Below are 144,179 nucleotides of genomic sequence, written 5' to 3' on the forward strand. Positions count from 1 at the left end.
GCTACTGCGTCGGGCCCAAAAAGGACTTTTTTTTTTAAGATTTATTAATTTTACTTGAAAGAATGACACATCAAGGAGAGATAGAGAGATCTTCCATCTGCTGGCTCACTCCCCAAATGGCTGCTGTGGGAACCAGAAGCTTCTACTAGGTCTCCCATGTGGGGGTAGGTACCCAAGGACTTAGTCTATCCTCCACTGCATTCTCAGGCCATTAACAGGAAGTTGGATCAGAAATGGAGTAGCCATGACTTGAACTGGTGTCCATATGGGATGCTAGCATCACAGAGCCTCAGGCAGAGGATTAGCCTGATAAGCTACTCTGCTGGCCCTTGGCTTATATAATTTATAAAAAGATACCACTTAAGAAGTGAGTATGCTGCATAGTACTCTTTTTTTAGACATTAATAGAGACCGATATGAGCCAGTCTAAAGTCAGCAGCCAGCAGCCAGGATCTTCTTCCAGGTCTCCCATGTGGCTGCTTTGGACCATCCTCCACTGATTTCCCAGGCTGTAAGCAGGAAACTGAATTGGATGAGATGCAACTAGGACTCTAATGGGTGCCTATATGGGATGCCAGCATTACAGGGAGGGAATCAACTTTATATGCTACCTCACCTGCCCCTGGCACATATATTTATAGAAGAGGGAATGGAGGCTGATACAGGATAAGGAACTTTCCAAGGCCAGATAATTAGTAAGCAACAGAAGTATAAAAGCAGAAAGGTCTGTGACGATGTATCTGCGGTAGTCCAAAGAAAATAATCACTGTGCACTAGAGATGATATTAATAGTAGGACAGTTTTTACACATTTATGTGTTTGGTTTTGCCAGCCCATCAAAGGCTGTTTCTTAAAGTAAGTAGGAGAAGCAGCTAAGAAAGTTTCAAACTCCTCTGAAAGTCTGAGTCTTGAAAAAAAAAAAGAGGTTTCAATCTAAGTGGAGGTTTTTAGGCGAAAGTTTTGTTAAGGAGTGTTTAAGACATACAAAATGGAAGTTGATGATTTCATCAAGAGAAACCTAGTTGTTTGATAATTATCATCTTAGAAGCACGTCCTCCATTATTTAATGAGTAGGGCTAGCTGCTTCAATAAGGAGACTTGAAACCACAAGAAAGGAGAAAAGTGTGTTAGTTTTCTACATTAATTACACCTGTTTAGAAACCTGAGGTCATCAGAAGCAATACATTTTCCTCTACGTTATAACATTGTACCATAATTGCAGGCTTAAGTTCTTCAGCAAAATAAATATCCTCTTGAGCATTATCATTGGCACCTTAAACCTATAATGTAAGTGAAAGTTGAAATTTCCAATCACCTCATGAAAATTAAACATACCTTGAAATATTCTGCAGTATTTCCTCATATGCTCCCTTTTCACTTAGGGAACTGAGCTTTGACTCTTGTCTCTCATAATATTCTCTTTGGCTGAGTAGAATCGTGCTGTGATCCATGGTAAAGAATAAGCATGTCTTATTGCCAAATGGAAAGAAAACTTGGATTTTTTAGGGCTATGTTGAATTTGTCAGTTATATACCATTATATTTATAGGTTCAACCTTTTAAAAAGATTTCATTATATATTAAAAAACAAAAACCCCAGAGACACACTTTGAAATTGGGCACACAATCCCTAAGTAAGTCTCCCAACAAGAACCAGAATGGGTGAGGGCTGGTCAGGAAACGGTACTGTTTCTACAAGGACTGGAGGTGGACTAAGTAGGGCTGGCCCATTGACCCGCTGGTGGGTGGGAAATCTGGCATTTGGAGAGGTTCTGATGGAGGAACTTGGGGAACTCTGTTGGGACACATTTCCTGCAGGTGAGTACAAGAACCAAGACAGGGAGCAGCCCAGAGCAGGCCAGGGAATGGTACTCACTAGCATACATATGGCTGAGGTCAGGGGAGAGGACAGGCTGGGTCAATTCATATCACCCGCTGGCAAATCAGAATCAGAGTGGGGTGTGGTTCATGCTCCTTTGTCCCACAATGCTAGCTAGTCTACATTAGGGCCGGGACTGGGGGACAGCTGGGCTGGGCTAGGCTGTAGCCCCACCAGCATGAGCAGGAAGTAGGGGTGGGGCTTGCCCGGCCAGGCTACAGCACCCAATGGCAAATGCCTAGGTGAGGTGAGCTGTGCCAGACTGGGCCACAGCACCCAACCAGCACACATGTGAGACCTAGGTGTGGGGAGTGGAGATGAAACCAGTAGGAGGACTGCAGGTGAACCCCCTGCTGGGCCACTACGACCCCACTGGTGAGCATGAGAGCTGGGATCAGGGACAGACCAGACCACACAGGGCTATAATACCTGGTGGCCTACACGTGAGCTGGATCAGGGGAAAGCCAGGCTTGGATGACTGTACCTTCTGGTGCATGCATGAGCCAGAGTGGGTGTGGGTGAGTTGGGCTTTGCTGCAGCATCAGCTGGCAGATGCTGGTACTGGGGGCAGGGTAGCAAATTCTGTCAAGTTAAACTTCAGAGCCAGGAGTGGGAGTGGGCCCATTAAGGAAACAGTGGACACCTCCCTCTTGAGTTGCCACTCCCACTGGTGAACATGAGAACCAGGACTGGGGTAGGCATGGCTGGACAGAGAGTGGCACCTGCCGGCAGGTGTGTGGGCTGGTTGGATTGAACTGGTCTTCATTGCCCATTGACATGTATGAGAAATGAACAGGATCAGGGACAGACTGGACCCGTCTGCTGTACATACTGGCAGGTATGGGAACCTGGGCAGGGAACATGCCTGGTGGGGATTATTGTGAGTTGCTCTGACTAGGCTGCAGCCCCCACCTATTTGCATGAAGGCCAAGTGTGTGATGGATAGAAGAATCTGGCTAGGCTCCAACACCCATTGGTTTGTGTGGAAAACAAGGCTGGAGACAGAACTGACCCAGCAATTGCAACTACCAGTGTGTGCATAGGTTGATTTGGGTGACAGACTGTGCCGGGCCCTGTATTGGCAAGCACACACAAGAATCAGGTCTGGGATCACCTCAGATCAAGTTTCTTTTGAGGTTCCCACAACTGAACTGCTGGACTCAGAACTTGCAACCATGGAGAGAATTGCATGTTTCATGGTCTGACCATGGAGTGCATGTGTCAGAGCTGGATCCCCTCAGTCGTTTAGACAGAGCAGTGGACAGTATATCCAGGTGCACATGGAGGATATGGCAGCATATTGGAGCCTGCAGAGGACACCTGGTACCATAACAGAGGACAAAGCATAGAAAAAGTTGATTACATACCCCAGCCAATTGTTGGCAGTGAATAACTGGGCAAATGGAGACTCTAGGGTGGTCTATGTCAGCCGGTGGATTCTGGAAACATCTGATCATGATTGGAGTGGTGGGATCAACAGCAATTCAGAACTGTGGAACTATCAAAATCCACTTGAGCAGGACCCTCGGATCATGCCCCATATCGGAGACCCTGGGATGATTAGGAGGGTGGATGGGGCTTTCCCTCTTATCTTCCCTCTTCCCCCAGATACAGGAAGGGAAAAAGAGAATGTGGAAACTGGTCTCACCCAGTTTCCTCTAGCCCTTGACCCTTTGTACCCTAATCAACACTGTAAAAATCAACAAAAAGTAAATTTAAAAAAAATTTAGTATTGTAGGTTTGATGAGTGGCTAGCGGTTTACGTTACCAGTTTAGATGTCTGTGTCCCATGTTGAAGTGCCCAGGTTTAACACTCAGCTCCACTTCTGACTCCAGGTTCCTGTTAATATGGATTCTGGTAGCAATTGTGATGGGTTGAAATGGTGGGATTGTTTTTTGCACCAATGTGGGATACTGGGATTAAGTTCCCAGCTGAAGGATTTGGCCCCAGCCAAATGTCAGTTGCTATTTAGACAGTGAAGCAAGATGCGGCCTATCTGTCTTGCAGATAAGTAATAATTCTTTTTTTAAATTTTCTTTTTGATGAGTCAAGAGTTAGGATAAAGTGGGTGAGACCATTGTTTACATATTTTATTTGTTCTTCTTCCTGTTTCTGGGGGAAAGGGGCGATAAGGGTAGAAGTCACACACAGCCTCCCAAACATTTCAGTACCCAGGGATGGGGAATGGCCACCAGATGTCATCCCAGGGTCCTCGGTGTGGAGCATGCTCTGAGTGTTCTGCTTACATGGTTTCAGTAGTTCTAAAATGCTATCGATTTCGCCACTACAAGGATGAGGAAATCCTTCCAAATTCTGAAGGTTCATTGGCTGACATAGTCCACGTTACAGTTTTCTTTTGCCCAGATATTTGCTGTCAGTACTTGGCTGGGGTAGTTGAGCAATCCTCTGAAGGCTCTTATGGAATGCATATCTTCCATGTGCATATGGGTATGCTGTCCACTGCTCTGTCTAAGCCCATGTCAGGCCCAGTTCTGACATATGTCACTTCATAGTCAGGCCATAGATCCTGCAATTCTCCCCATGATTGGAGTTCTGAGTCCAGTGGTTTATTTGGGAGGATCCTCAAAGAAAGCTTGTCTGAAAAAAAAGAAAGAAATTTAAATAAAATAAAATAGTCTTCATCTCCATGGTATTGTCAAATTCATAGCAGGAGTATCAATGTAACGCTACGGTGGTGCAAAAGAGTGTCCAATATCTTCCTGCAGAAAGTCTAGCATATGACCCATGTGGTTCCAATGGGAGTACAGTACGGAATAGATCATCATTGCCCATGGGTAGTAGTAATAACAGTGATAAGAGGTGAAAATCACAGGTGAAAATCCACTTAACCATATCACCCAGCAATATCACTTCTATCCAAAACACCTGTTACTCAAGAAACCCCCATGTTAACTGCAGCACAAACATTAATCACACATCACAGTTTCCCTACTGGGCTCACTTCCAGTCCTGAATTTTGTACTCTCCAGGTGGTTCTGCAGTCTAGCTTGACAGGATTTGCCCCCAGTCCCAGCACTTGCCAGCTGATACTGCAGTAAAGCCCTACCATACTGCACCTACTCTGGCTCATGCATGCACCAGTGGATATAGCCTGTTAGCCCAGCCTGGCTTTCCCCCAACCCAGTTCTCATTCAGGCCAACAGGTATTATAGCCCTGCTTGGCCTGGTCTTCCCCCAATCCTGGCTCTCATGCTTGCCAGTGGGAGCATTGGCCCAGTGTTTGAGTTTTCCACAGGCCCCTACCAGGTTCACCCCCTGCATCTGGGGTCACACGTGTGCTTGTGGGTGCTTTGGCCCAGTTTGGCATGGCTTGCCTCACCTCAGTATTTGCCGATGGGTGCTATAACCTGACCTGGTCTGGCTAGCCCTTAGTCCCAGCCCTAATGTGAATTGGCTGGTATTGTGGCCCAACCCGGCCTGTCCTGCGCTGTGTCCTGGTTCTCAGATTGGGCTCTGGGTGCTATGGCCTGGCCCAGCCTGTCCTGCCCCAGACCTAGGCCACACATATGCAGGTGGGTACTGTAACCTGGCTTGAACTGGGCTGTTCCCAGCCTTGGTTCCTGTGCTCACCTGCAGGTACTGTGTGCTGATCGATTAGTTTGTAGTAATTCTTTATTTTAGTGAATATTTGTTTGTGATTATAAAATAAATAAAAAATATATCATTGCAAACACTAAAAGAAAAAATAAGAAAGTGAGGAGGGAGCATGAATGGGAAGGAGGGTGGAATTGGAAGTGTCATTATGTTTAAAATTTTTTGTTGTTGTTGTTATTTTGCATGAAACAGTTCTGTAGATATAGATACAGGGGTTTCCCCCTCCCTTCCCCTTTCTTTTTGCTAGGTTTCTCCTACTGCCATTTCCCCCCATATCATCACAGTAGTATAGTTCCTTCGTAACAGTTACAGGTTTAACCCTCTGCTATTTAAATGTATTATGCCATGGTAGCAATAGGCAAAGGTAGAAAAAAAACTAGTGTCCAACTCTAAAGGTATATAAAAAGGAGCTTGCATGATGGCTCAGCTGGCTAATCCTCTGCCTGAAAGCCCCAGCATCCTTTTTGTATCCAAGCTGGTCTACTTCACAAACCAGCTCCCTGCTTATGGCTTGGGAAAGCAGCAGAGGATGGCCCAAGTACATAGGCCCCTGCACCTGTATGGGAGACCCAGAAGAGGCTGCTGACTGTTCACTCCCCAAATGGCCACAATGGTTGGAACTGAGAGTATCTGAAACTGGGAACTTGGAGTTTCTTCTGGGTCTTCCACATAGGTGCAGTTGCCCAAGTATCCTTCACTGATTTCCCAGACCAAAAGCAGGGAGCTGAATGGGAAGTGTAGCAGCTGGGAAATGGAACATGAACTCACATCCATATAGGATGCTGACACTATAAGGTAGAGGATTAGCCTGTAGCACCACTGGGCCGGCTCACTCAGGATTTTGTTTGTCTGTTTGTTTGTTTGTTTTGGTCTTGTTAAAATTGATGAATTTCAACCCTGGGTTCAACAAATTTCAACGAATATAAACCCTGGGTTGATCCTCAGTGGCCACTGCTCATCCTTGAGTTGGGAGGTTGGGTGTGACTTCTCTCCTTATCCCCCCATCCCCTCTGAAACGGGAAGAAGAAATAGAAAGTTCAGAAGCAGTTATCACACCCACTTTTCCCTAACCCTGGATCCTTCCCACTCTGATAAACCATGTAAATATCATCTAAAATAATAATTTAAAAAAATGTAAAAAAAAAAGCGGACAAATTTTGGTTCTTAAAAAGATTATTTTTCTTTTTAAATTTGATTTTGCAAGGCCTTTTTGACAGACATTCTGATGATCAGAATATATTTTTCCTTTAGTCCAATACATTGATTTGAGTGACTTCAAAATTCTTAGTGGCTGTTTATTAAAATATTTACTTCTGTGATCTTCCATTAATTTGATTTGCTTCTTTATCTCTGTTCTAGAAATTCTTAATTAATACTTGATCAGTATTTTTGAGTTATAAGGAATATGCCATACAGTGTATAATGTCTAATTTGTTTAATAATTTACTTTCAGTTGCTAATTCACTGTACAGCATCTTAGTCTCAGCTCTGTTCTATGTGTCATATGGATGATGAACACAATTTGTCACAACACAATCGTTTAAATCAAGTAGTAATTCTGTATTCCATGCATTCCTTTTCACAATAGAGCCTAGAGTAAAATAAATGTTGGTGGAGATTTCTGAAGAAAATGACAGTGTCCAAGCATTGTTTAAATTAATGTCAATGGAAATATATGCAATATTCAAATGAATGAGGACTGAGTATGCCAAACATTTTGATAATTTTTCCAGTGTCTTTATTAATTATTAGTGAAAAGATTTGAATGATTAGAAACAGAGAGGTTAGGGAGAAGTGGAGTCCCTGGGGCCTAAATGGTTTGGTGAACAGCCAAATAATTAGGCTGGGGTCAGATCCTGGAGGCCTACAATGCTTGAAGGAGTTTGTTGGGTGTTCTCCTAGTCTTCTATGTTTAAAAGGCACTCAGGTTTTGAAAATGAACTAACAATTCATGATTGATTGGCTTTATATACTCTGTGTTAACTATTCAGCACTTCACTTAACCTACAACTTGTGTTTCACAAACAATGTTTATGTGTGTGGTACAGACAGCTAGGAAGTACGATAAGATACAATTTACAGGTGCAATTTTTAGATTTGACATTGTATTATATTAAGACAAACATGATATCTGACCTTTTGGGATTGGCTCATTTCCCTTAGCATAATGATTTCCAGTTGGGGCCATTTGGCCACGAAGAAACGTATTTCAGTTTTTTAAATAGCTAAATAGTATTCCATAGAGTAGATGAACCATAGTTTCCTTATCCAGTCTTCTGTTGGGCCTGTCGGTTGCTTCCATGTTTTTGCGATTATTTATTGTGCTGCAATCAACATGGGGGTTTCTTGAGTAACAGGTGTTTTGGATAGAAGTGATATTGCTGGGTGATATGGTAAGTGGATTTTCGCCTGCGATTTTCACCTCTTATCACTGTTATTACTACTACCCATGGGCAATGATGATCTATTCTGTACTGTACTCCCATTGGAACCACATGGGTCATATGCTAGACTTTCTGCAGGAAGATATTGGACACTCTTTTGCACCACCGTAGCGTTACATTGATACTCCTGCTATGAATTTGACAACACCATGGAGATGAAGACTCACTATTTTATTTTATTTAAATTTTTTCTTTTTTCCTTTTCAACCCAAGGTGGACTGTACCTAATGGGAGGCATAATGGAAGAGCAGCAGAAATAAATATGTCCACAGGCAGAAACAAACAAACAAACTAAAAAGAAACAACAACAAAAGAACCTTTAATATTTTTGGTGATGAAAGCATTTTTCACCAGCCAACACTGACATAATAAGACGAAACGAGAAATATTTTGAAGATCTTCTCACAATTTCAAAGAGTGGTGGAACAGAATATGAACTGGGGTGCTAAGTTCGCGAAGGCTGCTTTTGGGCTGGGACACACACTGAGTGGAGCGGCTTCGTTGAAGACAGGGCTTTTTCTACTTTGGAGTTCTAAGGGATGGTAGAATTCACTTCTGTCTAGTGTTGTGTTCATTTTCCTCCCCGAGTGGCTCCTCAGCAGTGCGTTAACACTGTAAATGATTCCCGAGGCATTATCAGTAAGTTTAACAGTAAGCTCTCTCTTGGTCCTTTTAAATGCGGCTTCTGTGTATTCTGAAAGAAATCCCTTTCATGCTTATGTCACGTTTGTTTTTGTTTTGCATAACGAAAAAGGTGGTGCAATTTGGAGATTTGGGCATCAATCGTCCAAACAACCTATAGTGAGGCTTGTTTCGCTTCACGAGATTTGGTACCCAAAGCTGTGGAACCAGGTTTCAGCATCCTTCCTCTCATCAAACATTTCTTAAGGCAAGCGTTGCGCCTTTTCGAATGTCGTCTGCTCTCTATTCTATACCTCCTCTCCGACCGCCCCCTGGGTTCCTTTCCACCCTCTACCTCGCCCCCTCCCGCCCCCTCCGCCTCGAGCCTGCGCATGCGTTCTAAGAACCCCTACACTCAACGACACAGGCTGAGTATTGTCGGGGGCTATTCTCTCTCCCAGGAACATGGCGGCGAGTCAGGGAGGTGGTGGTAACAGCGGGGGCGGCGGTTGTGGTGGAGGTGGAAGCAGCGGTGGCTGTGGCGGGGCCGGAGGCGGCGGCGGCGGGGCCGGAGGGGGAGGTGGCGGCGGCGGCGGCGGCGGCGGCGGCGGCGGCGGCGGGACCGTGGTCGTGCCCATCCCGGTACCGACTCTTTTCGGTCAGCCGTTCCCTAACGGGCCTCAGTGGAACCCAGGGAGTGTGCAGCCTCAACACACCGTGAGGAGCCTGGACCGGGCCCTGGAGGAGGCGGGCAATTCTGGCATCCTGAGCCTCAGTGGTAGGAAACTCCGAGACTTCCCCGGCTGTGGCTACGACCTGACTGACACCACCCAAGCAGGTGACAGGACGGGGGTGTGTGGGGGGGTGGGGGGAGGGGGAAGCTGGGCTGCGAAGGAGGCGATGGGAGAGTGGGTGGCTGCGTAGTCAGTCGTTGGGCTCCGCTGGTCTGGGCGAGTACCCTGGGGCTGACGGAGTCTCAGCAGCTCATTCTTTAGGACCCCCCCCCCCCAGTGGCGCCGAAGGGACGGTGGGGATGGGTGGCCCTGGGGGGGGGGGGTCCTGAACCAAGGATGTATCTGAACTGGTGACCTGTGGGGGTGGGTGGCAGGGCATTATTGTGGAGGCGACTAAAGCCATGAAGGGCAAGAGGGAGGCTTAACACCCTCCTTAATGCATTTTCAACTCCTGGATGTTCCGTCTTTTCCGGAACAACAACAAAACCCGGCAGCAGACAATCCATAAATCCTGGCTGTACATACTCCTTAAAGACGTCCATGCCCACAAGAGCGCCAGAGCGCCTTTCTCCAGTACAGCAGGACTGGCGTGCTCTGTGTTCTTATGTTGTGTGTGGTTTAATCATCCCAAGACAATCTTGGCTTCTTTCTAGTCACGTATGCCCTTAAAGATTGAGATTTTTCATTTTCTGGTTTGTTGAGGAGGTAGTGGTGGGCAAATTAGTATTTGCTGCAGTGGCAAATTAAATCATCAATCACTTAATGTGGTTCCTGGGGGAAGCTATTCGTTGTTTTGAGTGATATTGGAGTCCTCATTTTTATAGCAGAAATATCCCCAAATTTTAAGGGTTTCTTGGAGGAAAAAAAATGGATTTGTGGAGTAATGGATTATCATTTTTGGATGAGAAACTGGCCATTGTAGTGTTTTGCGCACTGTGTCTAGAAGTCTTTGTTGTGGCTTTTTTAAATTTTAAATAAATCAACACACTGTTCCCCTTCTGATTATTTTATGTATGCTTTGGTTTGATGAAAGGTTTTTTTTTTTTTGCTTTTCACAATCTTTTAACTTTGCTATTTATCTGTTTCTGTATCTGCTGTGATGAAAGAAATCATGCACAAAGTTATTTTAGCAGAAGTACTGAATTTTGATACAATATAGTCAGTAAATTCACCCATGAGAAGTAGTAAAAGTCCTTCTTTTAAGAACAAGACAATTTCAAAATATTTAGTTACTATATATTTTATCAAGGTATGTGTGTTTCAAGAGGAGGAAAATGTAAATGACTGGTTCTCTTAGGATTTCTGAGAAGTGTAGATTTGTAATTTTTACCTAATTTTGTAATTTGGAAAGCAGGTTTGACTATTTACTCCTTAACTCTCAATGGATTTCCCAAACAATATATTCACATGTTCATGACTGTTTTGGCAGGATATTATGTTATTTTGGAATGTTCCTCAAAGGCTTCAAGGAAAATGGTTTCGGTCTGCATTGTTACAGGGTATCTTTCTTTGTATATTGTTCTTTATAACATATAAAGCTTCCTTTTATCTACAAGATAAAGGTTAAGCATCTTAGCTTAACATTCAGGACTTTCACTTTCTGGCAACAGTTTATTGTTGAAACCTTATCTCAGAACTGCTCCTAAATAGAACCCTTTCTCCCAACTTGATCACTTTCCCTTTAACACATTTTGTGCATTTCTGCCTCCTCTTTGTATAAGGCCATCAATGTTTGCTATTTCCCTTTTTCTCCGCCTGTTTACTTTTGTTCAAATGCTAGCTTTTCCAAGAAGCCATCTCCGGCTCCCTTAGTCCACAGAAATCTCCTGTGTCTTTGAATTCCCATGGTACTTATTGCCAAGCTGTGCTGGCTTTCTTTGCATTTTTTTATTTGTGTCTTACTTCTCTAAGAAATGGAGAGTCCCTTAAAGGGAGAAAATAAGCTATATACATATCAGTTATCTCATTATGGATTTATTTTATTGGTTTAGAAAATATTGCTTATTAATAATGAATATAATGTTCTCCGATATAACATTTGGCTTTTTAAACCTTCATTGTGTTGAATTTTCAAAGCAAGCTTCAACACAAACCAGAATTTATTTTATCTGATAAGCATTCACTCATCATAAACTTTATTAGTGTTTGTAGTAGCATGGGCCTTATTGAAGCAATTCCCCTTCATTTTACTTTTCACTTAAATGCATGGGACCGTTTCAAAATCAGAGTTTAAAAAGTCCTGGTGGTCTTGTTTTCATTTGAATGAGATGTCTGCAGGTGACCTGTTTGCTGAAAGATTTATTTATTTATTTTTTTACCTGAGTGGCTGGTGCTGTAACACACTGGGTTAGCTGCTTAGCTAGTATCCCATATGGACACCCTGCTGATCCAGCTCCCTGCTAATGGCATGGGAAAGCATCAGAAGATCACCCAAGTGCTTGGGTCCTCTCACCCGTGTTGTATACCCAGAAGAAGCTCCTGACTCCTGGCTTTGGCCTGGCTCAGCCTTGGCCATTGCAAACTGATTTTAATGGATGAAAGTTTCTCTCTCTCTCCCTTTCTTCTTCTAATTTTGCCTTTCAAATAAATAGAAATATTTTCATAAGTTGTCTTATTTATTTGAAAGGCAGAGAGTGAGAGGAAGAGATAAAGACAAGTCTTCTACCTGCTGGTTCACTCTACAAATGGCCACAGCAGCCAGTACTGAGCCAGCCTGCATACTGGAGTGTGCAACTCCATCTACATCTCTCATATGGATGGCAAGGGCTCAAGCACTTGGTCCTTCATCTCCTGCTTTCCAGGCTCTTTTACAGGGAGTTAGATTGGAAGCACAGCAGCCAGGACTTGGAATTGGCACTATGATAAGGGATGCTGGCACCATAGGTGGAGACTTCATTTGCTACTTGCTTTGTACAAAATTCAGCCATTAAGCATTTATGGGATGATAGCTTTGAATGCAAAGAGACCATCATACATTATGTATAAATAGATACACGGAAACAAGAAACGCAGGGAATGTTTGATGTTACATATATATATATATGCATACACATACAGTAAATCTTGATGAAAACAGTTCTGTTTGATAATGTTGCTATAGTGTGCTTAAGATAATTGTCCATGGAGTAATATTTTAAAGGCCAATTAACTAGTTAGCAAGTCTATAATGGTTTATTGTGTTGTGAAGAGACTGGGAGAAAGGAAAATAACTAAGAAGCTATTCTGTTCATTTTTGTGAGAGGTAGTAAAGATCTGGCTGAAACCATTGCATTGGGGGAAATAGGGAAATTTTAAAAGAAGGGGGGAGGGCTTTTTGTGTTATATTCCCTTTTTTCAAATATATGTAAGCCAAAATAGACCAGTGGTTCTGTACTCCGCAGTTCAAATCATGAAAGGTTTTTGTTTTCCTTTTTGTTACTGTTTCACATGATGTAGTTTTATAGGTATAGGGATTCCCTCCTGCCCCCTTCCCTTCTTCCCCACCGCCGTTTTCCCCTTCCACCATTTCCCCCCATATTGTTATAGTAGTATAGCTTTATCAACATTTACAAGTTTCTCAATCTCTTATTTAAGTGTATCATGACATTGTAGGTATAGATAGAATGGTAGAAAATCTAGTATCATGCTGTTAAGATATATTTGACTGTTTTCATTGGGAGTCCTCCTTTTATTCAGGAGTAGAGATATATACTGTAATATATCTTCATTTCCCCATATGCTAGTGTCCATTACACAGTTCATCTACCACAATATATGTATATGCTTGTTCACCTATATATGTTTGTTTTGTGTTTTGCACGAATGTTGCTTTATATCAAAGAGAACATGTGATATTTGCCCTTTTGGGATTGACTTATTTTGCTCAACTTGATGGTCTCCGATTGGAACAATTCTGTTGTGAATGGTAGAATTTCATTCTTTTAAATAACTGAATAGTATTCCATGCAATAGATGTACCACAGCTTCTTTATCCATTCCCTCTTTTAATGGGCATCTGGGTTGTTTCCAGTCTTCAGTATTGTAGATGCTGCTGCTATAAACATAGGGTCACAGGGTGCTTTCTCTTGTGTAGGTATCGTTTCCTTTGGATTTATTCCCAGGAATGGGATAGTTGGGTCATCTGATATATCAATTTTCAGTTGTCTTAGCACATTCCATACTGACTTCCATAGTAGCTATACCAGCCAACACACCCACCAACAGTGGAATAGGGTACCTTCTCCTCTACATTCATGCCAGCAGTTGCTGTTAGTAGGTTTCTGTATGTAGGCCATTCTCACTGGAATTAGGTGGAACTTCAGTGTAGTTTTTATTTACATTTCCTTAGTAGCTGGGGAGCCTGAGCATGTTTTTACATGTCTCTTTGTTCCTTTGAAAAATAGCTGCTCATTTCCTTCACACATTTCTTCAGAGGATTGTTTGTTTTGCTGTTGTTGAATTTCTGAAGCTGGTTGTGAATCCTGGATATTAGTCCCCTATCAGTTGTGTAGTGTGCAAAGATGTTCTCCCTTTCTGTTGGTTGCTTCTTCACTTTGTTGTACAGAAGCGTCTTAGCTTGATGTAGTCCCATTTGTGTATTTTGGCACTGACTGTGTGTTTGGTGACTTTTCTAAGATGTAGTTGCCTATTCCTGTATTCCTCTACATCCTGTAGAGTGATTCCTATGTTTTCCTCTAATTGTTTGATGATTTTCTGGGTATAGATTAAGGTCCTTGATCCACTGAGAGCTGATTTTTTGTTTAAGGTGGAGGTCTTGTTTCCTGTTTATGGAAGTAGATATCCAATTTTCCCAATTGTATTTGTTGAAGACACTAAACTTTTCCCTGGAGTGTTTTCACTTCTCTAATTGAAGGTTAGTTGCTGTGCATGTGTGGGCTCCATTCTGATGTTTCGATTCTGTTCCATTGATCTTCTTTATTTCTGTGCCAGTACCAGACTGTTTTGATGACCACTGCCCTGTAGTATATCCTGAGGTCTGGAATTGTGATTTCTCCAGTTTTATTTATATTCCTCCAGATGGCTTTGGGTATTCGTGGTCTCATGTTTTCAGATGAATTTTTAAGTCGAATGTTATTGGATTTTTATTAGGATTGCATTGAATCTGTGTATTACTTTTGGTAATATGAACATTTTGATGATGCTAATTCTATTGATTCAGGAACATGATAAAATTCTCCATCTTTTAATGTCTTATATAAAGAAGGGTTTTTTTTTTTTTTAAATCCATACTTGGGCCCCACTCCAGATCAATTAATTCAGAATGTCAGAAGGTAAAGGACTTAGAAAGCATTGTTAGTTATTCTAATGTGTATTTATAGTAGAGTAACCATCAAAAACCTCACTTTTGGACCCTGCGCAGTAGCCTAGTGGCTAAAGTTCTCGCCTTGGACGCACTGGGATCCCATATGGGTGTCGGTTCTAATCCCGGCAGTTCCACTTCCCATCCAGCTCCCTGTTTGTGGCTTGGGAAAGCAGTCGAGGATGGTCCCAGTGATTTGGGACCCTGCATCTGCATAGGAGACCTGGGGGAGGTTCCTGGCTCCTGGCTTTGGATTGGCACAGACTGGCCGTTGTGGTCACTTGGGGAGTGAATCATCGGACAGAAGATCTTCCTCTCTGTATCTCCTTCTCTCTGGATATCTGACTTTACAATAAAAATAAATAAATCTTTAAAAAAAATTTACCTTTTATACCTTCAAGAAGTATTTGTTTGACAAAACACTTAAAATTTAGTGATTAGCCCAATGCCACTTCAAGCAAGTGGAAGCCAAAACTAGGAACTTATTGTTCTAGTTCACTGTACTTTTCAACAGACTGTGAAGCAGATACCGTTTTTATTTTTTGTCTATTGTGTTGTGTCTACTCACGACATCATATTGTGAATAGAGATTCTCTAGGAACCTGTAGTTTCCATGTGTAACTGATTTACATTTAGCATTGTTCAATAAATTTGCAGTAATATATAAACAAAGTCTTGTTTTTTAAATTTTTTAAAGATTTATTTTGTTTTTTATTGGAAAGTCAGATATACAGAGAGGAAGACTTTTCACTTTGATGAATCACTCCCCAAACTGCCACAATGGCCACAGTTGAACAGATCCAAAACCAGGAGCCAGGAGCCCCCTCCGGACCTCCCACACAGGTGCAGAGTCCCAAGGCTTTGGGCCATCCTTGACTGCTTTCCCAGGTCACAGGCAGGGAGTAGAATGGGAAGCGGGGCTACCAGGATTAGAACCCATGTGGGATTCTGGCACATGCAGGGCGAGGACTTTAGCCGCTAGGTTACCGTGCTAGGCCCCAAGTCTTGTTTTCTGTAACAGGACTGCTGTGAGGATAGTAGGCATTTCTTGGCAAAGTTTCATTTCTGGTGTCCTCCTCTTTGCAATTCTGTCTTTGTCCTGCTATACTGTTCATTTTTCTGTCATTCTTCGGGGTTACTTCTGTTTGCTGGTATGAAGTGCAAAACTAAATGGTTATGGCTGTCTCTCCAAGGAGATTAACGTTTAAAAGGAGGGGGAGGGTTGGAAATTTATTTGATGCTAAATGGTTCCTTGTGCCTGACCTTTTTGAGTAGATCTGGTCTTCCAGGCACCCTTCTGATTAAAGTCCTCGCTCACATCAGGACAGAAAACCTGGGATCAGAAAGTTGATAACCTGTTTCAGGAAAGTCGCTGACTCTGACTTTAATGTCTTTTCTGGGGTCTGTGTGTGGATTTGGCAAGATAAAGGCGTAATTGCCTTCAAACTTTATAGTCCAGCTAAATACTTAGGATAATTTGTTGATTTGCAAATGAATTGAAATGGTTGTTCAAAGAATTTTGAAAACTTTTCTCATATGACCCTGTAACCATTTCTACAAATAAGTGAGTGTTGCAGCCCACTTGCAGCTGCTTCCTCTGGTTCTTTATACAACACCACCTCTTTATGTCCATGAGCAGGAGGTCTGTGAAACGGATTTCAGAATTGTTACATACATCAGATTGTGCTGTGCTCTGGAAATTGCGTTTCCTGTAAATCAGCCATCAACTCTAGCATTTCCTACATGTGTTTGTTCACCTTTTCAACTGGGGTGCGGTGCATTGGGTCAGGTTTAAAACTGAACTGGAAAAATGCAGCATGTATTTTGTGGTGAGGATCTATTTATAGGTAAAGATCTTTACTCTGATCAAGTTTGCGGAATGTGCTTGTGATTATTATTTTGTGGCCTGATTCTGATATCTGCCTTGCTTTATACATTAAATGTCTTCCTGAAAATGTGAAGGTGAAATGCGTTTTTGATGGTTAGCTCATAAATGTAGGTTGAATTTGAGTTGTTGAAATCTACTTGTAATTGGCTTTCTTCAGTAATGAGTTTTAAAGCATGAGTAGTTGTCCCTTCATTTCTTTCTTTTGCAAGTTCATATTTTAAATTAGAGGGCATATTCACCATTAAAATGATGCAATTTATACAGCTCTTTATAAATTTATAAGCACTTTCAGATATATTATCCTATTGTGTCCAAGTAATAACCCTGTGAGCTTGGCATGGTGAATAGTAATTACTCCTTGTAGGCTGAGAGAGGTTAAGTGGTTTATTCAAAGTGAAATGACAAGTGTACGGCAGAATGTGGCTTTGCCAGGTTTAATAATATACTAGTGTTGGTTCCACTGTATCACATTCTCTTTATGATTATGAACTGTGATTAAACACTACAGCAAGAAACACTTTAATCTAGAAAATGCTTATCTAACTTGATGATTTTGTTATATGATGTGGCCTGTTTGGTTTTTCATGTGTTTTTTGCATAGGTTCTCATGTCTTTCTGCCTGATGATTTGAGAATACATTCATCAAGTAACTTTTTATTGAATTCTACTTTGGAAAAATGATTGTGGCCAACAGAAAAGAAGAAGGCATGGTCCTTGTTCTTGAAAACTTTATTAAAAAAAGAAAAATTTATTAAATAGCCAAATACATATAGTAATGTATATAATAATTAGAAAATAATTACATTATGATATATAATATTCGAAATAGTATATTTGAATAAACTGTACAAATAAACATTGTGTAACCGTAACATAAGGCTTTTTCTCAGGAATTAAGTTAGCTTGGGAAAACTGCCTGAAAAGTTAGTTGTAAGAACAGAAATGGGGCCCGGCGCGGTGGCGCAAGTGGTTAAGTCCTCGCCTTGCACGCCCGGGATCCCATATGGGCGCCGGTTCTAATCCCGGCAGCCCCGCTTCCCTTCCAGCTCCCTGCCTGTGGCCTGGGAAAGCAGTTGAGGACGGCCCAAAGCTTTGGGACCCTGCACCCGCGTGGGAGACCCGGAAGAGGCTCCTGGCTTCGGATCGGCATAGTATCGGCCCGTTGCGGCTCACTTGGGGAGTGAATCATCAGACGGAAGATCTTCCTCTCTGTCTCTCCTCTCTGTATATCCGCCTTTCCAATGAAAAATAATAAAAAAATAAATCTTTAAAAAAAAAAAAGAACAGAAATGGGGAGGTCTGTGTTGTGCCATCATGGATAAAGCCAGCAACTGTGACGCCATCATTCCATATGGGGCCAGTTTGTGTCCCAGCTGCTGAACTTTCAATCCAGTTCCCTGCTAATGGAAAGGCAGTGGAAGATGGTCCAAGTGTGTGGGACTCTGCCACTTACGTGGAATACCCGGAAGAAGCTGCTGGATTCGGCCTATCCCAGCTGTGGCCATGGTAGCCATATGGGGAGTGAATCAGTGGATGCAAGAACTCTCTGTGTCTCTGTAACTCTGAATATTAAAAAAAAAAAAAAACCCAAAACTCTTCAAGGGTTAATTGAAGAATGAACATATGGAAGTGATATTTCTTTTTTGAAGTTCCAAGGTACACTGTTTAAGTGTGCAAAAGTGTGCATCATTATCTCAGTGCGGAATGCCCAACAATTCATTTTGAGGGGCACTCAGACTATTCTGCCCACACCCCCGCCCCCCAATTCTGCAGAGGCTGCTTCTCGTCAGGACCTAGAAAGGAAACTCTTGTTTTTCTCTGCATTTTGGACATTTGGGTACTTCTTGGAGCAAGATTTTTCTAATCAAACCTCCAAGAAGTTCCAGAAATGATTGTCTACTTCTCTCTGATGGAAATACTTCAACATTCCTGGGAACCATTCATTGTAATAAAAGAAAACTGTATAACATGATTTTATAAAACTGAGATTTCTGTTTATCTCAATTTAAACTAGTGCATTGTATTTGCAAAATGTCAAACTTCAACTTTGGTCTGTACATTTCTCCTTTTGCAAATAAAACAATCATTATTTTTCAATTATATAATACCACTCAGCAGACCATAATAGGTAATTAAAGAATGAATATTTTCTAACATGCTTTTGTTAGCATATTTAAAAAAAATGGTGATTTAATTTTATTTGAAAAGCAGATTTACAGAGAGAGTGTAGAGAAAGATCTTCCATCTGTTGGCTAACTCCCCAAATGGCTGCAGTGGTCAGAGCTGAGTGATCCAAAGGCAGGAGCCGAGCCAGGAACCTGGAACCTCCTTCGTGGGTCTCCTTTGTGGAGTCTCCTTCGTCGAGTTTCCTACGTGGGTTCAGGGCCTCAAGGACTTGGCCATCCTCCACTGCCTTCTCCATTGCCTCCCCCCACTCCACCCTACTCCCTGCTCTTAAGATTTATTTATTTTTACTTGAAAGGCAGATTTATAGAGAGGAGACAGAAAGATCTTCCATCTGTTGGCTCACTCCCCAAACGAGCCATAGCAGATTTTTTAATTTTATTTATTTATTTTTTAAAGATTTATTTTTATTATTTTTTCATTGGAAAGGCGGATATACAGAGAGGAGAGACAGAGAGGAAGATCTTCCGTCCAATGATTCACTCCCCAAGTGAGCACAACGGCCAATGCTATGCCGATCCAAAGCCAGGAGCCTCTTCTGGGTCTCCCACGCGGGTGCAGGTTCCCAAAGCTTTGGGCCATCCTCGACTGCTTTCCCAGGCCACAGGCAGGGAGCTGGATGGGAAGCAGGGCTGCCGGGATTAGAACCGGTGCCCATATGGGATCCCGGGCATGCAAGGCGAGGACCTTTAACCACTTGTGCCACCGCGCCGGGCCCATAGCAGATTTTTTTAAAGAAAAATTTTCTAAATAGGAAAATAAATTCCATCATATTTGTGGATACTGTTGTTTATGTTTACTCCTTTATGGTGACAGATTGTCATTTTATTTTTAATTTAATTAATTTTTGTGAAATATTCAGAACCCAAGTACTTGGACCATGTTCTACTTCTTTCCCAGGCACATTAACAGGGAGCTGGATTGGAAGTAGGGCACTATGAACTCTTATTGCTGCCACTGTGGGATGTATGAGTTGTAGGTGGTGGGTTAATTCACTATGCCACAGTGTTAGCTTCAATTTTTCCTTTCTTAAATAATTGTGCAGTTGGCATTATGACATAGTTTAAGCTGCTGCTTGGGACACCTGGATCCCATATTTGAATGTAGGTTCCAGTCATGTCTCCTTTGCTTTTAGTCAAGCTTTCTTGCTAATGTTCTGAGGAAGGCTGTAGATGATGGCTCATGTTCTTGGGTATGTGGTTTGTGGCTTTTGGCTTTGTTCTGGTCCAGTCCTGGCAGTGGCTGATAGTTGGATTTATTTATTTATTTATTGAAAAGGCAGGTTTGCAGAGAGAAAGAGAGACAGAAAGATCTTCTGTTTGCTGGTTCACTCCCTAAGTGGCCCTGATGGCTGGAGCTGCGTTGGTTCGAAGCCAGCAGCCAGAAGCTTTTTCTGGGTCTCCCATGTGGGTGCAGGGTCCCAAGACTTTGGGCCATCTTTGACTGCTTTCCTAGGCTACAAGCAGGGAGATGGATGCGAAGTGAAGAAGCTGGGACAGGAACTGGAGACCATATGGAATCCTGGTATCTTCAAGGTGAGGACTTTAACCCCTAGGCTACTATATTGGGCCCAGTGGCTAATGTTTGGAGAGCAGAACAGTAAATGAAAGATTTTTCATTCTGTCTCTTTTTCTCTGTCACTCTTTCATGTAGACAAAGAAACAAATCTTTTTAAAACTATGATCAATAAATGGCTGGGGGTGTCTGTATGTAATGGGAAATCAGTTGCATTTAAAAAAATGTGCATTAATATAGTGAACTGAACATCTTTACCTTATTATGCATGTCAGAATGAGTTTATCTTATTTGTTTTATGTAATGACTATCAAATCACTGCTTTCAAGGAATTTATTATAACATATTTGTATAAAGTTGGAACTCTCATGCCTATTCTATAAATTAGATATTAGTTTTCAGTAATGGGGGAGGAGGAGGGTAGATTTTTTTCCTCCAAGAGAGATAGCTGCTAGTGCCTGAAGTTATTTTTTTCCCACTGTTTGGGAAGTTCTGTTGACATCTGATCAGTAGCGAGAAGGGAGTGATTCTGGCAAGCATCCTTCAGTGAAGAAGGCACTCCACAAAGTAGATTTGCCTAGTTCAAATGCCAGTGGTGCCAAGGTTGATAAACCCTGGGTTACAGCAAGAGAAATGTCATAAGTAAAAACAGACTATAATGCCTGTTCAAAGTGGGAGAAATGACATTGTGTTGTTGGATCATCAGATGGAGATTTATAAAGAAAGTGGAAGATTGCCTTTTTTGGCAGGCATCAGATTTTGTAGTTATGCATACATACAGAGAGGAAAAAATGTGTGTAATAGCATCTTTGAATCTCATCAAGCTCATATGTGGAAAAAAGTCACCATTAAAAGTATTTATCGGACCGGTGTGATGGCGCAGTGGTTAGGGTCCTCACCTTGCACGCCCGGGATCCCATATGGGCGCAGGTTCTAATCCCGGCAGCCCTGCTTCCCATCCAGCTTCCTGCCTGTGGCCCGAGAAAGCAGTCGAGGATGGCCCAGGGCTTTGGGACCCTGCACCCATGTGGGAAACCCAGAAGAGGCTCCTGGCTTCGGATAGGCATAGCATTGGCCGTTGCGCTCACTTGGGGAGTGAATCATTGGACAGAAGATCTTCCTCTCTGTCTCTCCTCTCTGTACATCCGCCTTTCCAATAAAAAAAATAAATAAATCTTTAAAAAAAAAGTATTTATCGACTTTCAGTTTATTTGTAAGGTAGAGACATATAAAGAGACTGAAAGACAGTTGATCTTCTATCCACTGGTTCACTCCCCAAGAGACCACTTCTGTGGCTGGGCCATGTTGAATCCAGGGGCTCTTGAGTCCCTCTGTTCTCCCAGGTGGGTGGCAGAGGCACAAATCCTTGACTGTCTTCTGCATTCCAAGGTGTGCACTAACAGGAAAATGGATTAGAAATGGAAGTGAGACTCAATTCTAAGTGCTCTGACATGAGATGTCAGCATTCCAAGCTGCAGCTTACACTACCGTGCCACAACACCTACCCCAGAATTAATTTTTGCATGTGATGGGAGGTAAGCTCCAATTTTCTGTTTGGATGTATGGATCATTTCCCATGTGCAGCCTTCCACACTCTTTTCCTTTATAAATTTATTCTGATAGAATCTAGATATAAAAAATGAACCCATTTATCTGTTATTTATTGGTTATTGGTTGAGCTCCCATCAAAATGATCTAGTTTTGGAATATTTTCATTATTCCCAAAAGCAACTCATTTTCCTGAAGTGGGATATTCTCCCGATCTTCCCATACTCCCACCACTCCATTTAGGCAGTCACTGATTCATATAGGTTTCCTATGCTGGACAATGCATATAAATGGATTGATATGATATAGGGAATTCTGTAAAAGGCTTCTTTCATTTACTTTAATATTTTTAAAGTTACCTTGTGTTGCTTTTTTTTTTGAATGTAGGTTCCAGTCTCAATTAGCCCCAGATACTTGCTGTGAAAGCCTGGCCGGGAAAGCTGTCCAATTAGTTTTGCCCTCCATGGTACTTGATATCCTTTGTAGGCCTCAATGAACTTATTGTCATGTCCTCCATGAGCATCTGGGCATGTCATCCATTGCACAGGTTCAGCAACCATGGAGACCCAATTCTGACACATGCTTCATGATCCTGTGATTTTTCGCCGTGGTTGGAGTTTTGAGTCTAGTGATCGAGTCCCCACAGAAACCTTGCCAGAGGTGACTCCAACCTGACTCTTGTGTATCAACCACTACGGGGTCTGGCTCAGTTCATTATTCACTTCAGCCTACACACAGTGGTGGCTGCAGTCATCTGGTCAGTTCTGTCCCTAGCAACATCTCATACGCAAACCAATGGATGCTGGGGACTAGCCTAACCCTGTCCACTACACACCTGTCCCTTACACACACTAGCAGGAATTGCAGCCTGATCGGTATGACTCCCAATAACCCCCATTAGCCCTGCCTCCAGCCCGGTTCCTATATATGCCAATATGTGCAGTAGTCTGATCTAGTCCATTCTATATCCCATTCGGCTCTTGTACACATTAATGGACATTTGAGCTTAGCTCAGCATAACTGACACCACTATCCAGCCCACATTCATACTGTTGGGTGCCACTGCTGTCCTGCTAGGCCTGCCCCCAACCCTGGTTCTCATGCTCACCAGTGGAAGCTGCAGCATATCAGAGGGGTGCCCACAATTTTCCTCTCAGCCCTGGATCTTGTACTTTCCAGGTGATTCTGCAGTCTAGCCTGGCAGGATTTGCCCCCAAACCCAGCACCTGATAGCCAATGCTGCTGCAATGCCCAACTAGCCTGCACTTACTTTGGCTCATGCATGCACCAGTGGATACAGTTGGTTAGCCCAGCCTGGCTCTACCCTAAACTCAGCTCACGTCTAGACCAACAGGCTTTGTAGTTCTGCCAACCTTGTCTGTGCCCCATACCAGCTCTCACACCATTTGGAGCAGTAACCCAGCAGGAAAGTCCTAGTAGCCTCCGTACTGGGCCTGCTGCCCATCCTAGGTCTTACATATGCTGTGGGAACTGTGGCGCAGACTGCCATGGCTTATCTCACCTCAGCATTCACTAGTGGATACTGCAGCCTGTCTTGAACCGGCCTGCCCCTAGTCCCAGCTCATGCTAGTGGGTGCTGTGGCCTAATCCAGCCCAGCCAGCCCCTAGTACTAGCCTCATGGTTGGTGTTGTGGCCCAACCCGGCCTGTCCTGCACTGTGTCCTTGTTATCACATCTGCCAGTGGGTGCTGTGAACTGGCCAAGGCTGGCCTACCCCCAGACCTGAGCCACACATATGTTATGGGGGGTACTATAACTTGATCTGACCAGTTCTGTTCCTTTCCTGGGTTCTTGCACTAACTTGTGAGGGCTGTGTCCTAACAGAAGAGTTCAACAAGTTCCTCTATTGGTTTACCTCACTGTGGCAGATCTCACACACAGGTTTTTTTTTTTTTTTTAAAGACTTATTTACTTATGTTTAATGGAAGGGTAGATTTGCATACAGAAGGAGAGGCAGAGAGAGAGATCTTCTGTCCCCTGGGTCACTCCCCACAATGGCTGTCACTGAGCAGATCTGAAGCCAGTAACCAGAAGCATCCTCTAGGTCTTCCATGCAGGTACATGATCCCCATGCCTTGGGCCATCCTCTACTGCCTTCCCAGGTCACAAACAGGGAGCTGGTTGGGAAGTGAAGCAACCAGAACACAAAGTAGAGTCTATATGGGAACCTGGTGGATGCAAGTTGAAGATTTAGCCATTAGACTATTGCATTGGGCCCACTGCTGGGTTCTTGGCCCAGCCTAACTTGGCCCTCCTGCCTTGGCAGGTATATAAGCCTTGCCTGGCCAGTCCACATCCATTTCTGCTCTTACTGTTGAATGCTATAGCATGGGTGCCTGGTCCACCCCTAGAACCAGTTCTTGCATGGTTCAGTGGGGACAGAGATATAGCTCATAGCTTAGCCTGTTGTATACCCACTCTGGCTCTTGTAAGCACCAGCAGATGCTGGAGCCTGGGACAGTCTTGCATGCCCTAGACTTAATCCACAAACATACTGAGGAACATTGTACCCATATCCAGCCCAGTTCGCTACCCATTCTGACTCTCAGATTCACCAGTGGGAACTGCAGCCTAGATAGGGCATCCCCTTAGTTCCCCAACCAGGATCACTCCCAACCACAGATCTTGTGCTTGCCACTGGTTGCTCCAGCCCAGCCCTGGAAAACTCATCTGGCTTGGCTTTTGCCATCTGATGCTACAACCCGACCTCTCCTACACCCCTTTTCGCAACTCTTGCTGGTGGGTGCTGCGGCCTAGACCTGCCCAGCCTGTCCCCCTCCCCAGCTTTCATATAAATCAGTATGTGTAATAGCCTAGCCCAGCCCAGCATGCCCGTATCACATCCTGGCTCCCGCACACGCCAATTTGCTATGGTTTGGCCTGAACCCTGCCTAGTCTGTCCCCCCAAACCCACCCTGAGCCAACCCACACCTGCTGACAAATGAAGCAACCCTGCTGGGCCTGACCAACACCCAACCATAACTCACGTGCTCGCCAGCGATGGACCAACAGGGGAGTTCCTTAAGTTCCCCTACAAAGCCCATTCCTAGACCCAGATCTTATGCTTGCCAATGGGTGCTAGGCCATCATCTGGCACAATCTGCCCTCCACGGCCAACTCCCACCACCCAGTCTTGGCCTCTGTGCCATGGTGGATGTTGTGGCCTGGCATGCCCCACACGTAATTTTTGGGTGTGCCTTCAGTTGCTATAGCTTGGACCAGCCTGGTTTGTTCCTAAACTCAGTATTCATGATTATTGGTGAGTTTCATGGTCATGCCTAATATGACCCATCACCATCCTCAGTGCTTGAGTAAACCAGCTGGTATGGCAGTCCTAGAGGGTTGAACCCATGACCCCCCACAGAATCTGCTCCCAGACACAGTTGTCTCCTGCGGTGATTAGTGTTATGGTGCAGTTTCACATGGTCTGCACCCTGTCTGGACACTCACTCACGGGTACTTTGATCGAACTTTGCTAGGCAGGCCTCCAGCCATGGCTTTCATGTGTGTTGTAGGCAGTGGTTGATACCAACTATGTGGGCAGGTGTATTGGTTTGGCCTCAAAAGTTCCTGTGATTTGGTTTCAAAAGGACCTCTGGTTTCCCTCCTCTAAGCCACCCAATCTCAGCACCCTCATTTACCTACAAGTGGAGTGACCTGGTTGGTGGAAGTCCCACAGAAGTCATTCCTCTCCTGTCATGTTCTTCCTCAGCAGTATTCCTTCCCACATATCTCCAGACCCACTTCCCTGAGCAATCCATAGCCCCCATGTCTGGGAGCACAAAGATCCCTAAACTCAGTCCTCTGGCAGAGTGTTGTGCCAGCCTGGTGCCCTGCCTGCCTACCCAGGGCCCACACATGCTTTCATGTATATCCCTGGACCCTGTATTCTTGCGTGCCAGCATCTGCCCCCGACGTATCTTAAAAAAAAAGTAGAACAGGCAACTATACTGGCACACTGTTATAGTTAGCACATATTTGGGATCAACCAGACCCAGAATGCCCAACAGCTATTAGATGCTTTTCTCCCAGCTGTGTAACATTTGCCTAGGTATAAGTTGCCTGTGGCCAAGGCAGAGTGGTCCTTCTGATCTAGCACAGTAATATCTCTTGGCTATAATCCTGGTTCCTGGCTGGTTCTCTTCACCATGGAATGTTATCTTTCATGCCTTTGTCCATATGAGCTTTTGGAATTTTTTGTCCCAAACCATTTTCTTTCAGTTGAGGCTTTTACATCTCTCTTTAGGCCTGATGAGTTCTCTGTGGTCCTGACATCCCATGCATGAAGATTGAATTTGCTGAGCCATTTCCGGTCCTATCTGATGGATTCTTATTTGCATTCCAGTACGTGGGCAGTTGGGACAGCAGACCCCTTTCTTACTGCCTCGGCTTTCACATTTGTCACAAATCACACTGCTCTGCGGAGCTGGTTTCCTCATTGCACCACTATGGACGTCTTCTAAGGTTAAGGAGAGCTGATGTGCACCAATTGTGCCTCAGTTCTCTCTGCATCCTGCCCCCTCCTTCTCCAAAAAACATAGAAAAGATGTCCATGGGGGAGCCAGAACTAAAACTGGCACCACCCCCTCCCTTAATTGCTTGTTCTCCTCCTTTGTCCTAGAATTCCTCTTTGTCAGGATCAGAAAGAACTTTCTAAGCTTTAGAAATCTGTTTGACCTTTACTTCCCATTTGGATTCTGATCAGGGTGGTACCTCAAGACCCATTTCTTGTAAGCCTTTTTTTTTTTTTTTAGCATGGATGTCATCTTGACCCCCCCTAAAACCTAGTAAGTGTTTCCCCCCCATTTCTTACAGCTTGTGAGTGGGCTGAAGCTGGTGTGGGGGAAGTGGGCAGGAGCACATACACTCTCCTTCACTTCTCACGGTGTGTTCTGGAAATTTCCCAGCCAAAAGGAAATTAGCTTATTGTTGGATATTTGTTCCTAATTTCTTGCTAATTTATACAATTGCCAAATATATGTAATTTTAAAAGTATGTTTGTTTGGTTTCAAAAAAATTGCTAGATTCAATTTTTAGGTCCATGCTTATGAACAGTTTTAAGAATCTTGATTCACATTGCCAAATTGTTTTCTAGCAAACTTTATTTGATTTTCTCAACAGTGGTGTGTGGATTGTGCTCGACTCAAAACAGCCTTGGTAACACTGAATAATACCTTTAAAAATCAGTTTGATAGAGGAATTATAGTATTTTAATCTTTACATTTGTTTTGATTACAGTGGGGTTGAATTATATTTTTATGAGTTTTACTAATTGGTCATTTTTTTAATAATTTGTTTTTGAATATAATTATGTCCTTGGCTTAAGTTTTATCAGTGAGTTATTGATATTATTATGCTTTTTATAGACTGAAACTTCTCTTTTTTGAAGATTTATTTATTTTTACTGGAAATTTTTACAGAGAGAAAGAGATAAAGAGAGAGGTCATTCATTTACTGACCACAATGGCTAGAGCTGAGGTGATCTGTTGCCGGGAGCCAGGAGCTTCTTGGGGGTTTCTCACATGGGTACAGAGTCCCAAAGCTTTGGGCCATTCTCCACTACTTTCTCAGACCATAAGCAGGGAGCTGGATTAGAGTACAACAGCTAGAACATGAACTGGGGTACGCAGGCTTGCAGATAGAAGATTAGCATACCATGCCACCAGGCCACCCTCCCTCCTTTTTCCTTTAATATAACTAAATCTAGAAACCTTTCGTGTGTGATTTTTTTCTTTTTGTGAAAGACCTTCATAATATGTTGTTCTAGATTTTTTTTTCACAGTTCATTACCATGTTTATTTTTTCCTCTAGCTGAATTTTTTCTTTTAAAGTTATGTGATAAGTGTGTGATGTCTCTTTTCAAAGTGAAATTTTTCAAAAACTATTCTGAATTGCCAAATTTAATAAGAATTAAAATATGCTGCCATTTATTTTTTTAAAGAATTCTGTTAATATAAAGAGAACAGATTTCAATGCATTTCATGGGTAAAATTCTAGGAAGATGTTGCCATACTTAAATATGAGTTTGATGTTCAAATGCCATGACACTGATTCATTAGTTGTTCCATGGTGAAACTCAAAAGCCTTGTAGAATTTTCTATAGCCAACTGTTTAATTCATCGCCCTCCCTTTTAAAATAAAATCTTATCATTCCAAGTGGCTTAATTGTTGCATAACGCATAGTCCTTTCCTCACTGTGAATGAATGTCATCTGCCCCCTGGTTAGCAGCTTGGTTGCTTGTAGCATTTGTTTTTGTTTGCTCTTTTGCACCTCCAAATAGTGTGTTCATAATGAGCCATCCATTGTCGTTGGTTGCTGCAGGTGAGTTGGATCTGCCTGTTACTGTTTCTCTTAATTATTTACAGCATTTTCCCCCTGATTTTTCTCACTATCCATGATACAAATTTTTTCTCCCCTCTTCATTGTACCTATGACTTACGTTTTACTAAGATTTGTAATCTGTACATCCTACTTATTCAACAAGATTCAGGGTTGTAGATTGATCATTATCTTGGTCAGAATGACAGCATAACTCCTTTCTAGGGAATACTGAATCAAGAACTCACCTGTCTTCATGGAGGGCATCTGTTCCAAGCAGATGCCAGAGCCATGGGGTTGTCGTTTCCTATCAGGCTCCAACACCAGAGTCTCTAATACTTCAAAGAAAGTCTTCATTCTTTCATGGACAAATAACTGTGGTGCCTCCTGTTTTCTTCTTGAATTTGTTTGTAGTCCTGACAGCTTTTTACTAAGACAAATACGCATTAATACTTGAGAGCATGTTAATTAGATTGTATGTACTGTTGGAATGCTTGCATTTGTGCAATAGCAGTTACCAAGACGCAGATAAATTTTAATTTAATTTGATGTTGGGAAAAATGTGTGAGTTGGTTGATTTTATGTACTTTTATAAAGATAATTCTGGCATATATTATCATAAGAAATGAATCTAGTAGCTCAAAGTTTATTTTGTGTATTTATGAACATTATTGTATACAAGCTGAAATTTTTCATTTCTTTTGCTTATTTCTTAGTTTTTTTTGGTTGTTCCTTTACAAAATGTTTGCTCATTTCAAGTAGGAGTGAAATGGTGAGGAGTAAATGATCTTGGTAATGTTTTATTGGTAGTAGTCCATGGACTCAAAAATGCTGTCCACACCAAGTCTAGTGGTCCTCTACTAAGTAATAAATACTCATCCTTTTTCAGTCTTATAAGACTTCTGTGAACTTTGAGAGACACCCCAAGGATAATTTCCTTAAGACAGGTATAGGCTCACATGTTGATTTCCAAGTAGCATGGAATCTCAGACACTTTTGGGTTGTTGTCAGATTCTTGACACAATGGTTTTGCCTATTATGTGGTGTTCCCCTCCTTTTAAAGATACTTGTTTAATTCCATCCAATGTTTTATATTGAAATGTTTAAAAATGTTGAAAACTTAATAATGACCCTTTTAAGAAAATGAGTTGTCTCAGATGAAAACAATCCTGAATTGGTAAATCAGGAGCAGCTGAGAGTTTAAAATGACTGTTACTATTTTCTGAACCAAGCATTAGGACTCAAAGTAAGATTTATGTTCTGTTTCCTGTTCCCAGAAGCAGTGTTGGATATGGATGTGGTTAAGAGATTTAGAATTCCTGTGACCTTGGTTTATGGTTGTAGTGGGAAAGAAAATTTGAAATGTGGTACAGGAAGTAATAAGTGTGCTGGAGGAGTGCAGAATCATACATAAACCATGAGCTCTGAAGTGATGTGAATTTGGAACCCCAGAGCTGTCAGGCATTGCCAGGCTTTGGTTTTTTTTTTTTTTTTTTTTTTGAACATTTTAACATTGGGCTTTTCATTCAGTCTGTCCTTTGCCTCATGTGTATAATGAGGAATAGTAACCTCACCAGGCTGTGAAAAGTTGGAAGTAATCCTGTATTGGATTGCAAATAATGCAAAGCATGTGACATTCTTTATCTAGTGTTTGAGGGGTGCGTGTGTGTACGTACTTGCCTTAATGCATTCTGGTTATTGTGAATGTGAATTTAGAGTTTGATTTCAAATATTTTTTTCCATTAACCTTCATATTCATTTAAGAAGGAAATTCTATGCTGATAGCCCTATTATGATGAAAATGTTGCAACAACATATTACACTATTAGAAATTTTGCCACAGATAAAAATTGTTAAGCTTTCAATTATATAGAACTTAAAAAATTAGGGGAGTAAGGTAATCTGTATTATTAAGTAGCACCTAAGGGAATACCTTAGCTTTATTAATTTGTACAAAAAAAGGAGCATCACATCCTTTTGTACACTGAATAAAACTATAATTAGTATAATTAGCATGATATAGTAGTATAATTTTTGAAAGTCACTTTATATATGTGCTTTGGCAGAAGTGCTATCCAGCGTGCCAGAAATTGCACGGGGCAGCAGATGGACCCATATGGGCTGTTTTGGCTGCAGCTTCGGAGACAGCAAACAGATTTCCATTCCATCTGACTCTTTTCTCTCCCTTCTCTAGCCTCCTTGATCTTTGAAACTCAGGAGAATTATAGTACATAATTTTTATCAGATTATTAAAAATGATCTATTAATGTCTCCTGTTGGCTCCCAGTAGTTTAACAAGGAGGCATTGAAGGAAGCAGGAAACAGTATACAACAATCTGTCTACTGTGAATTTACTGGCAATACCATTTGATAGGATTTATGATTTAACTGTCATTGTGGAGCTTGTTAGTTTCCTCTGTCTGATGTAAGTAATCACCACAAAGTTAATGGCTTTAAACAACAGGAACTGGAAGGATATTTGCCCTAGCCTTTAACATGCTGGATGAGACACCCAGACCCATATAGGATTGTTTGGGTTTGATTCCCATTTCCAGCTTCCTTCCACAGTGTCACCCATGTGGGAGACCCAGTTGGAGTTCTTGTGTCCCGACTCCAAACCTGATCCAGCTCCAACTGGTGATGTCATCTGGGAAATGAACCAGCCAATTGGAGCTCTCTTTGTCATTTGTCTTTCTCTCCAATAAATACAATTGTTAACTTAATATTTCATAGTGGTGGAGTCCAAAAGTTAAAAGTGATTTTATGTGGGGCAAAAATCAAGGTTTTAGCAGGGACAGACTCACTTGGGACAAACTCTTGGTGAGAACTGTTTGCTTCCCTTTTCCAATTTCAGGTGGCTGCTGGTGTGAAGAAGGGTGTGTTGCTCTGGTGGCTGTAGCCCTCTTCACCTGGCTCTCTCACTGTGTCTTTCTGACTTCCATCTGCTCCTCCACTAAGAATACATGTGATGGTTTTTAGGGCTCGTCCAGTGATCCAGAATAATCTCCCATTGCAAGTTCCTTGATTATATCTTCAAAAACTTTACCATATAAGATATTACTCTGAGGGTCCAGGAAGTAGAACTTGATATTGCTGAGGACCACTGTTAAACTCTCTACAGGAAAATTCACAGCAAGTGTTAATCTTTTTTTCCCATGGAATTAAAAAAAAAGATTTATTTATTTTTATTACAAAGTCAGATATACAAAGAGGAGGAGAGACAGAGAGGAAGATCTTCCATCCAATGGTTCACTCCCCAAGTGAGCGCAATGGCCAGTGCTGTGCCAATCCGGAGTCAGGAGCCAGGAACTTCCTCCAGGTCTCCCACATGGGTGCAGGATCCCAAAGCATTGGGCCGTCCTTGACTGCCTTTCCAGGCCACAAGCAGGAAGCTGGATGGGAAGAGGATTTGCCAGGACTAGAACCGGTGCCCATATGGGATCCCAGCATGTTCAAGGCGAGGACTTTAGCCACTAGGCCACGCCGCTGGGCCCTCCTTTGGAAATTTTGAAAGTGTTCATAATTGTCTTTTCCCATGTTCTGGTTGTCCTGTAAGATGGCTTTGGAATTGCTGTAACATGAATCTCTGAATAGGGAATCAGTAATTTTTTCCCCATTAAAAATTATTTGAGAGGATAAGAGAATGAGGTGGGTGGGATGCTCCCACTCATTGGTTTATTCTAAATATCATTATTTTGCAATGTCTGGGCTGAGGTCAGGATCCAAAATCCAGGAACTCAATCAAGGTTCCTGCATAGGTGGCAGGGACCCAATTACTTAGGCCTTCTCTGCTGCCTCCCAGGAATTGAATTAGTGGGAATCTGGAGTCAGGAGCTGGAGGTGGGAATGAAATCCAGAAACTTCTGTGTAATATACAAGCATCTTATCTGTTGTCTTAATCACTGTACTGAAAGCTCGCTCCTCTCCATCTCTAGATGGAAATAATTTCCCTATAACTCTATTAAAATACCATAGATTTCTTGAAATCAGTACTATGGTGAATTGTGTAATGCTGCCACTTTTGACACTGGCATCCCAAATCAAAGTGCTGTTTGAAGTTCTTCCTACTCCACTTCTGATCCAGCTCCCGTCAGTTTACCTGGAAAGGCAGCAGATGATGGGTCAAGAACTTGGGTCCCTGCCACCCATGTGACAGACTCAGATGGAGTTCCTGGCTGCTGGCTTTGATCTGTCCAGTCTTGTCTATTGTAAATATTCGAAGAATGAACCAGTCGATTCAAGATGTCTCCCTCCACCTTCCCCCACCCCTGTCACTCTTTCAAATAACCAATTTATTTTTTTAAAAAATGTTTTTATAAATATAATAGGTTCAGTATTAGTCATACTATTCTTATGACTTTAGGGTTCATGTTAATTCAGCTGGAGCTAAGCTAACCTGAAGCCAGGAGCCCAGAGCTTCCTCCCGGTCTCCCACAAGGGTGCAGGGGCTTTGGGCTATCCTCAGCTGCTTTCCCAGGGCACATGCAGGTTGCTGGATGGGATGTGGCATAGCCAGGTAACTAAATGGGATCCTGGTGCATGTAAAGTGAGAATTTAGCCGCTAGGCTATCATGCTGGGCCCAATTAACTGAATTTTAATGTCACAAAAGATATATTAGATGTATATCACAAGGTAAACATTTTTAATCAGTTTTATTCATTGTATCTACATAAAAGTTAATATTTACATTTTGATGGAAAATGAGATACTGTTGTGACAAAGTTCAAGAGATTAGAATATAATTTGTGTGTTTGTTTCCTTCTATGGTTATATTTCTTTTTGGGCACTGTTATTCTGTTTACCTAGTGCTTAGAAAGCATGTTTATTCTGGTGCAAATCTGAAATACTTGAGAACTAGATTTCTTTAACTTACAGACTTTGTAGAAGCTTGAATTTTAATTTTGACTTTGTTATGCTTTATTAGCTTTAACACTGCTCAATTAGAATAGTAATTATAATAATTTGAAGTGGTGTTTACTAACCAAATATATGACAAACTTATCCAGAAAATAGCTTATGATTGTAAATTTAATTATATTCCCTAGTGAGCCTGTAATATTACTTTGTAATTTAACTAGATCATCTTTTAGGGAGTGGGAAAAAGAACACAAAGAATCATAAAAACTATGCAAGTTATTAAAATGACATCTTGCTTCTAATTTCTTTGTTTTACTGAAGCAGCTCTTGTTCATATTGCTATTTCAAGAGCAGACACTTGCCTAACAGTTAAGAATTCTGCTTGGGAAGTGTGCTTTCCTTGTCCAAGTGATATGTGAGCTAGAATCCTTTCTCAGTTTCTTGTTCCTGCTGCCTGCTAATGTGTACACTGGGAGAACCTGTTGGTAGCTCACATGTGTGGGTTAGTGTCACTCATATGGGAGAACCAGACTGAATTCTGGATTTCTGGCTTTAGTCTGGCCCAGTCATGGCTGCTACAACCATTTGGAGGGTGGATCCACAGATGTGGGAAAGTTCCCTCACCCTTGTAGATGAACATATATTGCTATTTTATTTTTTTCTCCTGTCATTTTTTTAACTTATTTAATCTTTTCATATGCTTAGAGTGTTTTATATTTATATTTTAGAGCATCTTATCTATTTTTTCCTAAGACTTTTTTTTATTAAAGAAAATTTATTTCTTTATTTTTATTTGAAAGGCAGATTTACCAGAGAGAAAGAGACAGAAAGATCTTCCGTCTGCTGGTTCACTTTCCAGATGGCTTCAGTGGCTGGAGCTGAGCTGGTCCAAAAGCAAAAGCCAGAAGCTTCTTCCACATCTTACATGTAGCTGCAGGTCCCGAGGACTTGGGCCATCCTCTGCTGCTTTCCCCGGTCAGAAGTGGGGAGCTGGATGGGAAGTGGAGCAGCCAGGACATAAACCAGTGCCCATATGGTATTCTGGTGTTTGGAGGTGGAGGATTAGCCGATTGAGCCATCATGCTGGGGCCCTCAATGCTTGTAACAGTTGGAGCCAAAGGTGTGGCTTACCAGGCTATTCCTCTACCTTCAAGCAGCAGAGGATGCTTATGGGCACCGGTTTGTGTTCTGGCTGCTCTACTTCCTATCTAGCTCTCTGTTTATGGCCTGGGAAAGCAGCAGAGGGTGTCCTAAGTCCTTGGGATCCTGCACCAACGTAGGTAACCCCAAGAAGCTCCTGGCTTTGGATCTGCTCAGTTGCTGTCTTTGTGGCCATTTAGTGAGTGAACTAGCTGGTGGAAGATTTTTCTTTGTGTTTCTTCTCTCTCTAAATATGCCTTTTAAATAAAAATAAATAAATCTTTAAAAAAAGAAGGCTTAGAAAATACTTGGAAGTGTTGGCCTTCCTGGTGGCTTATAGCTGAAGTCCTGTTACGGAGAGCAAGAAAGATTAGGCCAAACACAGTGTAGGGTATAATGAGGAGTCTTTATTAGCCAAGCTTGGTGACGGTACCTCCTGTCACACTACAGGAACCATAGCCTCGTATGGCTGAAGTCTGGGGTTTTTAAGTTTCCATATCATCAACTTAGCTAGCATAGTAGTACAAACTATCCAATGGAATAAGTTGGCTGCAGCCATTAAAAAAAAAAAATCATTTGATGTACTCAGGTGTTATGTATTACAAATTACCCAGTCAACTTAAGTTCAGAGCACACCTTAAATGAATCACCTAGCAAGCATGTTTACAGAAGTGATACCCACAGTTAGCTATGCTTGAAACTTAAGAAACAAAATGGAGTCACACCTGCCTACTGCTTATGGGGTGCTAACGCTGGGGTGCAGCGAGGAGAATTCTGCATGCCATTGTGGATTATTTTGGAGCAAGAGAAATTTAATGGTTAATGCAAGATCCAGAATGTTTGCCCTGGGTGAAGGAACGTCCTCATCCTGTTTTTGGGCCAGCAGGGGGCAGGGGGAAAGCCTGGCAGATGAATGTGTAGTCTAGGTGACTCAGGGGTCGGTGATAAATCTCATGGTGCCCTGTGGTCCCGGTTGCACTAAGTCAACGTTGGTGTCCAAGAAGCAGTCCTGTGGGTGGCCAATCAGTGCAACTTTAATCTTTTGTCAAAGTTGGTTGGGTTGCCAACTCTTCCTAAGCCAACCTGGCCCTATGACCTGATCCTGGAGCTGATGCTGATTTACCAGTTGTACAATGACCCTGATGCTATCAGTTAGCTGATGTGTTGTGTCTTTGTCATTATTGATGGTCACCAGACCGGCACAATCTTGGGTACAGTGTGTGCTAGTTCCTGTTTCCCACCTGCTATAGTGCTGGCTGTGTTTGCTGTCATTCCCAATGCCAAACTAAGTGTATGGACAGGAGAGCTCTCTCACCAGATCTTGTACTGTTGCATTAGTTGGAATAAAGTATTGCCTATGAAGTCCCACAGACAGATGAAGCAGTAACATCTGGCCCTGTATCCCACGTGTCCTGCATGTGAACTTGTCAACTGACTTCTTTCTGCTCATCTTGGCCCTGCAGCACCAGAAAAGCTGAGAATGGGTGGGAAAACATTTCTTGAGGGCTGCTATCCTTGACCCTTCTCTGTTATTTATCCCAAATAGCCAGTCCCTTGCATTCTCTGTGAGCACAGTGTCCTAATTAAAACATGTTTCGAATTCTATTCATTTTCTCTTATCCTGTTTTTTCGGTCTTAATTCAAGCAGCTATCATCTATCTCTGGGACCAATGCAATATTTATGACTATTTAATACTAGTTAAAATACAAAATAACAAACCAGGCATACTTTTGTTTTGGGGATTTCAAAATAATTGTAGGCAGTAATTTTCAACTCCCAGAATTTTGAAGTTGCAACAATAGGAGGTAAAACCCTAAATGTAAAATAAACCTATCTTAAAATAAAATCAGTGACTTCATTTTCCTCTCAAATATGATTATATGATGCTAGGGTTTCCAGAGGATGTAAGCCAGAATACTGAGAAACTTGGTGTCAGATTCATATTTTGTTTTTTTTTTTTTTTTATCAATTTGTCATTTTATTAAGTTTTTCAGAATCCTATGGTAGGAGAAAAATAATTAAAATTAATTTTTGTATTATATAATATTAGCTAATGTTTTCTTTTATCAACTATAGTTTTACATTAATGAAAAATGAGAATCTCTTTATCCATCTCTACACATATGAATTAATACACATTAATGCTCTGAATAGGTAATTTACTATATTGCTAATTAAATAAGTCTCATTGACAGAGTATATAATATTTTTGCATTTAAAAATATTTTTTTTATATTTGGAAAGCATAATTATAAAGAGAAGGAGAGACAGAGAAATAGATCTTCCATCTGCTGGTTCACTCCTCAAATAGCTATAATGGCTAGAGCAGCTGCTCAATCTGAAGTCAGGATCTTCTTCTGGGTTTTTCATGTGGGTTTAGAGACCAGAAGTGTGGACACGGTGAGGATCTGAGGGATGAGGCACCGACAGGAGACCAGTGATGGTGGAAGTCTCTCCTAAGCCTCTCTCCGAGGCCTCCCTTTGTTTCCTCCTCTCTTGACCTTTCACCTACTTCTTGTTTACTCTGTACCCCACACCCTCATTAGCGCATATTGGATACAGCTGAGACCAGGTGCTTCTAGCCCCAAGCCCACTCCCTATGGTGCTTGGCTTAAGAGTGCTAGTCAATTCTTTAGCCCACAACACTAGAGCCCATGTGGGCTGCTGATGTCATAGGCAGAGACTAACTTCCTGGGTCACAGTACTGGCCCCATAGTTTTACATCTTTAACCAAATAATTATAATGAACTAATATAAGTAAAACATATTTGCATAAGGTAAATGATTTAACAGTGGTTCTCAGCCAAGATGAGAGGGTTTGCACATTGGGGGATCTGCTTTGGCTGTCATGGTTAAAGAGTATTTCTGGTACCTAGTGGTTAGATACCAGTGACGTGGCTAAGTATCCTGTACTGCTCAGGTCAGCCCACAAGCCAACAAACAGCACCTAGCCACAAATGTTTGTAGTAGATACAGTTGGAAACTCTCCTTTTAGATTGTTATTTCACAACCTACCATGTGATGGCCTAAATATTTTGCAGATTTTCATTTTACAAATGATCCTTCAAGGACTTGGGCCATCTTTCATTGCTTTCCAATGCATATAAATATGCAGCTGGGTTGGAAATAGAGCAGCTGAGACTCGAACTGGCTTTCTTATAGAATGCTGGCACTTTGGAGGTCGATTTTACCTGGTATGCCACTCGCCCAGTAGAGTGTATCTTAAGAATGAAAGAGCATCTTATATCATAGTGCCTATGATACAGGTAGAGGAAACTTTAGCAAAAGAAATGCAGAGAAATAATAAGAACAGATGTAGAAATATAGTCTTCAAACCAAGGGAAGGGAATGGTTGCAAGATGGATGGAGTGGTTATTGATATGGAATGATGCTAATAAGCACAGTGAATGTGAGAGTGAGTAGAAAGCAAATTGCCATGGGTTGAGAAGTCCATGTTATGCAACAAATTTATTTGTGAATTTATGTATATGTGGCTGTGACAGCAGAAGAGGAAAATGTAGGTGGCTCTGGGGCCATGGGAAACTTTCTTGGCTTGTTTTAAAAGACCAGAGTGGATTCTTCATTGGCAATTTAAAAGAGAAATTGAATTTTATCAAGTACATTTTGTAAATATGTATGATTTCTGTGAATGTATTTGTAAATAATAATTTTATAATATTATAATGTCTTATAATATTATAATATTTTATAATATTTTATATTTTGAATAGGTGCTTAGGCTGTAAGTGATTCAGCCAGGGTAGTTCTATTCTGTACCATAGGTAGAGATGTATGTTTAACAATAAACACTCTTTATTTTTCAGATCTTTCCAGAAATCGTTTTACAGAAATTCCTTCTGATGTCTGGTTATTTGCACCTCTGGAAACATTAAATTTATATCATAATTGCATCAAAACCATTCCTGAAGCCATTAAAAACCTTCAGATGTTAACATACCTTAACATTAGGTAAGTAAACAATCTTTAAAGGTGTTGGGGAAAAGATGCAGAAACGGGGAGTGAATTCACCTCTCAACTGAATTTACTAGACATTAGTCAATTCATAAAGGATGAACATCTGGATGCGAGTTGACGGAGTGACCATGTGGCAGGGATCCAGGCTTTCAGCATGCTGGAATTTTTATACCATTAAGAGTTTGGGGTATTTGAAGGCTTGGGGGAGTTTGAAGAAATGGGGAAGTTAGTGGGGACCATAGTAGGTTTTTCGGAACATGTCAACCTTGGTAGGTCTTATCCCCTGGGTGCTTGGAAGGAAATGCAAAAGCCCACTCTGGTCTTTGGAAATGCCTACTCTTTGGGGAACTCTAATGAATGTTGAAACAGAAGAGGCTTGTTTTCTTCCCTCAACAAAAGGAAATTTGGGTTTCTTATTATGACTCTACTTCCTTTGAATAAGAAAGCAGTGTGTTTGATTTGACTGTATAGTCTGTATGTCAATCATTTGTTATGAGCACTTTTATATTTTCATATTGCATTGTAGGCAATTGGTCTTGTTCTTGAGAACAGTGCTTCTAAGACTCTGAGCATGGCTATCCACCCCACACTGGGGGTTGGGCCTATTTATGTGCCTGCATTTCTAGTAAGCCCCCTGCTAATTTCAGCATCTTCTTGCTGGTCCTTTGGGCAGCAAGGTTTTACACTGTATTTCTTTGAAATCATAGCACCACACTACAGATTTATTTATATGCATACTTCCTTATTTAGAATGAAACAGTATAAGACACAGGTCTTAAGTCATTTGGGTCACTTTTATGACTTCTTGCTGCTGCTTTGAGGAGGAAATATCAGAAAATGTGGAAATATATGACATTTGAAATTAAAAAAAATTTCATAATAATCACATGGTTGATCAGGGTGGGAAGGATTGAGGGTTAGGGATACCTGGGTGAAATCATTATTCCCAAATTTGCTATTTCTTTTTCTTGTTTCTGGGGGAAGCAGAGAGATAAACGGGGAAGCCACATTCAGGTTTCCAAATGTCTCAGTACCCAGGGATGGGGAACGACCACCCGATATCAACCGCAAGTCCTGATGTGTGCACATTCTGAGGGTTCTGTGTAAGTGGTTTGGATAGTTCTGAAATGCTGTCAGTTTTGCCGATCCAAGGACGACACAGCCCTCCCAATGTCCGTTTGGTAACATAGTCAACCTCAAGTCTCCATTCATCCAGATTTTTGCTGTCATTGTTTGGCTGGGGTAGATGTCTGACTTGCTCTGTTCTCTGCCATATTCTCCATGTGCATCAGGGTGTGTGTCCATTGCTCTGCCTGTTTCACTGAGGAGGGCATATCCTTGCAGGTGAGTGCAAGGACCTGGGCTTGGTGACTTGATGAGCCCTGTCAGATCCCCAGTCACTAGGATCATGAGCCCGACATCATCTTAATAGGTGGGCCCCAGGACCCAGGGCAGGTGATCCGAGCCCCACTGGATCCCCTACCTCCAGGGCTCACGAACCCAGCACCCACTTCGCAGATGGGCCAAGAAACCTGGGCCAGGCGACCTGAGCCACATTGATTCCTTGCCCCTGGGGCTCATGAACCCGGCACCCACCTCGCAGGTGGACCCAAGGACCCGAGCCAGGAGACCCAAACCCTACCAGATTCCCCCACCCCCAGAGCTCATGAACCTGACACCCACCTCGGAGGTGGCCAAGAGACCTGGGCCAGGTGACCCGAGCACTGCTGGATTCCCCACCCCTGAGGCTCAGAAGCCTGGCATCCCCTCACAGGTATCACAGAGACCTGGGCCAGGTGATCGAGCCCCACTGGATCCCTGGCCTCTAGGGTCACGAAACTGGCACCCACTTCATAGGCATGCACAGGTAACCGGGACAGGTGACCAGAGCCCCACTGAATCTTCCACCCCCGGGGCACATAAACCTGGCACCCCGCCTTGCAGATGGGCCCAAGGATTTGAGCCAGGCGATCAAAGCCCCGCTGGATCCTTTGTTTCCAGGGCTCATCAACCTGGCACCCGACTCACAGGTGGACACAGGCACCCATGAAATTATTTTATTTTGCTTTATAAAAGTTTATTTTCTTAGAAAAGCAGATTTACAGAGAAGGAAAGACAAAAAGATTTTCCATCCACTGGCTCACTCCCCCAAACGGCTGCAACAGCTAGAGCTGAATAGATCTGAAGCCAGGAGCCAAAAGCTTCTCCCTGATTTCCCACATGAGTTCAGAGTCCCAAAGCTTTAGGCCATTCTCTACTGCTTTCCCAGGCCATAGCAAAGAGCTAGATGGGAAGTAGAACAGCCAGGACATGAACTGGTGTCCATATGAGATCTCGGCACTTGCAGGTGGATGATTAGCCAATTGATTCACTTGCCAGACCCAACACTAGAAAATGATTCTTAAATTCTGTGCATCAGGCAATATTGTAAGTGCTTTCCCATCTTGCCTCATTTAATCTTCACACTAACATTGTAAGATCAGCACCATTATTATCCCTGTATTACAGATGAAGGAACCGAATTTAAACTATATGCTCCAAACCATAAAAATAAACAACAAGTCAAGCTTTGAATCAAAACAACTTGACACGGCCTGGTGCAGTAACCTAGTGGCTACAGTCTTTGCTTTGCGTGTGCAGAGATTCCATATGGGCACTGGTTCAAATCCCAGCTGCTCCATTTCTCTTCCAGCTCCCTGCTTGTGGCCTGGAAAAACAGTAGAGGATGGCCCAAAGCCTTGGGACCTGCACACGTGTGGGAGATCTGGAGAAGTAATAAAATTACTTATTTGGGTAATGAGTGGTAGCCTTGTGGCTAAATCTTTGTCTTGCATGTGCTGGGATCCCATATGGGCTCTGGTTTGTGTCCCAGCTGCTCCACTTTCCATCTAGCTCCCTGCTTATGGTCTGAGAAAGCAGTCGAGGATGGTCCAGTGCCTTGGAACCCTGGACCCACTTAGGAGACCTGGAAGAAGCTCCTGGCTCCTGGCTTCAGATCATGCCACTTGGGCAGTGAACCAACCATTAGAAGATCTTTCTCTCTGTCTCTCCTTCTCTCTGTAAATCTAACTTTCCAATAAAATAAAAAATATTTATTTGAAAGGCAGAATTAAAGAGAGAGAGAGAAAGTGGGAGAGTCTATATGTTATTTAATCCCCCAAATGTCCTTAGCATCCAGGGCTGGACCAGGTGTAAACCAGGAGCCAGGAATTGTGCTACTTTTCTAGGTGTATTAGCAGGGAGCTGGATCAGAAGTGGAACAGAAGGACTTGCTCCAGCACCACTTAAACTTGCTGCAGCACAATGCTGGCACCGGATTGTGGCTTTCTCTAGCATTTACTTAGCTTGAATTTGGAAAGTTTTGGTGGTAGTGAGGTGTTTCTAAGATTTGTTTTCATTTTTTGTTTCATTTTGTTCTTTTTTGGCTAAAGGTGATTTACCATAAGCATCCACATTTCTCTATATGTGTGATGATGTCTTACAATAGTTGTACTAAAACGTTTGTGATTCTGTACCACTTTAATCTCCGTAAGTTGGTTGCAATTCAAAACTATTTGAAAAAGCTACATTGGGATAGCATTTTCAAAAATGACTAACTTCTGTTGCTTTCTGTCAAATGCATAGTGAAAAAATGTGATGATTATTGATTTAGTAGTAATATATGAAGAAACCTGATTCTGGAGAAAGAAGAGTGTGCTAATAACTCAATGAACAGGCTTCAAGAAAGATTGTGACTTTCCAGCAGCTCAGTTAGGATTTCTGCTTGAGCGACACTGACTTCTTGTTGTTGTTTAGGTGATTTGTGCCATGTGACTAAAGCCAGTCTAATGTTTCCAGATGTTCTCTGCCAGGGATCAGATAGAATAAAGGGTCTGGAAGTCCTCCTTTAAACTACACTGAGTTTTTGGCACTGTAACTGTCACACAAAATCCTAGGTATAAGGTCTGTAAATATTACTTTGAAGCAGAAGAAAATACTAAGTTATTGCTTATCATTGTCTGTTAATATATATCTTAATAAAGGGTGATTTGGAGTGGTCAGTGTGCTTTGGCACATGAATTTGACCACCATAATATTTTGAGGGTGAGACTGCCTGGAGTTGGATCCTGCCTCTGCCACTTTCCAGATGTTTTAAGCAGTCTATTTAAATCTCTGTGACTTTTTCTTCATTTGTAAAATGGGGAATCATTATATTCATTTCCCAAAATAGGTTGTGTTGAGGGTTAGTTAAGTTACTTCATGTGAGGTGCTCTGAACATAATGTGATACACGTTCAGCAATTAATAAATGTTGTAATATTGAAAAGTATTCATAATGATGAATGCTGTATCAAGTTCAAGATGTTAGTAAACCATAATGAAAGGAAATGGATTACAGTTATAGCACGTTTTTAATAATGCAGTCTTATCTATTCTTTTATAAATTTAGACATAATGAATGGCTTTCCCTGGTTTGTTGCATGGAGTTGTCATCTGCATTGAATTTATATCAAGAAGTAAACTTCTGGCATTCTTTAGCTCAGAGATTTAATTTTTGGAGTTTGAGAACTGGCGGTGTATAGGACAGTGTCATAGGCACAGCATTGTCTTTGCGGTCAGACTTGCATTTGAGTCTCTACTGAGCTTTGGCAATTCAGTTAACTAGTTCTAACCTTTATTTTCTTTTGAGTATAATGGATATATTACCTATCCTGTGCGGTTAATGTGAAGGTCAAGTTAAACAGTACATGGAATTTAACACTGTGCTTGATACTAACTAAATACTTATTAAATGATAGTTTTTACTAGGTAGTTTTTTTTTTTTTGGCAATATAACGTTAGGTTTTCAGAATGTATATAATAATGAGACTTTCTTATTCTTTTCAGTCGAAATCTTTTATCAACATTGCCAAAATACCTATTTGATCTTCCCCTTAAAGTTTTGGTTGTAAGCAATAATAAACTGGTATCCATTCCTGAAGAAATTGGAAAATTAAAAGATTTAATGGAATTGGTGAGTAAAATAGTTACATTAATTGTGTATAAAATACATACTATATACATTTTAAAAGAGTATACATTTCTTTATGGAGTTTCATTGTGATTTTCAAAAGAACAAATAACTTGGAATATGTCTAAGTTCACTGTAGTGAAATTCGAGATAACATTATGTATCTTTGAGTTTGTTTCCCAGCCACATGAAATACTGGTTGTTCTTTAGTCCTACTGGGGTCAGAAGATTTGCTTACAAATTCTAAGAAATGCTTTTCAAATGAGTAATCATTTATCCATTTTTGTAGACAGTAAAGTTTTAGGGGAAAGATAATTTTTAGAAAACTTTTTGAGATCTACTCTAGGGTGCTAGGGAAAAAAGGATAGGCACACTAAATTTAATAGAATTAGGAAAATAATTCTTCATTTGTTGTATGCTCATGTGATTGTATAACACATTGAGACCAAGATAAATGGAAAAAGAATTATTATATGTTATTGACTATAGAAATATAGGATGATTTGGGGACAGGAATTTGGTGTAGCCCTTAAGGTGCTTCTTGGGATACCTGCATCCTTCATTGGAGTGCCTGGATTCTATGTGCAGCTGTTTTCCTTCCTGCTAATGTGCACACTGGATTGCAAATACCTGGTTACATGTCACCCACACATGAGATTTCAGATAGAGTTCTAGGCCCCTGGTTCCGTCCTTGTCCATCTGAAGTGGTTGTGGGAATTAGGGGAATGAGCCAGTGTGTGGAATGTGTCTTTCTTTCTCTTTTTCAAATGTAATGAAAATAAATTTTTAAAATGTTAGTTGCAATTTATAATATTTCAACCTTAAATTTAGAAAAAAATGGAATAAAGTAATTGTCCTGAACATATAATTTAGGTATTTGATGGACAAAATTGCATGCTGAGAAATATGTAATTAGGTCATTAAAACATTAAGTTCTTTTCATATTATAATAGCTACTTTCACATAATATAACATTCTATTTTTATTTTCTGTTCTTTGAGTAATTCCTAATAATTAAGTATTTTAAAAGATCTTATCTTTTAAAAAACTACTTTCATATCTTTCATTTATTGGTTCATTCACTAAATGTGTGCAACAACCAGAGCTTGGTTAGGGTAAAGACAGGAGCTGGGAATTCCTTCTGGGTCTTCACCATGGGTGGCAGTGACCCTAGCGCTTGAGCCATCATCTGCTACCAGGTTGTGCATTAGCAGGAAGCTGACTAGGAACCCCAGATGCTGAGATTTGAATGAACACTTCTATATTGGATGTAAACAGTGTTCTAGCCACCATGCTAAATGCTGGCCCTTCATTCCCAGTATGTTTAAGGTGTTCTTCAGTATGAGTTTATTATATTTAGAAGGTCAATGGTTTTTGTGATCAGTTTATTCATACTTGTATAATGGGGAATTAATGTCAATATACCATGTGAAAGGAGAGTTTAGGAATGAATACCTTTCGTCCATTAAGGAGCCGCCATTATTTTCAATTATAACATAAGGAAGCTTTCCTGGATTTTGCCTTATATTTTAGAATTCCAGATTTTTGAAATAGTAAAATTCTAATCATTAGAGGCATATTCTGTCTGTAATACATTATTTTGTTACAATACTCAACAGAGCAGATCAGTTTCCTGTGTTTGGGTTCCTTTCTTCTAGACAATGTCATCTATCAGATTTCTGTGGGTTTTCTATATGAAAATCTTCCAATATCAGACAACTTTGGGGAAAAGCAATGGTATTTACTTTAAAGGGCATTTCCCCCCAAATTTTGCTACCTGCTACTTGAATAATACTCTTTTGTGAGCATGGTAGCTAAACTGTCAAAACATAAGTCAAATCATGCTATTCCTCCATTTGGAAGTGTCCAGTTTCTTCCCACAAGCAAAAATCATACCCTTCCTCCCTTCTCCCTTGCCTGCTTGCCTCCAGTTATACCTGTTGCCTTGTTGTTCTTTGTGTATTCCAGTCATGCTCTGGGAAGGGATTGTTCCTTCTGTCCAACATAATCCTTTTCTTATGTACTGGAATAGCTCACTGTCTCAACTCAAGGAATAGTGTTCAAGCCTCATCTTCTCCCCCCATGAGCTGATCTAAATTGCCGATATCATTTTTGTTAGGAAAAATCACTGAAGAAGAAAGGGGGAATAACTAACATCCAAATTGAATTTATTCGAGATGAATTGGAAGAGGTAGCAGATACTGATATTTGGACAGTAGAAACCCCATGGTAGTGGCCCAATATTCAGCTTGGTGGGCCTTTTCTAATTTTAGGACTTGGATGTCCTGAGGGTTGGGGAGTTATTCAAAGTGAGGAAGTGAGCCTAAGCTAGAATATTCTTTTGCAACTTTGGTAGATTTTGCCCCCTGGGCAATTGACATGACAATTCAGAACCTGAACTTATCTATTATACAGTGTAAAAGTCTCTGAGGAAACTACATTTGCTCTCCACTTTGGGAAAGTCTCATGACTGGCAAGCCAAATGCAAAAGTTAGGCTCCCCTATTGAAATGCAATGTGACAAGTTCTTGGAGGAGACTACATTTGGAATTCTAATGGCCAAAGAATTTGGCTCCTATTACAATATAGCCATTTTCCTTTACTTTGTTCTTTTTAATGATAGCACTGACCCTTTTCTGGCATCATTCCTAACCTACTCCCTTTGCTAGATTATAAACTCCATGAGGAGCTTTCAGTACTGTCCCAGCCCCTAGACTGGTACCCAGCAAATTCTTGGTATTCAATAATTGTTCTTCAGTCAAGATACCATTCATATTGTTTGAAAAATATATGTAGAATATGTCTTCCCAATTATCCGTGACTTAGATTCTTCCTACATGGCTTTAATATTCTAAATATATTCTCCTGTCTTTTAGAAAAATTATTATTTGCAGTAAAACTGAAGGCATGTTTCACTCCCCTTCTTCCAAGCAAATAAATTTTTCAATAAAAGCTAGATCTGGAACAATTGCAGTAAATATAAATCTCATTTTCTGTGTGTCTGAAATTTTTGCAGGGTGCTAGAGATCACATCAGACAAGTTTAGGGTGAATTAAGGAGTCTTTATTAACCAAGCTTGGTGATGAAAGGAGTCATTAGAAATTAGCAAGTGACAAGTCCATATGGCAGTCCAGTCTGAATTGAAACCCTGAGAGGAACAAATGGTCATTACCCTGAAGACCTATGTCTCAGCTTTCCCAGAAATGTTGTTATCTTAAGAGATATGCAGCAAACAACCTGGACTACTCACAAAGCTATAGACCTTTTTCTGACTTTTCTGTCCACATTCCATTACTGCTAGACTTCACTTCTCTGGAACTCTTGAAAGTCCACAAATTAGAAATTAGATTCTCCCAGGGGAGAATCTGCCCCAGGAAGGGTAAGAAATGGGGAGAAACACAATTTTCCATTTTAAAGAATGACTTTACCGGAGACCAGAGACCCTATCTGCCTATTATCCCTTCTGACTCCTCACGTTAGTATTAACATCTTCAATGTCCTGCCCAAACAGTAAGCAGAGGGTGAGGAATACAGACATACGGGGGTCATGCTCAGGGTATACCTTTCCTTGGAGTCTGTGTGTGGGAAGCCAGAGAGCAAGCAGGTACTGAGGAGGCTGAATTGAAGTGCCACAGTGGTGGACGCATAGGACCAAGAGAGAGCCCCTCCCTACCATGGGCCTTTATGGGAGCTCGTGAGGGGCGTGCTTATGCAACAGTGCAATTCTGCCCCCTCTCAGGTTTCAAGTGATGATAGGTGAATGTCATAGCTGGGCAAAAGTGACCACCTAAGTGGTGGTGGGAAGTAACTGACAAGCTCATGACCCTGAACTAGCTGTCTACCCCACAACAAAATAACTACTATCTGAAATTATGTTGTAGATTTCTAGTCCCATTTTTTTTTTCTGATTTGATTCTAAGAAAGAAGTGAGGGAAGGAAGAACCCGGTTTTAAAAAAAATAGAAACTTGGTCATTGTATAGTTTTCAGTTAGAGTTTATATTTGTAAAGACTTATTTATTAGTTTGAGAGGCAAAGTTAGAAGGAGAGATAGTTCCCATCTGCTGGTTCTTTCCCCATATGGCTGAAGTGGCCAGGGTCAGCCTAGCCAATCCAGGCACTTGAAACTCCGTGTAGATCTCCCCTATTGGTAGCAGGAACCCAACCAATTGGGCCATCTAACTTTGCCTCCAGGCATTCTAGAAGGAAGTGTAGAGTAGCTGAAACTCCAGTCAAGTACTCTGATATGGGATGCTGGTATCTGAAGAGGAAGCTTTACACTTGCACCCAGGTTTGCATTTTAGCCCTATGGGATGCCTGAGGCAAATCCATTAGGATGAATTTGGGCTGTATTTTGAGGTATAAATGTTTGATCTTGTAAATCTTATCTTTTTTTTTTATTCCATTTAAGAAATACATTGCCTTAAATTGATCCTGAGAATAGTCTTTGGTATTGCAACTCACATCTTTAAATCCTTGATTTTCTAAATTTGTGTCCAACCAAATATTTCAAAGTGACTATGATTGGCAGATAATCACCATATAATAATAATTGCTAGTCTTTTGTTTTACCTTTGTATGAAGACTACCTTGGATCATCTTTACTTTTGGTTTTAGTTGGTGACAGTTGGTATTTGGTTGAGATTTTTCACTTGTTACCTTATGTGGTTACTAAGCTAGGACCACAAATTTTTATGCAAAATTTTCTGTTAATTGAACTAGTTTGGCTTTATAATGCAATACAAACAGAAATCTGTCAGGTAATCTGTGTTTAGAGTAATGACGTGGGAGGTAACTACCATGTACAGTTAGTTTGTTATAATTACAGTTTCTTGTTTTCTTTAGGATATTAGCTGTAATGAAATTCAGGTCCTTCCCCAACAAGTGGGAAAATTGCATTCACTTAGAGAGCTAAATATAAGAAGAAATAATCTTCATGCACTGCCTGATGGTAAGACATCACTCTTTTTAACCAAATGAATAAGAGAGTAACTATGTATAATTTAATTTAATTATTTTCTGTTTCTGAACAGAATTAGGTGATCTTCCTTTAGTCAAGTTGGATTTCTCTTGTAATAAGGTGACTGAAATTCCAGTTTGTTACCGGAAGCTGCATCATTTACAAGTGATGATTTTGGATAACAATCCACTGCAAATACCACCAGCACAGGTTTGTAATAAAATATGATATTCATTTCTTTTTACTTTTGTTCATAATTGTGATTGATATTTTAAAATGAGCTTGTTATTACATGATAGTCATAATACTATTCTCATGCTAACGTGAGACCAATACAAAAGAGATTATTGCAAGTTGATCAAATCTATCCCAGAAATGAGTCAGAGGCAGACTGACTTGCCAATCCCAGCACTGACTGGTGGATTGTATTGTACCGTGGCCAGTGGAAGAGGGTAGCAGCCCTGATTAGCCATGTTTAGGTGTTTTTTTTTTTTAAACAGCAATCATCCAATCAGCTAAGAGAGTGCTGATGCATTATACATGTTATTCAATCAATCAGCCAGGCTTACATCACTGCAAAATGCAAATTATTCGATCAACTGTAGTGGCATGAAATAGAGATATCCAATCAGTTGTAGCATTGTGTACTTTAAACTGTCCAGTCAGTAAGAGCTGCATACTGTCTAGTAGCGAACAAGTGAACCAGGCAAACAAGTCATTCCAATTGCATGTACAGAAACAAATTTTGGGCCATCAGCTTATTGTGAGAATTTTAATAGAAAAGCAAGATCATATTCTGGATTGAGATATTATCTTGCCATAAGTACTTTCACTCCTGTTTCAGGAATTTCCAAGAACTTGAGGTTATGGACATTTGCTGAAAGTGTTTCAGAAGATTTACCCTTACTACCCTTTTATTGTCTGGGCTGTCACAAGATTCCATATAGCTCACAGGCAGAATTCTCATACCGAAACGTCTGTTCCTCACTCTTCTTCTGAGTGTTTCAGATAACATATTCTGAATATACATGATTGTCAGAGGTTTATTGGTACACTAAATGAAGAGTTTAACACAGAGAAAGTAAAGTGCCTGTAATTCAGCAAGCATGAAGGCAAGGGTTATAAACAATAATCATATTTAAAGATGTCAATTTCACTGATATACAGTAAATTTCAAAATGATTACAAATCAATAAAGCTATCGTAGTGTATTTCTTAATTATTTATTTGGCAGAGTTTGACAAAACTTGATTTATTGTTGATAAACAAAAAAAAAATGCACCAAAATTAGGAATCAGTTTAGTAATCAGTAAAGGAATTTTTCAGAGGAGTGACTTTTCTCTGATAGGAAATATGGATCAGGCTGTTGAATAACATTTGGAAAATAGATATCAACTGATTGTTAATGCCTGATAGAAGCAAGGACCACTGTTCTTTATGAATCGGCGTCCTGAGGAATTAGGAATTCTTATCAACTGAAGTTAGCATTGAGAGGGATATGTTTGCTCTGGTCCAAGTTCCCAATTGATCTTTAGTGCTTGTGACCTTCCTTTGATTCATCACCAATGCCATGTTTTCCTATGCAATTTTAATGATGACAAAGTGCATTTGGGACCTACTGGTGGGTAGCTGTTACTTTTCCCTTGTTTTACAAGAGAAGACTGAATGTCCAAATGTTATCTATTGAGGAAATAGGAAACCTCCCGAGGTTGATTATCAGAACTGGTTCAGGACCTCAGGACTGCTTGTACCCCACCCAATGAGGTAATTTTAGTAAGAAGTTGGTTTGCAACTTTGGGCTAGGAGAGGGAGGCTAGGAAGTCTGGGAGACTAGGACCTGAGGTTATCTAGCAGTTGCATTCAAGACATTGTATAGAGGTTCCATTTCTTGCTTGTGAGCTGGTAATAATGGTTGCTAATGTAATTTTAAAAAGATAGTTTCCTTGAAGTTTTTATAGCTAGCTTCTACTCAGGTTTTAATCTACTTCAATTTGCTTGGCACTGTGAGGTGGAACAAAGATGCAAGGGGGAAATATTTATCCTGACTTTTTGTTTAGTGAGGATTAAAATTCATGTGGAATCTACTGAAATAATAGTTAGGGGATAAAGTAATATGTAACCATACGGAACAAATCATATGTAAGACAAGGGACAGTGGGGGAAAAGTTATTAGTATGATAAGAAATGAAACATGGTTGGTAGTAGTACCTCTTATATTGCAGAAGAGTGTCTGGCTGAGATACACGTGGCAGCGTAACAGCAGTCTGCACTCTACATCCAGACTCTGTATTTTAGTACAGGGTTTGCATACATCAGGTTGCTTCTTTCTTTCTACATAAGTATATCCCATTCATCCCAAAGGGTACCCTTTTTAGTTCAAATAAAGGCTGGCTGGAGCCTTAGTAACTCGATAACAGAATGGGGAAAGGTAAAACTTGTGTCTGCTGTGGAGAAGCAAGTTGATTTACTTTGTCAGTCTGAGAATGGTTTGGTATTGGAGGAAATAAATCACTCCCCATATTGGGGTGAAGGAAATAACATGACATTAGGGTTCAGTGCAATGGCTCAATGACTAATTGAGCCTTCAAGTGCCAGGGTCCCATATGGGCGCTGATTCATGTTCCAGCTTCTCCACTTCCCACACAGCTCCCTGTTTATGGCCTGGGAAAGCAGTGGAAGTTGGTCCAAATCTTCGGGACCCTATACCCATGTGGGAGACCTGGAAGAGGCTCCTGGTTCCTAGATTCAGATGGGCTCAACTCTGGTCATTATGGCCACTTGGGGAGTGAACCAGCAGGTGGAAGATCTTCCTCTCTGCCTCTCCCTTCTCTCTGTAAATCTGCCTTTCCAACAAAAATGACTAAGTTTAAAATAAACAAGCAAACCTCCCCCAAATTGTTGTAGGGTTTTGGACCCCGAATATGGCAGCAACCTCAATTCTTGTCTCGCAGGAAAAAAGATTTTTCATGTGGACACAGTTTAGTTTTAAAGCAAGATTTATTAGAAAAGCTGAGAAAAGGAGCTCCCATCCTAGCGATGGGAGGGGACTTTGAGATAGAAAAGATCCGTACCTCCTGCCATAGTAACAGGAGGTGGAAAAGAAAGACCCTAGACCTCTGCCATAGTGGCAGGAGGGAAAGTGGAAAGACCTGTATTAATGGTGGGGAAAGCACCTTTTAAAGGTTCACTTCAAAAGGTGTTTCTCCGTAAACAAAGGAGAATTCCTGATTTCCATGGTACCTGGCCTTGGGACAAAAGGGCCCAAAGGTGTCACTGGCCAACTTCCTCAGTCCTGAGGCCCTCCCGCTTGGAAATGGCCTGAGACAGAATGGGGCTGTAGCCTCAGGTGGGGAATTGGTATGTTGTCTTGTCTCTTGGGGAAGTGTGTTCTGGATATGTTAAAATATGCACTTATCTCCGGAGAAACATGCTCTGGTGAATCCAAGACAGGGTGGGGAAAATACCTTTATATTTGAGAAAAAACGATGACTCGGGGACCCAGAATACCCTAACTGCCTACTACCCAGTCTAACTCCTCTCTCAAAATCAAAAGCAGTGCTTTCCCAGTAGACATTTCCATGTGTTAAAATTGTTTTATAATCTGGGCTGAACCAAATTTTTAATTTTGTTTTAATATAAAATGCTATATATAACTAGTGGTTGACATATTGGACATCACTATTGCAGAATGAGTTTCATGTGCTGACTATTGCTCCCCATCACCCTGGTGATGTTGGTCTTCTGAGAGGAGGCTGGAATTGTTACTGGTCAATATGAGGCTGGAAAAATAAGTCGTATTTGCCTCCTTGACTGAGAGCTTTTGGGAAACTGAGAAATGCTGGTGAGGCAAATTCTGAATGGAAGAACTTGAAATCAATCAGACCAGCAGAGTTATGTTTAGTAATTTTTAAAAAGGCTTATTGATTTTTATTGGAGTAGCAAATTTACAGAGAGAAGGAAAGACAAAGAAAAAGATCCTCCGTCTGTTGGCTCACTTCCAAAATGGCTGCTGTGGTCCCAGCTGGGCAGATTGGATGCTTGGAGCCAGGAGCGAGGAGCCAGGAGCTTCTTTTGGATCTCCCGAGCGGATTCAGAGTCCCAAAGACTTGGATATCATTTGCTGTTTTCCCTAATCGTAAGCAGAAAGCTATATGGGAAGTTCAGTAACTGGGACATCAACTGGCACCCATAGAGGATGCTGGCGCTTGGAGGTAGAGGATTAACCTATACAGCTTTGGAGCTAGGCTCTAGTAATTTCCTTGTAAAAGCCAATATTGCTGGAGGGCTAAGATTTACACTTCTTCCTGTCCTTAGCTCCTTAGCCACTCCAGTACTCTTCATTTTCCTTACCGGAAGTCTGGAATTTACTCTAGGCAATATGCTGATTTCTTGCATTCTGTCCTCAGTGTCCAAATGACTAACCATACTTTTCAGAAGAATGAAGTTTGTTGCTCCTTAGAGAATCTGTTAGGCCCTTCTGTGGTGTTGGAAATGCTCTATATTTGGACTGCCTGTTGTGTGTCATAATCATAGTAGTTATTGAGTACTTGAAAGTGTATAGTGTGGTAAAACAATGATTTTTAAATTTTATTTTGATATAGTTAATTTAAATGAAAATAGTCACCTATGTCTGGTGACTACCATATTGCACATGGTAGCTACAGAAAGATTGAAGTAGTCCATAGCTTCCAGTATAGCTATGGGCAGAGGCAGGTTTCGCACAATACTTATTGATAAATGTGCATACACTGAATGGGAAGACCCATCAGCAAACATCTGTTTGGTTTTCCAAATATTTGCAGCCTGTGTTAGCTGTGTTTAACAGAGTTCTTCCTTAATAAACAGATTGAATCAGAAGAAAATATCTATCTGCGCGCTGATCTTTCAGGGTCACTTAATGAATGAAATGCTCGCTCCCTGCCACTAGGCAAATGGAATGTCACCATCAGTAAGCTTCCCTCATATGTGCAGAACTTCCAGTTAGCGTTTTCTTACTCTCGCTCTTTAAAACAAATATTCAGGATCAAAAAGCAATGTAGGAAGAATGCCTAATGTGAAAGAGAGAAAAATACAGTTCCATTGAAATGATAGCAGAACACAAAAGTTTTTGCATGCCACTATAGAAATATGAGTGTATTGTAAAAAGTTCATAGAAAATGAAATCAGAGCAATTTTGTTGCTGTTTTGAAAAGCTTTATTCTACTTATTTGAAGGACAGAATGACAGAAGGCTAGAGAGAGAAGGAGAGACATAGAGAAATAGATCTTTTGACTGCTTTTTTTTTTTCTACTCCCCAAATGATCCCAGCTGTCACGTCTGGGCCAAGCTAAAGCCAAAAGTCAGAAACTCCATCAGGGTTTCCCATGAAAGTGCCAGGTACTTGGGCCATTTTCTGGTATCTTCCCAAGTGCATTAGTGGAAACCTGTATTAGAAGGTGAGCAGTAGCCAGGTGACACTTAGATATGGGACTTTAATGTCTCAAGTGACAACTTAAACTGCCCCAAGACTATCCATAATATCCGTTCATAGATATTTTATACTAGGATTTTACACAACTTTTTAAATGTCCCACCATATGTAAAGATTTAAAAATTGTTTAAACTAAGACAAGCTTATCTTAATTTTATTTCAAATATTTGAGGTTTATATGTCTCAAATATGTAATGAAATCTGTTGCAAAAAAAAAAAACCCACAAATAATCCTGGAAAGGCGACGAATAGATGTTATTTGAAAGAAGGCATTCAAATGGCCAACAGCTAGATGAAAAGATATTCACCAATGTTAATTATCAGGAAATGCAAATGGAAGCTACAGTAAGATATTACTGACATGTGTTAGTGTTACCAGGGAAATGAGGCAGAAAGGAGGAAGACTGCCTGAGTTTTTCTCTCACATGAATGAATTTCCATTCAGGCAATGTAGTTCCCCAAAACAAGATTTACTAAGTCGGAAACTGCCTGGCATGACAGTCAAATGGGTTGCGTCTTAAGACAGAGTGACTGGAAAAATTGGTCTAAGTAGAATCTTTTAAGCACAATTTCTTTTGGAAAAAAAAAAATAGCTACTAACATTCAGATGGTGGGGACAAAACTCATAAAAAGGCAGGAATTGCAGTCCTGATTAGCCAGCCTGTGATAAAATAGCAACAATCAGAACAAACAAACCTATCTGAGTGGTGGCATAGGTAACTTCTGTCTATTAACAATAAGCTGAAAAATCAGAAGGGTGGAATTATTGCTTTCCTGATATTTTGGAAACCCAGAGGAGTGAGGATCGTTGTTTTGATCTGCCCAGTTGGGGCTTTGGGGCAAAAATTAACATATTGCCCCCTCTTAAACCTCACTAATTACTCGAGACTGAAAACCCAGAGGAATGGGATTGGTATTTTATATTCCAAAGGCAGCTTGGAAACATCTTGTACACTTTCAAAGGAACTCCCTATTTTCTCATTCCACTAGGGACCTGAACCTGTCTGTCTATTAGCACATCTAATTCCTTACATTCGGATGCGTACTATCTTGAAAGATAATAAATTATGGCCAGGATGTGGAGAAAAGGGAGCATGTGTCAGTATTAATAGGAATGAGAAATGGTTCAGCCATTGTTGGAAAAAGTATGCAACTTCTACAAAATATTTAATTTCCATATCATACAGCAGTCCCACTTATGGGCATGTATATCTAATAAAGATCAAACCAAAGTATTTATGCTATTCTAACTTTCAGTGCAAAACACATCCTGTTATCACCATGTGTGGATTTCCGCAAAGTGCTAAGTGATTCTTGAGTAGATGCTGAGTGGATGTTGTTTGATTTAATTTAATTCACTTCTGGCACAGATTCATTTCAAATTCCACAGATTAAGGGCTCAGTCCCACAAGACTGCCCATGACTAGCTACAAATCCAGCTTTCTACAGTCTTCTCCTTGGGTTCAATTACTTTGCCAGAGTAGCTAGAACTCAAAGTTTTCACTTACAATTGCCCATTTATTGCAAAGGATGTTTTGAAGAATACAAATGAATAGCCAGATGGAAGAGATACATAGGGCCATGTATACAAGGGGAGTGTAAAGCTTTCCTGCTATTCCTGGGCTTGCTGTCCTCTGCATGTCACCACTGTTTGCTGAATCCCATTGTCTTCAGCAATCTGGAAGTTCTCCAAACTTTGTCCTTTGGGATTCTTTTGTAAAAATAGATTTTATAGGAATGAATTGTTACGTCATTGCCCATTTGTGATTAATTCCATCTTAACTATTTTTTTCCCCTTCCTGGAGTTTGAATCCTCTCCTTCCTTTGTTAATTATCCTTGCTAACAAGTCCCTCATCCTGAGACTATCCAGGAACCCCTGTTCTCTAGCCATCTCCTTAGTATTAAGAAGAATACTTACCATTTAAAAGGGTTTCAGGCGTTTTAGAAGCTGTGTCCCAGGCAATGAGACAAGAGCAGATACACAGTTCTTACTATAAATTTCAATATACCAAAAAGAACCAGTGTTTCAAAGAGATATTTACATTCCTATGTTAATTGTAGCATTATTCACAATGGTAAATACGTGAAAATAACCTGCGGGTCTGTCAAAAGATGAATAGATAAAGAAAATGTGAAAGGTTACTGTGTATACAGTACTGCAGTGATCTCACTTATATTTGGAGTCTTAAAAAATGGTGAATTAATGGTTACAAAGTAGAATGGTGTTTTCTAAGAGCTTGGGCAGTAGGAGAAAAAGGGAAAAACTGGCCAAATGGTACCATGCATCCATTATAAGATGAATAAGTACTAGAGTTCTGATTACATTATGGTGATTGTAATGAGTAATATTGTGTTATATACTTGAAATTTACCAAGGGAGTAATATATTCTTACGGTACACACAGAAAATAACTGAAGTGATGAATGTGTTAATGAGTTTGATTGCTTCACTATGTATACTTATATCACTTTATATACCCCAGATATATGCAATCTCTGTTGGCCAATGGTGTCACAGTGAAGCTGGGAAAAAATTAAGAAGGGAGTGGGAAATCGAGTAGGTTCATTTGAGTGGCAGCCAGAATGATTTTTAGCAACAGCCCTGAAAGTTAACAGCTGTTAGAATAATGTCTTTAAAGAATGAGAGAATATTTTCTACTTTCCTCACTCAAATATGAGGTAGAAAAAGATTTCAAATGTGCAATATTATGGAAGTTTTAACACACATGAGCCCTTTATTAGAAAGCTCGCTGAGAATATACTGTACCATAGTAAGGAAATAAAGGAAAAATGGGGAATTTTTAATATTTAAGGTTGAATATTTAGAATGCAGCTAGTCAGTTTGAAGTTGTTAAAAAAAGAAAGAAAAGAGAAGAAATGAAAAAGAAGAAGAAAGTAAATGATAGATGAATTTATGTGTTTGTGCACATGGAGAGATGTTTGTAGTTCTGTCAGAGTTAATGAATAATAGATAAAGGAAAACAAGTAGCCATTATTCATTTTAGGAAAGAAAATGAATGAAATCTTATCCCTTTGTGGGATTCTTCTGTGAGTATTTTCTTGTTCATTGTAACTAAATTTGGCTTTTTATTTGCTGATAAATTGCAACATTTTTTTGTAATAGTAGGACATATTTAGATAGCCCCTTCCTCCAGGCACTGTTTAAAAATGCTTTATGTGTATTAAATAATATAATTTTTAGATCACCCTTATAAAACAGTTCTGTTACTAACCTCACTTTACATGTAAGAAAACATCCAGAGAGATTAAATGACTTTTGCAGCCACATTTAACTAGCATGTAGTAGAGCAGGATTCAAGTTCTGGCAGTGTGACATCAGAAGTTTTTTTAATTTCATGTTATGCTTCTGAAGAGAGGGAAAGGATATTAACATAAGTTGATCAGGGTTCCAGGACAAGATAGTAGTGGTGGGGACGGTGGTAGAGGTGATGCAAGAGATCTGTCCTCTTCTTTCTTGTTGAGATATTGGTAAGTAAAATCAGTAATTGAAAACATTTTTTAAAATTAGTGGAAATATGTTTTTAATAATTTGAGAGTGAATAGCATAAAACCAACTAAAAACTCAAAGTAGGGATTGGGTCTTGATGATTGAAAAGATTAAAATTGGAGATTGTTTTCTTATCAGTTTTGTAATGACTTTTAAAGTTATGTGTATGAAGTTCTCTGATAAAAAGTTAAAGTTTATAAAAGAAAATAATCCATTAACATTTAGTCTTGTAATCAGATTTTTATTTAGTAATTGATATGCTATTGGTAATTTATATGTTAATAGCTTAAAAGCTTTCAGTTTTAAATGAAATATTTTACTGGTGGAGTCGAACTTAATATTCAAGTATCTAAGAGACTTTCTTTTAAAATGAAGTAATAATTGCTTTTTAATATAGCTGTTACTGTTTCCTTGATTATTTTTGCATGTGTAGTAAATTTATATGAGCCAAGAAATAAAGCACTTTCATTAGAATTTTTAAGAAATATTTATTTGATGTCATTCATATGTGATCAACCTTTGTTAAGGTAAATTTTATATTAGACTTCTTTCAGTGTTTACGTCAGCTATCTCAGTACTGATGAGATTAAAGAATTACATGAATTAGTTTAGTTCTTACCATTCCAAAAACTACATTTGTATTTCTTTTCTGTTTCTGTGATAAAGGCAGCTTTTATGAGTTAGAAATTTTGTATTGTTTGATGATTGATATATTTTGCTTTTAATAGGAAAATTGTGATGCAGTGTAGAAAAATTAACATATATTTTCTAACAAAAACAGAGACGACAGCAGAATTTTAGTTAATGTCAGTGTTAGATTGTTCCACATAGTGTCAGAAATACAAATTATTGAAAAACAGCATTCATGGTTTTGATATCTAAACATAATTTGAGGTTGTGAAAGTGTGTAAACAAATGAATAGATGTCATTTGTGTTTGGAATCATGATTAAATTTCTTCATTCTTGACAGATATGCTTAAAGGGTAAAGTACACATATTTAAGTACTTAAATATTCAAGCATGTTGCAGAATGGATAAGAAGCCAGATTCTCTGGATCTTCCATCTTTAAGTAAAAGAATGCCCTCCCAGCCTCTCACAGACAGGTAATGTAATATTCCTGCAGTCTCATTATGTGATAGTTTTCTTTACCTTTTCTATAACAAAATTTCAGAATTCACTTATTTATTTTAAGAGGATGGAGAGCTCATCTACATGATTGGTTTTGCAAATATGCACAGCAGCTGAAGCTGAGCCTGGAAGAAAGGGGCTTGGAGCTCAATCTGCGCTCCCCTGTATGGGACCTGGGCTTCTCTAGGCTATGTCTGTGTGTTAGCAGGAAGCTGGAATCAGAAGTAAAGCTGGGACTCCATCCCAGGCACTTCAATATGGGATGCAGGTATTCTATGCAGTGACTTGAGATCTGTGCTAAACCTGCCATTGTTTTCTTGTTTGGTGAAAGATGTTTATACATCTTGAGTGTACCAAGAACACTGAGCTATTTTGATCCAACTTAAAAATCAACTATGAGCTGAAGCTAATTGTCACTATTATAGAATGAATTTCTGAAATACTAGAATAAATTAGAGATCTCAGAAATAGTTATTGAGGTTTTTTAGTAGTGAAAAGGTGAATGCTTGACATTATAGTGTAGAAGCATTAAATTCTCAGGGTTGTCAACTGTTAATTTACTTTTGTAATCACTGTCACAATACAATTGTATTAACAAGTAGAATTTGAGTTTGGTGAAAGGTTAGGACATTTTGGAGGGAGGTACCTTTTTTCTTTTTGTCATATTCTTTATTTCTAGATCAAAGATAGGTAGCATTCTTAATGATTTTAATGTTTTCTTCATGAGATTTTGAAGTGGTAGATTTGGTATTCTGTTTTTAACTCATTATTTCAAGATGTAAATTGTTATGGTAGGTCTCTTGAAATCAGCAATATGGAAAATAACTTAGTATGGGATTGAGGCTACTGCCTAAAATATTTAATGGTCTCATTGCATGCATGATAAGATTTAGATTGCTTGAAATGGCAGTACAGTAAGTATTGATGTTAACTGCATAAATCCTTGAAATCCTATGTAGGATTTTTCTAAAATATTTTATTTGCCTAAGAAATTTGCATAGTCAAATGTTAGATTTAGTTACTGAAGACCATTTTGTTTAATATGAATAGTAATAGACCAAATAATCCTATTCTATGAGATTAAAATTAATACATATTCTAATCTGTGTGTGAATTTATTATTAGCATTCACTATTTGTTTATTTTTCAAATGCCAGTTGAATATCTACTAGTAGATTTACGGTATATTTTCTTGAGAGTCATACATGTTGGTCCTGTCCTCATGGAGCTCACAGTGTATTGGAACAGGAGTCAGTAAGTAAAGTAAAAAAAGAATGTACACATGCACACATACATGTGCACGTGTGTGTAGACACACAACACATTCCCTTTGTCTACTGTTGCTACATCAGAATAACTGAGATTAGATAATAAGTAGACAGTGAAAGCTTGTGAGAGCATTTTAAAAATGTATGGAAAATGGAATCAGAGATAAGTTTAGGAAGCAGGACTCTGAACTAGTGGCATTCCTGATCAGAGTACCTGACTTTGATATTTGATTCCAGCTTCCTGCTTAATGCACCCTCTGGGAGGTAGCAGCAGTGATGCAAATAATTGGATTCCTGCTACTCACATGCAAAATTTGGACTGAGTTTCTGGCTCCTGATTTTGGCCCCAAGCCTAGCCCTTGCAATTGTGGGCATTTCTGGAGTGGAACAGTGGATGAAAGCTCTCCATGTCTGTTTCTCACATAAATGCATAAAATATGTCTTGAAAACACAGGAAGTTTCTTTTAAAGCAAAACTAAATCAGTGCATAAATTTTCACAGATCTCAGGCTCTTGCACATGTTCACTCTATTAGCCATCATCTGCAAATTTATTTTCTTTAGTAGGTGTGAATTCCTACCCTCTCTCTTCTCTCTTTGTTCCTCTTTACCAACATTCATACTTCTTTGGCCTGTTGTACTTTTTCCCTCATTGAAGAACTGGCTTTTCTTCTTTCAAGACTGGACTTAAAGCTTCAGCTTTCAAAAATAGCATTCTCTTACCAAGTTCCTAAATAACATTCTGCTCTGCTTGAAAATTTATACAGTCACAGATTCATGATGAGCATGCGTTGTGAAAGCCACATTGTTAAGCAAAATTTTTGTTCTCTGAACAACATATAGGATACCTACATAAAATAAGATGGTTATGCTTCAAGGCAGCATAAACTTATGGCATCAACATTTTACATCTGTCATGGTAACTGACCAAACATATGGTACATAAGGACACTTGTATATATTTCCCAACTTACAACAAGTTTACATCCTGATGAACTCATCATAAATTTAAGAGTGTTAATTTGGGCTCGGCAGATGGCTTGGTACTTGGACAGACTCTTGGGATGCCTGGATCCCATAAAGGGGTGCCTGGATTGAAATCCTAGCTCTGCTTCTGATTCCAGCTTTCTCCTAATGTATATTCTGGAAGACAGCAGACAGTAGCACAAGTGGTTGGGTTTCTGTCACCCACACGGGTGACTCAGATTGAGTTTCCAACTCCTACCCTTGCCTTGGCCCAGCTCCAGTTACTGCCGGCATAGGAGGAATGAATCAGCAGATAAAAGATTCCTCTCTCTCACTCACTCTTCTTTTTCTCTCTCTTCCTCTACACCCTCATTAGTGCTCTCTTTCTCTTCTGTTGTCTTTCAAGTGGAAAATCTTACTAGAGACTTGAAAATGCATTTAATATAGCGAACCTACTAAACATAGTAGCTTAGCATCACACCACACTGCACAATATCAGTTGTTTACCCTCATAATAACATGGCGAATTGGGAGCCATGGCTTGCTGTCACTGCCTAATATCAAAAGAGAATATATAATTGTATATAACTGCAACAAAAGGATCAAACATCAAAATTGGAACTATGGTTCTACCGAGTGCATATTACCTTCACACCACTGTAGCAACAAAAAATTTTTTTGTCTGTTAGTTCACTCCTCCATTGGCCACAACTGCCAGAGTATGCCATCCTGAAACTGGGAGCCAGGTGCTTCTTCTGGGTTTCCCACGTGGGTGTAGGGTCCCAAGGATTTGTACCACTGTTTTCCCAGGTCATAAGCAGGGAGCTGTTGCTGAAGTGGAGCAGCCTGGACTTGAACCAACACCCATATTGGATGCCAGTACCACAAGTGAAAGATTAGCACCCTACACCACCAAACCAGGCCTATGTAGTCTTCATTTTAACTCCCAAAACTACTCATTAACCCATCTGACTCCTTACACAAATAAGGAATATTTTTAAGAGCTAATGAGGAGGATTTGTATAAATTACATTAAAATGTTTTTCAAAGGCTGGTGATAAAATTTACAGAACCAAGATGAAAATATGTCTATAGTAAGGTTATTTTCTAGCTGATATTTTCTTTTATTCTTAAGGATCTCAGATGTTCTTAGATTTCTTTTGTATTTGTAGAAATTCTAAATTAAGTGTGCATTATCTGTTTAAGAAGATAAACCTAACTGCTCTTAGGATTTCTGTTTCTATAGTATGGAAGATTTTTATCCAAATAAAAATCATGGTCCAGATTCTGGAATTGGAAGTGATAATGGAGAGAAACGATTATCTACAACAGAGGTGAGTATTTTCTATTACTGATATATTTTATAATAGCTTGAGATAGATAATTGAACACAGTTGACATTTATTTTAGATGGAATATCACCATTATAATTTTTTATTTCAAATAAAAAACAGCATCTAAATTAAAAAAAAAAGAACAGTAAGTATTAATACTTGGTTTGAAAACAGGAAATGTAAAACAGATCATTTATAATTAATGTCTGAAATTAAATCACCATAATCTTTATCATATGTTTACAATGCCTGGTTTGTACTTTTTGCTCATTTGTTCCAGCCATCAGATGATGATACAATCAGCCTTCACTCTCAAGTCTCAGAATCAAATAGAGAACAGGTATCAAGAAATGATAGTCACACAGTAGGAAGTAAACCCGATTGTCCAAAAGGTAATTTATATGGTGTCTGTAATTTGTATTTTATGTGCATGGTCCTTGTTATAATGAGCTTTGTAGCTTTGGCAGTGTGTTGTCAAATTTACATGGTGAAAACATACTTTTATTCTGAGCACTATATAGTGCCAGAGTATACCATTTTACTATTTATATGTTCTAATAAATGTTAATCTATACTTAGACCAGGAGGTATATGATTTTATTGAGCCCAGCATGGAAGATGTTGCAGTTCTTGAACAAGGAGATGCATGTACCGGAGCATTTACTTCTTTCCTTACGGTAAAGAAACTTTGTAACTGGAACTTAAACCATATTTTGCTTGATGTTATAAAAGTTGACTGTGCAACTTAAAATTACAACTTTCTTTTACATAAGGGAAAAGAAAAATGTTCTGAAAAATCTCAGAAAAACGACGAATTAGGAGATGAAAAAAGGTAAATACCTACAAGTTTTCAAATTGAAATGGTAACAAGTATTTGAACTATTTTTTAGATATTTCTAATTGAAAAAAATGTAATTTTTGCACATTTATCTGTTTGTGAGTCACTCACCTTTTTATATTCCTTAATAAAATTCAAAATTGTAGAATGTATGTGAGATGAGTATAGGATATACATTGTCTTTTCCCATGGAAGCATAATAATCATCTCTCCTATTATTACTGAGGAGGACCATTACTTCACATATTTTACTTCATTTGAGCAATTTTTAACAACCCTTTAAAATAGATAGTATTGATACCCTTTAACTGTCAGGAATCTGAGGTCTGGAGTTTCAGACAATTGAGTCTAACACAGTTTCAATCTGTTAGCCTGGTTATGGCCATTTTAAGGTATTTGCATGTATATTTTATTAAAATAATTTACTCTTACTCGTTTCCATTTTATTCATCTTAATGGTATGATGGAATATGACCTACCACATCTTTTGAGTCTCTCCATTACACTGTTTCCTGTTACCCAGCAAGAAGGAAGGAATATTCACTGAATACTCACCATGTACCGGAACACTGCTGTGTGCTTTTTCATGTGTCCCATTTCAACGCAAAATTTCTGCAAAGTAGCTATTAACTCATGTTCGCAGTTGTGGAAGGTGAAGTTCAGTGACAAGTTGGACAGCTAAAAATCACCTAGCTAGTGCCCACTACTGCTTAGGCTATCAATCTAGTTTTACCTATCCCCAAGCATTTTCTCTAGTTTTGTGTGTTATGCGTCCTCTAAAAGAGTTTATTGGAGCCTTTTTATTTAAAGATTTATTAATTAATTTTGAGAGTTAGAGAGGAAGACAGAGCGAATGAGAAGCAGATCTTCCTCCAGTGCTTCATACCCCAGGTGGCTGCAGTGGTCAGGATTGGGCCAGGCTAAAGCCAGCGGTTTCATTCACATCTCCCATATGGACAACAGAGGCCCACACACTTGGGCCGTCTTCCACTGCTCCTTCTCACTTTCCCAGACCATTAGCAGAGAGCTGGATTGGAAGTAGAACAGGTGGGACCAGAAGTAGGGCTCTTATGGGATGCCTGCTTTGATGGCAGTGGCTTTATCTACTATACCACAACACTTCCCTCCATTGTAAACTTTTTAAGCAGTTACTAATTGAACATCTCTGAAATCATGTAAGGGGTTATATTACTTTGTGTTGTGATGGCTGTATTTCATTCTTATTCTCTCTCATTCATAATGAGGACATTTGTATAAATTTCAGGGTCACAAGAGTATGTAATATATGATAACTATACAAAGACTCATGGTTTTTTTTTTTAATGAAAAGCCTTAGGGATTAAAAAATAATTTGATATGTTAAAACTTCCTTGTTCTTTTTGAATGAAAAAAGAGATGTCTTTTTATTACCAATTTCTTGCGAACTTAAGCCTGTTTTACATTTTCCTTTATCCATGTTGCATAGAGTATGTTAGCAGAAAGTTAAATCAAAAGTAGAGCAGGTTCAGTCTTTGCCTGAAGCCCTGGCATCCCATATGGACACTGGTTCAAGTCCCAGCTGTTACAATCCAGCTCCATTTTAATGGCCTGGGAAAGGCAGCAGAACATACCCAAGTTTTTGGAACCCTGTATCTATTTGTTAGACTCACATGAAGCTTTATAATAGTTTTAGCTTGTACTAACTCTGGCCATTGTAGCCATCTAAGAGCTTGCTCTCTCTCTCTCTCTCTCTCTCTCTCTCTCTGTAACTCTGGCTTTCAAACAAATACATTTTTTAAAGAAACAATGATATGATTTGTATAAATGTTAAAAATCATTAAAATGTTTAAAGAATAAAATTCTGGGGTCCAGTTCTGTAGGCTAGTGGATAAAGTCCTCACCTTGCACACACTGGGATCCCATATGGGTGCTGGTTTGTGTCCAGGCAGACACTCTTCCCATCCAGCTCCCTGCTTGTGGCTTGGGAAAGCAGTAGAGGATGGCCCAAAGCCTTGGGACCCTGCACCCACATGGGAGACTTGGAGGAAGCTCAGCTCCTGGCTTCGGATCGACGCAGCTCCAGCCATTGTGGCCACTTGCTGAGTGCATCCGCAGATGGAAGATCTTCCTCTCTGTCTCTTGTCCTCTCTGCGTATCTGATTTTTCAGTAAAATAAGTAAATCATTAAAAAATGGAATAAAATTCTGATAAAAAATAAGAAAATATGGCTAGAATGCAACATTTTATTTAATATACTTAATGCTTGGAGCCTACATATGTTTTCCTTAATTATTCCTTATTTGTCACTTCAGTGTTTTAGATACAAGAATGAAAGGATTCTAATTTTCACATGATGTTAAAATGGCACATATTTCTATACACTGGCTTCAGTTACAGTCTTTCTTGTATTCTGAGTAACCGTGTTTGTGTCACCTTTCAGACTTGAGAAAGAACAGTTACTTGCAGAGGAAGAGGATGATGATTTAAAGGAAGTAACTGATTTGAGGAAAATAGCCGCTCAGTTATTGAAGCAAGAACAGAAGAACAGGTATTCTTTTCAGTAATGATCATTTTATGATCATTAAAGCCAGTTATTTAAAAATTAATAAATAGAGAATATGAAGTTGTGAATAAGCAGTAGGACCTTCTTAGCATCTATTTCAAGGTACTAACTACTAGGCAAACCTTGGAAATGACAACTAGGGAAATATACAATGGCATATCCAACTACTAAACTATTCCTATGGTCACTATCTTTAATATTACTTTGGTATTTCATTTTATTCCAACATGCTATAATTGATTTCCTTAATGATAAATCATTTTTGCCTACAGTGACATTATTTGTATTATAAGCATTTAATTCTATTTGGTATCTTACTTGTATAGTACACTTTTTTTTCAAAACTAAGATTCCAAAGTACTTACAATGTATAAAATGCCTTTTACTGAGTTAATTATGTAATATTGCTAGAATTAGTGTGTTTACTTGAGGTTCACAGGTTCACTTTGGTCTATTTCATGATCAGCAGTTATTATTCTTTCTGGTTGTTCTTTCTCCAAATGTATGTTTTTCGAAGCTAGGAGGATGTTTTGTGAATGAATATAAAATAAACGTAAGTGTAGCTTTTTAATAATTATTTATTTGAGTGGGAGAGATAACAAAAGAGAGGAAGATTCACCTGCTGGTTCATTTCATATTCTGCAATGGCCAGGACAGGGCTGGGGCCAGATCCAGGAAATGGAAATTCTATCTTGGTCTTCCATGTAGGTGGAACAAACCCAGCTTCTTGAACCATCACCTGTTGCTTCCCAGGGTGCACATTAGCAGGAAGCTAGGTTTAGGAGTGGAGCTGAGCATCAAACCTAAGTACTCCTGTGTGGGATATGAGTGTCCTAAAGGACATCTTAACTGCTAGGCCAAGTGCTTAACCTTCCTTGTGAGCCTATTTTCAATACAGTAAATATTGCGTGTACTACTGAGAGTCAGCTATTATTGCCAATCTCTGTGTACTGAGAATGCTGTTTATGGTTTGGAAATCATAAAGATGTGAGGTGTCTGTTTTCAAGAATTAAGAGAATCCTAATCTATTTAAGACTTTAATAAGTATTTTATCATATTTTATTACATGTATTGAAAATAATAAATATGCATGGATAATATGACCATTTTGGGGGGAGGTTTCAATAAAAATGCTGGAATTTATTTAAATATGACTTAAAATGACACTAAAATTTATGAAACACATATTTGGATTATTTCATGGGCCACATTTTGGGGACAATCTGGATAATGGCTAATAAACCAGGTGGCCACTAAACATCTTTTTGCAGAGCTGCTGCATTTTTAGACTTCAAAAAATAATTCAGTTTGAAATATTCCTTATTCAGAAGTGTTTCAGATTTGAGACTTTTTTGGGTTTTGTAATACTTGTGTAAGTGTTACTGGTAGAGCTTTTGTAATTCAAAATCTGAAATACAAAAGTTTTGGATTTGGGAGCATTTTGGATTTCTGAATTTTGAGTTAGGCTTGCTCAACCTGTACTAGAAAATATCAATAATTGTTTCTTCTATATCACTGCCAGTTAACATTTGTTGTTCTAATTTTTCCTTTGATTGTTTTCTAACGGGCCTTTTTCAACTTGTCCATGCATGAGGCTGTGCATCTTTTTCTTTCTTTCTTTCTTTCTTTCTTTCTTTCTTTCTTTCTTTCTTTCTTTCTTTCTTTCTTTCTTTCTTTCTTTCTTTCTTTCTTTCTTTCTTTTTAAAGATTTATTTTTATTATTTTTTCATTGGAAAGGCGGATATACAGAGAGGAGAGACAGAGAGGAAGATCTTCCGTCCAATGATTCACTCCCCAAGTGAGCACAACAGCCAATGCTATGCCGATCCGAAGCCAGGAGCCTCTTCCGGGTCTCCCACGCGGGTTCAGGGTCCCAAAGCTTTGGGCCGTCCTCGACTGCTTTCCCAGGCCACAGGCAGGGAGCTGGAAGGGAAGCGGGGCTGCCGGGATTAGAACCGGCGCCCATATGGGATCCCGGGCATGCAAGGCGAGGACCTTTAACCACTTGCGCCACCGCGCCGGGCCCTGTGCATCTTTTTCAATCCAATATAATGTACATGTTGATAGTTTCTGTAGTTTAAATTGTTTGATGAAGCAATCAACATCTGCTCTGTGGAGCTTAAAAATAGTTGTTTCAAAATTTCTCCTCTACCTATCAGGTAAAAAAAATTGTGTGAATTATCATAGGAAAAGAATGTTTACTATTTCTTCAGAATACATAGCAATATCTTTCTTGTAGTGTTAAGGATAGTGTTAAGTACATAATTATAGATTTTAACATTATAATATATAGTATTTCTATATTTCTGATTTCTATTCTTTGTTTTGATTTTGTTATCCCTGTGACATAAATTAGTCTTCCTCGCCTACCTACAACATTGACAGAAGAGTTAGCTTTTACAGATTTATTTTGTGATTATTTTGCAATCAGTGAAAATTGGCACCTAACACTGGGCTTTGTACATAGTACTCACTAAATCTGTAATTGATCAACTGATTGTTTAACATTAAATCAACAGATTGAGAGCATTAGGAACAATTGACTTAGCTAAAAATTGTCTCCTTCAATAGCCTGTTGTTCTTCAAGATGTATGCAAAAGTAGTATTTGCCATTCATCCTTTTTGCATGTTGTTGCACATTAATGACTTTTTAGATTAAGATATAGTAACGTTAATATAATAAACCTGGAAATGTATACAATAATCAAGTCCTAAAGAACACTTTTTAAAAAGCAATCTCTAGAGAAGTTACAGCTTTCCTAACCAGCTCTTTTATGGTTGAACTTAAACTGTATTTTATAAATTTTTTTATGCTGAATTTAGTTTTTCCACTAAATGACCTTTTTCATTCTTTTAAAATATATTGCTGTTGCTTTCATTTCTTAGATGTGGTGATTAAATTTTTTTCCATCACAAAAGTTGGATTTGAATGAGACCAGAAAATGTAAGAGCAATCCTGCATAAGAATATATCCTACAGGGAATTTATATTATCTATATCTTCTCTGATTAGAAATTTTCCTTTTTGACAGTATATTATCTATCTCCACTTTATTAATGATGGATCTGAAATGCTGTTTAAATTCCCAGTGTAGGAGTTCTAATATTTAGGTTGAAACACAATCATTATCATTTTTTGCTTGTTTATTGTTAGGCACAGATAAAAAATAATTTCTCTGGATAATACTTATCCGAATATATGAGGAAATGCCACCAAAGACTTCTACTTTAATCCTAGATTATTAAGTGTTCTAAGCTTGCTATTCATTGAAATGAGCAAATGTGTTGTTAGCTGTTAGCTAGAAAAGCTACATATGTATTCAAAGACTAGAGATAATTTGAAAATTTCTTTCATTGATTTCAGTGATTGTTCTCTCAAGATAGTTTTGTCACTTGTTTAGTTCACATTATTTCCAAAAAACAGGTTTAGTTCTTTAAGAAAATGCTTAGATGAAAATATCCTAGAAAATAATAGCACATTTCACAGAATTGATAATCAAAAAAGTGGGAAAACACATCAGAAAATAAACAATCAAGTATATAGCTCATAACACTTCAGAGACTGCAGTCTGATTATTTTGAAAATTGCCCACTCTTTGTCTAGTTGGGATGCATATATTTACCTATATGGACTGATGGGTTGTTCTTGGACTTATAAATTGCATTCATTTTGTTGTAAAAGGCCGGATCTCAGGATTGTTTTTTTAATGACTGAGTAGTATTTCCTGTTGTATGTATACTACATTTTCTTTATCAAGTCATCTGTTGATAGATATTTGGGTTGATTCTCTATCTTAGGTAATATGAGTTGAAGTGCGATAAACATAGATGTATAAATAACTAAAAATCACTGTTTAGTGAAAATATGCCAGTCCTCAAATGACAAATAAAAGAAGTTTCCCCTGATCTGTGTTAAATAATACACAGACTACAAAAAAAATATAATCTATGTGAGTGAGATTGTCATCTTTAAATATAAATTATTGTTTATATTGGTCTATATCCTTGAAGAATTGTAGGCCTTTTTTCCTACTTGCTGTATATTAAAAGTTTTACCAATGGAGTGTTAAGACTGATTGCAAACTGACATGAAATTATGCCATTGTAAAAATGAAAAAGAAAGGAGAAGGGTACATGGGGATTGGGACTGGGGACAGGAGGGAGGGTAGGGTGAGAAGTTTCACTATGCTCCTAAACCTGTATTCTGAAATATGTGAAATTTATTCACATTATATAAATAAAATAAGCTGCTGTGAAAAAGCAAGCAAAATTAATTTTTGTACATCCCCTAGCAATATACTGAATTATTTTTTCTACTTGTGTCTAACTCTGTTGACCTCTGTTGAGGTCCTTTGTAGTTGATGTTTTAACTGTTTTGAAATAGTGGTCAACAAATTCTAGTTGTACCTTCGTTAGATTTGGGAAATTAAAAAAAAGATACAACTATAGTGTTTTAAAAAGCAGTATCTTAATTTTGCCAGATGATTAAATTCTAGAAAATTTCTGTTAAGCTTTGTGCTTATATATGATACAGCTAGAGCAAAACAGAATTATGGAAATAAGCTAATGTTAGTTAAAAATCAAAGAAACAAAATTAGATTTGAAGAAATTTATTTTTTTAGTTTGGAATTATAAGTATTATATATGTTACTCGTTTCATGTGATTTTCATTTATCCATAAGAATATTTTAGTCTGGGACCTATATTGTGTTATGGCTGGTACAGCCAGCCACCACTGGAAATACTGGCATCTTTATGGGCTCCAGTGGAAGTCCCGTTTGCTCTACTTCCCATCCAGTTCGCTGTTGCTGTGCTTGGGAAAGCAGCAGAAGATGGACTACGTGATTGGGCCCCTGTACCCATGTGGGAGTCCCAGATGAAGCACTAGGTTTCTGGCTTCAGCTTGCCTCAGCTCGGGGCCCAGGACTGGAGACCTGGAGAGAACTGGCACAGTTTGGATTCTTTCTGCCTCATTCTCTCTCTCTCTCTCTCTCTCTCTCTCTCTCTCTCTCTCTCTCTCTCTCTCTTTCTCTCACTCTGACTTTCAAATAACTAAATCTTATTATATTTTCAGGTCCAAAAGCTTCATGCTAACCTATACCATGTTTTAGTTATGTAGTTGTTTCAACGCTTGAAATCTGTCCTTCCTTTCTTATCTGCTACCTTCACTAATGTCACCTTTATTATCTGTAAAGCTAATTTCTTATTTCTTTCATGCTTGGGTTTGGTTGATGTACATGAAGTATGAATACAAATGGAGCCCTTGGAGTTCCAGATCATACTGTTACCACTGTTATTGTCGAAAGGTCCACCAGGAAGTGGATCATTTGTGGAAACCTTAAGAACTAAAAGGAATGGGGCTGGTGTTATGGCAAAGTACATAAAGCCATTGCCTGCAATGCTGCGCATGTGTGTCGGTTCATGTCCTGCTGCTCCACTTCTTTTTTTTTTTTCTTTTTTTATTAATTACATTGCATTATGTGACACAGTTTCATAGGCTCTGGGATTCCCCCAACCCCTCCCTCTACCCTCCCCCCATGGTGGATTCCTCCATCTTGTTGCAGTATTACAGATCAAATTCAGTTGAGTCTTTCATTGCAAATGTTGTTGATGTTAAGTTGGGGTTTTTAATTGATCAGGATGATATTCTGCTCCACTTCTGAACCAGCTCTCTGATAATTGTCTGGAAAAATCAATGGAAGATAGTCCAAGTTCTTGAGTGCCTGACACCGACATTGGAGACCTGAAAGAAACTGCTGCCCCTGGGCTTTTGCCTGTCCTAGCCTGGCCATTTTGGGCTTCTGGGGATTGAACCAACCAATGGAAGATCTCTCTGTACAGGGATGCCCCGGTGTGATGGCTTAGTGGCCAAGTTCTCCCTTTGCGAGCTCCTGTATCCCTCTGGAAAAAAAAAAAAAAAAGAATGAAAGGTTTAGGTTATGCAGTTGTGTGGTATATGCTTTAAAATTTTTTTTTAAGATTTGTTTTTTGTTGTTGTTGTTATTGTTGGAAACCCAGATTTATAGAGAAGGAGAGACAGAAAGATCTTCCATCCACTGGTTAACTGCCTAAGTAGCTTCAACGGCTGAAGCTGAGCCATTCCAAAGCTAGGAGGCAGGAGCTTGTTCCAAGTCTCCCACATGAGTGCAGGGTCCCAAGGCTTTGAGCCTTCCTTGACTGCTTTCCCAGGTCAGAAGCAGGGAGCTGGATGGGAAGTTTAACAGTCGGGACATGAACTGGCATCCATTAGGGATTCTGGCTCTATGCAAGGTGAGGATTTAACCACTGAGCCATTGTGCCTGACCCGATTCGTATAGTCTTCTACTTAAAAATAAATACTAGTTGGTAAATAAGGGATATGTGTTAATAATGTTGAATAGATATTTAAATAAAATGTTTATTTTAGATTTTAGCATCAGAGTATAACAAAATACTAGTATGTTTTGCAGAATTTTACCCAAGTGAATTCTCAATTATATAAAATATTTCATAGATAAATAAATCTCACCACCCTACCCCCCACATATGTATACATATATACTTATGTATGTATGTTGCTCAGTATAACCATATACACCAGCCATTACAATGCTAGTGAGTATGGGGTGGAATTGAATCAGTATTTACCTATGAAGAGCATCATTTGTCTCCCCCATCCCCTGTGATATTTCCCTCAGAACTATGCTTACTATTTAACATAAGTACTTTTCAAAAATAACTCTTACAAAATCTGTTTTTGCAAATAATCTTAGATATTTTAATTCTCCGAATTCTTCCAAGTTTTAGGGTTTCTGACAGTTTTAGTATCTGCCCACATAAAGAAAAATAAAGGTATCCTTAATTCCGTTATTATTTGGTTCAAAGTTTAGCAGTTTGCCTATGATAGTTATGCTGTATACTTTATCGTACCTTTCTCCTAGTGAGGTTCTACTAGACCCAAGCTGCTAGGAAACCAGAGTAATCAAAATTATTTTCTTTGTGATAATTTTGGTTCTGTAATTATCCACTTATATTTAGGTCAATCTGTGCTTTCTTAGTCAATAGGTAGCTTCAATTTTAAGTTTGTATATAAATTCTTTTGGTAGTTTTTATATATTTTTATTTGGAAAGCAGATTTTATATAGTGAGGAGAGACAGAGAAACATCTTTCATCTGCTGGTTCACTCTCCAAATGGCCCTGATGGCTGGAGCTGAACTGATCTGAAAGCAAGAGCCATGAAGCTTTTCTGTTTCTCTTATGTGGCTGCATGGGTCCAAAGACTTGGGCCATCCTCTGCTGCCTTCCTAGGTCACAAGCAAGGGGCTGGATGGGAAGTCAAACAGCCAGGACTTGAACTAGCATTGGTCTGGGATGCTGGTGCTGCAGGTGGAGGATTAGCCTGTTATGCCACCATACTTATCTACTTTTGACAGATTTAACTTTAAATAGAAAATTTTACTTTAAATAGAAGTCAGGTATTTTGCTCCTTTTTACACAAGCCATTAAATTAAAAACATTATTTATTTGAGAGTCAGATTTAGAGCAAGGAAATGATGGAAAAAGAGAATTGTTCCATCCATGATTTCACTTCTCACATGCCCGTAAAGGTCAGAGCTGCGTCACCCTGACCAGGAGTCTCATCTGGGTCTCCCCAGGTGCCAGGGCCCAAGCACTTGTACCGTCATCTGCTGCTTTTCTCATGCTATACCACTGGCCCCACAAACCTTTAAAAGTTAGGTTGAGGGCCTGGCAGCGTGGCCTAGTGGCTAAAGTCCTCTCCTTGAACACACCCGGGATCCCATATGGGCACCGGTTCTAATCCTGGTGGCCCTGCTTCTCATCCAGCTCCCTGCTTGTGGCCTGGGAAAGCAATCGAGGACGGCCCAAACCCTTGGGACCCTGTACCCACGTGGGAGACCTGGAAGAAGTTCCTGGATCCTGGCTTTGGATCCGCATAGCATCAGCCGTTGCGCTCACTTGGGGAGTGAATCATCAGATGGAAGATCTTTCTTTCCGTCTCTCCTCCTCTCTGTATATCTGACTTTCCAATAAATAAATAAATCTTTAAAAAAATAAATAAAAGTTAGGTTGAATTTACATATGTAGTAATCCTATAAAATTATAGACATTCAGTTCTTTTACTGTTTTATAATTTTTCAGTTTTCCTTGAATACACATTAATTTATCCAGTGAAAGTTCAGGAAACTTCTATAATTAAAGTTTATTATTTGACTTTTTCAAAATCATTATGTATTGTGGCACCATCACCATTTGCTATTCACGGAAAATCAAATCAATCAAGATGTTACCTAAGCAGTCTTCATATTTTTTTTTGTTTTCTCTCTCAGCCAATATTTAAATATGCAAAGAAAATAGTAGCATATGCTTAAGATACATCGATGCCTTCAAAAAAAGACATATGAAAGAAAGTATGCAGAAAGTCTGGTTTAATGCATTTTTTATACACAGTGTGCTTATGAGTATCTAAATGCAATTTATTTTGGAGGCATTTTAATAATCATGCATATAATAATCTCTTATAGGCTTTTGGATTAATATACTGATTTACTTCTAGGAATCTTAATCATGCAACTTCTGTCATGAGAAACAAGCTGAAACAAAGTGTGGAATGTGAAAAAAGGTATAAATGTATCTTCTTGGTACTTTAATTTTTATAATGAGATACAATCTTGTTACAGTGTTGTTTCCATAAATAGGCTTTAACTGTATAAAATATATTGAACAATGATATCAATAATTAACTTCAAGAGGAAATGTGTTATAGCATGAATTAAGTTTATTTCTGTGAAGTGTTTCATAGTACAGTGCAATGACTAGTTGCTAGTAGTGCATTCTGTATGATAGCAAGAAGTAGAAGATCTGCTATCTTGCAAACACAAAGAAAAGCTAAGGAAATGGAGAGACTTGTTGCTTTGGTTAATTGACCTATATACTGTATGTGTTGAAATATTATACGCTATCCTGTAAAGATGCAAACATATTGCATTTAATTTTATTTTCATTGCTTTTTTAAGTCTTAAGAGTTAAAGACAGACCTAGCCAGAGAGATATCTTCAAACCATTGGGCTAGTCCCCAAATAACTTCAACAGTTAGAATTGGCCAGGCCAATGCCAGAAACCATGAATTCAATAATTTGAAAAGTTTATTTTGATATACAAAATCAAAAGTACATATTTGTTATGGTTTGCTTATATCTTTCTCTTGATGATAGAGCTGTTCAATCAGTAGTTATTGTGTTTTTGCTACTTCCAGGATTTAAGTGGGGTTTTTTTTGTTGATTTATACTTATTTTTTGTTATTTCGTATTTATTGATTTCAGTCTCGTATTATTAAATTTTTCTATATGAGTATATGCTATAAGTCTGCATATTAGAATTTCAAAGAACAATGAAATCATGACAGTTTGTAATTTTTACTTTTATGGTTTGAAAATTTGGATATGATTTGGAGTCGCTTACAAAGGAGTGGGAGTGGAAATCAGACGTAATCTCAAGAGGAAATTAGGGTTTATTGAGTGTTTGTTACATGTGTACTACCATTGACTTTTAAAAAAAGATTTATTTATTATTTATTTTTATTACAAAGTCAGATATACAGAGAGGAGGAGAGATAGAGAGGAAGACCTTCCATCCGATGATTCACTCCCCAAGTGAGTGCAATAGCCGGTGCTGTGCCGATCCGAAGCTGGCAACCAGGATCTTCCTCCTGGTGTCCCATGTGGGTGTAGGGTCCTGAAACCTTGGGCCGTCCTCAACTGCCTTCCCAGGCCACAAGCAGGGAGCTGGATGGGAAGCAGGGCTACCGGGATTAGAACTGTTGCCCATATGGGATCCTGGTGTGTTCAAGGCAAGGACTTTAGCTGCTAGACCACGCAGCCAGGCCCATACTATCATTGATTTTTAAAAATGTACTCTCGTTGAATTCTCTCGGGAACTTTTTGAAGTTGTTCCAATGTTGTTAACGGCACTTTACAGATGATAAAACAGGCTTAGCAATGATCAAAAGTTGGGGCTGGCATTATGGTGTGGTGGGTTGGATATATGGACACCAATTCATGTCCAGGCTGCCTCACTTCTGATCTTGCTCCCTGCTTGTGCACCTGGCATTGTAGCAGAAAATAGCCCAGCTACCCATATGGGCGACCTGGATGAATCCAGTGTGGCCTGGCTTAAGACTATCTATTCTGGTCATTTGGGAAGCAAACTGGTGGTGGAAGATTTCTCTCTCTCTCCCTGTATATATTTGTAACTCTGTCTTTCAGTTAAACAGACAAACAAATAAAATCTTATAGGAATTATCAAAAGTTGCTCAAGATTACTGTGATAGAAGGTTGTATAGTCAGGATTGAGAGTCTGATTTCAGAACCCCAAGTGGTAACATAGTAACAGGAATACTTTGTTTCCTCCAGAGCCATACACCCCTGTGATAGCTTTTCTAGATATCCAATAGTTTAAATTGAATTTATTATTCTCAAGCTTAGTTGTTCTCTTATATGGTCTGTTTGAGTGTATGTGCCACCATTTATGTTGTTACCCAAGTCAATATATTTAGAAGTATTGAAAGCTTTTCTTTCAAGCACCTTTATCAATCCAGTCAATTACAAAAAATTATAACATCTTGAATTATTTTCATCTATCCTGATTACTACTTCTGTCACAATTGTGTGGATTGAGGTCCTTTTTCATTTTTATAAATTTGATTTTATTTTTGGTATTGTTTACATAGTTGATAAGAATGTAGACACGTGAGGACCACTGATTAGGGTGACAAGGGTTGAAGCGTAGAGCATAGTGGGCGGGACAAATGCTTCCAATTTTCCTTTACTCCAGTATGAGGAGGGTTAGGGAAGGAGGATAACGGAGGGAGCTGCTCCCAGCTGCCAAACTACATCAGCACCCTGCGGGGATGTCCATTTGATGTCTTCTTAGAAATCCAGTTTTGGAGAAGAATGTTTCAAGGGTATTGCTTGAGTTGTCTTGAGAATTCTGAGATGCTGTTGGTTTCATTGCTCCAAGGTTGAGAAAATACTTCCAAGGTCCATTGCTTGACAGTCCACTCACCCGGACACGCTGCCAAAACTTGTCCAGGAATGTTGTCCAAGCTGTTCTACTCTCCATCTTCTTATATGGCACTAGACACCCTCTGCAGGCCTAAATGGGCTGGCCATCATGTCCACCCTATACACCTGGGCATGATGTTCACTATATAGGCATCAGCAATCAAGGGGGCCCAGTCACAATACATGCATTCCAAGGTTGGACCACAAATCCTATGATTTTCCCCGTGGCCTGGGTTTTAGTTCAGTGGTCCAGTTAGAGAGTCCTGTAAGAAACTTTACCTGGCGTGGCCCCAGACCTGAATTGCAAATGCCGGCCAGTAGAGGATCTGGTTCAGTCCATCACCTGTATCAGTCTGCACACATTGGTAATTGTAGTTGCCTGGTCAGTTTCATCTCTAGCCTCCTGTCCCTTGCAAACCTACGGGCGCTGTATCCAGCCCAATCCAGCATGCCACAGATATGGCCCTCACACACACCAGTGGGAACTGCAGCCTATTTTGGGGAGACCCCAAAGAACTCCCCACCAGGCCTGCCCCTAGCCCTGATTCTTGCACATACCAGTATGTACAACAGACTAATTCAGCCCTATTGCATCCAAATCAGGCTCTCCTGTACACCAATATGTGTTGCAGCTTAGCTCAGCCCACCCACTCCATGAACCAGTCCACACATATCCCAACAGATGTTGCCACCTAGTCCAGCCTGTCTCCTCCCAGGTACTGGCTCTTATGCACTTTAGCAAGAGCTGCAACACAGCAGAGGAATGCACACAGTTTCCCTACTAGACCAGAACCCACTAGAAAATGTTAAGGTGAGACAGGGAATGCCAGACTGGGCTGTAGCATCCACCAGCACATGCAAGCTTCCAGGTCAGGATCAAACCTGGTAGAGGGCCGCAGGGGCTCTCTTGCTGGGCCACTGCTCCTGCTGGTGACTGTGAGAGCTGGGACTGGATGTGGACTGACCTGGGCAGGGCTTATAACAACTGTTGACCTACATGGGAGCTGGGTTTGGGGGAGGAGGGGTTAGGCCAGGCCATTGCATCTGTTGGTGTATATAAGGGCCAGAACATGTGCTGACTGGCTGGGCTTGCTGTAGGTAGGGCTCTATCTCTATTATTGCAGACATACCTCCTTAGTTCAATTTTGTCTAGCTTTAAATCTGTCTTCTGAACCATAGAATATTGATAGCTCTAAAACATGTCATTTATGTTACAACACAATGTAAATATCACCTATTATTTGTTCAATAATTATTGACTGGCATAATGGCAGAGAGATGAGGAGAAAGATGTTAATCTGGTAGTTCATTCCCTGAGGCCTGCAACACCTGGGCCTGGTTGATCCCAAAGCTAGAAGCCAAGAACTCATTTCCAGGTCTCTCCTGGATGGCCAGGAACCCATTTCCGGTGGTATACCCTGATGCTTTCTAGGGTGTGCAGTATCAGGAAACTGAAATCAGGAAATGTAGCTGAGACTGAATACCAGGCAGTATCAAATGGGATGTGGGCATCTGAAGTCCCAACAGCTGAGCCAAATATGCAGTCCTACATATTTCCTTAGTTTCTGCTATTACCGTCTCCCTCAGGTTATTTCACTGATACATTAACTTTTTAGGTTCCTGACATTCTCTTGAGAAAGCCTCAATTGTCCAAACCTCCAATTGTGAAATACAATCCAGACCCCCTTAAAACTATTACTTCTTCATTTCTAGTTTCCCAGTAATCCAATTCTTTATTGGGAAACAAAACAAAAAATATTTCAGTATTTCCTCGTTATGAAAGAAATGTAGGGCCCAGCACCATGGCTTGTGTTGGAATCCTCGCCTTGCATATGCTGGGATCCCATATGGGTACCGGTTCATGTTCCACCCAGCTCCCTGCTTGTGGCCTGGGAAAGCAGTTGAGAACAGCCCAAAGCCTCGGGACCCTGCACTCATGTGGAAAACCCAGAAAAATCTCCTGAATCCTGGCTTTGGTTTGGCTCAGCTCAGGTGATTGCGGCCACTTGGGGTGTGAACCAGGGATGGAAGATCTTTCTGTGTCTCCCTGTCTCTGTAAATCTGACTTTACAATAAAAATAAACGAATCTTCCAAAAAGGAGTAGTACAGCTTTTTTGATGAAAAATTGGAAAATTAAGAATACACAGAAAAAGTGAACAATTATCACCTATTTTCCTGTTCATCAACAATGTCAGGTCACTTTATTTTGCTATTTTTCTGACATTTTTTCTGTTTGCACATCAACATTTGTATCTGAAATATGCATACATAGAACATGTATATGCAATGCAGAATTGTATACCTTGTTCCATATATATCATTGCCACTTCAGTGTATATTAGGAGTGTAAAACTTTACTTTCTAAAGGTAGATTCTTTTTCCCTGTTGTACTCATTAACCTGTCCCTCCTGCGTATTTACCCATTTCCGAATGTCAAGAGTACCCTTCTAGTTGATGAGCTCAGAACTCTCAAGAGTCATTTTTATCATGCAAGTTTGCTGTTAACATCTCATATCTAATCCATTAAATCATGTTGGCTGTGACTTAAGTTTATTTCTGGAAATTCATCGATGTCTTAACAGCTATTCTTTTACCACGCTTGTACTAGCCATCTCATAGCTGAATTATTACTACAACCTCCTAGTAGGTCTCCTTTCTGCCCTATTTGTCCATTTGTCTGTCTTACCCAGAGCCTTGGACTGACATTTTGAAAATGCAAGTCAAATCATGTTATTTGTTTTCAGAATTCTCTGCTGATTTGTGCATTTCATGCAGAATAAAAACGAGATGTCTTTCATTATAAGTTCCTTCATTATTTGGTTACTCTTGGCTTTTTTGCTTCTGTCTTCTTGGTGAATTCTGTTTCAGTTCTTCCTTCCCTGTTGAATGTCATCACTTTAAGATATTTTCCTTTCCCTCTAAGGCTTGAGAGTCTGCTTGGAATGATCTGCCTCTCCTCCGCCCCTTTGCTTTCTTTTCTAATGTTGCATTAGCAAAATGTTCTTTTATCATATAAAAGAGCATGCCTCTTCCACTTCTCTATCCCTGCTTCCCATACTCTGCTTTATTTTTCTACATAAAATGTAATGGATCAGACATTCTGAATATGTACTGTTTTATTTCTTTATTGTTTCTTATTTGTTATCAGCACCCTGATACCATGAAAATTTTATTAGATTAGGGACTCTGTTTTGTTTTCTTTCGTATCCTGACACTTAGCCTGATGCATGAGATACACATTTGCACTTCAATAAATGTTGGTTGAATTAATTTGGGAGCCTAGGTGGAAATGTTGAATGCCAGAAAGTGATATGTGTTGAGTAATACAACACAGATTAAGACACACTCATAGCACTTAGGAAGTTAATAGTGTTGTCCTAATATAATGCCATTTTACTATGAAGCCAATATCACCTTAATAACAAAACCAAATAGAAATAACAGAAAAAGAGAACTACAGAGCGATATTGCTGATGAACATACATGCACAGATCCTCAACACAATACAGCAGGATCCAACAGTATACCAGGCAGATCATTCATCCAGACCAGGTGGGATTTATTCCTAGCATGCCGGGATAGTTTAACAGTCACAAATTAATAAATGTTATTCACTACATCAACAAATTTAAAATAAAAACCTTATTATCCTCTCAATAGATGCAGAGAAGGCAGTTGATACAATCCAACACTACTTCTGGCTGAAAACCTTAAACAAGATAGGTATAGGATGAACATTTTATAGCACAGTCAAAGCAATATATGAAAAACTCAATGCTAGCATCACACTAAATTGAGAAAAAGTGGAAACTTTTCTACTAAGAACTGCAACTAGACAAAGGATGTCCATGTTCTTTTTCTATATAAGATACATTTTTACTTTTATTTGGAAGTCAGATATACAAATATACAGAGAGGAGATCTTCCATCTGCTGATTCACTCCCCAAGTGGCTGCAGCATCCAAAGCCAAGCCAATCCTAAACCAGGAGCCACGAGCTAATTCTGGGTCTTCCATGTGGGTGCAGAGTCCCAAGGCTTTGGACCATCCTCAACTGCTTTCCTCAGGCCACAAGCAGGGGAGCTGAATGGGAAGCGAGGCTGCCAGGGCATGAACTGGCACCCATGTGGGATTCCTACACATGTAAGGTGAGGACCTTAGTTGCTAGGCTACCATGCCGGGCCTAAGGATGTCCACTTTCACCACTACTATTCAATATAGTATTGGAAGTCCTTGCCTGAGCTATTAGGTAAGAAAAACAAATTGAAGGAATTCAAATTAGAACTGAGGTTTTAAGGTTATCCCTGTTTGCAGCAGATGACATGATTTTCTACATAGGAGAGCCAAAAGACTCAATTAAGAGACTATTGGAACTCGTAAGAGAATTTGGCAGTATAGCAGTATACAAAAACAAAAACATAGATTGATGGCACTAGTATACACAAATTACTCCATGGCTGAGAAGGAACTTTTAAGCACAACGCCCTTTAAAATAGCAGAGAGGAATATTAAATACCTTGGAATTACTCTAACCAAAGATGGGGAAGACCTCTATAATGAAAATTTCAACACATTAAAAAAAGAGAGATAAATGTAAGAAGTCATTGATAAATGAAGAAACTTACCGTGTTCATAAATTGCAGTATCAACATAACCAAAATGTTCCTACTACCAAAAATAATATACAGATTCAGTGCAATTCAAATCAAAATCCCAGCATTTTTCTCAGATTTAAAAGAAAAATGTTACAACATTTCATCTGGAAACACAACAGACCATGAATAGCTAGCTATCCTGAAGTATATAAATCAATCAGGAGGAATCAAAATTCCAGACTTCAAGACATACTGCAGGGCAGTGGTCAATGAAAGAGTCTGGGACTGGTACAGAAACAGAGAAGAATATTGATGGAACAGAGTAGAAAGGCCAGAATTTAGCCCACACATGTATAGCTATCTAATCTTTGAAAGAGAACTGAAAATGATTCAGGGAAAATGATTGGTCTCTTCAACATATTCTATTGGAACAACTGGATAGCAGTCTTTTTTTTTTTTTTTTTTTTAAAGATTTATTTTTATTATTTTTTTTTATTGGAAAGGCGGATATACAGAGAGGAGAGACAGAGAGGAAGATCTTCCGTCCGATGATTCACTCCCCAAGTGAGCCGCAACGGGCCGATACTATGCCGATCCGAAGCCAGGAGCCTCTTCTGGGTCTCCCACGCGGGTGCAGGTTCCCAAAGCTTTGGGCCGTCCTCGACTGCTTTCCCAGGCCACAGGCAGGGAGCTGGAAGGGAAGCGGGGCTGCCGGGATTAGAACCGGCGCCCATATGGGATCCCGGGCGTGCAAGGCGAGGACTTAGCCACTTGCGCCACCGTGCCGGGCCCGGATAGCAGTCTTCAGAGGTAAGAGTCAAGACTCTCACCTGTCACCTTACACAAAAATCAGCTCTAAATGGGTATAGAACCGAAACTTGCACCCAGAAAACCTCAAAGTATTAGAGGAAAACATAGGAAGCACTCTACAATGTATAGGCATTGGTAAAGACTGCTTGGAAAATTCACCAAAAGCATGGGTAGTCAAATCCAATATAAACAAATGGGACTACATCAAAATAAAAAGCGTATGTATATATAGGAAAGTAAATCATCAATGAAATGAAGAAGTAACAAACGGAATGGGAGAAAATCTTTGTACACTGCACCATCAATAAGAGACTAATATTGAGGATATACAAAGAGCTTTATAAACTCAATGACAGCAAGACAAAAAACCATGTGAAGAAATGAGTGAAGGAAAAGAACAGACAATTTTCAAGAGAATGGCTATTTTCAAAAAAATTTTAAATATAAAATATAAACATAAAAAATATAAATTTTCAAAAAAATTCAAATGGCTAATAGACCTCTGAAAAAAATGCTCAGGTTCTCTAGTTGTCAGGAACATATAAGTAAAATCCATATGGAGTTTCACCTAATTCCAGTGAGAATGGCCTACATTCAGAACTTTACTAACACCACTTGCTGGAATTGTTGGGGATAGAAAAGTACCTGCCTTCCCTGTTGGCATGTAGGAATGCCAGGCTATGGAATGTAGGCTAGTATAACCACTGTGGAAATCAGTATGGAGAGTGTTAAGAGGACTGAAAATTGATCTACTGAATGACTCAGCCATCCCACTTCTGGGAATATATCTAAAGGAAACCAAATCTGTATATGAGGAACTGACTTTTTTTTAAAATTAAAGATGTACAATTCACAATAGTGAAGACATGGAAATATCCCAGTTGCCCATCAAAGGAGGAGTGAATAAGAAGTTGTGGTACATCTACTTCATGGAATACTACTCAACTGTAAAAAAAAGAATGAAATTCAACCATTTGCAACCAAATGGTTACAACTAGAGACCATTATGCACAATGAAATAAATCAATATCCAAAGGACAAATATCATATGTTCTCTCTAATATAAGGAAACTTTCATGCAAAATACAAGACCAATAGCCCTTTCAATACTGCTTGTGCTACGTCTCGGGGGGGGTTGATATTCTTGTTTTTATTTTATTCATTCAGAAAAGTTTTTTCTTATTAATTTCCTCTGTGACTGTTAGGTCACATTGTAGCATTGCTTGTTTCAAAAGTTTTTAAATTTTCTTTTTCATTTTTTCAGTGACAGATTGATCATCCAGTAGCATGTTATTTAATTTCATGCTGTTGTTAATTTTCTATTTTTTCTTTCTGTTGATTTTGTTTCATGGCTTTTCATTTAGGTGATATGTAATAACTATGTAATAGAATGTATCACATCCTGATTTGAAGATACAATGCAGCATGTACCACTACTTCCAAATAAAAAAATGGACTTCCAATGAAGCTTAATATATCCAGACAATAGGGTGGTGGACTCTCTATACCTATGTCTATAGCTACAATGTCAAGATACAGTTAAATAGCAGAATGATGGACTTATGACTGCTTATGAAAGACTAGCCTATCTTAGTGATATCAGGGAAATCAGTGGTGGGGGGAGTGCTTTTGGGGAAGAGGTCAAGGAAATCCCAGAGCCTATGGAATTGTACTATAAAATAATAAAATAAATTAAAAATAATTTCTGTATTTTGAAACAGGGATTTTGTGTGTTGGTCCATACTAACAGGTGTTTCAGTAGCACTGTGTAACATAAAGACTCGTAGAAGGATATGGAAAAGTTTTGGCTTGTTATGTGGTAGATTAGTAGTCCATCTTTCTGAAATTCCCAGACAGCTTTATATAAGATATGTAACCACTTCTAGCCATTAGCATGAATGCTGGGTCATCATCACATATGTACAATAAAGTTATAGTAAACTATCGAGAAGTTGTTTGGCAAGACAGTGGGATATACTTAAGAGTATTTTCCTTTAGCACCTGTTAGCTGTAAAGATCTGGAAAATTCTAAATCAGTCCTAGTTTCCAGCTTATGCTTAGTAACTGTTAACTTGCTGATTATTTCATTCTATTTACTCTTCTGATGAGGTGTAGGCTCATTAACATAGTGATTATGAGTCAAGATTCTTAGAACAGAACTGTCTGAATTTGGGTCCTGGATCTATCGAGTAGGGAAGGTTTTCAACTGCTTCTGAGCCATATTTACCCCATTTACTTTTAAAAATACTATTATTATTTTCCATGATAGAGTTTGTAGGTATAAGGATTTCCCCCTTTCCTTCCCCTTTTCCCCTCCTCACTGTCTTCTCCCACCATTTTCTCTCATATTATTATGTAGTGTAGTGCTTTAGAACAGTTATAAATGTAGCATTCTACTGTTTATGTGCATCATGGAGTAACAGATATAGATAAAGAGAGAAAATATAGTTTCAAAGTACTGAAGTATATTTAGCTGTGTCAGTGAGAATCTTCCTTTTTTTCAGCAGTACAGATGCATACTACAAAGTGTCTTCACTTCCTGGTATTCTAGCCTACATTATAGATTTCCTCTAGGTATCTACTGAACTTGTATTTTGTATGAAGGTTGCCTTATATCAGGGAGAACATATGACATCTTTTCTTTTGGATTTTTTTTTATTTTGCTGAACACAATCATTTTTAGTTGAGAACATTTGGTTGCAAATGGTAGAATTCCATTCTTCTTACTGGCTGTGTAGTATTTCATGCAGTAGATACACCACAGTTTTTTTATCCATTCCTCTTGATGGGAATCTGGATTGTTTTGATGTCTTCACTATTGTGGATTGTGCTGCTATAAATGTAGGGTTGCATGATGCTTTCTCATTTGCACATTTCATTTCATTTGGATATATTCCCAGGAGTGGAATAACTATCTTTACCCCACTAGTAAAACCAAAACTTAATATTATGTGCCTTATGGTTACTCTGAAAATTAAATAGATTAATATAGATTAATTGTTTAGAGCAATGATAAGCACATACAACTTAGTTCCTATGTATTGTTCATTTTTGAGCTAGTTTTAATTTAGTTAGAATCTAACTTTGTTTATCCTGTGTCTTGCATCTGATATCAAGCCCTTTCCATTTTTCATCTCCATTTTTGTCAAAATGGGAAATAGCTTTGTTGGTTTCTAAGTATATTTGTAAGGGATTTCTTTATTTTAAATAAATAAGTAAATATAAATATGTATTATATAATAAATATACATATATGTATGTATATAATGAGAGAGAGAAAGAGATCTTCCTTCCATTGATTAACTCCTCAAGTGTTCTCAATAAACAAGACTAGACCAGGTCAAATCCATAAGTCAAGAACTCTACCTGAGTCTCCCATATGGGTGGCATGAGCCCAAGCTCTTGGGCTAAACTCTGCTGCCCTCCCAGATTCATTAGCAGTGAGTTGTATCAAAAGCAGATCAGCCAGTACTTGAAATGGTACTCACATGTGATGTTGACAAAGAGGTTGTGGCTTAACATTCTGTATACAATGCAGGCCCCTGTGGATATTATTAAAATATCAATTGGTCTGATTTTTCTAATCTAAGGAAAACAGCTCATTTCAAATTTTTATTGGTTAAATTGTTCTAAAAATTAAAATTGTGTAAAAAGTAAAATTTCACTGCTTCTGTTTTTATATCTGCTTTGTGACTTGTTTCTAGCTTTAGTTTCAGAAGTACTTTGTGTGAATGGTTTATATTTAATTGTTACAGTCCAAAATATGATATATTATTGTAAAAGTTGAGTGAGGAGTTGAAGAAATATGTATTCTGTCACTTTTGCTTATGGTGTTGTATAAATGTTAACAATGTTGAATTGATTGGTGATGGTAATTAAATCTTCTATACTGTGCCTATTTTCTGTTCTTTGTTCTATCAGTTAATAAGGAAGGTTATTGCAATCTCCTGTGCAAATTATGGATTTGTTTTCCTCCTTATAGTCCTATCATATTCCTTTATATATTCTGAAGTTTTGTCATTTTATATCTATAAAGAAGTATATATATATATATATATATATATATATAGTCAGTTCCTTTTCTGTATTTCTGATTGTTTGGACATTTTCACAGGTTATGTCTTCCAGCAATGAAATTCTTTCTTCTGCCTCATTCTGTTATTGGGACTTTTCATTGTACTTTTAATTTGCTCTGTTATTCCTCTCTAATATATCAGATTGATTTAGTTTTAATGCTGCTATTTCCTGTGTTAACATATTCCTTAGTATTCCTTGAACTCCTGTTTTTGGTTTTCACTGTTTTTAAGAGTTTTACAATGATTTTTTTATGAGAATTATTTATCCAGTAGTTTCTCCATTTCTTCATCATCTAATTCTGGGAATGAAATAGTCTTTTCATTCTTTGTGAGGGAGGTGTTGGTAACCTCATTTATGGTGCCTGTGCCTCTTTTCTTGCTGTTGGCCATTGCAATGTGGATTAGTGGATTCTTCTCCTTGGGCTGATTTTTATCTTTAAGTTATGCCATCCCCTGGTCTGCAGATGGGCTTTACTGGTCCTATTCTGTGTTGGTTCACCATTTGTGGCACTTGTGCCGCTTCCTTCAGTGAACTTAAGTCTTGGGTTCCCATGCTGCACTCCTGCTGTGAACTTCATATCATGGTGTCACCATTGTCTGCTCAGCCTTTCTTGGTGTACATGTTTCTTGTGATGCTCTGGGTTGGAGATACACCAACTGTGCAAACTGTGTGGATCATAGTACTGTCAGTGGTGCCCTAGTCCCTGGTGGTGTTCTGCTCTGTACTTCATCTCCGTAGTACATTGGATTTTTTATTCTTCTTGCCAGAATCTGCCAGCAGCTAGGTCGGTGATAACCTGGACCTGTTTTGGACAGATTCTGCAAGATGCCAAGTTGATATTATTTTCCTGGTAATACCAGAATAATGTGTTTGTGGTATAAGCTTGCACAGAGGACACTTGGAGAGCCAGATATAGTTTCTCTCCAGAGGTTAGCACATGTGCAGCTTGCCCTGAACAGCACCCCCGCTCCTATGCATATCTGCAAAGCCTCCAATGTGAAGTTTCTCCTAGTGATTGGATTTAAAAAATCAGCAGGACCCACAGATGTATGGATTGATTCACCTCCTACATCTCCAGAAGTCTCCCCTTCCCACCTGTCTATTGATGGACCTCCAATCGTCATTGGGAGTGGACTGGGCATGCGGAGCGAAACCTCTGCTTCATCAGCCAATTTTGGCTGATGAGTGGAGGGCTCAGCGCGCCACTCCCCACCCCCACCCCCCGGCTGCTTTTTAAGCAGCTGGTACCATCCAATCACCACTGGGGTATCTATTCACTGAAGCACCTCTTTACTATCTCTACTGCTTTGCATATTCATGGATCCCCAGGTGTCTTTCTTGCACACTCTTATTACCTGGGATTTTTCTCTCTTTGCGTCTCTTGTAATTATCCTTCTCCATGCTTTTTAATGTGTCCTCAACCTATTCCAGCACCTTAATTCTCCTCCTCTTAGTAGTCTTTTTATTCATGAATACAGTTAAATTACTTGGGAAAAACATGATTTAAAAAAAAATTAAAGAAGTACATCCTTATTAAACATCATCATCTACTTTTATTTGATGGGCAAAGAGAGACAGAGAGAGATCTTTTATTTTCTGGTTCACTCCTTGAATGCTTGCAGAAGTTGATGCTGGGTGAGGATACAGCCAGGATACAGCTACTCTGTTTTGATCTGGTCTCTGTGGGTGGCAGGGATCCAAGTCCTTGAGCCATAATCTTGGGTCTCATAGGATGCATTTGAAAGGGAAGCTGGATCAGTAGCAGAGGTCGATCTCAAATCCAGGGATTCTGTTGTGGAATGTGTTCAGTCCTATGTGTTGATTGAATCTCCTGTACCACACAGTGCCTGCCCCACAGAATGACATTTTGAGGACCTAGTTTCATAACTTTTTGTGTGGGAGCATGGCAGCAGTTTAGTACTAAATTTGCTCACATAATGAGGAAAGACATTTCTTAATATTTTTCCTGATCTTCTGTGAATAACAATGTTTCTATTCTAGCTGGAGGGAACTTGTAGTTCTCCTGGGTCTCTGGAAATAGTTCCTTCAGCTCTCTTGGGGGTCATTTCTCTTTTTTGCATAGGGTAGTTTCCTAGATACATAATTAGTAATCAGTTGGATATTTGTGTTAGGTTTAGAGACAATTGAGAGAAAGAGGCTTTTAGTTCAGGCAGAGTTTTGTAATTCAAAGGAGAGAGTGTGTTGAACCACTCTGGTGGGAGACCGCCTGGGACCACTTCCACATGGTGGGGTGACTGCGTGAGGAAATGTAAAGGTGTATAAAGGCCCAGTGTGGGCCTTAGGCATGGGGATGGGGGAAGGCAGCAGCTCCTCATTTGGGCATGCATGTAACGTGTAGAATGGGTACTCATGAGGGTGTTGATCTTCTGCACAGAGACAATGTTAGGATGAGTTGGCATTCTAAAACATTTCTGGATGAGAGTGTCCACTTCCGCAGGGTGGTGGATTCACTTCTACTCTAGCCAACCTAATGATTTGTAGGTGTTTTACATTCTTTCTGTGTGTATTGTCTTTTGCTTTGCTACTCTGTCCTGGACCTCCATCTGTACTTTTCTTTCTGATTTCTAGCTCTGTCTACTAAATTCATGATTCCTTCAGGGTTCTGTTTTGATTCTGTCCTCTTGGATATGGCCTGATAACTCCATATAGTCTTCAGAATCAGTCATATCCCTTTGAGCTTGTTAGTCACTGCTTTTTCAAAAGCATAATTTTAACTATTTTATCCAATTTTATTTATTTATTTATTTTTTAAATATTTTCATTACAAAGTCAGATATACAGAGAGGAGGAGAGACAGAGAGGAAGATCTTCCATCCGATGATTGATTCACTCCCCAAGTGAGCGCAACGGCCAGTGCTATGCCGATCCGAAGCCGGGAACCAGGAACCTCTTCCAGGTCTCCCACGCGGGTGCAGGGTCCCAAAGCATTGGGCCGTCCTCGACTGCTTTCCCAGGCCACAAGCAGGGAGCTGGATGGGAAGTGGAGCTGACGGAATTAGAACCGGCGCCCATATGGGATCCCGGCGCGTTCAGGGCGAGGACTTTTAGCTGCTAGGCCGGGCCCCTATTTTATCCAATTTTAAATCATTTTTTTGTATTGAGAATATAAATCTGGTTATAGTTATTCTCTCTTATTCTGTCTTAGCTAGGAGCAGAGACTTTAATATTTTAAGTAATTGTATTTTTCTTTATTCAATTTCCATTTTTCCCCATTGGCTCACCCCCATTCTAACACTGAAAAAAATTAAAGCCTATATTTTTTAGGTACTTTGAGGTTTTACTTTTATTTATATTTAGCTTTTAGTCTATTTTTATATTTGATAAGAGGTAAGCAAATCTAATCAGCTTCCTCCCTTTTTCCCTTTCTTCATTTCCCCCTGTTTTCTCTTCCATCCCTCTTTCTTTCTTACAAATTGTCAGACAGTTGTTTCTATACTATTTGTTTTCTAAGCCACAATTTCTCCCAGGATTTCTTTTTAAGGTTCATTTTATGTATTTCAAAGGCACGGCACATACAGAGAGTGTACATGTACATGAGATCCTCCATCCACTGGTTTTCTCCCCAAATGATCACAGAGAAGACTAGGCCAGACCTAAGCCAGGATCCAGAAGTTTCCTTTTGGCCTTGCACTTGAGTGCATAGGTCTGAACACTAGGGCCACACTCCACTGCCCTTCCAATGCATTAACAGGAAGTTGGATCAAAAGGTTCAGCCTCTGCCTGAAGTGCTGGCATCACTGTGGGCGTTGGTTTGAGTCTTGGCTGCTTAGTTCCAGTCCAGCTTCCTGTTATTGGCTGGGAAAGCAGCAGATGTTGACCCAGGTGCTTGGGCCCCTGCACCCATTTGAAAGGCTCAGAAGAAGCTCCTGACTCCTCGTTTCGGACCAGCTCAGCTCTGACCCTTTTGGCTATTTGGAGAGTGACCTGGAAGATGTAAGCTCTCTCTTTCTTCTTCCTGTAGTCTCTATTCTCTCTTTCATTCCCTGGTGTAACTGCTCTTGCCTTTTAAATAAAAATAAACAAATCTTTGGTGGGGGGCAAGATATGGAGTGATTGGCAGGCTAATCCTTCAAATGCTGATGCTGACATCCCATGTAAGTCCTGGTTTGATTCTAAACTTTGGATCCATCTCCCTGCCTATGGCCTGGGAAAGCAGTGGTGAGTGGTTCAAGTCCTTGGGCCATTGCACGCATGTCAGAGACATGGAAGAAGGTCCTGGTTCTTTGGATTGGCTCAGCTCTGGCCATTGCAGTCATTTTGGGAATGAATCCGCAGATGGAAGATATCTGTCTCTCCCATCAAATCTGCTTTTGAAATAGAAAATAGCATTCTCATAGTGAAGAGCATTTAATTTGACAACTTTTCCATGAGGAATATAATTCTTCCCAACTAACTTTGAAATTGTTGTCACGTTTCTATAGAAGCTACAAGAGCTTTTTTTCAATTTTTATAGTTCATTGTGTTTAATTATTAAACATTCATTATGAATTTGACAATTGAATGTGCTAGTAATACTTACTTTTCCTGTCCAAGAACATTCCAGGGAATTAAGTGTTTTATTAGACATTTGGAATTTTAAAATGTAGTTTGTATATGTGTATATAATGGTTCTTTCTACATATTATATACTTTACATTTTTCCAATATGTTGTATAATTCATTATAGTTGATATATAGGGAAGCTTTGGGTTTTCACTGATAGATTTTTTTTTTATAAGAATGGGTTATATTCTCTTGAGAGATTGTGCTGTATAAACTTTGAAAGTTTGATTCTTTCTCACTAATGTTTACATTGTTCTTTCATTACTGTGTTTTACAGAAGTTGCTCAATAGCATGTTAAATAATAGCATCCTAGTGCATTTCATTTTATATATTTTATCCTTGTGCAAACCTGCCAGCTAAAAAGAGTAGGTACTGACTCCTTTGTAAGCACAAAAACTAGATGCAACGAATTTCCCACACAGCTCCTCTTGCTTCAGAATGGAAGGTTTGGGGCTTATGATCAACAATTCAATAGGGCAAAAAGAATTATGATTGAAGCTGTAAGGCATTTAGAAAAGTGAATTATTACTTGATTTAATTATAGTTTTAATAATTAGTTTAGAATAATAATATCTTGTCTTTGACTGTATGTCTGTAGATATTGCTGTTACAATCCCGATAACCTCTACATGGTCCTTTATTGAGTCTTGCGCATGGAATTTCATCAGATAAATCCATTTTGATGTTTCCTGTGGAGTAAGAGTTGTAGTGAGCTTAATGCTTTTGTCAACTTTAAGTTTTATGTTAGTAGTTCAAAATGTAGGCATGGATAAATTGCTTTCTGGTTAAAAAAGATACATTTATATTTCTTATATATCTAAAGATTATTTCATTTTTTTTACATATTAAGTCATGTTTAATTTTTTAGTGTCTCAGCAGATGATGTTAATTCACCGTTATCACCCCTTACATGGCAGGTAAGAAGACATTAAAATACTATTACATCTATTATTTTGTTCTCATTTATTTACTTAAAAGCAATTGTCTCATTATAGCCCTTAGAAAATCAAAAGGATCAAATAGATGAACAGCAGTGGCCAGAGTCTCAGCCTATAGTCTGGCAAAGTGAAGAAAGGAGACGGAGCAAACAGATTAGAAAAGAATACTTTAAGGTACTTTATTAAAATGTATTGTGTAATTGATTTGATTGTATTAGCTTTGAGTTAACATAACTCTAGTTAACTGTGTTGTTTTATATTGATTTCCCACATGGATTTGCAGTTCATTTAGATACACAGTTCAACTGTACTTATAAAATTTCAGCAAATCAGAACAATTGAGAATAAACCAAAATAAATTATAATTCACCAAATTCATTACAAGATAGATAAATTGTTGTTGCACTGCTAGTTATAGGATTATGTAACATTGGTTACCTTTTGATTACTAAAACGAAATACCTGAGATAAATTATTTAATGTAGAAAGAGGTTTATTTCACTATGGTTCTGGGTGTTCATAGCCCTAGATCTGGCAGTCCCACTGAGGTGTCCTCTAATGAGAATGTTGGAAAGCAGTGAAGAAGCAAATGTGGAAAACGGTTCCCTTTCCTGAAACCTTTAACAAAGGCACAGAATAAAATTTTTTTACAGATTAAACCTGATAAATGATGATGTAGCAGAAATTTAGTAGCTTTTAGTAAAACAACAACAATAAAAAAACAAAAAAACACTTGGATATAGCTTTTATCTTCTTAATATAGCCATACTATTTCTTACTTCCTTAATTAGAATTTTCTAAAATATTTTATCCTCTCTACATTTATAGCATAATTCAGCAGTCACAGAGTTATTTTCTTCCAGTGCCACAAACTGTACTATAAAGGAAAGCTGGTACTACTGCTTATCAAAATATACAAGACAATTAATGTTTTTAATAAAACCAATTTTTATATTAATCTGTTCCCCAAATCATTCTCTCTCTTTTTAAAAAGATTCATTTTATTTTTATTTGGAAAGTAGAGCTACAGACAGAGAGAGAGAAATCTGCCATCTATTTGTTCACTCCCCAAATCATCACAATGGCTGGAGCTGAGTCAATCTTAAGCCAGGAACTGGTAGCCTCTTTCATGTCTCCCATGTATGTATAGGGGCCCAAGGACTTGACCCATCATCCACTGCTTTCCCAGGCCATAAGTAGGAAGCTGGATCCGAAGTGGAACAGCCAGAATATAATCCAGAGCCTCTATGGGATCCAGGCATCACAGGTGGAGGCTTAGCCTACTGCACCTCTCCATGAGCCCCCACTTTTGTCTTTATTTATCCAGACTAAAAAATAAGAAAACATTGTTATAAATATGGTATTTTCTTCTGTTAGCATTCTTATAAACCAAAAAAAGAACTTTAATGAGCAGAACACATAAAACATGACACAGTGTCAGAGGCTCCCAGATGTGCTATTTCTCTTCTTAAATATGAGTCTCATTTTTAAAAAATTTTTAATATAAAGAGAACAGATTTCATGTATTTCATGAAATCTAAGAAGATAATCATGTTTCCCTCCCTGCTATTTCCACTTCTTCAACCCCGCTCTATCCTTCCTTCATTTTTCTTTTTTTTTTATTTTCGCAGAAATACAATTTTAGTTTATAATCACTGGTTTAATGCACCACTCACGGTTACATTTATGAACTAAAAAGTAAAAAAAAAATCACAGTCCAGAAAAATATAAACAAGAGCTAAAAAAAAATCAAATTACTTATTTTTAAACTTTTTCCATTTTTTAATTATATTTTGTGTGACAACCAGGCCCCTATCTTGAATTATCTATGGGTTAGTAAGGCTGGGGTCTTGGTTTATGGGGATTGGGGTCATTGGCATTAGTTGGACATTGGACTTATAAGTTCACATAGTTTGTCAACTGAGCAAATAAAGCAGGAGTTATAATGGCAGAAAGAATTGCAGTTAGCAATGAGCCGTGTTTACTCTATTTTGGTTTCAACTCTACAATGGACAAGTGAGTGCTTCCAAAGATAATTCTGCAAGTTGGTTTCACCTTAAGACAGGGCATTATCCATTCTGACGTTGCAGCTGGGAATTCCTCAGTGGACAACACATATTAATCAGTATACACTCCTACTGCAATTCTTATTTTACAACTTATCCATCACTTATTGGGAGAAATACATCAGAAGAGAAAAAGCATAAAGATTTAAGACAAAAAGTTTCAAACATTAAATCCCCCTATAACTGCAGGCTTTACAACCTCATAAACAATCAGGCAATAATCAAAAGTATATCTTTATGATGTTAGTAAAATTGTCCTGTATTTCCTCTAGTTAAAAAATTATGAAGCAGCTAAAACAGCTACATTTTCTATGTTCTAAAGAGTTGCAAGGACAGGCTAACCTTTAAGGTCACAGTAACTATATATTTTTTGCCATAGCAGGATGGCTTTTAGGGTCACAGTAGCTATACTTTTGTCATAGCAGGATGGCCTTTAGAGTCACAGAAACAGGATAGCCTTTAGGGTCCCAGTAGCTATATTTTTTGTCATAGCAGTTTCACCCCATACTCTCATCACTTCCATTAGTTTGTAAAATTCTTATCAAGCCATTTCCAAGAAGGCATGCTATGTGTCTGGACCAGATTTCAGGGCAATGGGTAGGCACACAATAAGGTGTCCAGAAACGGCATTGGTTTAATTGTACTCCTGAGCGCAGTTAAAGGCCCACTCACCAAGACATTATCAATAACGTTAACTCTCAAGGTCATGTTGGTTGCAAAAGCCATCACATAGGGGCAAACAATGCCTCAATAAATTACGAAATTCTTAGTGGGGTGCTTGAGTGTCCATACACATGGGGGTGAAACTGTGTCAAGGTGGTCAGAGAGAAATCCACTGGGCCCTGCCAAACAGCTGGAAGCTCCCCCGGGCCCTGCCAAGCAGGGAGCTGTTCTCTTCACACCTTTGTGCCATCCACACCTACTGCACGGACCCCAGCAATTTTTGACAACCTTACATAGTTAATTAGGGTAAAAAGGTTCAAGGGCTACAGGAAAATTCAACAGTTATGAATTGCTGCCAATCTAGCCACTCCAAGCATGATGAGGTTGTTGAAGAATCCACTGATTGACCTAGTCCATGTTAGAGTCTTCGTTTGCCCAGTTTTTCAGTGCCAACATATGGCTGAGGTGGTTGATTGACTTGTTCTGTCCTCTGTCTTTTTATGGTTAGGGTTCTGAGTCTGGCAGTTTTATTGAGGAGACTGCCAAAGAAACTTTGAGGTGATCTCTGACCAGATTCTTGTATGTATTGGCAAGTACAGGGCCCAGCACAGTCCATTGCCCCAATCAGCTGGTGGTTGCAGTTGCTGGGTCGGTTCTGTTTCCAGCTCAGTCTTCCACTGGAACCAATGGGTGTTGCAGTCCTGCCTGGTTCTGCCCACCAGTGGGAGCTGCAGCCTAGTTGGAGCAACCCACAATAACCTGCACCAGGCCCGCCCCCTACCCTGGTTTGCCAGGATGTGCTGCAGAGTTGTCCAGTCTGTCCCACATCCCATTCAGCTCTCGTACATGTCAATGGGCATTGAAGCCTAGTGGAGCTAGTTAGATAATGGAACTGGTTAGATGAAACTAGGCTTTAATAATCAAATTTCAAGATGTGGATTTCACTCCTATACATTATTATATCTATATTCACTGCCGTATAATAGAAAAGTCGTGATACATATCTTTTTGAGATTGGCTTATTGAACCAGTTACATCCATTTTATTGCAAATGACAAGATTTCATTTTTTTTATCTCTAAGTAGTATTCAATAGTGTATATATACACCACACTTTAAAAAATTATTTAATTTTATTGGAAAGGCAGATATACAGAGAGTAGGAGAGACAGAGCAAGATTTTCCATGCATTGCGTCACTCCCCAAGTGGTGTCAGTGGCTGGAGCTGAGCTGATCCAAAGCCAGGAGCCATGAGGTTCTATCTGGCTCTCAGGCAGGTGCAGGGTCACAAAGGACCAGAAGTAGAGCTGCCGCAACATGAAACAGCACCCTAATGTGATGCCAATGCTTGTAGGTGCAGGATTAGGCAGTTAGGCCACTGTGCCAGTCCCGCATTTTCTTTACCCAGTTGTCAGTTTATGGATATCTGGATTGATTCCATATATTTGCTATTATGAATTGAACTGCAATAAACATGAAGTCACAAGTTATTGATATGCTAATTTCATTTTGTTTGGATAAAGGTTTTTTGTTTTGGGTATTGGATTTCAGATTTCTGAATAATCTCCATACTGTCTTCCATAATGTTTGTAGTAATTTATCTTCTCACCAGCTCTTATATAGTTGTAAAAAATATCAGACATTATTTTAAATGCTTTACAAATGTCAATTTTTTTAACCTCTGTTACAACTCTGTGAGGTAAGCTCAGTTATTATCATGTATATTTTACAGATGGAAAAATTAAGGCAAGGAGAAGCTAAGTATTATGGTTTAATAGACATAGGTAAGATTACTATGGTAATCTAGTATCAAATGAACAAGCACCCTTTTTTAAAAAAAATTATTTTCTTTTTATTGGAAAGTGAGATTAACATGAGGCGGAGAGAAAGAAAGATCTTCCACCGGTTGATTCGCTCTCCAAGCAGCTGTAATGGCTGGAACTGTGCTAACCCTAAGCCAGGAGCCCACAGTCTCATCCATGTGTCCCACATGTGTTCAGGGTCCCAAGGCCTTGGGCCATCCTTGACTGCTTTCCCAGGCCACAAGCAGGGAGCTGGATGGGGAAATGCAGTAGCTGGAACATGAACCTGTGTCCATATGGGATCCTGGCACATGCAAGGCAATGACTTTAGCTGCTAGGCTACCATGCCTGGGTCTGAACAAACAGTCTTTAAAGAAATGCAGTTTTACGGGCCTGGCACTGTGGCCAAAAAGACTAATCCTTCACCTGCAAGCTTCGGTATCCCATATGGGTGCCAGTTCTAGTCTGGACCACTCCACTTTAGATCCAGCTCCCTACTTGTAGCCTGTGAAAGCATAGGCGCATGGCCCAAGTCCTTGGGCCCCTGCACTGATATGGGAGACCTGGAAGAAGCTTCTTGCTCCTGTCTTTAGATAAGCTTAGCTCTGTCTAGTGCTTCCATTTAGGGAATGAACCAGACATTGGGAGATTTCTCCTCTCTCCTTTTTCTGCAAAACAACCTTTCACACATAAAGTAATTAATCTTTATATAAAAATGGAGTTTTATTTTAAATGTTTTTTAAGAATTTTAGTAAATCCCTTTTAATAGATTTACTTATATAAACAGAACAAATTACAAATGTTGTTTTGAGAACATAATGATAATTTCCACCATATCTGCCTTCCTTTCTTATTTTTCTTTTAATTTTACTGATAACATAGTTTCCATTTATCTTATGGTCTCAAGCTTAATACTTCTCTGATAAAGAATTTGTCAAGTAGAAAGTAAAGTTCCTCTGGAGTATAGACAAGGGGTATAACCAATAATAAAGTAGCAAGATATCAGTTTAATTCATGCACATTGCATTTTTATATTCTATATATTAGCTATCTCCAGTGAATTTTTCAATAAAGCCTTAATGGAAGCTTTATGAGCCTGTTAAAATGGATGTTTGTATGGTTTAATAGTATCATTCATTAATGAGCTTTATTTTTTATGACAAACATAATTTTTATATTACTGATTAGTTACCCAGTTGCCTAGAGATCAAATTAGAAGTTATTTAAAGTGTTAATTATGTAATTCCTACTTATGAAATGTTGATTTCTTACTTGATAAAGTAGATGAGCAAGCAGATGAACAGTCGCTGGGAAATGTTTTAGAGATGTGTAGTTCTCCACATTTGTCAGAAGATGTCAGTATTAAGACAGTAAAAAAATTTTGATGCAACAGCATTTTCCCAAATGTCAAGAAAATGTAAAATTAGATACTGTTCTTTAAATTAAACTTAGTATTCAAATCTGCCCATTTTTCCTAACCAAAACATCTTTGCTTTATATGGTGTGTCTAAGACAAAAAGGATTTATTTTGTTTGTTTGTTTAATCCCTTACCTCTCTGTAATCATAGGGTTATGTATAGCCTTGCAATAGAATTTTATCTGGAGATACAGTTGATTAAACAGTAAGATATAGTCCTGTGGAAGTTTATGTCGAAGTTTACTGAGCTTGTTCAATATTGACTCTGATAGTATTGCTGTGTCATGAAGCTCACAGAGTTTTTGAAACATTTTATCCTAACACATTTCTGGTCTATGGTAAATCATTTATGAAGCTTTCTTGTAGTAAGTGCATTTATTGACTGTGTGTGTCTGTTATGTACATATGCATACAAACACCTGAACATATGGGATCCAGTTTTCGGTTATTTGTTTGTAGTTGACAAAGGTAGTATATTTCTTAGGTAAGACCTTGAAATTAAATGAAAACTATTTCAACTTAGTGGACAGATTATGAGAACAAGAAGATAAATTGGGTTAGGTTGTATGTTTAAGTAAATCCAGGGTTAATAGAATAAACATTGTTTTCTTTAGATTGCTAGGCCATTGTTAAGTAGATTACTAGTCTAACATAAAATTTAGTGTCCTTGAGCCAAACTAAAATACTGTAATTCATAAAGGAAATATTACAGGAAATACATTACTAAACATCTTTTATAGAAACTCATTGTCTTAGTAAGGTATACAGCAAATTATAAAAACTGACTTATTGTTGATAATATTTAATATATAGTGGTAGCTTTAATTTATTTTAAGATTAACAACATGAAATTCCACATGCATATGGTGATTCATTTCTAAACAAGTTAAAAATCACTAGATTAACAATTTAATCTTAATATTAATTGATTTATTTAAATTCCATATAATTTCAAACGTTTCCCATTATTAGTGTGATAAAATTCTATAATGGCTTAATAGATAATGAATATCTAAATAGTCTTTTTGTGTTTAAAGGCTAATTCCAATTAGTTTAAAGGCTAATTATAATTTTTATGAATTTTATGCTGGAATAGGGAAGCCAACTTATTTGTTCCAAGTAGGTGTGTTTATGCACAAGTTATTTACACTCCTCTGAAATTAATATTAAGTTCAGAAATGGATTAGCTTTCTTTTTGTCTTGTTTGCAAGCCATTTCCCGTAGTTCACTTCTCAAATGCCTACAATCCTTTCTCTGTGTCTACCTCCCTTCCTTGCCTTTTAAGTAAAGATAGATAAGTAACATTTTTCAAAAGAATAAATTGGGATGTTGTCGTACTGTGTTACCATGAATCTAAGAAATATTTCCTTACGTATTAGCATTCTCTCTATTGAACATGTCGTCTCTCTTGTAAAACATGCATGATATTAGTTAATGCCATAGGGTGGGTATGAGAATTAGATGGACTCTAATTAATACACGTAAGGCACTTTAGACCTGCAACATTATAAACAATAGAGTGTTAGCTTTTATTGTTGTTGCTGTTATTGTACAGTTCATGTATTCACTTAATGTTTTATCTTGAAACATTAAAAGTTTTTTTTAATCAATACATGGCATCTTAGAATAGTGAGATTACCGACCAAGTGCAAGCTAACAGGAGCCTGGCAAAGGCAATAAATTGAAAATTCAGAAAAGGTAAGTCTTAGAGAAATTGCCAAAACATTTCAATTTAATGACATATTGGATATAGTGAATGAAGGGAAAAAAGTCTCTAAATGAGATAACCCACAGATTTTAAACCTGAGTGAATGTGAAATGGGATTGATTTAGGAAGGAAATCTTACTTTACATCTATATATGTATATAGTACTTAGTACCATTCTTTGCCCATAGAAAACATTGTATGTGTTAGTTATTAGTACTATAGTTATTTGAACTGGTTACATAGTTATTAAAAGTACTAAAATATGAATAAAGCTCACCTAGAGATTTATGTGCAAATATATATATATATATTTTAATATTTTTCAGTATAAATCTATGAGGAAAAGTTCCAGTGGCAATGACAATGACGAGGTGAGAAAAGGGTAATTTTAATTATTTGAAATATTTTATTTTCATATTTATTTGGCTCAGAGTTAAATGCAATCCATCTTTTGTTTTCCTTGATAATAGTTAAATGTGTGGGTTTTCTCCAATAATAACCATTTGCTGGCATCGTCCTATAGTTGCTAATTGAATCACATGATTTCCATGTGCCTTCTAGAACAGACTTTCTAATAGTTCAATTTTTAAATTTTATCATCACCTGTGTTAGACCTGTAATCCATCCTCTGTGTACCATTTCTTATCTTTTATCTTCCTAAATCAACATAGTAGTCATTTGACATGTTTAAGGAACTCCTCTGGGGAACTCTTTCCACAAATTATGTGTACTGTTTCAGAATGTACACTAACCCTTGCTATTCATTGCACCAATTCCTCAAGATCTCTTTGTCCCTTATATATTGTTGTTCCCCAGGGTAGAGTGGCTTCAGCACTTTCAAGATTTCAGTGAACAACATCTGGGTGCTTTCTGTTGCCTTTCTGGTTTATATCTCTTGCCCTGACTTCTTCCTTATACTTTAGGCCATGTATCCATTGCCTCACGTTTTAAAAATCTCAGCTGGATTTATCCTACAGATCAACTCGGAATCAATGTATTCAATTCTCATTTCTGATTTTTGTTTTTGAAGCATGCTTTTTTGCTACTGTCTAAACAATATCGTGACTCTCCATTTTACTGAGGCTTAAACCACGTGGCGAGCTTTGTAAGAATACTGAAACCTGGTTTCACCCTCAGATACTCAAATATAATTGGCATATGGCATGAAAAAATATGGCTAGAATAATGAGAATTTTAGTTTCTTGTGTAAACTTAATGTATAGCCAAGGCTGAGAACAACTCGGTGAACTCATCATTCACCATCCAACCAGAGCAAGGTTAGTGACTATAGCCCAGGAGTCACGTCTGGCCCTCAGGCTTTGTTTGTGGTAAAGTTTTATTGGGACACAGCCCCACCCATTGAGTTATAGCTGCTTTTGTAAAAATTGCCAACTTAATATTTTAATTAAATTCTTTGTAATTGCATCCAACCTTATATTAGATGCATATAGTTTTCTAGATTCCTTATTTGGGGTCTTGGAATTTTTTTTATGCTTTCCTTAATATGTCTCAGATTGTAACACATTGATATTATGTGTACATAGTACTTCATGTGCTATATTATGTGTTGGGGCCCCAGCTTCTGTATTTCTAACACATTCCCAGAGGATAGTTAACACTGCTACTTACAGAGCATACTTAGGCTGGCAAGGTGTCAGATGGTATATTCCAGAGTCTTTACAAGTTGATCAAAATTTTCATGTTTCCTTCTATGTGTTTGAATCATCATTTGTATTTTAATTTCATAATTCATCCTTTATTTTTGTATTTTAGCAAGACAGTGATAATGCTTATATGTCACCACAGTCTCCAGTATCATCTGAGGTACAAAACCCGTTTTTATGTTTTATGTGTGCTCTTTCATGTTTTGTGTAATTTCTGTGTTTATGTAGGGTTTTTTCCTTCCTCTCTAACCTCATTGTTTTCTTTTTACAATGTAATTTATTCACTCATTGAAATCTATGATAGAATAGTTTTATAAAGCTTCTCATCTATAAAGGATTCCTAAAGTGACGTGTTTGGTGTAAGTATTTATAATAGTAGCACTTTGTTTATGATTTTCTATGGAAGCATCACTATAACAGAATTTACTTTGTGAAATGTGTACTTTCTAATTCGTCCACATTTGAAAATAAATTATGAATTGTCAGAACAGTATTGACATTTGAAATTTGAAAATAGCTCTTCAGCATTGTGCAATGGCCTTTGGTTTTTCTTGTAACCAATTAGGTCTGAAAGCAATGCAAGAGAAACTTCCTTTTTCCACGAGAAACATCCCTGCAGTGGGTTGTTCCTATCGACAAGAGGTTACAAATATATTGATATCTTTGAATTAATTTGAGGGTATGGGGAGGGTGGATGCATGAAAATTACAGTTTGTATTGTGAGTTCGAATGATTGATTCAATTTGATGAAACCATACTATATTATAACAAGAGGTAAATTTTGAACAACTCTCAACAATGTCTTTCCTGTTTTGGATTATGCTGCTTAGTATCCTAAAGTGTACTGGAATTAATAAGTGACTGTGTGTTTATTTGGTGAATTCACAACTTTGTCTAAGTATTTGAATGATTTCAATTTACAGTGTAACTTAGTTAACATACATAGTATTTTATTACATGTAGATGATGTTATTTTTTTTTCCAGCCAGGATTCTTTCTCTATTGTTTTGCATGGGTTGCATTATAAAGCTTTTAAACGGAATTGAGTAGAGTACTGTGTTGTGAAGCAGCAGCAGAATGAACCACTACTTGTCTTGCCAGTATCCCATATCAGAATGCTGGATTGGAATCCTGCCTGTTCTTCCAATCCAGCTTCCTGTTCATATGCCTAAGACAACAGATGATGGTTCAAGTACTTGGGTTCCTGATACACACTTTGAAGACCCAAATGGACTTTCCTGCTTCTGGCTTCAGGCTGGCCCAACCTCAGCTTTTGTGGCATTCCTAGGAAGTGAACTGCCCAATGGAAGAATTATTCCACTCTGGGTTGCTTCCTCTCAATCTGTGATTCTCTGCCTTTCAAATAAATAAACAATTCTTTAAAAATCTTTGGGCATTTATTTTATAAACATGCTGCCATTTGTATGGCAGTTAAATTGTGACACATTCTTCTGGAAAACAGTTCAAATTAAAGAGTTTTAGCTCATCCTAGTCATTTCAACATGCTTTTGTAAACTTAATTAGTGTATTGTGTATTAACAAAGTGGATATTCCTACATTTGAACCCAAAGGCACTATACATCAGCTTCATTATTTTACAGCTTGAAGGCATGAGTTGCTTCCCTAAGAATTGTCTTCAATAAATGAGAAGTGACCCCAGAGCCTAGACCCTAGCTACACAAAGTTGTTGCACTGATTTAGTAACAAGCTCCTAAGATTGTAGTGTTTCGTCATGTGGCAGTTTTCACATTGCTTTAGTTATCGTTTATTCACAACTCCATTTGAACGACACACAGAGAAATTAAAGGTTGCACAGAGGAGATAGCCTAAACTCTGTGATTAAAAGTTCAGATTTGTTTAATAAGCCACGATTTTTTTCCACAGCACAACACTGTTTGAAAACGGTGTGCAATAAAGTAGAAATAATACTAATTAATCATCTGTAATTCTGCAGCCCTCTTAGTGTGAATATTTATATTGGCCTCAGCTTGTCCACTGTTCAATGTCAAATCCAGAGTGAATACAGATGAATGTTGCTAAATTTGCTCATCTTGTCCCTGAGGTACACTTCATTTCTCTGGATATTTTAGCCTCATTCCTTTTTTTTTTCCAAAGAAAATACATTTTTTTTTATATATTGGTAATGATTTTCTTTTCCGTATTTTTTCACTAAGAGGGAAAAGAATTTAAAGGTATGTACAGTGAGATCATATAGCAAATAATTATTGACCTTTTAAAAATGTGTAAGCTTGAATTGAAATGCAAGTTAGTTCACTAAGTTTTGAAAAAATGATACCTTTTTTCAAAATTGGAGTAGATGTGAATAAGTAACTTGATGATTTTGAAAGAAAATAGGTGTTATTTGCTTTCTGTGTTTAGGAATTTGACAGAACTGACAATTTTCCACATGGCCCCTTTGGCTTGAAACCTAGATCAGGTAAGTATCTATAAATAAAATTTGTTCATTGTATTTGAAACTAGAGTTCCCAAGGTTCAGTGGGGTTGATTCTATAGTTTTAAGTACACGTAGATTCTTTCCCGTCACCCAAAAGTAATTTTCTCTTAACCTTATTTGTCTTCCCAATTCCCATCCCCATTTGTTTCTTCCTCTTTACCTTCAAGCTCCTGAAACCTCAGCTTTTTGCCTTAGATATACTGCAGTCTTATTTCTACTCTACTGTGACTGCTGTTAGAATGACCATTCTGCCATCAGACCAAACACTGTTTGAAATTATAGCACTCCATTATATTGTGCTTTTTTATAAAAGGGATCTTTTCGCATTTGGCAAGCCCAAAAGAAAATGGATCCATGTTACTTGGCAAGGTATTGAATTATAGTTTTTATTCCTGAATAACTGTATTGACCTTCGAGAATAATTTCCTTTTTCCTTAGAGATAAAGGCTGACATTGTGTTCAGTAGTCATTTTTAACCTGGGTCGTGAGTATATCATAATGTGTATTTAACTAAGAACGTGTATAGGTGGTAGAAATCGTTACATTTGTCTTCCCTGTATTTAGAAAGTGTTAGTAAGTAATCATGCTTTCTATAATTTTTATTCTGATACTTTTTTTTTATCATATCTCTTTCCTCACCAATGGTTATTCCCTCCTATTATCTTTGTAAAGTTAGGAAATTTCTATTTCTATAGCTTTTAGCCGCTCACCTCGCCAGGAATATGGGGCAGCTGATCCAGGATTTACAATGAGAAGAAAGATGGAACACTTACGAGAAGAGCGAGAGCAAATAAGGCAACTTCGCAATGTAAGTCAGATTGATCCTTCAGATTTGCTCTGTAGAAATGAATTTATCTTGGAAAAATAATAATCTGTGTGGATTTCATTTTCAACATTCCTTATCATTTTATATTTAAATGATAATTAGTAATGTACATATATAATGCATATGTTTAGATGGACTATTGGTGATTTATACCCATTTCTTCATAGAATCTTGAATCCAGGTTAAAAGTGATTTTGCCTGATGACATTGGAGCTGCACTGATGGATGGGGTTGTTCTTTGCCATTTAGCCAATCATATAAGGCCACGCTCGGTAGCTAGTATTCATGTACCATCACCCGCAGTGGTAAGTTTTACGTACAGTTTGTTAGTTCTCCCAAAGGGAGATATAACTTGTTAAAACTGTCTTTAAATGATATGTTTATTTGTATAAAAATGGCTGAAATTGCATCTTTTTCCCCTTTACAGCCCAAACTGAGTATGGCAAAATGTCGAAGAAATGTAGAAAATTTTCTTGATGCTTGTAAAAAGTTGGGTGTCTCACAGGTAATTGCTATTTATCTAACAAGATGATCACTTAGATATTAGCTTCTTACATGAAAATGAGAGCTCTTCTTCAGAAGAACAATGAATAACATTTTCTGACCATGAAAATGAACCCTTCTTCTTGTTAGTTGTGCTAAGCCTCAGTGTTAAACTATAGCAGCTTGATGACAGTTTTTAAGGTTCTCAAGTCCTTTATAAAACAGAAAGATGGAAATGTTTACTTGTCATTGCATAACTATGTGAGCAGATTTCAACTTGCCTATGTGGCCATTGTTACTATCATTTGGCAGCTTTGTAAATTCATGGACTCACCTTTACACTCAGTGCAAAAATATTCTACACTTGATTTCATATGTGAAATTTGAGGAGCAGGTATTGTGGTACAATGAATTAGGCCACCACCAGGGACCAGGGCTCATAATGGGGTGCCATTTTGAGTCCAAGCTCCTTTGCTTCAGAGCCAACTTCCGGTACTACACTCTGGAAAGCAAAAAGCAACATCCCAGTTATTTCTGTTCGCATCACCCATGTTGGGGATCTGAATGGAGTTTCTGGCTCTTGGCTTCAGCCTGGTATAGGCCCCAGGTTTTTCAGGCATTTGAGTAATGAGCCAGTGGATGGAAGTTCTCTCTTTCTCTGTATCACCTAACTCTCAAAAATCTACATAATTAAAAACTTAAAAAAATTAGGTACAATATTGTACAATTAGGTACAATATTATAGGAGTAATCAGTTTATGTTTCATATAATAATTGCAATAATATTAAATAGTTAAAACGTTATTATAACAAACAATAAAAATGTATAATCAAAATATTGCTGATTTTAAAAACATAATCTAAACATGGTTGGTAGTTTAGTGAAAAGACATTATTATCAAGATTAAAATTAAGTTGTTCTTGGTATACTCTCTTTTGAACAATGTCATTATAGTTTAGTCTACAAATTATACTTTAACCTCTTTCTTCAGATGAGTAAATGTAACTTAATGTATCAAAGCTCGGTTTATTATTGTATAACCTACAACTACATGTTATTTGCTACCTCTTCTCGATGCTTGATATGATGTCTTAAAACTTCAATTCTTTTTTTTTTTTCTTTTTGCAAATAATGAACAATGCAGCAAAGTTTAGTTTGGTTTGGTTTCTCAAGATTTATTTATTTGAAAAGCAGAGTTACACACATGCACACACACAGAGAAGCTCTTCCACCTGCCATCCCACTCCCCAAACAGCCAGAGAGGGGCTAAGCTGGGCCTAAACCAGAAGCCAGGTCCTAAAGTCCTTTATAAAACATTTTATAAAGTTTTATTAAATTATTGTACGACTCCTCAGTGTTGTATTATAAATAAGCTGTTTTGATTATTATATCATTGTATGGATGTATCACAGTTTGTAATCCACTGGCCTGTTGTAGAACATCTGGTTTGTTTCCACTATTAAGAGTTATTACCAATAAAACTGCTATGAATATTTGTATAGACGACATACTCTTTCCTTTTTGGGGAAATACCCAGGTGTAGAATAGGGGAGACATGTAGCAGGTGCATGGTTGCATTTAAAGAAAGTATAGGAGTGCTTTCCAAGGGATTTGTGCCACTTTACATTCCTGTCAGCATTATATATGAGAGTGCCTGTGCCTCCACAGCCTTGCCAACATTCTCTATGATCACACTTTAACATTTCAGACGTGTAAATCAATAAGGGCTGGCTTGCCAGAGCAGTTTTAATTAGGATTTCCCTGAAACCGAGTGATGGTGTGTATCTTTGCTTATTCCCTACCTGTATGTCTTCTTTTTTGAAGAATATATTCTGGTCTTTTGTCTGTTTTTGAAAATTGGCTTACTTTCTATGACTAAGTTTGATATTTTTAAATTAATTTTTATTTATATAAAGGAATTTTAGGTACTTCACATATACAGTTTTAAGAACATAATGAGACTTCCCACCCTGCCTTCCTGCCTTCCTTTAATCTTGCCTTTCATCCTTTTTTGATTCTTGTTTGTCTTTTGATTGAAATATTTTCATTTCTTTTTATATTCCAGTTCCGAGTTGCTTATGAGATATGAGACCTGCAAATGCTTTCCCCTATTATTTGGCTTGTTTTTCTTTTTCTTTTTATGACTTATCATTTGCAGCCAGGGCCTCCTCCGGGTCTCCCACGTGGGTGCAGGGTCCCAAGGTTTTGGACTGTCCTTGACTGCTTTCCCAGGCCACAAGCATGGAGCTGGATGTGTGGCAGGGTCACCAGGATTAGAACCGGAGTCCATATGGGATCCCGGTGTGTGTAAGGCAAGGGTATTAGCTGCTAGGCTACTGTGCTGGACCCCATTTAATTTTCAATAGGAAACATCACTTTCTTATCTGAATGTCTTCTTTTTTTTTAAGATTTAATCTTTTATTTGAAAAGCAAATTTTTTACAGAGAGAGAAGGAAAGAGAAGAGATCTTCTCTCTGCTGGCTCACTCTCCAAATGGCTGCAACAGCCATAGCTAAGCCAATCCAAAACCAAGTTCTAGGAGCTTCTTGTACCTATGTGGAAGACCCATAAAGAAACTTGTGGTTGCTGCCTTTGGATCAGCTGAGCTCGTGCTGTTGCAAAGACCTAAGGACTTGGATTGTTCTCTGCTGCTTTTCTTGGCCACAAGCAGAGAGCTGTATTGGAAATGGAGCAGCTGGGATAGGAACCAGAATCCATACGGGATGCCAGCACTAGCAAGTGGGGGATCATCTTGCGTGCTGCTGTGAAGGTTCCTATTCTTTTCTTTAATTGTTTAGTGCATCGTTGAATAAATTTTTTAAAAGTAAACATTCTTATCTTGGCATTGATTCTTCTGAGGAACTTTACTCATGGACCCAGGATTTTTCATAGATGACCTAATTTGCGCTGAAGTTCTTTTTACTAGTTTGCTGAAATTTCTTATCAAGAATGGATTTTGGATTTCACTAATTTTTTTAACTACATATGAAGAGGTGATTTGTTTGCTTTATATTTACTTATTTAACTATGAGTTACACTGATTCATTTTTGATGTTAATCCTGGATGAAAATAAACCCCACTTGGTCTTGATGGATTTTGTTGTTGTTATTGTGGTCCTTATGTTGCTGGATTCCGTTTGTCATTTTCTTTTATATTTTTGTTAGAAAGGAACAGAGATGAAATCAGTTAGATGTCTCCCAGCCACTGGGACACTGGTCAGAGTAGCTGGGTTGGAGTCCCAGCCGTGCTTGAGTCCAGCCTGCTAGTGAGGCACACCCTGGGAAGCAAGGGACCATGACGTGAAGAATTGGGTTCCTGTGACCCAAGGTCCTGCCTGCACCTGCCACAACCCCAGCTGGTTGGGATGTTTGGGGAGTGAGCCAGTGGTTAAGAGATGTCTTAGCCCTGAAATTTTCCATTGTTTCCTGTTATGTATTGTTTTCTACTAATTTTAATTATTTCTGTTTTTCTGTTTGCCACTGGTTTAGTTGCTCTTTTTTTTTTTTTTTTTTGGTGCATGCAAACACACAACAGATGTATAGAGAGATAGAGTGTGTGAGTTTCAATCCTCCTCAAAAGCCTGCGGTAGCCGGGGTTGGGCCTTGCCTAATCTGGTAGACAAAACTCTACTGCAATCCAGGGTGTGCATTAGCAGGGAACTGCATTTGGAAATAGACCGAGGACTTGAACCTGGATGCCATGATGCAGGCCTCCCAAGTAGCATGTTTACTGCATCAATGCCCATCTCTAACTCTTCTTTTTCTCATTTCCAAGGTGGAGGCAATAGTCATTGATTTGAAATCATTCTTCCTTTCTAATGTAAACTTCAGTGATTATTTGAATAAACAGGCAAAATATCAGGAGAGTTGCAAATGTAGCAAGGAAGATGGTAATGAGACTATGGTTTTTGGTAATTGTTGGATATCATCACTAGTGACTTGATTATGCAAATGTGCAAGAATGAGAAGACTTGTGATTCCTAGGTTTGTGTCAATGGAGAGTGAATACTGTATTGTTTTTTTAAGGTTAAATTTTTTTCTTTTTCTTTTTCTTTTTTTTTCTTAAGTCAGATTTACAGAGAGAAGGAGATACAGAGAGACAGATCTTCCATCCACTGGTTCACTCCCCAAGTGGCCGCAATGGCCGGAGCTGAGCTGATCTGAAGCTAGGAACCAGGAGCTTCTGGGTCTCCCACATGGGTGCAGTGGCCATCCCCGACTGCTTTCCCAGGCCACAAACAGGAAGCTGGATGGGAAATGGAGCAGCTGGGATACAAACCGGTGCCCATACGGATTCCTGGCACATGCAAGGCGAGGACTTCGGCCACTAGGCTACCACGCTGGGCTCCAAATACTGTATTTTTTGAGTGAAATATAAAATATAAAAGAACAAAATTTAGTGAAGAAATATTTCTGTTCTAGACACTTTGCTTTTTCCTTTTACATTTTAATATCACATATCTTGGCAGCTACCTGGGCTGCTAAACTTTGGGAAGTGAAATTCTTTGGGGAATTTTTTAAAAAGATATACTTTTATTTGAAAAGCAGTATTACAGAGAGAAGGAAAGACAGAAAGATCTTCCCTCTGCTGGTTTTACTCACTGAGTGGCCTCACCAGCTGGAGCTGGACTGATCCAAAGCCAAGAGCCAGGAGTTTCTTCGAGGTCTCCCACATGAAAGCAGGGTCCCAAGGTTTTGGGTCATTCTTCACTGCCTTCCCAGGCCATAAGAGGAGAACTGGATGGGAAGTGGAGCCTCTGGGACACACTGGTGCGTATATGGGATTCTGGTGCCTGTATGGGATGCTGACACCTGTATGGGATGCTGTAGTTTGGCCTACTACATCATGGCACTTGCCACAGACTCATTGCTTTTTGAAGCGTCTGTTGGACCTTAATAAACCACCCTTAGGACGAAGGTAAACCTGAAAAATCATCAGTATAAAAGGAATATTTAAAACTATAGGAATAGATACCAAAGAGGGTGTATTATGTAAAAAGAGATCAGGGTGAAGACAGAATCTGAGAAACAGTTAAGATCTGAGATGAAATCTGTAAATGCTAACAAAAATGAATGTGCTGTTGCTGTCAGGATTGTTGAAGCAGCAGCCTAATGGTGTCCCAGAAGACCAGGTTTGGAGCAATGTAGTAATTAATTAATGGCATGCTATGACAGAACATTTAAATAGAAATGAAGAAAATTTGACATTGGCATTTAAGAAAGCAGTGATGAATTTCATCAGGGCAATTTTAGTGAGTGAATTCTTCAGGAGCAAATATAAGGAAGCAGTGACACTGGCCTTGTGGCATCCCATAGGGGTGCTAACTCAAGTCCAAGTCCTGGCTGCTTCACTTCCATTCCAGTTCCTGGTCTGGGAAAAACAATGGATGATTGCTCAAGTGCTTGGACCTCTGCCACCCATGTGGGAGGAGACCCACATGAAGTTCCTGACTTCACCCTGGCCCAGCCCTGGTCCTTGTGGCCCTTTGGATGATGAACCAGCAAATAGGCAATTTTTCTGCTTCTCCTTCTCTGTAACTCTGCCTTTCAAATAAATGATTTCTTTCTTTTTTTTTTTTTTGGAAAGCAGTGATTGATTAACAAATGAGAAAACCAAAAAGGGACAACCTGTGACCTGTTTCAAGAACAATTTCTACATAGAGTAAGGGATTTAACTATTGAATACCATATGACAAACAAAGTCAACACTAACTTTTCTTAGTAGAAGTGAAGAGTTGAAGCACATTTTCAATTGTGACATCTTCAAAAGAAATCTTAGAATTGTGTATTTTCACTTGAAATTTTATAGATAGCCTGGTTAAATTTTTTTTCTTTTTTGACTTCATTTTTACTATAGTACTAAAAATTAAGTGCTCCAACATGCTTTTTGTTATTGTTGTTCCAGGAAAGACTCTGCTTGCCTCATCATATTTTGGAAGAACGAGGTCTGGTGAAAGTTGGTGTCACAGTTCAGGCACTCCTGGAATTACCTACAATCAAGGCATCCCAGCTTTCTATGGCTTGACACAACATTTTCCAATCTTATTAAGTGTTTAATTTATTTGGAGTATTTTCAGATATCTCAAATTAATGAATAAGAGTGTCACATCAAAAATAGTTTACCTTAGGTCAAACCTTAGGGTTTTAAAAAGTTATATTAAAGCATCAAATTTGAACTTTGAGTGGCCCAAATGTATTTTGGGAGAAAACTGGATTAATTTAATAAGTTTGTGATAAATTCAAATTTTCGTTTGCTAAGTTAGTTGATAGCCTTGCGGTTTTTTTTCAGAAAGCCAACTGATAATAAATTGAAAATGTACTTTCAATTTAGTAACCACATTAGATTTCATTTTTTTTACATCAAAACATTCTAATAAATATCTGGGTATAAGCCTTTTTAAAAACAGTTTAAAACTATTCCATGTTTGAATTATTTAATATACTTCCAATTCTGGTTTATACACAGCTTTTGTTTCCAAATCTTTGGTCTTAGTTTTCTAGAAGAACTAGTAGGAAAAAAACAACTCTGGCTTTATATTAAATTCTTTTAGTATTATAGGTTGGTGCCAAAATATTTTAAGTTGTACTGTAGATTGTTTACATGTGAAGTGCCTGTGTAATTGATGACTCTTATATAGTCTTAAGCAATTTTGCCATTTCTTTTTATGTATTAATAGATTCAATGGAACCTAAAATATTTTAGTAGGTTTTTAAGGTCAGTAATATGTGAGGATTTAAACATTCCCTCAATTTGATATTTGTGATTTTTTTAGTTAATCCCTTGCGATTTTCCACAAATTGGTTATTTCATGTTGCTAAAAAAGCATTGTTAATATGCTTAATTTATGCTATTTAATTTTCTAAAAGTCAATCATCTTTTAAAATGTATTATTTGAGGAATATTTTATTTTTGTGTTGAAAACGTTACACAAAACAGTAATGTTTTTGAGTACTAGGAAGTACCTATTATCAAGGACATTTTGATACAACTGCCAAAGTTTGGGTTTGTATATTAATTTTTAGGAACATTATGTTAGTGCTGCCTTTAGTTATATTCAGAAATTAGCAAATGAGAATAGTTTAATTGAAGTCTGGCTGTTTGAGGATCCTAAACACCTTACAATCTTCAATTAATTTGGTGTTGAATTAAATAGACCATTCCATAAATATTTTCATAATGCACTGTGTTACATAAAGTCCTTGTTTAATTTAGAGAAGGATAATTATGTTGGTAATAGTGCAGGAGTTTTTCAAAACCATTACTGTAACAACACAATTCTTACAGGAGAATCTTAATAATTCCTTTTATAGTAGCCAAGCAAATAGCGTATCTTAAATATGTGATCATTTGCACTTGTTACCTCATAATATGGATGCAACTTATTAAAATGTGTTGGCCTGGGTATTTCAAAGGTTATATGTAAAAGGTAAAAACTAGTGTGCCAAATGGTATATAGTAATAATTGCTTTAGGAACAACTCTGTGTTTTTGATCAATTGGCATGAAGCCATATAATTATATTTTGGCTTTGGAACACAAATGTGTTCTTTACATTCTCCAAGAGTGAAATTGGAGCTTGTAAAGAATTAAATTTTCTTATGAGTATGAAGTTTAAGAATTAAACTATTAGTAATTTATTGCTTTAAGTATTTGAGCTAATTAGTTATTTTTCCATTGGATCTAAGCACACACGCGCGCGCGCACACACACACATATCTCAGTAACATACTCTTACTAATGAAAACTTGGAAAATAATTAAGAAGTGGCAAATATCTTAGTTAATGAGATTTGATGAAAAATTTGACACTGTTACACATTTAGTGAACATTAAAGCTGCAGCATTCATACTTTTCATAGTTATCATTATAGAATTTCTTATTAATCAATATGATGTTAATTCTTTTATAAGTATTTTCCCGTTGTGTATCATTGAAATAGTAGTGTAATTATAGACCATTTCCTTGCTGCATTTCACTTGTTATTTATTACTTTGAAAAGAAAATGCACTAGAATCTCAGTGTAACATTTTTTATTGCAAAGCAAAGTTCCATTTAAAATGGGTCCGTCTGAGTTGATGTTCATCTTTTGTTGTGCCAAAAGGCAATACCACCTCTAAAGCAGTTTTATAGCACAGTCTCTGAGGACAATATCATACAAAGGCTCTGATGTATTTCTTTTAGTAGTTTATAAGTGTAAAATTTATTCTAAATGTGTTTTTGGTTATGATATATTCATCAGTTATTGCATTAAGAAATATTATTCAAATGGGTTTGTCAATTGATGAGGGCTAAATAATCAAGCTAAAATATTTTATCAGGCCCTAAAGATTCAAAAAGTAACTTTTTGTTAGATCATATCACTCTATGGCACAAGGAACAAATGATGTTGGATATGTTAGAATTGAAATGTGTAAAAATGCATTACTGTTTGTTTAATAATTATCTTTATAGAATGCTAGTTTAATGAATTTTCTAAATGAATTTTTGAAGAATCCCGAAATGTTTGTATTGGTCACAGATCTATCATAATGGATTTTCTGATGCATTTAAAAATAAATGGAACACTAAATGTATTATTACCGATGCAAACTATGGATAAAGTTGAATGAAAAAAATTAAGTCTGAGATATCTTTTCTCCTGTTCTACCTCCTTTCTTGCCATCATGGCATCCATTTTTAGTCAGTTTTTGATAGTTTGTGTCTGTGTTCTGTAGCGTAGAAAACTAGACTTTGATCTTCTTACACCGTATTATTTTTAGTAAATAATTTTTCTGTGAAAAAAAATTTGCTAGGATATCCTCACAATATATTGTTATAATGTTATAAAACTGTTTGCATAACCATAACACTAATGTAGGAGAAAACTTTACATAAAATAAAAGGTAAAGAAAACAAATCATGATTTTTTATTGTAAATGTTAATACTAGATATGATTGTATTGTCCTTAGAATATTTATGTTCAAGTCGGTCTACTTTAAAAATTCACATATTTTAAGTAACTTGTTTATAACTTTGATGTATCCTAAAAGCAGAGGGACATTCATGTGTATGTTATTAAAGATAATAATTCTGTTTTAGAGTTATTCAACCTAAACCCTGAAATTGAGAAAGGTATGTAAGTAAATATTTGGTGTACATTGCTTTAAAACTATTTTAAATTTGGCATGCAAATTTGGTATTTAAAATAATGGAACTAAGCTTGTTCTCTGCTTTAAAAAATGTACGTTTTTTTATATTCTACATAAAATTGCTCTTTAGAATCTTTGCAACCTGTTCCATCATCCATATAACTGAAAGAGAATGACAATGTTCATTAGATTCATTTTGAAATGCCTAGACATATTCTTGACTTGACAAATTTGAAAATATGAAAACCCATCTGCTCTTCAAGGTGTTGCCTTTTCTCTTCCTATATTTGAAAAATCAAAAGAAAGTTCTATACTTGTAGTATTACACAGCTCAGAATTTCTAGGAGTGTGAGTCTGTGTGTGTTTGTGTATGTGTGTGTGCGTGTGAGTGCATGTGTGTGAATCTAATGCAGGGTTTCAGCTCTTTAAAGAAAAGTATACTGTACATTGGAAAATGATAATCTAGACTTTATCAGAATTATAAATTTAGCTTGGAATGAGAAATTGCTGACTTGACTGAATCATTTGAATATTACCAAATAAGAGTATCCTTAGATGTGTGATCATTTAAAAACTTTGAATTGTTATATAATATGTTATTGGTTTCTCAAATACCTAATTTGGATTATCTTGTCATTTAATGTTAGTGACAGATGAATTTATTTGTATTTCATTAATATGTGTCAATTATCTGCCTTAAGTAGGTGAGAAATATTTTGTATGTGCATATATAAATATGTAAATAGAAATACTGCTTTTCAATAGCAAATTGAATTTTCTAAATCTTAGTTTGGATAGCTCAGTTATTCCTAGTGCAAAATCACAAAGTATTTATGAAGTAGTACTAAAAATGATTCCTTAGTGCATTGATTCTTCAGTTTTAACGTTCAAGTGGATCATATGTGCATACTATTAACCAAATACAGTTGATTCAGTAGGTTAACAGTAAAGGTGATCCATTGACCAACTTGAGTAATAAGGTCTTATACTCATTCCAGCCTCATGAATAAGTCAATTCACTGCACACTTCTCAAAGTAGCATGGTTTTTTAACTGATGTTTCTTAGATTTTACCAAAGATACTTAAAATATTATAATTTCTCTCTATCCTGAAATGTACTCTACTTTATTAAACACCTTGGGATATTCTTTAAGACTTTAAAAATTGTATTTTATGTTGCAATTATTACTATTATTTTTGTTTACTTTAAAAATATTTTAAGTACACTTCATCACAGTTTTCAAAATGACACACCACATGAATCCTATGTGATTATAAAATGGTTATTTATATATGCAAACAAGTTGATATGTTAATTTGCAAATATTAAGACATAACACCTTTTTCTTTTAGAAGGCTGGAAAATGACATTAATCTTTTGTGGTCTTTATATCAGTTCATTTATGTGAGGTATACTTCCCCCTTTGATATTGAAAATGTCATTGTTCAGATTATTATCATAAATATAAACATGGGACTTATACAAATATATATCTAATTCTAAATATTTATAATCTGTGATTTCAGAGCTCAGAGTCTGAAATTGTTTCATCCTTACCAAATGAGTGAGAAAGTATTGGTTTTACTTTATTCCTTCGTTTGTGAACTATATTTTGATGTAAAATATTTGGAGTTGCTCTGCTTCTTTTAATGCCTTAGAAAGATACTTCAAAATTCCTTAAAGAACAAATTAAAATCCTAGTGATTCAAAATATCAAGGGCAGTCAAATGTCTTCTGTGGTAACAATGACTCATTTATGCCAATGAGGAAACAGAAAGATTAATAATTAAATATAGAAAAATTAAAACAGGGACATGTAAAGTACTAATATTTTCATTATAATAAGTAATACTTTATCTTTGTCTGTCTCATAATGCTTAATAACCAATATTAGCAATTGAGTATCATAAGTAAAATTGTGAAATCTCATCACCTATTTAAAAACTGAGTGTTTTGTAGTTGTGTGCCACCAGATTTTCTATTTTTCTATGCATAAGATAATAATGCATGCTGTACTTCTGCACATAGTTCATAGGCAAATTTAACAGAGATATTTTTAGAGTTTGATCAATACTTTTGTTTGATTTTTCACCCCAGGAAGCTAAGGCATAGAATCTGATTTTAACAAGTATTTAAGCACTAAATTTAATAAGCACCCCTTCAATGCATTTGTTTAATTTACTAAAACTCACTTTGGTGTATAGTTTTTTAATTATTATTACTTCAATCTAAAACTTTCATGTGTGATAATTTGTTCACAAAATGGTGGTATAATTGTACTCTGAAGAAATACATTAATTTGAAATGGAATTTTGTTTACTTATGACATGCTAGGAATTGGTTATATAGGTTATAAGGGTGCAGAGATGAATAAAATGTGGTCTTTTTGTTGAGAACTTTACAAATTAATTCAATTCTTGGTTTCTAGTTATAGTATTAAAAATATATGTAATTAACATTTATAAATTTAATTTTTTACTATAGAAACATATCATTTTAAAAATTCTCTCTTTTTTGTATGTTTGCTTTATTTGGTAGACAGAAAGACTGAAAGAGACCATCCATCCTGTTTCATTCCCCTAATGCCTACCTCTAGGGCTGGGCAAGTCTGATGCTGGGAGCTGGGAACTCGATCCGGGTCACACACAAGCAGCAGGGCCAGGTCACCTAAGAGATCACCTATTGACTCATAAGGTAACCATTATCAGGAAATTGGAGTTGGGAGAGGAACCAAGATTTGACTCAGGTACTACAATATAGGATGCAGGCATCCCAAGGAGTGTCTTATCACTATACCAATGCTCACTTTACACTAACAATTTTTCTTAAGTTTACTTCTCAGAACTAAATTTTATAATTGATTATTCACCGCTGCTAGATAGGTCTAACTTTGGTTGTTTTGAAAAACAATCCTGTTTGTTGTTTTCTTCTGACTTTTCCCCAATTTTATTAAGGTATAATTGAGAAAAATTATGTTTATATAAGTTGTAAAATATAATGTTTTGATATATGTCTATCTTGTGAAATAACTTAAAGTTTACAACCTTTGACCAACATTTTCTTATTTCTCCCACCTTCATTTCCTGGCAACAACTGTTAGTCCATTCAATCTTTTACAGTATTTCAAAGTTGCCAGTTTTTAAATAAAAATCTGGTTTTCCCATTTCTGGAGACTGGGATGTCCAAGAGAGAGAGAGACAAAGAGAACATATTCCACCTGCTGTTTCACTCCCCAAATGACCACAATGGCAGGGGCTGGCCCAAGCTGAAGCTGATAGCCTGGAATTCCATCTGGGCCTCCCATATAGGTGGCAGGGACACAAGTTCTCAGGTCATCTTGCACTGCCTTTTGGGAGCATAAACAGGGAGCTGGATTTGAAGTGGAGTAGTCAGTGTTCTGATATGAACACTTCAGGTGGTGGCTTCTTATTTTGCGTTACAAAATTTTCCCTGAGCCTCTTTTATAAGGAAACTCACTCTGTTTCTGCTGGCTTCATTATCGTAAGCCAGTCACTGCTTGAAAATCCCATGTTTTTAAAGCTATCACATTATGGATTAGGCTTCACAGTATGATTTTTTTTATTGTTATTAACATTGTATTATGTGATACAGTTTTATAGGCACTGGGGATTCCCCCCACCTCCCCACCCCTCCCACACCCCTCCCACACCCCTCCTCCCCATAGTGGATTCCTCCGCCTTGCTGCATAACCACAGTTCAAGTTCAGTTGAGATTCCTTCATTGCAAGCACAGTATGAGTTTTTAGGAAAAACAAAATACTCCGAATACATCAACCACTCTATTTTAATCTTTACATATGAGTTTGTTTTAAATTTTACATGTAATTGAGATCATTCACAATTTGTATGTTTAAGAAAATGTATCTGTGTATTTGAAAGGCAGAGTGTCTTCCATCCGCTGGGTCGTCTTCCAAATGGCTACAACAACCAGGGCTGGATCAGGCTGAAGCCAGCAGCATAGAACTCCGTCTGAGTCTCCTGCCGTGGTACAGGGACCCAAGGGCTTGGGCTATCTTCTGCTTTCTCATCATGTTAGTGAGGAACTGAATTGGAAGCAGAGTAACCAACACTCAAATCCATGTGGGATGCTGGCATTGCAAGCAGCTGTGTAACCTCCTCACCATAACACTGATTTCTAATATTTGTTTCTCTGTTCCTGATTTATTTCACTTATAATATCTTCCTGTCTCATCCATATTTCACAAATAACAAAGTTTTTTTCTCTTCAAAGGTTGAATAATATTTCCATGTGTCTCTAGATGCCATTTTTAAATTTACACAACTGTTGATATCACTGAGGTCAGTTCCATCTTTATTGTGAATAATGTTAAGCCGAACATAGGAGTGCATCACTTTAAAATACTGATTTCATTTTCCTTGGATGTGTGTACTGAGAGGTGGGTTTGCTGGATTGGACAATAGTTATTTTTTCCCCTTTTGTCCAAAATCACCATGAACTTCATGTTGCCAGAAATGTCAGTACTTTGTTCCCAGCTTTTTAAATCTCTCAGCAGGTTCATTATAGGTGACTCCTTTGGAATAGTCTCCTGGTTCAGCTTTTGTGATGTTAATGCCAAGTTTGTGTCCTCCTCACTCTGAATACTGCTTCCCTACCTCTAATTCAGGAGTGGTGAATGTCTGGCCTTTTGGCTGAATACAGCCTGCAAAATAATTTGATCTAGCCCTGCTAAGGCAACTGCAGGCAGGACTTAAAATTCGGTAAATTTATAGCAGGCTAAATTTTAAGTAGAATATTTTATATGGCTTGCGAATGATGTTGTAAATATCCAAATGGCCCTTGGCAGAAAAATATTACGCACCCTGTATAAATAGTGATCTAACTTTAATGTGCATTAAAATCATATTAGAAGTTGGCTAATGTACAAAATTGGATGCCTCATCATTATAGGTTCTTGTGTAATAGTTCTGGATGAAACTTAGAAATCTGTATGTCCAGTTAGCACGCCAAAGGTGATGATGTACAATCGCTTGTGAATTTAGTTTTTTACAAGCTTTGTTCCTTAAGTTTTGTTCTTATACCTCTCCTATGTGTGTGGTTTGCTGGAGTGCTTATCTATTTTCCTCTCAATGTTTCTCAACCCCGACTGTGTGTAGACACATCTAGAAAGCTTCAGATCAGTGCCCACCCTTTCCCAGTCTAATTAAGTCACGAATTGCAAGGATACAATTGGGCTTTAGTAAGATTTTGTTTAAAATCCTTTATTTATTTGAATTGCAGAGTTATTGAAAGCCTCAAATGGCTACAACCCTGGACAAAGCCAGTAGCCCGGAACCCATTCTGGGACTCCCACTTAGATGGCAGAGGCTCATGTAATTTGGGTCATCTTCAGCTGCTTTCCCAGGAGTACTAGGAAGGAGCTGGTTTGGAAGTGGAGCAGCCAGGGCTTCATCTGTACTTCTCATGAGATGCATGTTTTATACATGGCAACTTTACCAGTTGTGCCAGAGGGCTGGCCCTGGAACTTCGGTACTTTTAATAACTTTCTATGCTATCATTTGCAGTCAGATTGAAAACTACTGATTTATAATCTTAGCAGTTTTATCTTTAGTTTAGCCCTTTCATCTGAGATTTAAATACATATATCAAAAAAGCATATGATTGGGCCCGGCATGATAAGCACATGGGTGCTGGTTCTAATTCCGGCAGCTCCACTTCCCATCCAGCTCCCTGCTTCTGGCCTGGGGAAAAAGTTGAGGACAGCCCAAAGCCTTGGGACCCTGTACCTACTTGGAGACATGAAAGAAGCTCCAGGCTCCTGGCTTCAGATTGGCTTAGCTCCAATCATTGCAGCCGCTTTGGGAGTGAACCATCGGATGGAAGATCTTTCTCTCTGTCTCTCCTCCTCTCTGAATATCTAACTTGCCAATAAAAATAAATCTTTTTTTAAAAAGAAAGCACACAATTAAAATACCAGAGCATATTTACATGCCTTATGAAAGAGCAGTGATCTGATTTAAGGTTCTATGGGCTTAATTTTTGACAGGCTTAATCTTTGCATGAGAAAAATACCTATAATTTTCATTAAAATATTGAAAATATAGTAGTCTAAAATAAGAGGGGGCAGTGGTCTGAAAATAACATCAAAAAGGAAGGATACCAGAGCCAACATTGTACAGCTGGCAAAGGCACTTTCTGCAAAGCTGACATCCCATTTAAGCACTGTTTTGAGTCCTAGATGCTCTAATGTTAATGTGTCTGGAAAAACAGCAGAAGTACTTGTGCCCTTGCATGCACAAGAAAGACCCATATGAATCTCTTGGCTCCTGGCTGCTTCTGAGCCCAGCCTCAGCTATTACAGCCATTTGGGGATGAATCAGAGAATGAACATCTTTGTCTCTCCTTTTCTATGTCTATAAATCTGCCTTTCAAGTAAATAAATCTTTTAAAACCTACATTAGTGGACAAGGGCCTCCAAAATTATATGTCTTTCATAAAGGCACTGGCAGCATAAGTAAAATAATCAAAACTAACTTCTACAACCCTGAAAATCAATAACTACTTAAGAAAAAATTGCTGAATTTCAGTAGGAATAGTGAGAATTATGAAGTTTCAGCTTGCCATATTGCTGTCATTCGGTTAGCTTTCTAATAGCTTAGAAAGCTGAGTTTTTGTTATTATTTTCCACGATACAGTTTTGTAGGTATAGGTTTGCCCTCGTCTACCGCCCTATTTCCCTCCCTTTTCTCCCAACCTCCGTCATTTTCCCTCTCATATTATTACAATAGTATAGTTCTTTGGAAATTTTCCATGTTCCTGGATCAGCAGAATCAACATCATCAAAATGGCCATATTACCAAAAAATAATATACAGATTCAGTAGAAACCAATTCAAAATCCCAACAACATTCTTCTCAGAAATAGGATGATACAAAAGTTCAACTGGAAACACACAAGACCAAGTAATCAAACCTATCCTGAAGAGTAAAAGCAAAGATGGAGGAATCACAATTTCAGATGTTAGGACATACTACAGGAAAGTGGTAATCAAAGCAGTCTGGTACTGGTACAAAAAGAGAAGATCAATGGAACATAATAGAAAGCTCAGAAGGGAGCCCACACATGTAGAACCAACTAATCTTCGACAAGAGAACTGAAAATAATCCGGGGGAAAAGGTTGGTATTCAACAAATGTGACAATTGGATATCAACTTGCAGAACTAGGGAACAAGCCCCTGAACTGTCACATTCTACAAAAATCAGCTCTAAATGGATCAAGGACCTAATCTGCACCCAGAAACCAATCTATTAGAAACCAAATATAGGAAGCACTCTACAAGATATAGGTGCAGGCAAAGACTTCTTAGAAAAATTACCCAAAGCACAGGCAGTCCAAGCCAAACAAACGGGACCACATCAAACTAAAAAGCTTCTGTACAGCAAAAGAATCAACATGGTGAAAAATCACAACAGAATAGGAGAAAATCCTTGTGTACTACACCACAGATAGGGGACTAATATCCAGAGTATGCAAAGAGCTTCAGAAACTCACAGCAGAACAGCCCTGTGAAGAACGGGGTAAAGGAAATGAGCAGACATGTTTCAAAACAACAAATTCAAATGGCTAATAGACATGAAAAAATGCTCAGAATCCTTAGCAATAACGGAAATACAAATAAAAACCACACTGAAATTTCACCCAATACTAGCGAGACTGGCCTACATTCAAAACTCTACTAACAACACCTGCTGGTGTAGATGTGTGAATGTGGGGAGAAAGGTACTTTTTTCCATTGTTGATGGGAGTTAGGCCAGTACAGCCACTTTGGAAGTCAGTATGGAGAGTGCTCAGAGAACTTAAAATTGATCTACTATATGACCCGGCTATCTCACTTCTGGGAATATATTCAAAGCAAGAGAAATCTGTATATGAAAACTGACAGTCTTAGTATCATATATACCTTGGAAGATGTGCTTGTCTGGCTGGCACACAGAAGCGGAAATGAGTTTGGAAGTTCCACATGAATGATCTTAATTGACAGTTCCCTGGATGAATCTTATCATTAGAATGGGTCATCATATGATCTTCTTCATGACTTGTTCCGTGAGGACAGGCTTTAACCACAGGCCATTTCTAGTTTAAAACAAAAACTGAAGTACTTGTTTCATGTCAGAGATTCCTGTGAATGGCAGTGCAGTTGAGTCAAGCAAGCAATAGGCCGGCCCAACAACATAAAAATCTAGGAAATGAGATTTCTGTGGCAAACTTCTTGAAGTTGCCTTGTGTTCCTGGGAATCATGATTGGCAGTACCATAAATTCTAAGTTAGGTGCATACCCAAGAAAGACCCAAGGAGGCCGCTAGCTCACCACTATCCACCTGACATTCTGGACAAGCAACAGATAAAAGCTGAGGCAGAATCTAAAATTCCACAGAATAAAAGCCATGCCCAAACATAAGAAGAGAACCCCTCAGCAAAAGGTGTGAGGCTTACCGACTGAAGTTCTTGAAATTAATTTTTGTTAATAATGGAAAATTAAATTTTATATACAGAGATTTCAGCTGCTGCACACAGTGAAGCACATTTTAAAGAGCTAGTTCAGGTGTGTCACTAAACAATAGAAACAACAAAAGGTGACAAGTATAAATCCTCGAGACAGAACTGATTTCCACAGTTGCCAAGTTACATAACTTAATATACACAGTTTTCACTAAAAAGTGCAAGACACATAAATAATTTTTAAAATGTGATGCATACACAGGAAAGAATCAATATAAACAATTCATCAGGAATCCCAGTCATTTGACACGCTGTGCAAGATCTATAAGCCCCAGCTGTAGGTAATGGCTTAGGTTGCATTGTACCTAATCAAGTGTTACACTACTGGGAGAAATGCAGCTAAAAGCTGCCAGGAATCCTGGGCCTGGTTCATGGCAAATCTGTGTTAACCACACAGTGTGCCAGCATAATCGCCTACCCTATTCTATTTTTTTTTCTAAAGATATGTGAGGCGGTGCCAGGTCCATGCACCCTTGAGTCCAAGAGGGGGTTTCCTGCAGGCTCTGGGTCACTTGGCCTGGTCTTTAGCCCTGCCTGCATGGTGGGTGCTGGAGCGCTAGCCCTGGGCTTTGTGGTGGTGTGGGGTAGGTTCTGGTGGGGGTTGGGTTGCCTGGCTTGGGTCCTTGGGCCAACCTGTGTGATGGGTGTCAGGTCCATGAGCTTCCATAGGGGTAGCGGGGAGTCTGGTAGGGCCCGTGTCAGGCTTCCTGGGGAAAAACCCACAAGCTTTACAGCTGCGCATTTGTGGTGCTTAGTGTGTGGGATGGTATGGGAGTTTTCAGGATGGCACAGGTTGAGGCATGTGGGAATATGAGCACCCGTGTCCAGAATGGGTGTCTGACTGTAGAGTGCATGTATTGGAAATGGCCTCCTCAATGGAAAAGATGGAGGAGTGGATGGCAGGACCAGATGTACACAGAGGACATGGCAGTCCATTTGGGCCTGCAGAGGACATCTGGTACCATAGCAGAAGAAGGAGAGCAGAACAAATTGGACAACTACCCCAGCCAAGTGTTGAAAGAAAGAGAGGCAGAAGCAGAGAGACCATTCATCCGCTAATTGACTTCCCAGATGGGCTACAATTGCCTGGAGTGAACCAGGTCGAAGCTAGGAGCCAGAAGATTCTTGTAGGCTTCCCATGTGGATAGTAGGGACCTAAACACTTGGACTACCTTCTGTTGCTTTTCCCAAACAATTAGCAAGTAACTGAATTGGAACTGGAGCCAGCATTGTTGGCAGCAGTTTTACCCACATGCCACAATGTCACACGCCACAATGCTGCTGCCTCAATAGGATTGCCAACTAATTTTCAATTAGACAAAATAGAGGTCAATGACATTAGGTTAACATCCGAGACACCGAAAGAAAAGAACTCAAGTGAGAATTCTGTAAGTAGCCAAGTTATTTTTCAACAATGAAAAATCAAGCTGTTCTAAAATAAATAAAGGATAATTTATTACTAGCAAGCCCACTTTATGAGAATTATTAAATGGTAATCATTGAACATGAAATGAAAGGAATCCAGATGGTATACTGAGTCTGCATGAAGAAATAGAGAATATCATTAAAGGTAAATACGTAAGAAAATTGAAGTCAATATAAGAGCATATCTGTAACTTTTTTTCTTTGATCTGTTTTGAAGATAGAGTTAGAAGGCTGCAATTAGGAAACTGTTGATCGGCACAAAAGTTTATAAGATTTAATTTGTATGACAATGACATTAAAGAATGGAGAATAGAAAATAGCTTTGTTGCACCAAAATGTTCGTATAATGTTGAATTTTGGTTGACATTAATCAAATCCAAATTTTGAAAGGACATTAATTATAAATACAAGGCAACTTAAAAATCATTTATTTTATTGGAAAGTCAGGCATGAAGAGAGGAGAAGAGACAGAGAGGAACATCTTCCATCCAATGGTTCATTCTCCAAGAGACCGCAATGGCCGGAGCTGAGCTGTTCCAAAGCCAGGAGCCTCTTCAGGGTCTCCCATGCTGGTGCAGGGTCCCAAGGCTTTGGGCCGTCATTGACTGCTTTTCCAGGCCACAAGCATGGAGCTGGATGGGAAGTGGGGCTGCCAGGACACAAACTGGCATCGATATGGGATCCTGGTGCATATAAGGCAAGGACCTTAGCCGTTAGGCTACTGCGCCAGGCTCAAAACAAGACAATTCTAAGAAAATAAATATAAACTAGAAAATGGTTATCATCAAAACGACAGTTAAGAAGTGTTGGCATACATGCAGAGAAACTGGAATCCTGTGCCTTTCTGGTGAGAATCAAAACTGGTACAGATGCTTTCTGTATGATTGCTATATAACCCATGTTTCCCACTTCTGGATATATATGCAAGATAAGTTGAAACATATGTTTGTAAAATATGCCGTGTGTGGTACATTAGTTCAGTGACTAAATCCTCTGCCTGCAAACACCAGGATCCCATATGGGTGCCTGTTTCCCAACTGCTCCTCTTCCCATCCAGCTCCCTGTTTATGGCCTGGGAAAACAGTAGAGGATGGCCCAAAGCTTTGGGACCCTGCACCCACATGGGAGACCTGGAAGAAGCTCCTGTCTCTTGGGTTCAGAGCTGCTTAGCTCCAGATCTTGTGGTTCCCTTTCCAGAGAGAAGGAGAGACAGACAGAAAGATCTTCCATTCACTGGCTCATTCCCCAAGTGGCTGCAATGGCTGGAACCTAGCCAATCTGAAGCCAGGAGTTAGGAGCCTCCTCCTAGTCTCCCATGCAGGAACAGAGTTTTCCTCTGCTGCCTTCCTATGCTACAAGCAATGAGCTGGATGGAAAGTGGGAGCAGCAGGGATATGAACTGGCACCCATATGGAATTCCTGTGCATGCAAGGTGAGGATGTAGCCACTAGACTATTGCACTAGGCCCAAAAATAAGTAAATCGTTTTTTAAAAAAGAAGAAAAATTGTGCATATGGAGAGAGATTCCTGGATTATTCATATAGTCAAAAGGGGGAAATATCCTGAACATGCATAAAATGGTAAATAAAATAGCAAACTATAGTGTAAGCGTAACTCAACCTTGAGAAGAGGCAAAATCGATCAACTACAGGGCCAGTGTTGGGTCTTAGTCATTAAAAGCTGCCACCTGTGACACCAGCATCCTAGATGGGCACCAGTTTGACTCCCAGCTACTCCACTTCTGATTCAGCTTCTTGTTAATGGAATGGAAAAACAGCGGGAGATGATCTAAGTAGCTGGGCACCTGCCATTCGTATGGGAGACCAGATGAAACTCCGGCTCCTGACTTCGGCCTTACCCAGCCCTGGGCATTATGGGTACCTGGCAGCAGATGAAAAGATCTTTCTCCCTTACTCTCTGTAATTTTGGTGTTAAAATAAGTAAATAAATAAATAGGAGTGGGGCAGAGAAAATAAATAAATGAATCTTTTTAATTAGAAAAGACCCACATTATTTGATTCCATTTGTATCAATTGTCATAAATGGGCTAATCTGTAGAGAAATGACATAGATTAGTGATTGTTTAGTGCTACCTGGGTGAAAACAGGATGAAGCCTGGAATTTATTTTTGTGATGATGAACATATTCTAATATTTATAGATTTGATGATTGTACAATTCTTTATTTGTACTGAACACCATTGAATTGTGTGCTTAATAGTTTGAATAGTATGATATTTGTATTATATCTCAACTTATTGGAAAAGATGTGAAAATATAGAGAAAAGCAAGACAAAGGTAATTTTTAGCATAAATGTAAATGAATATAAATGGAGCTGGCTCCATTTCTGGTTAAGGACAAAGATTGGTAAACTGAATTAAAGATACAAGAGGAAAGTGTCCAAATATAAGCTGTTGAGAATATATATTAAAAAGTCAAGGTAAAGTCCTGATAAAGCTGCTAGACAATTTTTTTTCATGAGGATTTATTTTATATTTATTCTGTAATGCAAGATTACAAAGAGGAGAGACAGAGAGATCACTGGTTCACACCCTAAATGTTCTCACTGGTCAGAACTATACTGATCCAAAGCCAGGAGCCAGGAACTTCTTATGGGTCTCCCATATGGGTGCTAGGGCACAAGGACTTGGGCCATCTTCCACTGCCTTCCCAGGCCAATAGCAGAGAGGTGGATCAGAAGTGGAGCCTCTGGGACACGAACTGGTGCCCATATGGGATGCTTTTATTGCAGTTGGAGGCTTAGCCTGATACGCCACAACAATGGTCCCAAGACGAATTTCAGCAATAGAAAGCTTATATATTATGTTGTCTAGAGGAATAATAATAGATAATAAGTATAAAACCTTCCTATAAAAAGCTACACATAAGAGATATTTCAATTCCAGTAGTTAGTCTTGAAATACATAAACAAGCTTACAGAAATAAAATAATTTATCATAATTTTATCAATATTTAATTCATTCAGCAGACAAAAATCACTAAGGATAAGGATTTTAACAGTGCAGTTGCATATGTGTGATTAAATACACTTTTTCATGGATGAGTGCAGCTGAGCATGTATTTGGCACAAATATTAAGGATATTTGCAACAGAAAAGTCAATGATAGATCATAATCTTTTTTTAAATTTTTTTATTGATTACATTGCATTATGTGACACAGTTTTATAGGCACTGGGATTCATAGTCTTAATAGAAAAGCAAAGACAAAGGAAAGTTCATTTGGATAATGTAGATGGGGCTTTGAACTGGTTGTTGAGATTGACTGCAATATCTGAAAAACTTGCATTAAAGCTCTAGGGAAGATCTCTTCTCAAAAATTTTATTTACCCATTCTTTGATATGATTTATAATCCTGAGTCCTCTAATTTCTCAGTCAACAAGAATAACCACCCACTAGATTAACTCTTAACAATTTGTAAAGGTCATTTAGATAAACTATTTCCTTAGAAGCCATCAATTTGTTAGAGTAAGGATTAGGCATTTTCTTTTTTCTTGAAGTTTTCTATCAAAGCTGTTTTTATTATAAGCAATTCCACTGAACTCTGCAATTTCAATAGATTCTAAAAATAAATCCCCTAGAGGAAAAAAGATAATGAATAAAGAGAAAATAAGCCAACAGTATGACATGAAAGAGCAGGCACAGCTGGCTATGTACTAAAAAGCAGCATCCAAATAGACTCTGGGTTCTTAAGAACATTTCCTTAATTATAGTCATGATCTATGCCTTCCAAGAATAATATGTGCTGTATTTTACCAAGGTTAGACAGGATGTTGGCAGGAAGATATCTATTTTCCTAAGGGTTTTTCAGGTCATTGACATGTAAACAAACAGTGTCTTATATGTTCCTAAGAAAGTGAGATAAGAAATTGTTAAGCTCTAGCATCTTGATCATTTTGAACATATTTTAACAAAAATGATGGACTTGTGATACTTTAAGTAAAACCTCATGAATCATAAGATTTCAATATGTGGGTGTTTCCCCCTTTAAAGTGCCTTTAGAAATTCTGCTGCCAATATCCTCGTTATTTACTTCATACATTGTAGAGTATAGTGAGCAGGGTTTATAGCTTGTCTTCCCAGTTGCTTTTTCTTAATAAACCTTGTCTCTCTGAATTATCTCCAGCCTATATTCCAAAACTGGTCTGTGGTGATTTTGAGTTTGAATCTTCTTGAATATGGCAAAAGAAACTGAATATGTATCAATTTAATAGGACAAAGAGACAAAGCCAAAATACTTGTCTACTCTTCACATTTCTCTTATAACCTGATTTTCCTATGTTGTGTGCTGTGTTTATTTGTACCCAGAAATGCCACACTGGTTCCTTTAATATACTAGATGAGCTGTGGCTTTGGAATGAGAGAGAACAGTGATTAACATGACAAGTATAAAATAGCATTGGGAATCTGCATACAGTGAAAATCAAAGAGGGGACCAGAAGATCTGGTGAGGGACCTAACCACATTTATAAAGCATATAGATATCCTATATTTGGTGTTTTTTTTAAAAAAAATTCTATTTAATCCTTTCTCACTCTCATTATCCTAATTTTCCTCTTTTCTTCATTTCATGCCTTGCTTGATTTTCCTTCTTGTGTGCCCATGCCTCTTGTTGCTTTGTCAGTTTATTTCTTATAATGGATATGTTAGAATGCCTATTTAAAAGTCTTATTCTTCCCATAGGCATCTACATTTTACAAACATTCTATTAACAAATGAGAATGTTTTCTAGGTTCAAATAATGAATTCCTAATAGTTTAATGTAATTTGAGTCATCCTTTCTGTAAGGGTGTTCTGTGTCTCTACTTCTGTAATTGTTACTTTCTTACCTGCTTCTTTCCCAAAACTCATTCTGCCAGCTAACACAATCTTACCAAGCTTTGTATGGGATCGATGCTCATAGCAGGTATTGGTATATTCATCAGCATAATCAAAGGGCATTGGTGTGTCTGTGTATTTAGGGATGGGGGAGAGGAGACAATGCTTAACTGTGCACGTGTGTACACACACACACACACACACGCACACACACACGGACAGGTTTGCAAACTTTACCAAGGTCAGTATTTATAGATTCAGAGGAATGAAGTCTCTTTCAATCACAACAGCATAAGAAGCTCTCCCAATGGTTCCATCTGTTGACCCATTCAGGAGAAAAGATTAATCTGTTTCAGGAAACTCCACTTACATCTTTGATCACCTGATTGCTAGCTTATTTTGGATTCTTTTGTACCTAAATATAATGATCATATCTATAATACAGGCTTTAAAGTAAAGCTTTTTAAAAGCTACACAGAGTCTTAACTATTTCTCTCTCTCTCTCTGTGTCTCTCTCTCTCTCTGTGTGCATGTTTGCATGTGTTTTCCCTTTGAACTAACTTCTTTCCACTTGTGCAGGGGACCAGTACATATTGCAGGGACAGATACTTCTGGTCTTTTGCTCTGCAATTATAATAGACAGGCAAGATAGCTTTGGGAGATATGGGAGGAGAGAGAGAGCGCACAGTGGCTTAATTCTTCTTAAGGCCCTCAAAATCTTAAAAAATTAATAATGAAAGAAAATGTAAATGCAAACTGACCGCCAATGAGGAAACCACCTGCTTTAGTATAAGATTCTATTGAGATTCTATGCTCAATCCCTTTGGAAATGAGTGGTTTGGATGAATCAAAGTACAGACAGAGTTATAATAAATTGTAAGATTTGCAGTGATTTGTATTGTGAGACTTGACTCCAAAAGCAGGAATGTGAATTTGTCCCTCTAGCATTTCCATGAACTGCTACCCTATGCAAAACATTTTTTGTCCCTTCCATCATCCACAAATCAACTTCATATTGATAACTATCAATTCCTATTCAACTAGTCTGCAATTGTCAGCATCTCTTCAATTTAGGTTAAACCATTTCATCAAGTTCTCTTCAGTGGAAGTATAGCAGAAGTTACACGTGTCAAATCCAGAACTTCTCCATAGAATGTCCACATATCTTTTCAGGATTCATTTCCATCCCGATAGGAATCAACATTGTAAACCACATGTTGAAAATAGAATGGATATATGATGACTTGAATATTTACCCTGGATTATTGAAAGAGCAAGAATTGACCCTCTGATGTATTGAAATATTACATATATAGGTTTATTTGTTATAGTTTTTTTTACTCTACTAGGCTCCTTGAGGTCACTAAATTTCTTGCAATATGTAGCACAGTATAAGAAAAAAAGCAGTCATAATTATTTTTAAAACTTTTTCAAAGTTAGTGTTGGAGAGAGAAGGGGAAGGATGAAAAAGAGGGAGAGAGAGAGAAAACAAAACAACAAAAAAACTTCCTTGCACTGGTTCAGTCTCCAAAGTGGGGCAATGGTCATGCCTGGGCCAGTTCAAAGAGAGGAGCCTGGAATTACATATAGGTCTCCGATGTTGGTGGCAGAGGCCCAAACAGATGGGTCATCTCTGCTGTCATAGACACATTAGCAGAGAGTTCAATGAGAAATGAAGCAGCCAGGATTTTAACCAGTGTTTATGGGGGATACTGACATCACAGGCTTAGGCTTACTACTCTCCACCAACTTATTTTTGTGTGTGTGTGAAGGCAAATAAATAGAGATGCAGTGAGATATTCCATCTGCTGATTCATTTGCTAAATGTCTGCAACATTCAGGACTGTACCAAATTTCAGCTAGGAGCCAGGAACTCAAACAGCGTCTCTGACATGGGGAGCAGGGATCTAACTTATTGGGCCATTATCTGCTGGCTTCCAGGATGCACATTAGACAGAAAGCAGATTTAGAAATGGTTCCAAGATGGAACACAGGCACCACAATATGGAATGTGTGAAATACCTGCTTTAATATATAATTATTCAATGAATGAGCCACTACACTAACCTATTCATGAAAGATTTCCAAGGGGATATAATTACTATGAAATACCAAGCTTCAAAATTCCTTCAAATACCCATTGCTTGCTGTTCCAATCATAAAAAATCCATACAAAGAAGATAATATCACCTCCATATAATGCATGAGGAAAACAGACTCAGTTAAACTACTTTCCTGCTTTCACACTACTCATAAATAGCTGAATTAAGATGCAAATTCAAGCCTGCCCAACCCCAAAATACTTTCACTATATCATGGTTGCTGAAATATATACTTGTCGTAGTATATCCTGTTTGTTTGTCATGATACACTTAGACGGCAGAATAATGGACTTGTGACTGTTGCTGAAGGACTATCCTGTTGCAACAATATGGGGGTAAATATTGGAGGAGGGAAAGAAGGGTGGAAAGAGAAATCCCTAGGCCTATGGAACTGTATCATGAAAAATTAAAAAAAATTTTTTTTGTTATGTTAAAATATAGTATGATTTAGAGCAAAACACAGTTACTGTAACTCAATAAATCTGTCAGTAAAGTTTTCACATATGAGGTAATTTTAGTTTATTCCCAGGACCATTTCATTAGTCTGGTATTGAGGTTATGACCCTCTCGTACATCTTGCATAAGTGGTCTATGAAAACAGGAGTATAGCAAAATTTCAGCATGAAGGCTTGATGATTGAACTGGAGATGTCACAACTAAATGATTTTGTGATTAAGGATTAGGAAGTGAGAAAAGCATCTTGTGTTTCAGCTCTTAATTCTCTGAGAAATATTTCAAAATTCAGAAATTCATTTTCTAAGCATGGGAAAAACTTAAGCAATGATATCCAAACTAAGAATATGTATTCCTAGAGTTGTTTGAGTTGAACAGTAGGATTATAAACAGAAATACAAGTATGTCTATTCATTTCCTGTGATATTTTTAATCATATATAGCAATGATATATATATATATATATTTAATAGCCACACAAATGTATAAAATTAAGATTACGGCACTAGTTTGATTATAGAAGCCCACATGAAGTGTCATATTTACACATCATGTAGTAAGTGTGAAGGAGTAGACAGAAACACTCATTTATTAGTTTACTTTCATGAGTTTTGCAAAATATTGTAGCTTACATGTTCCCATTTAGATTTTCTGAATGCATTATACAGTTTGAAATAAACTTTAAAAAAATTTTTTATTTTCATAATACAGTTGCTCAGGTATTTCCCCTCACGTGCTCCCCATTCACTCTCCTCTCCTACTGATTTCCCCTATATTATTACAACAATATATAACACTTCAACAATAATAACAAGCCCATCTTTCTGCTATATAAGTTTATCATATGTATCCTGATATTGTAGGTATATACAATGGTAGAAAATCAAGCATCTCATTGTCAAGATGTATTTAACAGTTTTATTGGGAGTCCATCTTTTATTCAGGAGTAGAAATGCATACTGCAATGTATCCTCACCTCTTGGTATGCTAGTCTGCATTATATAGTTCATCTATGGATATATATGTATATTCTGCATACTGCAAATGTTAGAATTTCGTGCTTTTAAATGGCTAAGTAGTGTTCTACAGAGTAATTATACCACAACTTCTTTATCCATTCTTCTTTCAGTGAGCATCTGATTTTTTCCCATGTATTCGCTAGTGTAAATTGTGCCATTGTAAATGCAGAATTACAGATCCCTTTCTCATATGCAGATTTCATTTCCTTTGGATATATTCCTAGAAGTGGGATAGATGGGTCATATGGCAGATTAATTTTCAATTCTCTTAGCACTCTTCATACCGACTTCTACAGTGGTTGTACTAGCCTGGAATCCCACCAAAATTGAGATAAGGTGCCTTTTCCCACACATCCATGCTGGCAGGTGTTGTTAATAGAGTTATGAAAGTAGGCCAATCTTAGTGGAATTAGATTGAATCTCAATGTGATTTTTATTTGTATTTCCCTTATTGCTAAGGATCCTGAGCATTTTTTCAAATGTCTATTAGCCAATTGTATTTGTTCATTTGAAATATGCCTGCTTGTTTCTTTCATCCATTTCTTTACAGGGTTGTTTGTTTCGCTATCCTTGAGTTTCTGAAGCTCTTTTATAAATCCTGGATATTGGTTATCCCATCGTTGTGTAGTGTGCAAAGATTTTCTCCCATTCTGTTGCTTCTTCATTTTGTTAATTGCTTCCTTTGCTGTACAGAAATCTTTCAGTTTGATGTAGTTCCATTTGTTTTGTAATCCCATTATTTTGGCTTTGACTGCCTGTGCTAATGGTGACTTTGTTAAGAAATCTGCCTGCACTTATATCTTGTAGAGTGTTTTCTATGTTGACTTCTAATAGATGATGGTTTCTGGGTGCAGATTAGATCCTTGATCCACTTAGATCTGATTTATGTATAAGGTGACAAGTGGAAGTCTTGCTTCTTACTTCTGCAGGTTGATAACCAATTTCCCAACAGCATTTTCTGAAGACTATTCTTTTTCATCAGGTTTTTTTTTTCAGTTCTGTTGTTGAATATTAGTGGGCTGTACGTGTGTGCATTCACTTCTGTGGTTTCCATGCTGTTACAACCAATCTTATTCTCTGTTTCTGTAACAGTGCTAGACTGTTTTTATTACATGTTACCATAAACCTGAGGTCTGGAATTGTAATTCTTCTAGCTTTAATTTTATTCTTCATGACTGCTTTGGTTATCATGTGTTTGTTTTTCCAGATGAACTGTTTGTACCTTATCTATTTCTGAGAAGAATATTTCAGGGATTTATACTGGGATTACATTGAACCTTTATATTACTTTTTATTACATTGGCATTTTGATTATCTTGATTCTGCTAATCCAAGATCATGGCAAATTTTTTCATCATTTAATATCTTTTTTCTGTTTTTAAAAATATTTTATAAGTTTTATCATAGAGGCCTTCCACGTCTTTGGTTAGGTGAATTCCAAGGTATTTGATTCTTCTCTTCTGTTTTAAAGGAGACTGTACTTAAGATTTTTTTTTTCTCAGCCATGGAGTTATTTGTGTACACTAGGGCCATAAATTTATGGCCATTGATTTTGAATACTGCTACCCTACCAAACTCTTTTATGTGTTCCAATAGTCTCTAATAGATCTATAGAAACACATCGTCTGCAAACATGTGTAATTTGACTTCCAAATTGCTGATTTGAATTCTTTACTTTCTTTTTCTCACCGAATAGCTTTAGTGAGGACTTCCTTATCTAGTTCCAGATCTTAGTGGAAAAGCTTCCAGTCTTTCCCTATTTAGTATGATGGTGGTATTGGGTTTTTCATAAATTACATTGTGTGCCAGAATGTTCCCACAATACCTTTGTTTTTTTTTTTTAAAGAGATTTATTTATTTTTATTGGAAAAGCAGATATACAAAGAGTAGAATGGACAGCATGGAAGATCTCCCATTCAATTATTTACTTCACAAGTGGCCAGAATGGCCAGAGTTTAGCTGGTCCAAAACCAGGAGACAGGAATTTCTAGGTCTCCCACACGAGTGCAGGATCCCAAGGCTTTAGGCTGTCCTTGACTGGTTTCTCAGGCCACAAGCAGGGAGCTGGATGGGAAAATGGGAAGCCAGGACATGAGCTATTGCCCATATGGGATCCTGGCATGTGCAAGGTGAAGACTTGAACCACTAGTCTACTGCACCAGGCCCTACGCCTATCTTGCTTAAGGTTTTTAACATGACATGGAGTTGGATTCTATTAAAAGCCTCCTCTGAATCTATTGAGATGATCGTGGTTTTTTTCTTCAATTTGATCATGTGACATATCACATTTGCTGATTTGTATATTTATAACCAACCCTTCATGCCAGGGAGAAATCCCACATGATCTGTGTGAATGATCTGTGTGTTGTACTTCTTGATTGTGCTGGTTAGTATTTTGTTGAAGATTTTTGCATCTATGTTCTTCAGGGACATCAGTCTATAGTTCTTTTTCACTGCTGTGTGTCTACCTGCATTTGATATCCAGGTGTTGTTGGCCTCATAGAGTTTGGAAGAATCGCTTTGCATTCTGTTGTTTTCAATAGCTTGTGGAGGATTGGGGTAAGTTCTGCTTGAAATGTTTTGTACAGTTCAGCATTGAAATCATCCGGTCCAGGACTTTTCTTGGTTGGGAGGGATTTAATTACTGACTCACTCTCCATTCTATTTAGACTATTAGTTGCCTCATTATTCAATTTTGGTGGATTATATGTGTCCTAAATCTATCAGTTTTCTCTAGGTCTTCTGATTGTTGACATATAGGTATTTGTAATAGTTCCTCATTATTCTATATATGTTGGAGGTATCCATTGTTTTATTTCTTTTTTCGACTCTGATTCTATTGATTCATGTATTCTCCCTCCTGTTTTTGATCAGTTGGGTTAGTGGGTTATTGTCTTCATTTTCTCAAAGAGCAAGTTCTTTGATTTGTTGATTTTATGTATTGTTCTTTTATTTCCTGACTTATTTTGATTATTTCTTTTTTTCCATCTTATCTTTGGATTCTTTTGCTATTATTTTCCTAGCTCCTTCAGCCATATGGTTTGCCTGTTTACTTGGTGATTTTCTAATTTCTTGATACAAGTATTGAATTTTCCTCTTTACAATGCCTTTATTGTGTCCTATAAGTTTTTTTTTTAAGATTTATTTATTTATTGGAAAGTCAGATATACAGACAGAGAGGAAGATCTTCCATCCGATGATTCACTTCCCAAGTGAGCGCAATGGCCGATGCTATGCCGATCTGAAGCCAGGATCCAGGAATTTCTTCCAGGTCTCCCACACAGGTGCATGGTCCCAAGGCTTTTGGCTGTCCTCGACTGCTTTCCCAAGCCACAAGCAGGGAGCTGGATGGGAAGTGGAGCTGCCAGGATTAGAACTGGCGCCCGTATGGGATCCTGGCGCGTTCAAGGCGAGGACTTTAGCCGCTAGGCCATGCTGCTCGGCCCCGTCCTATAAGTTTTGGTATGCTGCATTCATGTCTTCATTCTTTTCAAGCAATTTTAAAATTTCCTTTTTTATTTCTCCTATAACCCATTGCTCATTTATTGGCATATTGTTCAGTCTCCACGTGTTTGCATGTCTTCTGGTGTATTTTGACTTGCTGGTCCCAGTTTTACTCCATGTTGGTCTAAGAAGATACATGGCATAATTTCATTTTTTAAAAAATTTGCTAAGGCTTGTATTATGGCTTATAATATGATCAATAATGGAGAGAATTCCATGTGTTGATGAAAAATGTCTATTCCACATTTGTAGGTTTAAAGTTTCTGTAGATATCAATTAAGTCCATTGAGGTTAATGAGTATTAACCTCCCCACTATTATGGTGCTGGAGTCCATTTTCCCCTTTAAATCCATTAATGTTTGTTTTGCATAGCTAAGTGCCCTGGCATTTCCTGCATATACATTTATTGGGGTGATTTATTCTTGTTGTATAGATCCTTTGATCATTATATGGTGTCCTTCATCTCCTATGATGCTTTTCACGTCAAAGCCTATATTATCTGATATAAGAATGGCTATACTATTTCATTTTTCCTTTCCATTTGCCTGGGATATCGTTTTCTATCTTTTCACTTTCAGTTGCCACATAACTTTGTTGGTGAGATGTGTTTCCTGTAGGCAGCAGATAGATGGGTCCTGTGTTTTGATGCATTCAGCTAATGTATGTCATTTGATGGATGAGTTTAAGCCATTTGCCTTCAAGATTAGTACTGATAGGTAGTAATTTGGTCATGACATATTAGCAATGGGTTGTTCATTGCTTGATTTAGTCTACTGTTGTCATTTATTGTGATGTTCTTCATGTTATACTTGTGCCACAATCTCTGCAGTCCTGCTCCAGGCACACCACTCTCCATCCCCTGTGATCCCATTCTGTGGTCACACCATTGCCTGCTCAGGCTTTCTCCTCTGGAATTACGGAGACACCAGCTGTGGCTTTGATCTAGATCACAGGATGGTCAGTGGTTCTGGTAGAATGGATTTTTTTTCTTTCCTCTTTTTGCCATAACCTGCTGGCAATTAGTTCTGTAGGCAACCCAGACCTTTTTTTTTTTTTTTTGGGATGGAACCCTTGTGGTGCCAAGTTGGTATTGTTTTCCCTGGTGAGACCATTGCAGTGAATTGAGCCAGATGTGCATTCTCCCCCACCCCATTTAGCATATACACAGCTTGCTGTTGTCCTTCCCCCACTCCAGAGCCTTTGCTACAATTCACAAAATGGTGCCTGCTGTGGCACTTGTGGTAGCCTATGCCATGAAATCCACCCTGTTCCCATACATGACTATTTGGGCTCTGCTACTCTGCTTCTGCTCATGGTCAGATACAGCAAGTTGGCAGGACTCACAGTTCTCTGGCTGGGTTCACCTCCTGAGTTCCCTGTGTTCATCCTGTCCCACGTGGCTGCCAGTGGCACCCCAACCACTACTGGAATGTCTGTTCACTGCAGCACCACTCTGCTGTCTCTGCTGCTTTCCCCCCCCACCCCGCCCCCTTTTCACGGGTCTGCCATTGGCCCATTCTTTTGTATTTCCCAGAATTGCGTCCTTTCTGCTTCACCTCTGCTTCACCTCTGCTAAACCTCTGCTTAAACCAGCCTCACCTTACCCCACAATCTTGAAAAGTGTTGAACAAACTAAACTTAAATTGAGCCCAAAAGATGCCTGCAAAATATATTGAAGATATTACCAATATTGTTAGCTCAAATGGCAGCATTTTTTTTCAATTGCATTGTTAAGATTAGATACACTTGCTATGAGCAAAAAGGCTGAGAAGCAATTTTACATTAGATGTACTGTAAATTCAAGAACATTGCTGATCAAATCTCCTAAAATTTTGGCCTACAGATTTCAGAATTAGGTATGAGTTTGTTATATAAATTTATAACCTATGTAGTAGCAATATAAACTTTACCCTAAACAGATTTTGTGCCTTGAAATATTAGCTAATTATGACACTGCTTGTATATAATTTATAAATATGCATCCAATCTATGAATGTGTTCAAAATAAGAAAATAAAGTAGGTATGTTACCTGCCATGTTTAGAAATCACTATCTAAATATAGCACTTTATCTTGTACGATTGGCAACATGTATGTGCATGTCTTTTGTAATATTAAAACACTAATTTGTTTGAGGGGGAGTGGGGCTTTTCTAGAAGCTAGAACTCTTGGTTTTATGGTGGTAGGTGTTCAATTAATATTTACTACTTAGAGGGACCGGCGCCATGGCCTAGTGGTCAAAGTCATCACCTTGAACATGCTGGGATCCAATATGGGGGTTGGTTTGTCTGCTGGCAGCTCCACTTCCCATCCAGCTCCCTGCTTGTGGCCTGGGAAAGCAGTAGAGAGTGGCCCAAGTCCTTGGGACCCTGCACACACGGGAGACCCGGAAGAGGATCTGGGCTCTTGACTTTGGATCAGCACAGCACCGGCTGTTGTGGTCACTTGGGGGGGTGAATCATTGGACGGAAGATATTTCTATCTGTCACTTCTTCTCTATGTATATATCTGACTTTGCAATAAAAATAAATAAGTCTTTAAAAAATATTTACTACATAGTAACACAAATTCAAAGCCATCATTAAAAGACAGTGAAGAATAAGATAGGCTGATTTTTGCCTACTGGAAGCTTTAGTCATTTTCCCTCATTTACAAAAAAGGATGAAAAATTTCTTCTGTAACCTATTTCAATAATTACTTACAAAGTTACTCAGAAAATGTGTATTTTAGGCCCTGGTTCATCTCTGATACATTAATATTTTTAAATATAGCCTTCTTTGGAAGCTTGGTATCCTGAAAAAGAAGAGCATACTAGTGGAGCAAAATGTTAGATAGACCCTGAATATTAAAATAATTTATTTTTGGTTCATACAGTCATTGGAATGCTGACGCTTTCCTCCAATTGTTCAAACAAACTATTTCACTGAACATTCTATAAATTGTAACAGAGTGTTGTGTAGACATTTCCCAACGCCCCTCATGATCTGAGCAGTGTCAGCATTCTCTTTGTTCCTGTTTCAGTCAGCTCAACTGAAAAAAAGATCGCATCTAGAGATAAGAAAAAGCACTTAAGTGAAACAAATGGGGCAGCTGTCTTGGTTTCTGACAAAGGGAAGTCTTACCGTCATGAGACGGCACCAGTCCAATGCTCCAGTTCCACCTTGCAATGTGAAGTAAGGGAATGCCTTTTATTTTTGTTTGTTTCAACAGTTGCCCTAGAGCTGTTTAATGAAATCTGGAGGGATGGGACCTTGTGAGAAAGGAGACTGGTATTAAAGTGGAAGGTTTTAAATTGGAGTGAACCTCAGGACCAGTAAGAAGAGATTTTTTTTTTCTCAAAATAAGGATGACTGAGTCTATAAGATTAAGATTAGCGTATACGATTAAGATTCGTCTATAAAATTAAGGTTCAGTAGAGACCCAAGGCAGATATTTCCTGATTGTAGTATGACATCATCTCTGATTTCTTTTCTTGAATATTCTTGTATTGTCTCTTCAGTTTCCCCACAAACCAGTAGCTGCCATTTCATTTCACAAAGCAGCCCATGGCTGTCTTCATTTAAAAACACACACACACACATTTATTTATTTTTATTGGAAAGGCATATATACAGAGAGGAGGAGAGACAGAAAGAAATATCTTCCATCTCCTGGTTCACTCCCCAAGCGGCCGCAATGGCTGGAGCTGAGCCAATGTGAAGCCAGGAGCCAGGAGCACTTTCGGGTCTCCCATGTGTGTGCAGGGTACAAGGCTTTGGGCCATCCTCGACTGCTTTCCCAGGCCACAAGCAGGGAGCTAGATGGGAAGTGGAGCTGCCAGGATTAGAACTGGCATGTTCAAGGTGAGTTTAACCACTACGCTATCGCCCCGGGCCAGCTGTCTTCATTTTTAACATCACATTCCCACTGTACTCCATTGCCTAATTTGCTTCTTGCATATGGATCTGTGTCTAAATGTGGTTGTGTATATGAGTGGCTATCTATGTAAAAGATGGTGACGTGCAGCTTATAAGGATTAAATAAATGTTAGAATTAAATTCATGAAAGTGAGATCTGATAATAACTTGTGTTAATTGTATTTGCTATTTCTGTTTTTAACTTAACGAATGATAATTGCTGCCTTCAGTAGTTAATCAAAACAGGAATGTTATAGTGCAAATTTAATGTCCTAGGTAACTCTCATGTGAATTGTTCAGTTCATTTATTTAGAACAGAAGTATTGAGTAATTAATCTTAGTCTAGAAATTTCTAGTGTACTTTGGAATTCAATCAGTGGACAAAATAGACCCAAAAAAGTATCTTCTTCAAGGAGCTTAGAGTCTAAAAAAAAGAGGGAGAGGAAATAAATGACAAGTAAATAACGAATAAACAAATAATGTATGCTAGAACACAATATGTTCTATGGAAAAAATAGAAAAAGTAGATGTCATTTGGAATGACGATTACCAAAAAGATGAAAAATCTGTTGGGGAAAATGCGGAGAAAAGGGATTCTTTAAAAAAAAAGATTTATTTATTTATTTTTATTGGAAAATCAGATATACAGAGAAAGAGAGACAGAAAGGAAGCTCTTCCATCCGTTGTTTCACTCCCCAAGTGACTGCAAGGGCTGGAACTGGGCTGATCTGAAGCCAGGAACCCAGAATCTGGAACCTCTTCCAGGTCTCCCATGGGAGCACAGGGTCCCAAGGCTTTGTGCCGTCCTCAACTGCTTTCCCAGGCTGCAGGCAAGGAGCTGGATGGGAAGCGGGGTTGCTGGTACATGAGCTCGTACCCATATGGAATACCAGCACATGCAAGGTGAGGACTTTAGCAGCTAGGCTACCACGACAGGCCCGCAAAGGGATTCTTTGACCATTGTTAGCGGTAATATAAATCACTATAGTCATTATGAAAAACAGTATAGAGATTCCTAAAAAAAAAAAAAATATATATATATATATAGAAATACCATGTTGTCCAGCAATCCCACAACTGAGTATATAAATATATTCAAAGATAATGAAATCAATCTGTCTGCATTCCCATATGTGTTGTAGAAGTATTCATACATAGTTAAGAAGTGGGAACAACCTCAGTGTGCTCCGATGGATGGATGAATAGAGAAAATGTGGTAATGTCCAATATAACTTAGTCAGTCTTCAAAAAGAAATCTTTTCATTTACAATAAGAATGTGGTGGACATTATGCTAGGCAAGATAACTCAGGCCCAGAACGACAAACACTGCATAATCCCACTTACGTGTGGAAATTAAAGCTGTTAAGCTCATAAAAGCAGAGAGGAGAATGGTGATTACCAAGGCCATAGGAGGCAGGGCTTTGGAAATATTAATAAAAAAAATACACACTTTGAATTTGATGGGTAGAAAAGATTCTTGAGATGTATCGTACAATATGGTGACTGTAGCTAATATAATGTGTTTTTGAAAATTGGTGAAAGACTATTTTGTTTTCACCACAAAAATTGACTTACGCTTGTGTGGTAATATAGATATTAGGTAAGGCATTACACAGCCCATGCATATTTCAAAAATGGTTAGTGAATACAGTAAATTTTAATTTGTCAACTACCATTCAGTTGAAGTATGTAAAAGCCAGGCTATTCCCTAAAGCAGTAGTTTTAAAAAGAGACAAAGCGTGAGTATGCTTTTCAAGGCTGGTGTGGGGAGCAAGTTGTTTTATGGAACAGACATTTGAGACCCACAAGAGACAAGTTAGGTCTGATCTTTTAGGCCCCATCAGATCTCACTGTAAAAGTGATACTTATCCTACCTGTGTGTGCAGTTGATCCCAATTTGTAAACCATGCTAACATTCACTCCAGAAAAAACCATTTTCTTCTGTTGTTGAGTGTCTCATTCAACCTCCAAATGCAGAAGCCTTAAAGAGGCAGTAGTTCTCATGGCATTCAGTCACATGTAAGAAAACTGCATTTGTATTGGCATTATTTTGATACATTTAAAAAATTCGGAGTTTAAATATATAATATGACAAACCACAAAAATTCTTCTTGGGATACACTAATGTAAATTCTGTGTGAAGAATATAACTATGAGTAGAAGTGATCTGGCAGTGAGGACTAATATCTATTGTTGAGCCAAAATATTTCTGTGGTGACATAAGAACTGGGAAACGAAGCGCTGCATCACCACTCCAGTTTTCTGGCTTCCTCCCCAGGGTCTAAACATTTGTTTCCTGAGAAATAGCACTTGAATAATTTCTTGGCTTCTGGACAGGATAACATAAAACTGAAAATTGCATTGCTCTTATTTTCTTTTTGATCCAGAGCCAGGACTTAATTTTTTGTTTGTATTTTTGCACCACAGCTGTATTTCGGAGAATCTGATCAATGTTGCTTCACATTATTCTGGGAGATAAAATCTTAGGGAAGGATCACATTTTATATATGCCTGAATGATTCTAAAGTCTACATTAAAAAATATAAAGCCTAAGGAGAGAAACTCAAGTCTAGGCAGATCTTGCTCTTAGAGTTCAGATGTTAGGCATTTATTTACTGAGAAAAGCAAGAGGCTGGTCACAGAATATAAAAAAAAGAGATATTTTCTGAGGGCAATGTTGAAGAGATGGTATTCATTGACTCAGAACAACAGGAGGCTGAGGGAGAGTTTATCAATTGTCTTTAACTGTGCCAATGACGCACATGCCGGAGACAGTCAATAAATACACTCTTTATTCTTAGATGATTAAATAGACTTTGAGAGTCATGGAAGATGTTAGTGAGAATTAAGAAGAAATCTTGATTGTGAAACACAGGAAATGGTTCCTGAAGAAAGTTGTGGAATCTTTTTCCTAGACATGTTTATAAATAAGAGAGAGAGTTATCTGTGATGGGTTGCATGTAGCAGTGAGACCTAGTGATCCTCTTGTTTCTTCTGTAGGACTGTATTTGGTATGCCAGTTCTTTGGGGATTTTTGCTGTCATGTAATACTTGAGTCCATTGGCATGATTGTGTTTTGAAATTATTGGTTAAGCATATATACATGTGTGTATATAGATAGATATATCTTTCGCAAAAAATTGTAATCAATATTTGTGACATTTTGGATAAGATGTTCAGTTCGTTTATTTACTAATCAGTAATTATATCAACAATAATGATTAGTGCTGACACTACCCACAAGGGGAGGTGACAATGTAAGCTCTGCTAGCCCAGACTTGTTCTGCTACCTTAGCATTTTGCAAAAGAGAACAGTATTTATTTGAATGATTTCCTTTCCACAAATATCATTAGGAGGTCATCAGGATAAGAGGTTTTTTTTTTCTCTTGTAAGTTAATTAGCTTTTAATGCGTATTCTTTTTACATAGGGCTTATAAAGATAATTCACAAGAGGTGGCTAAAGTATCACATGTTTTGAAAGGTAAGTTTTAATTTTCTTAAAATGTATAATAAAATTGTATTGCATTAGGACCTTCAAAAAGCTTATGAAAAATGCATATTTTGAAAAACTATGCCAAGTTCTCCAAGATTTTTTAATGCCAAAATAAATTTAACCTTTTAATTCTGTTCTTCCACAAACATTTTGAAGTACCCTATATAAGATAAATGTGTTATAATAAGACAAAAAAAAACTTAAAATATTTATTTATTTTTATTGGAAAGGCAGATTTATAGAGAGAAGGAGAAATAGAGAAAAATTGTCCACCTGCTGGTTCACTCTCCAAACAGCTGCAATGGCTAAAGCTGAGCTGATCTCAAGCCAGGAGGTTCTTGCATGTCTCCCACATGGATTCAGAGTACCAAGGACTTGAGCCATCCTCAGCAGCTTTCCAAGGCCATAAGCAGGGACCTGGATAAGAAGTGGAGCAGCCGGAACATGAACTGGCTTGCATATGGGATCCTGGTGATTGCAGGTAGAGAGGATCAGCCAGTTAAGCCATCGCACCAGGTCCAAGCAAAATTTTTATTAAGATATTTTTGGAGAGAAATTAGAATTGATATGACTTTGAAGGTCTTCTGTTGAGGAAGGTGAAATCCTGAGAAAATGAAAGGCATATTTATGATAACAATGGTAGTAGTTGGGCAAAAATTCAGGTCCTCCGATCTTACAATCTGTAGTGGAGTTTTTCAATGTGTAAAGATCTTACAAGCTGTAGAGATTTCTATAACACATATTGATCTGTCTTGCTTTTTTTGTCTGATGAAGTAAACTTTGTGCAGGTGGATTAGGGATAAGAATCTTCTGATCCGTAGAATTGAGATAGCCACATGAAAGTGAGAATGATATTGAAAAGCAATTCCTCAAGGAAAAGGGCCACAGGATGGGCAGAGTGGGAGAACAAATCTCATATAGCAGAGGTTTCTCATGACATTAGAGAAAACCTTTTCATTTTGGAATTCTTGTGGGAGTGGGGAGAGACACTATATCATGCGTGGAAATATACGCAAATGATTGGTATCATGGGAATTTGCTTCATATCCACTATCATAGAAATCTATCGTATCATATATGCAACTATCATAGAAAACTATCATAGAAATCTGCTTCATATTAGCTATCATAGAAATCAACTGTGGTAAATATGATCACAGAAACAGGCCACCAAACGTTATTAAAAGGAATGTTCACAATTACGGAGTTCTACTTTTTTTTAAGATCTATTAATTTTTATTGCAAAGTCAGATATACAGAGAGGAGTAGAGACAGAGAGGAAGATCTTCTGTCTGATCATTCACTCCTCAAGTGACTGCAATGGCTGGAGCTGAGCTGATTCGAAGCTGGGTACCAGGAACTTCCTTCAGGTCTCCCACGTGAGTGCAGGATCCCAAAGCCTTGGGTTGTCCTCTACTGCTTTCCCAGGCCATAAGTAGGGAGCTGGATGGGAGGGAAGGCTGCCCAGATATGAACTAGTGCCCATATAGAATCCTGGTCATATAAGGCAAGGACTTTAGCTACGAGGCTACTGCATTGGGCCCTGAGTTATACTTTTAAAATTGAATAACACCTATGTAGCTTGGAATCCCGTTTTTTTGGGGGGGGG

General features: G+C 38.4%; 1 protein-coding gene, 1 non-coding gene and 1 pseudogene across 3 annotated transcripts; 2 read left to right on the forward strand and 1 right to left on the reverse strand.

Moving 5' to 3' along the window:
• The first annotated feature begins 9,006 nt into the window (after positions 1-9,006).
• On the forward strand, positions 9,007-111,866 carry LRCH2 (leucine rich repeats and calponin homology domain containing 2). Of its 2 annotated transcripts, XM_040999663.1 has the most exons (21): positions 9,025-9,397; positions 37,891-38,035; positions 42,907-43,033; positions 47,873-47,978; positions 48,061-48,197; positions 57,938-58,071; positions 61,575-61,662; positions 61,943-62,054; positions 62,242-62,339; positions 62,436-62,494; positions 64,920-65,027; positions 73,597-73,662; positions 91,017-91,065; positions 91,144-91,260; positions 99,068-99,112; positions 100,515-100,565; positions 102,785-102,842; positions 103,556-103,668; positions 103,854-103,991; positions 104,114-104,191; positions 110,076-110,195. In XM_040999663.1, exons 1-21 carry the CDS (start codon positions 9,025-9,027, stop codon positions 110,193-110,195), a joined length of 2,322 nt encoding a protein of 773 aa, XP_040855597.1. The 2 variants fall into 2 exon arrangements, with proteins under 2 accessions (XP_040855598.1, XP_040855597.1); XM_040999664.1 differs by lacking the exon at positions 100,515-100,565 and having other exon boundaries at positions 9,007-9,397; positions 110,076-111,866.
• On the reverse strand, positions 25,613-28,514 carry LOC121169430 (annotated as a pseudogene).
• LOC121169589 lies at positions 100,928-101,056 on the forward strand. Its single transcript, XR_005885885.1, has one exon. It is a non-coding gene; the product is annotated as a small nucleolar RNA SNORA35 (small nucleolar RNA).
• Positions 111,867-144,179: the final 32,313 nt, after the last annotated feature.

The sequence above is a fragment of the Ochotona curzoniae genome, unplaced genomic scaffold, assembly GCF_017591425.1.
Source record: "Ochotona curzoniae isolate NIBS_2020 unplaced genomic scaffold, NIBS_Ocur_1.0 scaffold_1852, whole genome shotgun sequence".
In the NCBI taxonomy this organism is placed as follows: Eukaryota; Metazoa; Chordata; class Mammalia; order Lagomorpha; family Ochotonidae; genus Ochotona; species Ochotona curzoniae.

Bases quoted from the DNA above. Each gene is read 5' to 3' on its own strand.
- LRCH2 (XM_040999663.1), top strand. From the start codon at position 9,025: ATGGCGGCGAGTCAGGGAGGTGGTGGTAACAGCGGGGGCGGCGGTTGT. The intron at 9,398-37,890 runs GTGACAGGACGG...TTTATTTTTCAG, and splicing joins GACTGACACCACCCAAGCAG to ATCTTTCCAGAAATCGTTTT. The intron at 99,113-100,514 runs GTGAGAAAAGGG...TTTGTATTTTAG, and splicing joins GTGGCAATGACAATGACGAG to CAAGACAGTGATAATGCTTA.